Below are 144,179 nucleotides of genomic sequence, written 5' to 3'. Positions count from 1 at the left end.
TATCTGCCCTCTCTAGGCCACCGCCGGCTTTTCCTTTATACCGACAGTGGTAAAAGAAATCTAGAATAGTCCAAAGATCGTTAGGCGCATAGAGAAGGTTTTCGAATGTTCTCGTATGTAATAGTCCATTCTAGTGGGTCTCGATTCTTCTAGAACGAATGAATCATTGCGGTGTCTATGCGATTTTAAGGTCATCTGAGGGCGTGACATATAGTTAGGTTAGTCGAGTCCACACTGGCTCGCAACATTACTGTAGTAGAGTACACTTCAAAAAAGTGTTGCGGATATACAATTTTTAATGGAATATTCTATTTTAGCCGGACCATACCAGGTGTTGTAGGCTACAAGATCGACAAAAATTTTTTTTTAATTTCACTCAAAACAGTTATTTGATCATAAAATGACCTAAATACAAAATATTTTCATGGTCTGTCTGTCTGTCCGTCTGTAACACGATAACTCAAAACCGCTAAACCGATTTTTAACTAAATTTATACAAAAAAAATACTGTGGTAACCGAGAATCTGGCCAATATTTTTGTGGGTGGTGGGTTGGTATGGGTATGGAGGGGGTTAAAATTTAAAAATCGTAACTAAAAGTTTAATAAAATATCAAGAGAAAACAGAAAAATAAAAAAAAAAAAAAAATATCAAAATTTGTAATAACATCAAACTGAATAAAGTCGCAGTTTTTGAGATAAAAAATTGAAAAAATTCATTTACATACTTTGAAACTAAAGAACTGTCTACCAATCCAACTTTTCTTTAACATATATTATTTAGTATGTATATTCTACTGTGCCTCCCCCGCGCCATTTTATTTTATTATTAGATTCTACGCACAATTCAGTGAACTTTTGCATATGATAATATACAGGTGTCCTAGAAATAAGTGCAAGTATTTTAATCCGGTATGTAGATGTAGAATGTTTAGAAGGGGAATTAATCACCGCATGTAATCTATAGATCTATTAAGGCAGGTTCCTTTCTTGATTTATAACCAGTTATAACTCATCATATTAGCGTCCCAGGGCTTTGGGTGAAAGCCAGCATCTGAGACCTACAGAGGTCAGCTCTCCATCCTTCATCTTCGACATCAGCCATACCAAGGTTCATGGCACGAATGATGTCGTCTCGGCGCACTCAAAGTGATAAGCAAGTGTTCTGGTGTTTCCATTTTCCCCACAAAATCTGCATTCGCCGTTGTTTCTAGTTGTTTCTTAGCTTCATCTACTGAGGTGTTCGTTGAGAGACAGTGTCCTGTTAGAAACCCCGTGACAATCCGGAAGATTGTTTTTACTTAAATCAAGGAAAACCTTGGATTTTTCTCGGTCAAGTTCTAAGGAACTTTTCGAGTGTCTTAGACCGTTGAGGACACCCATTCCAAAGTTACGGATGGAGTCTCCCAGATTCTTCAGTTCCGCTTTCAGTTGGTTCCCGTTTGAAAACAGGAACGGTTCTGGTCCAGTTAGTGGAATGTTCGCCCCTTCCCAGTTGGGGATCATTTGTTTCTTTTCATTGCCTCTATCCCTGCGAGTGTATGGCACTGAGAGAGTAGGAGGACTTTATTTTGCCTAATTTGTTGAGCTTCTGCATCTTTTGACCAACTTCGAATTGATGGTTACCTACTGACTTGATCGCGTTAAGTGCTGCTTTACTATCGGATAGGATGGTAATTTCTGTGTTTTCGATAGTTCCTATCCAAGTTAAATTGTAATGCAACATTTGATAACGCAAATTTCTGCCTGAAGTACACTGGGGTAGGTGCCCATATCTTCGGAATTTAGGTTTCGGCCCAAATACTCCTATCCCTGTCCCTGCTTTGGTTTTGAAGCATCAGTATACCACGGGATGGTATGGTCTTTTATACGCTGAGTAAGCGTTTCTTTCTTCCAATCCCTTTTATTACTCAATACTACTGTGAGGTGTTTCTCAAAGTTGTAAATTCTGGGTATGTCATCCACTGGGAGTTGAGGAAATGGAATTTTCTTTTTAAGGGTGTTCCAAGCCCCTTGACCTGAAAATTCTCCCAATATTGTTTCCGTCAATGACCATTCTAATCATTGTCGCATTGGCATAACCACCGACGACAATAGTGCAGTGTGTTAGGTCTAGAATGACCTCCATTGCTGCTGTTGGACATGTTCTAATGGCACCTGTAATGCAGATACATGCCAGGGGGGCAATTTTTGGCTATTCGTTTCTGTAAATTGTTCGCAACTTTTCTATCAACACTAAAATCCAATTTCTAAGTGTTGGCATTTTTGCGTATTAGCAAATTTTCCTGCGTTGTCTTGCGAGTGGATCGACAGCATCGTGGTGGCATGTTTCTAAGCGCGCTTATTAGAATTTTGATAGTTCCATGTTTGTAGTTGGGTTTAGGTGTATCAATAATAGTAGTGATAATGAATGTTTTGGCCATTCGAAACCTAGAAAATGCAGAACTGCAATACCGCCCTAATGTTTTGCGCAATCCGGGGAATGCGTTCATAGAACTGAGTGAAAGGTGTACTCTATTAAAAATAAAAAATATTTCGGGTTATCCAAAGACTTGTGCTGTTTTTTAATTCAGTTACTTGAGCCGTACATGCGACCACAAAGAAGACTGATTGGGATGTGCAAAGCCGGGTAACATTTTTCTCTATTATTGTATATCTATGAAGTAACATTAAATTTCAGATTTTAGCTTTAGCTGCTTTGAAATTTTACGGAAGTGGTTGTTACCAGCCCGGATATTGCTTTAAATAAATACATCGATATGTACCAAGCCTCGGTTTCTCATTCAATTGATGAAGTTACCAACGGTTTAAACCATCCAGAGATATCCGATCAATGTTGAATTTACAAACAATTTTAAAAACCCCAACAGAATAGAGAACAGTATGGTTTTGCAATATGGGTATTTATTGCATTGCCTATTGCAATTCGTAAACTCTTTACAAATATTAACGTTACTTTTTGCTTTTCTCTAACATTAGTTCCACGTTTTTCCATTACAACCCAATTTGACCAACAACAAATAAACCCGTCATATCGATACCAGTACTAGTGCGCAAATAAACAGTAAAAACATGGTTAAACTGGAGAGAATTTAGTTTTTAACTGTGATTTGTCGACGTTGCCACAGTTCCGACTCGTAATTTTGCGTACGCTCACGACGATCGCAAATTGGTGACGCGAAGATTTATTGAAAATTGAATTCGGAAACGACCTGCGTTTTCTAACACTCGCAAAGTTGCGCGTTCGCATGCAAACGATCAATTCCAAAAATATTGCGCCCCAGTCTCGTAATTTCTTGCGCAGGGTTGGTTTATGCCTTTGTATTATTAGTTTGCTCTAGTTTTGTATACCGAGCAACTGCTCCATAAGTAATCATGGTCTTGGCATTTATCATGGTATAAACCGGTAGTATAGTTCAACCTCAGAATCACGCCTATGAGGTTTTTTTTTTTTTTTTTGGTATTTTTTTAGCTCTTTTTAGTTAAAAACATAATTTGAAGTGTTGGCAACATAGAAATAAAATTAAACTTTACAAGAAAGAAAAACCAGAAAGATCCAGGGGGTGCTCAAAATTCCTACCTCAAAAATAACTTTTTATTAGAAATCTTTCAAAGCAAATAACTCGTTATTTTGACTTATTTGATAAAACGATAAAGAGAAAAAATATGTTTCTTGATCGAGATCTACCGCCCTTTAAAATAATTTGCACTTATTTCTGGGACACCCTGTATATCTAAACACAGATACTTTATAATAATTTAATTTGTTTAAAGATTTCGGTACGGTAAAAATTATCAGTGACGGAAAATTTGAAAATTTTACAATAATATAAAAAAAAAAAAAAAAAAAATTTAAAAATTTGAAATTCATTTCATTTTAAATAGTCGTAATTCATAAGTCAGAGCTAATATCTCGCAGTCGAGCGAGGGCCTACCATAAACACGTCTAGACTGTGCCGCGAGTTTTCTTTGATTGTCTTTGATGTCTCTATAGCTTGTCTCGCTCTCGTCTCGTCTGGTCTGGACGCACCTTTATATGTACCATATGATTAATGATGTACCCAAATAAATTATTAGGGTAGTTAGATGAATGTCTTTAATGCCTTTCATGGTTGTTACCTATAAAAGGTAGAGGGAATGATGGCATTTTAACTCCCGTTAATAATGTTTCAAGGGAGTTATGACTCTATTTATGGTTAGCGTAACAAAGATGATATAAGCTTATATTAATTCAGTAAGAAATAAAGAAGATTAAAATGCCCCCGAAGTAGTAGATTTAGACCTTTTAGATAATTTTCCTTTATTTTTTTTGTTTTTTTACTTTTGACGACAGTGACGGCGACGGGGGAGATATGCCCCCTTGAAACGTTTAGATCTTTCATTGCCTCTCGAATCCGAACTCGTTGGCTTCGCTTTTCGACATCTCTCGCGCCCGATTTCACGGCAAATAATCGCCGGCCGGGGGCGCGCGCCCGCCTTGACGTCCGTTTGTCAACACGAGGGGGCTCGAACTTTCGACTTTAAACAAAACGAGCCAGCGACGCAGCCGGTCAGGCCGCGTGGGGGGTCGACGTGGGGAGTCCCTGCGCCCCCTGAGCCAGAAGAAAGGCCCGCGTGGAAGGGGGCACGGGCCTAAAAAGACCCACATGTCAGGGCCTACGAGTGCCCTGTGGGGCGCGATTCGCAATAACGAGTGGAATTTGTCGCGGCGACGCTCGGCCCGGAGGGGTAATTGGCGGTTAAGGGCTGCGCGTTTGAATGGCGCGGTTCGTGTGGGGTACAAGGGGGCGTACGGATAATAAACGGAAAAACGTGTTTAAATGGTTTTCGGTCGGGTTGTAATCGAATCAAACGGGAATAAACGCTGCCCGGAGGTCTGGAACTTTAAATAGGCAAATCGTATTCGGTTTAAATTAATGTTTTACAAAATCGCTAAAGAACTACCTTATAAATAGAAAAATAGATTTTTCCATTTCCAGTTAAATGATTCATCAGGTATTGTATTAAAATGAGCTTATTGATAATTTAGAAATCGGGTAACTAACATCGTTTTTAAAAATTGGATGGATTATGAATTTGTATGAAAAAAATATAACAGTTCCCCAGCTCCCGTATATGGCATTTAACGCCCTGGGAGTAGCAAGGTACAGTGATATTCGGTATTCAAGGAAGGGTAATGTAATATGGTTAGGCACTAACGCTTCAACCGCCTACCATTACCTTAGGATGGTGAATCCTAAGTGTACTAATCGTGTACTCATTTAAGGCTGAGTCGACCTAAGTACCAAAACTACAGTTCATACCAAATAAACTTTTAGTCACGCGATTAAGCTTGACCGGTACAGCGTTGCCAACTTTTATATATTTTCTTTTAATCAAAATGTTTTAGGAAACAAAAATAAATTAATTATAAATATATAAACAGTTACTATTTACATCAACAAAACTCACCTTCTTAACAGCACTTAAGGGATATAAAGGGTCATTACTTCCGCTTTCTCTTTTCAACTAAATGTTAAATTATTACTGTGGATGTGTGCGTCTCATAAATCGGAAGCAGTGGCGATTCCTCAATAAATGCACATGTGCACGTTATCCCCCAAATTTAATGGAACTTGTTGAGAAAAAAAAATTTAAATTTAATTTTTTCATTAATTTTATTTTTTCCAAAAAGGAGCCGAATTTCTTTAAAGTTATATTTGCATGAAATTACTTAAAAAATTATTTATTTAATGATTTTTTATGTAGAAGGTGCTTCTAGGAAAAATGTGTTAAAAGAGTGCAAGACTTACAGCAAGACCAAGACCAGAAGTGAACCCTGCAAGACCGGTTATTAGACCTCAAGCCCAAGGAAGTCTTGGTCTTGGTCTTGTATTGGCTTGATATTGGCATTGAGAAAAAAAAACTGAATCCAATCAATATACCGCTACATTATCTGGCGTTTATAGATTATCAGAAAGCCTTTAACAGCATCGAAACCTGGTCATTTCTAGAAGTAATGGAGGACGCGAGAATCGATTCCAGATATTATTCCATTATTAAGAATATCTATGATAATGCAACCTTCCACGTTAAATTAGATAATAACCTGAACACAGAAAAAACAACAACTAGGCAATCGCGTGCCGGCAAGGAGATACTATCTCTCACAAGTTATTAACTCTGGCACTGGAAAATATCTTTAAGAAACTTGAATGGAAAAATAGAGGTCTGAGCCATCTTAAATTCGTAGATGATATAATCTTGCTGGACACCGACATTCAAGAACTGAACACCATGCTAAAGAAGCTAAATGGTCAATCCCAGAAAATAGCCCTTAAAATGAGAGGTCATCATCCTAAAGACAACAGCATACGATAGCTGCATTCTACCCGTGCTTAAGTATGACTTAGAAACTATGGCATCAATTACATGAAAAACATCAGAACAACTACGAGTAGCATAGAAAGTCATGGAGAGAGTTATGTTAGGATTCAGCCTGAGAGAAAAATTACTGCAACCTAACCTAACACCTACATACGTTAAAAAAACAAAAGTAATGCATATTGTTAAACGAGTCGCAAGTCTGAAGCGACAATGGATTGGACATGTGGCAACACAGGATCAAGACCAATGACCCAAAAAGTCATACCATGGAGGCCAAGAGAAACTACAAGAACTATATTGCTCCATCAAAAAGAGATGGGTCGATGAGGTAAAGTCATACCATGGAGGCCAAGAGAAACTACAAGAACTATATTGCTCCATCAAAAAGAGATGGGTCGATGAGGTCAAAACAGTGGCAGAAAGGTAATGGATGAGATTGGTTAGAGATCGCGTAGCATTGAAAAACCTAGAAAAGGCATCCAACACTGCATGGAACCAGACCGAGAAAGAAGAAGAAGAACTTAAGCCAACGTTTCTTGTATTACCTACTACTTAAATCTTTAATTGTTTGTCACCAACAACTTATAAACAAATACTACAAAAAACTAATTTTGGAAAAGTAAAACTACTTAAATAAAACATTTCGCGCCATAGGCGTCCATCGTCTTTCCCCATTCTCTTTATTTTTTATTATTACGATTATTCCGCTTTCGATCTTAGACGAAGATAAAGCGCGCTATAAATTAAGCCGATATTCGTGTTATATAAAAATAATATTAATGACAAAGGGCCCCATTGTCGAGCCCCACAATAAAAACTACCCTTGAGACTGCGGGGGGCGCGGCCGCCACCGCGGGTTGCAGTGACATAACATCTGCCCCGTTTCTTCTTGATAATGCGAATTAATGTAGTTTCTTTTTTTCTCTTCTTTATTTTTTGCCCGACAACGGTGATAATGGAAAGAATTAATTTGGTATGGCAGAGAGGAAGAACATAAGGTGGTGATCTGTTATTATTGTTCGATTATTTTTTCTGTCTTCTAATTAAAGATCTGTTTCGTTTCGTTGTTGTATCTGTTGTTCAGTTTCTAATTGTAATGTGGCCAAAGATGTTGATGAATTGTTTTAGTATGGTACAATTATTATTTTAGAAACATTTAAAGAATAGAGCCCTTCTCCAGTTTTGCAAATTTGTTTAATGTTTCTTATATGCAAATAAGCTTTTAACATAGTAAATTTTAAAGTTTTATTTAAATTATACAGGGTAGCGCCTCTCATACGCCGCGGAGGCTCCAAGGGGAACGATGGTTTGTATTGAAATGAAATTTTGTGAGCATATGCATGTTAATTCAGAGCACTTTTTAAAAATATAGAGAGTTCCACAGGGTGTCCCCCAAAAAAGTTACATATCAAAGTTGTGTGTTTTGTAATGGATCACCCTATATATTAATTGATTTTCGGATTCTGGGAGAAAAATAAAGGTGAGTTTAATAAGAGAAGTATATGACTAAAATGTAAGGTTTTTGACATATTTAACATTTTCTAAAAATAAAGAACAATGTTTAAATTACAATAAAAGCTACCTAAATTGGAATTACCCGGTATAACCTAATATGTAGTTAAATTAACTATTGTACTTTAAATCAAATTAAAACTTGATCCAAAAAGTTATACAGGGTGAGACAAAAGTAATATTGAACATTGCATGGTCACCTTCAAAAGTATGTTACTCTTATATTTTAAATGGAACACCAAGTATATTAATCTGATATTCAATGGAGAATTCATATCTCTTTAAAATACTATTAAGGTTGCCTACCCCTCAAACAAAGATTTTCCTAGATATTTTCATTTACATGATTTTATCTGAGTAGATCTTTATTATTTGATAAAATCTAGCTGTGATATGTCTAACGTTACTTCAACATAGCTGTCTAATTAGTCCAACTTTAACAACTAGTTATCATTTTGTGTCAGTTAAAACAAAAACATTTCTCAGAAATTTGCCAAAATGCAAACTTATCCTACATCAGAAAGAATTGATATGATTCTGTCAGTTGGTGAATGCAGTGTGCATTCACCAATTAATAGAATACTTAAATGCTCCTGATTTTGTCTAGTCTGGGTGTTTTTATTGGGATATGTTAAAGACAGTGTTTACAAAACTTGACCAAGTATTGTCGACAACATGAGAGAAATTATTGTAGCTGCTTTTCGAGGTAGAACTATACATATGCTTTTTAAAATGAAAAGATCATAAAGGAACAATCTTTATCATGGTTAACCAGGAAAGGAAGCATTTTGAGCATTTGATTTCATCTAGCTAATTTTGTCATGGGGTAAGGCAACCTTAATAATATTTTGAAGATATATAAATTCCCATTGAACACCGAAATAATATACTAAGTGTTCCGTTTAAAATAAAGGTAACTTGCTTTAAAAGTGACTAATGTTCCATATTTATTTTGTCTCGCCTGTATATAACTTTTTAGGGTCAAATTTCAATTTGGTTTAACATACAATAGTTACTGTAGTTAAATAAATATCAAGCTAAACAAGGTCAACTAAAATTTAGGTAGCTGTTATCGAAATTTAAATTTATAACTTCATTTTTTTAGGTATATACTTCTGTAATAACACTCAAATTTATCGAGATAGATCTTTAACAGTGTTGGTGAAACACAGCACCCTTGTTTCAGACCTTTGGTTCCATTAAATCCTGTTGTTAACTTTTTGCCGACTTTCATTCATTCAGTTTTGTTTTGTTTATTTTACTGCTTTTATTAGCTTCACGATTATATTGTTTTCATAGCTTCCCAAAGTCTCACAAGTGGAACGCTGTCGTATGTCTTCTACAGGTCCTTCCTAAACGAACACAAGATGTAGCTCTTGGTACCGAACCTAACCTATCCAAAGGAAAACGATATAAACTTATATTAATTCAGCAACAAAATAAAGGAGCAACTAAAGTCAACTAAACAAAACAACAAACAAATAGATAATGATATAAACAAGAGAGATCCTAAAAAATACAACCCTACTAAAATACAGTTAGAATTTAAAAGGGTTAACATCTTTACAGATTTTTTTACATTTTATGGAATCCATGCGAAGTGACCTCCTTAGCATTATTATTCAATCGATTCGACACGAACAAGAAGTCCGTAAATCAAAATTCCTCGATTCCAAAAATAGTGAAAACTAAGTCTAGTATAAATCACGGCCAAATTGCTTTATGACAGTCCTAAATCCGTCAGCGGAGCGTTACGCGTTCATTAAGTTTTCGACTGGTCACAATACGAAGGATCGTAAAGCCGAATCGACCTACGAATGCACTGTGACCACCCATGAAATGGGGTGGTATAAACAACCCCGAGTACGAAAGTGTCACCCCTCGACCTGTCACAATGGAAATAGATATATCGGCAGTAAAGTATTTGTATACGCTCGGAAGAATAGAAATAAAAAAAGAAGAAGAAGTGGACAAATAGTTCGGTTCCGAGAAGAAGTTTGTATAGAAATCGCAGTTGGCAGAGATACGATTTAAATGGGCTTGACGGGGATGTAATTTGTTTCCCGTTAAAATATTAGTTTATTCCTATTCGGAAAAGAAAGAAGTAGAAAGTTTATTGTTTTCTTCTGAACAAATGAAGAGTAGGGTAGACGCACCATTTGTGGCCATTAACCCTGTTGTAGCCACTTCTTTAAAATCTGAAAAATTAAGCTTTTTCGCGCCGTTGTGACAACCGTGCATCTATAATTTTTCTAAATGGATATATCCTGCGCCATATCCAATAGAAAATATTCAAATTTGGTGTAAAAGTCGGCCGTTAGACCAAAAAGTAGTACCACATATTTACTAGATGCTGTTTTCTTAACCCATTTCTTAAGGATAGCTGGGTAAGTAGAACTCAAATTATTAACAATAATCTCTATTGAGGTTTAATTTTCCATGATTTTTATAAATATTATACATCTGGCAACTATTTTCTTAATTTATTATATTTAAATAATTAATATTTAGGAATTATTTCTGTGGCCACAAAAGGTGTAATAACATTTTAATTATGTTCTACTTGTAGTCAGGTTATGGCCAAAAATAGTGCAATCAAAATCTAGTTGTGGCCACATATGACTGAAAGCTTTATAATGTAAGTGCAAACGACGGACAACATAATATGAAGAACATTTTATTTGTTATTATTCATATTTTAATAAATGCTGAATAATAGGACCTAAATATAATAATATCCTAAATACAATAATTATCGACCAAGATTACCAATCTGAACCTATACCATCATCAAGTTTTCCTTCAGATGAGAAAACGAATATGAAAATAATATAGATATATATAGAACTAAATGGAATAAATATGAACGGATGCAATGAAAATAAAAGTATGAGAATTCAGAGGGAAGATGATTCAGGACCAAACCATGCAGGAAAAGAAGACTAGAAATAATTGTGAACCTAAGGATGATGCCCGGGAAGATGTTCATCTTTAAAAAGAAAGAGGCTACATCTACCATCAGTCATTACCTATGATAAGTGAATTGAATTAATGAAGGGAAAGGAGAAAAAAACACAAACTGGCAATGAAAACTTTACAAAGAAAACAACTAAAATAAAATTTAAAGAAAATAAAAAGATCCTCCTAGTAGGAATGACAAACAGAAACCAACGCAGTATATTATTTTGCCTTTTGTCTTTTTTTAAAGAAATTAATAAATAAAATATAATATTATTTGCTTAGTTATCTGCAAAATTCAATATAGAGAATATTTTTGCAAGAATGTGGCCACAAATGGTGGTAAATGTGGGCACATTTGGCACAAGGTGGCCACAAATGGGAAAAATCGTATATTTTCATAAAATGCTTATTTTCTGTTTATTAAGAATACAGATCTTTACAATAAAAGCAGCTTTTGAAAGAAAAATGTTTGGAGAAGCACCAAAAGAATTTTGTTTTATCTCAAAATTAACTAGAAATATTTTTTCTGATAAGTCAAACTCTAAAAATCCCTTAACCTGTCCACAACCGGTGCTTCTACCCTATAGGGATGGCTCTCACATTTAAATAGAATGATGGATCTGGAAAGCTCCTAGATAAAATTATATCAAACTAGCGTGTAGGTACCCGCGACTTCGCATCAATTAATCATTTGTAATGGTGATGATAAAACAAAGCAAATTTCTACATTAACATACAAACTGGATAAAATTTTCTCCACATTTTATGTCAGCATGAGAAAAAACAGTATGTGATATTATTATATAACTTGGTAATATTTGAGGGTAGTTTCATCTCGTTGGAATTTGACTTTCGAAAAATCTGTTTGCCAAAAATAAGCTTTTACGTCAAGCAGTTTAAGCAGAATCGTGGTTAATTAATTACCCAACTTTTTGGAACACCCTGTATGTATGATTTTTAAAAAATTTCAAAATATGTAAAGTAAAAAAAACAAAATAAATTATGCGTGTTCAAGCGTTTTCCCGAAGACCTAACCGTTTTTTAAATCTTTCTTCTCTGTACACCAGCAATTCTAATATTTGAGAGGCGTTTCACCTTTTGGAATTTGAGATTCGAGAAGCCCCTCCTTATCGAACCTCTACACCCTGAATCAATCCGTTTGCCAAAAATCAGCTTTAAACGTCAAAGCAGTTTAAGCAGAATCATTGATTACTCAATGGTCATATTTATGAAACGCCCTGTATAAATTTTTAAAATCTTAAAATATGTAAAACAACAAATAAAATATACGTGTTTAAGAGTTTTTCCGAAAAAACTCACCGTTTTTTCTAAATAAAATAAAAAAATATTGTAATATTTGAGGGGTGGTTTCACCCTTGGAACTGGAATTTCGAAAAATCCTTCTTATCGAACCTCTACAGAATCAACCTGTATGCAAAATCTGAGCTTTAGCAGTTCATTGGTTTATCGACCTGAGAAGTTATTTCTGTAGATATTTTCAGATTGCCAGTTGCTTAATATATCCTCATATTTATATTTTAGTTTATTGTGGTAAGTTACTTTAATTAATTAATTAATTATCATTAATAAACGAACCGTGTAAATATCAAATTCAAACAACCAAAAATAAGCCAACTAACAGAAAGGACAGACTGACAGAAATTGACAAATTACTCGATGCAGCTAATAATCATCTAATTTCCTTTAAGTTGGTCCGGTCATACGTATCAAAAAAATATTCAATAAAATTGCTGACTGTAAAGTTAACTGCAACTTAACTGCGGCAACTTTTCTTCACGCTCTAATAACATTGCAAACTGTAAAGCGGCCTTAAGGTGAAAACTTTTGTCATTCATTGAGAAGAAAAACCGACCACAAGTATTTTAAATTAAAATTTAGTGATCGCAACCTTTACCGATCACTCACCAGAGCGTTACAAGTAAACGAAAATAACATCATATTCAAACCTGTTAACACAAACAAAGTGTTACCGTCGATCGCACCCTTGTTCTTCACGTGTTGCGTGCTGTTCCTGCTTCCGTTACACTGCCGGACCCAGGCGGGGGTGTGTGGTATCGAGGGGGGAATGAGAGGGCGTGTCCGAACCGCCTCCTGCCCGCCTCCCGGGGCCTCCACATAAATCACTTGGTCTCCACGTCCAGCGGTCGCTGATAAATTAAACAATAATTTGCTCATAAATAAATAAGGCTCGTAGAGTGAGAGAGTATGGGAGGGGGGAATTGTGGTACTATTGTATCATAAAAAAATATAATAGAATAAATGTATGAGATTATTAATTTGCTTTTCTAATTTTTGACTACTGATGGGTTAGAAACCAACTTCTCAGTGGTTTTATAAACAAACTAGCGTGTACCCGCGACTTCGTTCGCGTCGAATTAATCATTTGTCATGGTGATGATAAAGCAAAGCAAAAATTTCCATTAACATACAAACTGGATACAATTTTTCTCACATTTATGTCAGCGTGAGAAAAACAATATGGTGATATTATTATATATAACTTGGTAATATTTGAGGGTAGTTTCATTCGTTGGAATTTGACTTTCGAAAAATCCGTTTGCCAAATATAAACTTTTTACGTCAAGCTATTTAAGCAGAATCGTGGTTAATCAATTGCCAACTTTCTGAAACACCTATATGATTTTTTTAAAAATTTCAATATATGTAAAAAAAAATAAATCCAAGCATTTTCCGAAAGACTAACCGTTTTTAAATAACAAATATTGCTTAATATTTGAGGGGCGTTTTCACACTCTTGGAATTTGAGATTCGAAACCCCTCCTTATCGAACTTGTACACCCCACCGTCAATCCGTTTGCCAAAATCAGCTTTAAACGTCAAGCAGTTTAAGCAGAATCGTGATTACTCAATGGTTATATTTATAAAACACCCTGTATACATTTAAAAAAAAATTAAAATATGTAAAACAACAAAATAAAATATACGTGTTTAAGAGTTATTTTTTTTTTTATTTTTAGTTTTAAATAAAAATATTCGAATGTTTGAGGGAATTGGTTTTCACCCTTAGAATTCGAGGATTTCAAAATCCTTTATCGAACCTCTACACTAAAGTCAATCCGTTTTCCAAAAATCGACTTTTTACGTCAAGCGTTTAAGCAGGATCGTGATTAATCCAATCATCAGATTTTCAAGGGAAACACCCTGTATACATTTTAAAAATCTGCGTATCTTAAAAACAAAAATAAAATATGCGTGTTTAAGCGTTTTTTGGAAACTTGACCGTCTTTAAATAAAAATATTGTAATATTTGGGGGCGTTTTCACCTGATGTTCTTCCCACCAACCTCTACACCCTAGAATCAGCCTGTATGCTAAAATTGAGCTGCTTACGTTTGAGTGGTTTGAGCAGGATCGTGATTAATCAGTATGTCAGTCACTAGGATTTTATATATTAGTATCTTTGAATAAAGAAGACTAGGAAGGAACATAATGCTATCCATGTATTCATGCATGGTGGGCGGAAAAAGGCACCATAAAAGCTCTCTAGGGTGGGGATCCTTGACAGTTCTGTTTAACGATTCATTTGATACATTTGAATTTGATTTGAAATTTGGTGGATTTGTCAGTCTTTATGGAGTTATTTTGTTATTTATTATTTATTCTACTACTGATAGTTGTATAAAGGTAGTAAATCTAGATGGAAATTGTGGCCAGAACTTAAATTAACAGTGACACTATCGCGATGTATCGAAAAAGACTCTAAAATAGTTGGTTGTGTAGCGTGCGGTAGATCTCGGCAAAAAGTGAGTGAAATAATGGAACAACTTTTCGCTAGTAAGTTGACTGCCATAATATACATACGTGTAGTAAACCGATCATTTATGAAATTCGCTAATTAACTAAATTATATATTTTTCTTGCATTTGGCACATTTATTACTTGTCAAAGATTAGATGTCAAGGAATTTAGATACGTTAATTTGATTACCTGCTTCAGTAGCGTATCAGATGTTTGTGTTAATAAATGCTTATTATAACTTATCTATTTTATTAAATTATATATTTTTTATAACAATTTTAATAACTACCAGCATTTATTCACAACCTAAAATAAAAAAAAAAAAATTATTGAGTCTACCCACGTCTACCCTACATCCCTACATCATAGTTTTACATTTTTAAAATAAAATTACAACGACACTGATAAACCGGAGTTTAAGTCAGCCATATTTGAGGCCCATCGCAGTGTACCTAAGATTTTTGATATGCTCCTTCCTTAGTCTTCTTATTCAAAGATTAGTATAGATAGTATAGATCTGAGTCATTGAAGTAAAAATATTTCACGTTTTAGGGGATGCATTTGTTGACTCCCACCATATAAATATTGTTCCGCGACAACAATCAAAAATTCTATGTCATCGACCAATTCAGAAGAATTGTCTCTGACAGGGCCGCGTTAAGGTGATTTGGTACCCTAGGCGCCATTTATTTTGCCGCCCCTTCAACTAATAAAATTCAAGTTTAAGTTTGTTATTTAAAAAATGCCGCCCCTTATCAGCCTTATTTTTTAATGGTGTAGTTTGAAATTCGAGAAGAAATATTTTTTTGGAAATAGATTTGTGGTGTCTAAAACGTTCTATATCTTTTTTCAATCTTTCTATAATTAGTGTTAAAGTTTTATATCAATTTTTTAGCAATTCGACGTCTAGCGACTGACCGCGTTAAAATTACCATCGATTGTCATTGCCCAATTCCCAGCCATCTTTGACCTTGACGCTGTTTTTCGATCATACGGTACCATGTTTACGAGCCTTACATAAAATCTGTTATAAACGTAAATACGTAAAGGCTGTTTTAATTTGAATATAGTATAATTTTATGTTTTAATTATGACAATATAATATCACCCCGGCGTTAAATTTTCTTAATCCCAAATCTCGCCTACGTGCGATAAATAAAAGGACGAAAACAAATTAGAGCCTCTAATTATAAAGAATATCGTACAATGGCTTCTTATGCGGGCTAAGATTAACAAAGTCTTATTTTAGAGTTTTAATTACATTTGTGCTACAAAAATTTGCATAAAAGCAGAGGCGTAACATTAATAACAACCAAGTGTGACAGAATATTAAATAAATGACTGTTAGTTGTTTGTACTAAATAGTATTAGTTTTGTTACTCTAAATTTTCATATTATTTGCCAATTTAAATAAATGATCTAAAGGGAAAAAGGCAATAAGCCAATAAAGGCATCAAATACAGGCCTGTTCCAATATTCTATGGACAGGAACTACGTATTTTGGAATCAAATAAGTTCATTGGATACAATTTACCTGTATAAAAACTTTAGCCGTTTGTCCGTTAGGGCATCAAACTTTCTCAAGATAACATTTTCAGATATTTTAAGAACCATTATTCCGATTTGATTGAAATTTTTGGCGGTGTCTATGTTTTTGCTTCAGTCTTTAACATTTTGACTTACACAAAATCAAGAAAAATTGAGAATGGTGAAAAACTACCCCACCTCTACATGAATTTTAGTACAAATGTTATCTAGGAAGTCAACTTCGGAAGAAAAAATATTCTTCCTAAATTATTTTTCCTCAAAAGTATGCGCGATGGCATTTTTGATTTGGTTTTGGATTTGGTGGCTTTTTACAAGAGACAAAATGTGTAGTAAATACTAGAAGGACCATTTTACGAAAAAAATCGGTTGTCGGTTGAGTTGGAAAATCTTTATACTAAAATTTATGTGGGTGTAGAATTAATTTTCACAAATACTTTCTTGATTTTTGTCCAAGTCCTAAATGTTAAAACACTGTAGATATTTCATCTCATTCAAATCAGGTGCTTTAATTTCAAATATCTGAAAAAAAAAATTGTGTTATTTTTTTTTTTTTTTTTTTTTTTTTTAAATGAAACACTATATAGAGGTAAATAGTACCAATAATTTATTCTGATTCAAATACACTGACTAATTCTATCCCACAAGTCTTCAGGACACTAATATATATCCATATTGTAATCATTGTCTCATTGGTATATCTACCGACGACAATGTGCAATGATGTTAGATCTAGAATGACCTCCATTGCCATGGCATCTGTGATGCAGATGCATGCCAGCCTCTAAACTTTGCACAGGTTTTGCGTTGCTGTATGTTGCTTTTAGTTTTGTGTACCAACAACTTCTCCACTCAGGTAATCATAGGGTCTTTGCTATCATGGTATACATGCAGCGCAAAATGTTAGGGAAATTTACAGTCCCATCTATTTTTCGCCAGTCTTCCGCATATCATGCTAAGAAAGCGTTTGGCTCTTTTCTTATATAGAGTCCATTTCACTAGTCCAAAAAGTAGCAAAAGAATAAGCGTTCGGCATTTAACGTTTTATGTAAAACTAGCTGAGGCATAAATGAAGAAGAAATAAAGGATTATACTATATCTGTATTGTAACACATTTTTTTTTTTTTTTTTTTTTTTAAGATTTTGATAGTTAAACATCAACAAATATTCCATATGTTTGGGTTAAATGTTTTCGAAAATAAAGCCATAATTTAAAATTCCGTTACAATACGGAAATAGATTCAAGTTTTGATTACAGTGATATATAGTTTATATGGTTTTGTAACAAATTGCTCGCTATTTTATTGCAAATGCTGAAACTTGTGTGTTTAGATTTTGGATGTGGCTTAACTCGACAGGATCGGGCTAAGCCTTGGGCGAATTTCTGTAATATAATATATATTTCCTTCGGCCACACACCCGCTATACCCGACCCCACAGAGGGCGACCAGAAAGTACAGCGTAATAACTAGTGATGCGGGAAAAACTGATTGATTTGAATAATCAGTACTCGGTATCAAGCGGTGCAATAACCGGTGATCCCTCGAGCGAAGAGCGAAATATCACTCGTATTTAAAATACGGTTTTACCCGTCGCTTGTTGTAACGCCAAGCGCCAAGCAGTATGTTGCGTGCGCAGGGCACATATTCTCGGTGAAACCGGAAATGACTCGTTTCACCGGAAATGACTACAACTTTTGATTTTTAAATGGTACCATCTGTATTTTTACTTTATTCGGTGAAAATGACACTCTGAATAGAATGACATCACATGTACACTTTTGAGATTTTCGCATATGGTTTGTTGAAATTGTAACATGCGGTTCCTTAACGACAATATGACTCGAAGTGCCAGAAGAGTGTATTGCTATCAAATTATTCGTAAAAATTATTTTTAGAAAATATGCTAATGAGCCCTCGTTCCATTTGAAAAATTGAGGATATGATCAAAAATACGATTTGGGCATCTTTTGAACCGGCCAGGACAAAGACACTAAAACGTTAGACGATCAAATCTATTTTCCAAGGCTCCTTGATTAAAAATTAGTAATTTTAACACAGCCTAGTTTTTAACACACTCTAGATTGAAATTCCAAATACAATTTGTTTTGAGCGAATATGTCAAAAGTTGACATATAGGTATCATTCCTATTTAGAATGTCATTTCCTATCGAATAAAATGCAAAAATACCGAGGGCGCCATTTAAAATCAAAAGTTGTAGTCATTTCCGGTGGAAACGGGAAGTGACAGAAAACAATTGAATACGTCAATCAATCCTAATTTATGTCATATACTAACATACCAAATTTTTTTTATTTTTTGTCTAAAAATAAAAAAGTTATAAATTGAGCCACTTTTGAGACGCGCGGTATATACGGCGTTGTATAAATTTACTACCTGCAATATATGTAGAAAATTTGCTCGGCTTTTTATCGGTATATCACACTAAAATCGGATTTCAATTTATCTCATTCTAGGATCGCTTGCGTTCGTCGCTTGGTACTCGTCACTTGCATCGTTCGTTCATAATCGAGCGATGTCAGTTATTACAATAATCAGTACTCGAGCGAATTTTCGCTCGAGTTGTATCTCATCGCTAGTAATAACTGCTAATATGTGGCTGGTTCTTAATATGCCTGTTGCACAGGAGTTTACTGTCCAGCGTTATTCCCAGATATTTGACTTCCTGTGATGGCGGTATTTCAGACTTCGCTTTCTGGAGAATGGAACTGGCGCGGATTTGTCTGAGTTGATGCTCAGCTCGACAGTCCCCTCACCTAACCTAACATCTATTCACTGCTCAATTTTTCTAAGGTAATATAATTTTTTTAATTGATTGAATTCAATTCAAAATTATGTTACCCACTAATTACTATTTATTTCGACGAACAACGTCTTAATTAATAATCTTAATTATTAATTTTAATATATTATTTAAACAAAATATCTGCTTAGAAACATTGCGAAACAAGTTCGTAACATTTTTTCTCAGTGCTATGGCATTTAGCTGCATATTTTTCTCAATTACAATAAATTAGCGTCATTGTATTCGACGTGTATAGCCGTTGTAAACGTACCGGGGGGCGCCACTGGTGATCGGTAAACGCCCCACGACGGCCCGAAACAAAAACTGTATTCGTAATTAACAGGAGGAACTTATAACTTAATTAGACGAACGCCGGTATTGTCTCAGTCGGCCGACCGACGTAAATTAATTAATTTCGCTACTTATTTACGAGCGGGATGTCGTAATTAAAACTTTAATTAAGGAGCTTGTTCCGGCAGGAAGAAAATCCGACCTGCCAAGATTGCGCTTTTATCGACGATGCGTAGATTCTTTTTGACATATACCCTATATATAACCCTATATTTATGGTGCTGTTGTTAAGAAAAGAATTGAATTGCAGCAAAGAAACACAGAACTAGATACATGAAAACTTAGGAATGGCAATCTTAAACTTGTTTGTATAGGTTGTTGCAAATTCGAGCTTCATCGTTGGGATAGAAGATAGAAGAGATACGAGGTCAGTTAAATGGAGGAAAGATGCGCGCAATTTGTTGCTAATCAATAAGTAAGTGTACCACCCTTTGATAGCACCACCACCCTTAAAGTTTAAAATTAAAATTTTTATATGAAAAAGTATGTAGTTTTTGAACAAAAACAAATATTCACGATTTTATTTTTATAACATACTAGCGTGTACCAGCTACTTCGTTCGCGTCGAATTAATCATTGTAATGGTGATGATAAAGTTATATAAATAATTATATAACTTGGTAATATTTGAGAGGTAGTTTCATTCCGTTGGAATTTGACTTTCGAAAAATCCGTTTGCAAAAATAAGCTTTTACGTCAAGCAGTTTAAGCAGAATCGTGGTTAATCAATTACCTAACTTTTGGAACATCCTGCATGATTTTTTAAAATTTCAAATATGTAAAAAACAAAACAAATTATGCGTATCCAAGCGTTTTCGAAAGACTAACCGTTTTAAATAACAAATATTGTAATATTTAAGGGGCGTTTTCACCCTCTTGGAATTTGAGATTCGAGAAACACCTCCTTATCGAACCTCAAACCCACAGTCAATCCGTTTGCCAAAATCAGCTTTAAACGTCAAGCAGTTTAAACGGAATCATGTGATTACTCAATGAGGTCATATGTTTATGGAAACACCCTGTATGCATTTTTAAAAATCTTAAAATATATAAAACAACAAAATAAAATATACGTGTTTAAGAGTTTTTTTTTTTTTTTTTTTACATTAAATAAAAATATTCTAATATTTGAGGGTGGTTTCACCTTAGAATTCGAAGAATTTTTTGTGTTATTATTTCTAATAAATTTGAAAGAGACGCGTCCAAGAAATGTTTCTTGGATAAATTTAGGTTAGTTAATCCAATACCGCGTAAAATATTTAGTGCTATATGTATATGACTAGTCTTTACTAGGCATTTTGAGGAATGACAACTAGGGATCATTCAGCGGTCTTTTTGCTGAAATGTACAGCAAATATCATCACTGTTTACCTAATATGCCTAATTCGGATTAGGCATTTTGCAGAGCGACTGAAAACAGATGGTTTGTAAAATTCCCTTCTTTTAAATAATACTCCAGACAAGAAAATTTCTAAAAGTTTTTAGTGTAAAATTTCCATCAGTCTACGATAATCTCTTTACAATTAGTCAATCTTTAAATTGAGTAAATCACAAAAAGAGAGTTCTACTATTACTACTCTGGCCTGTACACATCTGTTTCAATTTTCACACTAGATGAAAAAAGAAAATATCCCAGTTTTGCTCGTACATTTCCGCCACCACTTAAATAGACGAGCGTCGATTTTTCCACGGCTTTTCTCCTCGCTTTCCCCTTTTTTCCGGGGCGTTCGACGTCGGCCATTGTCATTGGCGCCGCCGCTGCATTTACTGGTAATGGCTTCCAGAAATTGCGGCATTAATCTTAGTCGGAGAGCCCTGTCAGGTAAAATATCTATCGGAGCTCAAACAACAATTTTGTTTTTATTAAATTATACGAGCGCGGTCATTTTTTATTCGGCCGGTACGGGTTTGGACAGCCATTACTAGCAGAGAAGGAACAATGTATAGACACGAAGATTGTTCATTTTTTAATCTAGAACGCTATAATAAATAGTGACAATATCGTAACATTGACTATACATGTCTGATCCAAAATATTGACTACATTACAAAGACAGGGTCTTCTGAGATTTTTATTCCAATTTTATTACAGAATATTTTTTTTTTTTGAGTAATAAGGGGTCAGTGTTGCCGACTTTCACCGAAATAGAATTTCCAACAAAGACGGTCAAAATTTCCTATTTTTTTCTAAAGATTCCACAAGTTCTCAAATCCTATATTAGTGTCGTCAACAAAATACGTAAAACAAATTTCGAAATATTTTCATTTTTTCTCGCTAAAAACCTCATAAGGCGTGTTTCTGGAATCAAAATGTACATATCATATCCCTAGAAATGTTGCACTTATTTAAAATTTACCATGTATTCGAGAAAAGGAGTACAAGAATAATGTCTGATGCTAACCGAAAACGTGTGGTAATGGCACAGATTATACAGATTATAAACTTTGTTTTTTTCTTTATTGTTTTCGTGGTTCCAATTTTCGGAATTGGGCACTAGTTAGGTTACTAGTGTGTTACTAGTTTGCGCACATATCACGCCCGCCCCTTGGCCTGTAAAATTATGCACAGCGCCTGACCGCACCCTGACCGGCACAGTTATTAGAGATATCGGAAAACCGAATGGCGTCATCCAGTATTTACGCGTACCTTATCATGCTTACGATATGCGCGAGTCAATTTTAACGCAACACCCGCTAATAACTTTACCGCCTGACGTAATTTGCATCAATTACACCAAGCGCTATTTCTAAATAACGTTTAAAAATTGCTTAAATGGGCCTGTGTGCAGATATTTGACAACCGGGGCCAGCCGGCGAGATCGCACTATTTTAGGTTGTTTGAATTGTTTTTGAATTATTACTGTAGTTTTATTAGGTAATTATAATAGCTGGGATTAGTTTAATTAAATAAATATGGCCCCAAAATATGGATTCACCTCTTCCAATATTACAGAACCTATAAAGGAGCTTAGGTTTACAGCAGATGACGACTTAGCCCTTCTAAGTTCTAAGAGAATTTGTTGCTTGTTGCTCTAAGCCCACTGGCAGACGTTGAACAATAAAGCACTGGAAATAAAGCACTTTAGCCCTTTAGTTTTAAAATACCTAGTAAACAAAACAATTTCAAGTTTTAAATTCAAAGTTAGGTTAAGTTTAAATGGCGGACGCGACGCGAACAGAATTCTTTTCGATCCGATAACTATAAATAGAAATGAAGAGGTGTACCATCTCACGTAAAGGAAATAACACCTGGCCTTAATAACGTCCATGCACGCTATTCGGTTTAGCGATATCTCTATTACGCTGTTTAATGTTATTTTACGCGAGTTTAATTTTACTTGTTTGCACATCGTCATAAAACAATTTTCGTACCACGAATTAGGGACAAATTTTTATCTGTATACTTATAGGATTCTTAATTTGTGGTAATAGTTTGAATTTAATTGAATTTGCTGAGAAACGATAACTACTTTTTACGAATAATACATGAATTTAGAATTTCCCACGAATGGCACGATGTTGGCATCACTGTAAGAAAACACTGCGAATTGTACGGCTTATTTTGTTTGTCCCTTTTGTTTCTATGTCTGTACCCACTCTCCTATCCCTGTCCCTGCACCAACTTGTGCAGGTTCTTAATAGGATAGGAGCATACTTCCCTCGATTCTAGCCTTGCTTTCCAAATAGAAAGTGTTGCTTGCGATCTAGAGCCTCGCAGTGACAATGCTCCGTTGTTGTTTCAGGGATAGTGATAGGCAAAACTGTTATTTTTAGATAACAGTTGAAACTGTTATAGTTATTTAAAACAGCTTAAAATAACAGCTTAAAAATAACAGGTTTTCTTTATTTTATTGCTAAATATCTGAAAGAATATGAGGCGGTCACCGCCAGGCGCATTAACGCAGTTGCAACAATGACGTGCTGGGTGGTAGTATTTCCGGGGTGTCATAACATTTCTAAATATCGATTGTTATCTAAAATGCCTCTCTAAAAACGGGGGTTGTTTACAAATATGCGCTGTTTACAAATTGCGATATAAAAAAGCCAAATGCCGCCACTCGTCTATATATTCCGATCTACCTACGCCCTACCCCTCGATCCGCGTAGATCCTGAGTTGCGTAGCAGTGTACAGAGTGCATCTCACTCGACGGGCGAGAGCTCTTCGTTATGATTTTACCATTTGCGGTCAAAAATAGCAATATAAGAAAATTTGTAGTATATTCTTCATAAGTAAACCAACTACACTAGAGTTCGAATTAATTTTACACTTAAACTAGCATGTACAGTTTGACAAATATAGGAAGAGACTTGGGGATAGCACGGTCGCGCACACGATAGAGAGAGAATGCATTCGGCGGAAGAGAGTGCAGTTACGCTACGAAAATCTGATTGAAGCAAATTTGTGGGATGTCCACTACGCATCGGGGGGCGTCTCTTAAATTATATTTCTCACGTCTCTAGCTATACTTGGTAAGTTGTACCCGCGACTTCGTTCGCATCAAATTAATAATTTAGCCAATGGTCATGATAAAGCAAAGCAAGAGTTTCCATTAACATACAAACTGGATAAAATTTTCTCACACATTTTGCCAAAATATGCTTTAAACGTCGAGCAGTTTTAAGCAGAATCGTGAATCAATTGCTCAACTTTTTAAGATTTACCCTGTATTATTTTTAAAAAATTTCAAAATATGTAAAAAACAAAATAAATTATGCGTGTCAATCGTTTTCCCGAAAAGATAACCGTTTTTAAATAATAAATATTATGTAATATTTGAGGGCGTTTCACCCTCTTGGGTGAGATTCGAGAAACCCTCCTTATCGCACCTCTACACCCCAGTCAATCCGTTTGCAAAAATCAACTTTAAACGTCAAGCAGTTTAAGCAGAATAGTGATTACTCAGTGGTCATATTTTATAAAGCTTGCCCTGTATATGTATTTTGTAAAATCTCAAAATATGTAAAACAACAAAATAAGAGAATATGCGTGTTTAGAGTTTTCGAAAAACTCACCAGTTTTTAAATAAAAATATTCTAATATTTGAGGTGGTTTCACCTTAATTTGAGTTTCGAAAAATCCATTCTTATCGAACCTCTATTGCCTCTACACCCTAAAGTCAATCCGTTTTCCAAAATCAGCTTTTTACGTCAAGGGCTTTTAAAGCGGGATCGTGATTAATCAATGACCAGATTTTCAAAAACACCCTGTATACATTTTAAAAAATCTTAAAATATTATTCTGAAAATTTTCAGAATAAATAAATACCCAAATATTGAAACTTAATAACAAAGTATTGAAACATACAGCGCCATAATATCTCGACCTCCATTCGTTATGCTCGTAACAGGTTGAAAACAATATGTATCTAAAACAACTGATGCGTTATTCTCAAACCTGTTTCAAACCTCCGATTATCTCGAACGCCGTTCTGTTATGCTCGTAACAGGTAAAAAACAACATAGCTAAAACAACTGATGCGTCATTCTCCAACCCGTTGCGAGCCTCCATCGACAATCGACCGATGCAGCAGCGTTATTTTCCCACTCCTGTTATCTCGACAGCCAGGCGTTATGCCGCAACTGTTTCAAAAAAGCTGCTTCTTTATATCCCTGTATTTTAAGCTGTTGTCAGCCCAACACGACGCGCCGCGCCGTAGCGCATACCTCCGTTGTCCGTTGTATCTCGCCGCCTGTATCGATGGTTGTGGAAATAATAGGTTTTCCATCCATACTAGTCTGATACTAGTTGTTTTGGAATTGCTTCGAACAGCACCGAATTTCGTGGCGGTGCAGAGCGTCGACTTCGTTTCACGAACACTCGATCTCTGCGTGTCGTTATTTTACATATGTTATTTTTTAAAAGCAGTAACGGTTGCGTTATGTTATTCCTAAATAATTGTTATAAAATAACAGATAGTTAAATAACAACCCATCACTATTTCAGGATAATTTTCCTTGAGTCTGTAGAAAAAATTCCTTGATACAGGTTCAGCTTCACTTTATTCCTACTAAACATTAACATTCTTTTGTAGTTTTTAGGTTAGATCCTTGGATGAAAGGCCTTTGTTATGGCTATGGCTGACATTCTGCTTTCCCCAGATCCAGAGTTAACTGCACTACGGGTTATACATTTGAGTATTTCCAGTACTGGCTCTGGACCAAGATCCTATCTTGGTCTAGAGTCAGTTAGCTGATCGTTGCCTTGCTAGTTCATCGGCTTTTCGTTGCCTTGGATGCCTCTGTGGCCCGGCACCCAGAATAATTTAATTCTGTTCCTTTCTGCCAGAGCCCATAGTTGACCCAGGCATTCCCAGACGAGTCTCGACGATACCTTTGGGCTCATAAGTTCATAAGTGTCGCCTGACTATCTGAGCATATATTGATGAGTAAGCTCTTCTGTTGCTTTCTTTCACGCATTGTAGAATGATGAAGATTTCTTTCTGGAATACGGTTGAGTATTTTAAGGAAAAAATTGCCTTTGATTTCCCCAAATCCAGTTCCTGTTCTGCAAGCGCTCTTTGATCTGTCTGTTTACCTGGTTGGATCCATCTGATTCATTATTGGGTCTCTGTCTATATTCCTCGATCCGTTTTGTTCACCTCGAATGTTTTGTGGTAGTGATAAAGAGAAGTCATTTGGTCCGATCTCATTTGAAGAAGTCCTGATAGAATCCCCAACTTTAAAGTGTCTTGTTTTGTCCTATTTCTCAGAGACAACACACTTTGTTGTCCATATAGAGAGCCATTCTTACCTCCGCCTGGATCACTATTACAGAATATGCGAGCGAACATTTAAAAAAATCGGCATCATAAAGTGCAGTTATTTGGAAACCGCCACTGTATAGATGTCAAACTAACCTAACTGTCAAGCATAAGCATTTCACCAGACAATACCAAATCACTATTTCAGAAAATATCAATTTATCTATACCGTAAAATATTTTTCATAGTGTTTGGATGTGCTGCGTCTAATTCTCCAATTTATTCCTTTTTAATGTAATCACCGAAAAAATTAATTTGTAATTAAGAAATGGCAGCGAGAGGCCATTAGAAATCATAATCGGTACTTGTGTAGCCGTTTCGTTTTTATTATACGATAGACCCTGGTCGTATTTTTCAGACGTATACATAAAAAGTTAAAAATTATAAATTGAAACGCGTAATAGACTATTGGATTCGTAGAAGAAACTGTGCAAGAATAAATGTTTAGAAACATTTAACGAGAAGATATTCTTCAATGATTGGTTAATCGGAAGTGTGGTACGTAGATTTTCGAAAAATATCTTAAATTTGAAATATCGTTCATTTTTTTTTATCAGCTTGTTTTATCATACATAGTGGTTGGATATAACGTGCGTTGAAATAATTTTTATTTTTTAGCTATATAGAAACCGAGGTTTAGTATGTTAAGTATATGACCATAAATTAGAATAATGAACCCGTATTCAATTATTGTTTTTGACCACTTCCTTTTTCACCGAAATGACTACAACCCTTTTGAATTTGGCAACCTGGTATTTTTTTTATTTATCGATAGAAAATGACACTCTGAATCGAATGATTTTTGACATATTCGCTCAAAACAAATTGTATTTTAAATTCAAATCTAGAGTGCCATGGCCTGTGTTAAAAACAATAATTTTCTTATATCCAAGGAGCCTTGAAAATAGAATTTGATAAGTCCCTACGATGTTTTTTAGTGAGTCTTGTCCTGGCCCGGTTAAAAGACTGCCAAATCGTACTTTTTGGATCCAATATCCCAACTTTTTCCCCCAAAAAAGGGGAAAGAAAGGAATGGTTCAGTAGCCATATTTGGAAAACAATTTTTTAACGAATAATTTGATACCACACACTTGTCACACTTGGTATTTCAATCCAAATTGTCGTTATGAATTTCAAATAAACCATATGCGGAAAATGTCAAAAGTTGACATACGATATGTCATCTATTCAGTGTCATTTTTCTATCGAGAATAAAGAAAAAATACCGAGAGTGCCCAGTTTAAATATAAAAAGTTGCTAATCATTTCGGGTGAAACCAGGAAGTTGACCGAAAAAAAATGAATATGAAAAATCCAATTCTGAATTTATGTCATATTTAACATACCAAATCTAGTTTTTTTTTTTTTTTTTTTTAAAAAGTTATAGGGGGGAACCATTTTTGAGACGCAACCAGTAGTTCGTCTAGGTTTCCCAAATGCTTTGCGATCTCTAGCCAATCTCCTCCATTGTCTTCCTGCTACTGTTATAACATCGTACATGGTATATACAGGTTGTATCGACAGTTATTTATAGGGGAACAGAATGTCAACACTGCCTATTGAGATTGCATGCATTATTGATTTTTTCTGCGACTCGTCCCGTCGCGTCGTCTATCGTCGGGCCGAGGTTGCCATATTTGCACATAGACAGCTTTTGCGCCAGAGTAATGAAACAAATAGCAAGCTGTATATCGTAATGTATATCGATGCATCTTTTTTTGGTCGGCCCACATGTCTTTTGGTTCCCCTTGGTTTTCATAATATGACTTTTTGGAGCCATCGGCATCGGTTTGGACCCTGTCGCGCAACAGGTCCCATTCATAGCCACTTCAGGCTTGCCACTCTTTTAACGGCATCTGTCTGTTTGTTTTTTCACGTATATGGCTGTTCCGTATTTCGTCTCTCATAGAGCTACAAATTATCATGATATATATCAATGATATATTATCCGATATACATTATATTTTTTATTTTTTTATTTTTTATCATGAATATATATATAATATATATATAATATATATAGTATATATATATATATATAAGAACAAATTTTACAGCTTAGGTAGTATTATAAAAAATATTTTTTGGCCTTTTAGCTGTGTATTTTTTTTTAAGTTTCCGAAAAATCGAAACAAGGAGGACACTTCTACGACATCGTCTGCTAGATATACGAAGAATTTTGCTTGACCGTATCCGTGAGAACCAGCCCCTGGACAGCCCACCTGATGAAAGGTAGGCCCAGAAACCGGTGTGGGAGTGGAGCTTGGTTCCGCCCTTTACGACAAGCAAAACCAATTTTTCCTTTATACTTTTTATTTTTTTTTTAAAAAATTTTTTCTCTACTTTCGATTTTTTCGAAATTAAAAAAAAATAATTTTTTAAATCAATAAAGGCAAGAAATATTTTTTATTAATATATATATATAATATATATATATATAATATATATATATATATATATATATATATATCATGTCCAAACCTGTTCCTCTATACTTTTCTATTTTACAGTGTGTATTAGTTGTGTATAAAGCATATATAGCAAACAGGTCACAGTCTACTGTAACACATCTAATATATTATAAGTTGCTGACTCTACACACTGCAATTATCAAACATTTTTTTTTTTTTATTAAAAATTAAAAAACCAAATATTTAACATACGGACTTTTGAATGCGGTTTAATATACGCCAGGCGCATTATGAATGAACCTATCTGGAAGATCATAAAATTTAAATGGCCTACAAAACAGAAACTTATATCCCAATTCACCAGTTGATATACATTTTTTATTTTTAATTATTTTTGATTTTTCCTTTTCACTTTATTAAGCTCAGATTTATGGTTCTAGCTAATCATTTAAATATTGTTAAAAATTTAAAAAAATGATTCTTTAGTGCTTTATAAATAAGCGATAACAATAATTAAACTTTTACTTACGTAATCGAGGGCGTGATTTTTAAATTCATTGTTGCCAACCATGGACAACTGGAATTTAAATTTCTTGCTGGGGACTCAGGTGGTAGCTCTGCTGTAAAAAATGTCAAGTTGCCACATTTATTTATTTATTTTATGACACTGTCATTCATTTTGACGCTTTAGTTTTGTATTACTAGTTTTGGGCTTAAATGAACTGTGTTGTTAAGCTTAAACATTACATTAAGCTTAAACACTTTTACTAGCAGACCTTGAAGTCGAACATTGTTCTTTTTAGAACCTCTTCTAGTGCGAAGTGTACAAGACAGCTTAATAGCCATTGCAAAAATCTCATCGCAACCTTATTAGAATTTTTTGAACGGGAAAGCGGTAGTAATGACCCTTTATGTCCCATAAGTGCTGTTCTGGAGGTGATTTTTGTTGATGTAAATAATAACTGATTATACATTTATAATTAATTTATGTTTGTTTCGTAAAATATTTTGATTAAAAGAAAATATGTAAAAGTGGGCAACGCTGTGCCGGTCAAGCTTAATGACGTGACTAAAAGTTTATTTGGTATGATCTATACATTTCCTACTAAGGAAAATAATGAAAAATGTATAAGACCAGAACTATTAATTTCGAAGAAAGATTTTAAGTTATGCAGGTGGCAAAAAATGCTAACAGGCGTCTGCTAGATTTTTTACAATTTTAATATTCTGTTCTAATATATAGTATTTCCAATATCGCATTTTAATTGTTTCCTTGTTAACAGCGCATTATTCGATTCAAATAAATTAATGTCAACGCTGCAGGATGACAATAAAATATCTTACAAGGTACTAAATTAGTGCGGCAATTCCGAAACCACATCTTCTCCGTCTTATCAACCCCCAAAATCTTCCGCGGTTGTTTGTTCGAAAATGTCCGAAACGACGAAAAAATTTTTCGATTTAAATTCAAATCCGCGCTGTCGCCCGCCGAATGAGTTATAATGATTTCCAGTGAAATCGGTGTGAAAAAACGCGCGCCATCCTTTATCCAAAGGCCGAAAGGGACGAGATGGGGCCCTAAAAAGCTGGCAAAACATCAATTTTCGACGATGTCCCGCTCGATAAGGCCCTATAGGGACGACCGTACCTGCTGGGGGCGTGCCTTTGAAGATATGAAGATACAACGAATCTTTACAGTCATTATGGCACAGGATATTTGTTATGGTTGGCTTTATGTTGGTGACGTTTTGAAAACCGGTAAACAAAAATGTTTCCGAATATCATACAGAGAAAAGCAAATTTCTAACCAAACCAGCTCCATATCAAATATTATATTTCCGATTTTATTTTACTTCATGTAGAATGTAGAATGTATGAGAAGGGGGTTAATCACCGCGACTTACAGATTTATTGTGCTCCCCCTTCTTGAGTTATAACGAGCTATAACTCATCATACAGTTTCAGGGCTTTGACAAGAGCCAGTATCTGCGATGGTTTTATAGAGGTTAGTTCTCCATTTCCGGATCAGTCGTACTCAAAGTTCATGGCACAAATGGTTGTCGTCTCGGCGTACTCAGTGATAAGTGATAAGTTATTCTGGTGTTTCTCCATTTTCCCCACACAATCTGCATTCGTCGTCTCTTCGCTTCAATCTGCTGAACGTATTCATGGGGAGCATCAAAGGGCAAGAGAGGGAGTGAGAACCTCTCACCTCTTCACCGGCAGGGAAAAAAAAGCCAAGATGGAAAGCCGTCCAACATCGGGAGGCAAACAGGGACGTATCACCAGCTTTGCCGCTATTGCTGGACAAGTGAAAATGGCGGTGCTGCCAAAGGATTTCCCAGAGATTGCTCTGACCACCGACAAGCAAACGTCTCCAGAAGAGGCACTACTGGACGAAGTAGTGGCGATCGGATGCAACACAACGATCTACAAAATGTGGGTCAGCTGCGTTTTGCGGGGATACACTTTCGGGTGGGCATGACCTCATAGATTGTGTATCTCAATAATTGGCGAATTGGTTGATGGAAATCGCACCTAAGCTTAAAAATTGGCAAGGGCCGGAACTGGTTGCAGTAAAGGGAGAAATATCCCTAAAGAGGCGGCAATAACGGTCTTTCTGCCGAGGAGCAAGGGGAGAGACACCACCTACCTGCTGAGCCTTATCCAAGGTCAGAACTTCAATGTAAGGACATCGAGTTGGCGAGTCATTAACTCGAGGGACGAGGGTCATGGTCAGGTCCTCACAATAAGAATTGACCTCAAATCCAAGGAGGCAATAGAGAAAGAGGAACATATCCTCTATTATAGATACGGGACAACACCGGTATCAGGTCTAAGGAGAGACCAAGTTAAAGAGGTGGAGAAAATGGAGACAGATTTTCCAGCCTCCACCTCACGGGTTCCTCAGCCGGAGGCAAGCCCCTCGACTGTGAAGAGCAGCACGGAGGGCCAAACTTCAACCGTAGAAGGGTGTGTACCCTCGGAGGAAGAACTGTTGTCAGAGGAGGATGGGAAATACCTTGTCCCCTCTACAACAGGGGTATGATGGATTATAGACTGTGTGATAGCTCAAGGAAGGGGGGCACAATAGATCTTTAAGGCCGCAGTGATTAACCCCCTCTTACTCATTCTACATTATCTATTAATCATGGGGAGACAGTGTTCTGTTAAAAACCATGTGACCATGTGAAGATTGTTCCTACTTAAATCAAACCACCCACCACCTCTTTACCTGTATACAAAAGTGCTTCGTTTGTCCGTTAGAGGGCCATCAATCAAGAATAAACCAGAACGTTAATTAATTTTAAAATTATTGATGATTTTAAAGTTTTATGAAGCTTATTGTCAAATATAATTTGTGGTACTAACGTAAAATTCCATATTTTCGCCTACTAGATTATTAAGAGCATAATAGATTTTATGCGCCTCCATAGCAGGTAGTAAATTTATACGACGTTATCCGTTGCGTATCTGAGTGACAACATTTTACGACCTACATTATCATCATCATCATTTAGCTTATACCGTCCACTGCTGAACAAAAGCCTCCCTTAACTCTATCAGGTACTGATTTCTTTCAAAAATCGACAACTATGAAACTATGAACCCTTCCTGGACACAAACGGTACATTGTGGGACAGGAAATTGTAGAGAGAAACAAGCCCTATAAGATAGGATACAACATTTTAATGAACAGTGCTTTCCATAAAATCAATAAAATGAGAAATATAGGAAATAATATACAGGTACTGATTTCTTTCGAAAATCGACAACTATGAAACTATGGACCCTTCCTGGACACAAACGGTACATTGTGAGACAGGAAATTGTAGAGAGAAACAAGCCCTATAACATAGGATACAACATTTTAATGAACAGTGCTTTCCATAAAATCAATAAAATGAAAAATATAGGAAATAATATACAGCATAAAATAATAAATTCAAGAAGAAGTGTCAAGTCAATGTTAAATTATGGAAACAGCGTGGCTGCCTGGGTAACTAATTTTCAGATATGGCGGCTGGGACATTTGACATGACATAGACATGACAATTTCAATTTTATGAAATTTATTTCCGTTTCCGGTTTTTAATGGCGGGCTTTTCAGGAGGTTTAAATGAGGGTTAATATACTTTTTACTCTTTCTAGTAGTAAATAATACAACAAAATTACTCAAAAATATTTATTTGGAATTTAGAACAATGTAAATATGCAAATCAACACAATTAAAGAGCTATAAACCAATAAACTACTGTATCAATATTAAATATTTAAATAATATCAGAGATGCTGTGTTAAAGCGAATTAGTAAAGTAACAGTGCATTGACTTACAGAAACTTGAAGATAAATAAATGTTTTCACAGCTTCACGGATAAATAACTGGAAGCAGGAAAAAGGCAACCGGAACCCACACAAAACCTGGAATCAAAAAAAATATGTAAAAAATATAAATATAGGTACCTACATAAGACTTTTGTGAATTAAATCAAACAGGACTTGAATGAAAATAAAATGAATAAAAAATATGATACATATACATCTAATACCTCATTTGTATTTTAAAAATAATCTACATACATAGATTTATAGCATTATTGCTATGAAAATACATAATAGGTACCTATGTGATATGTAATTACGCATTTCTGTTCATCTTGTAGAAATTTAACGTAGGCTAATAATAGTTCAATAATCATAATTTACCTTGTATAACTTGCTTTCAATTGCTCAAAATCACCGATCAGTCTTTAAAGTAGAGATACGGAAAAATCCTTGAAAGAATATCCCAAGATCCTTGGGTTTAAAGCTAAAAAAATATAAAAACAGTTAATATATTACCTATTTTTACCTATAATATGGCCCATACCTGCTACACGCCGAAACGTCGATTTCATCATTTTCTTCATGTAATTAATATCATATATACTTTATTAAAGTGTTAACAAGGAACTTTATATCAAAAAACATCTTTGTACTTATAAATTTCAGCCGAAATATCAGAAACAAACTTCCAATCAAATCTAAACGGCAAAAATTAAAATGGCGCCCGACCTTGCCAGAGGCCTCGGAGCTGACGCTGACAACACAGACAAAAGACAAAAAAGAACAGGACGCCGACGTGCATAAAATGTTCCGTAGCAGAAATTGACAGAAATCATATAGAAATATTCAGATTTTTGTCTAGGACAGTCTAGAAGGCCATGCTTTCTGCCTGGGTAGAACCGCGCCACAACTGTTTCCAATTATCCGGTTTACTGTCACCCCCCTGATATACAGGTACTGATTTCTTTCGAAAATCGATAACTATGAAACTATGAACCCTTCCTGGACACAAACGGTACATTGTGAGACAGGAAATTGTAGAGAGAAACAAGCCCTATAACATAGGATACAACATTTTAATCAACAGTGCTTTCCATAAAATCAATAAAATGAAAAATATAGGAAATAATATACAGGTACTGATTTCTTTCGAAAATCGACAACTATGAAACTATGAAGCCTTCCTGGACACAAACGGTACATTGTGAGACAGGAAATTGTAGAGAGAAACAAGCCCTATAACATAGGATACAACATTTTAATGAACAGTGCTTTCCATAAAATCAATAAAAAGAAAAATATAAGAAATAATATACAGGTACTGATTTCTTTCGAAAATCGACAACTATGAAACTATGAACCCTTCCTGGACACAAACGGTACATTGTGAGACAGGAAATTGTAGAGAGAAACAAGCCCTACAACATAGGATACAACATTTTAATGAACAGTGCAGCCATTTGTTTCTGAAGGTAGCGAGTAGATACTCATTTATGATCCCGATAGGTGAAAGATCTACTCAGGGATGCGCCCCTGCCTACATGAGCCTTGGTTTATCTCCTAATTCCATGCAAGTGGGAAACAAAGTCCCTATCCAAATCTGTCCAAATTTCCCTGTTTGTATCAAATCCAATCTTCCAAGACGTTTGGTCAACGTGGAAGATTATGGCTAAAAATCCCAAAGAAAGAAACATCGACATTGCTTTAAACTAAATCAAACATCAACTTACTGCTTGGCGTTCCGAGTACAACAAGCGACGGGCGAAAAACGGTATTTTTACGAGTGAAATTTCGCTCGATTATTAAAATCGCTTGAGACTCGAGTACTCGATTATTGAAATTAATCGGTGTTTCTCATCACTACTTGTGACGAAGACAGTAAGTCGATCATACATAAATAGTCTGTGAACTTAACGTAGCACTACAATCTTTGCCTTTGGGCAAATGTAAACCCCCTCTGGACATTTCTTCCCAAAAAAGACATACCTAGTTCATAATAGACTAACATTCTAGGGCGATAAATATCTGGAACTAGAGAAATTAAAACATATCCGGCCAGGAAGGATCCTTTGTAGAGGAAGCAAGCAAATTTTGAGGGCTACATCATTTACATCACAGAGGGTTAGAACAAAGGGCACACACAAGCCTACGTTTTTCATCAAAGGGTTCAGAAATCTTAAAAATACTTTACTATATTATACAATTTATCATTTTTTAAGTTGGTAACCGCTTGTAATCTTAAAATAATATTATTTTGAAAACAAGACGTAGTGGATTTAATTGGATGTAGTATAAACTGAAACCTAATTACTAAATGAAACCCAACACAGACCGTTTTAGTAATACCAGTCCATAACTACTTAAAAATATTTATAAACCAGGTAACTTTATCTCCCTCCGACGCTATTAAGGTTCTGTTTTAAAACCACACAATGGCTGTTTTCGGTGACACAGCCCGATATTTATGATACCTTACCCGAAATTGTCCCATCATTTATCCCTCTGAGCTTGTTCCTTCTTTCCTTCCAACATTAGTTTAACTTCGGCTCGTTTGTGATAAAGATCTCCTGATCTTTCTGTATATATGCCCACAAAAATGGTAATTTTCTAAATATAATCTTTCCGTACGAGAAAAATGAATTTTATTTTATTGAAATGTAAAAAATAAGGCGTGTTCTACGTTCAGGCTATATCGTAAAGTATTTTATTTGTGTAGTTCTCTGTTTATAGGTAGGTTGGATTGGTTTGTTGTTTTTTTACAAAGTTTGCGTTATCGTAAAATCACGGTTCAAACATATCCGATGTCCTGCTGGTCAATTAAACTACTTCACTAAGATTTTTTTCATTTTTGTATATACGATTATTTTTGTATATACGAGGCTTTGGGTTTTATTATGTTATAATGCAGAATCTGTGATTAGGGAGCTACTAAGCTTAAAACATCGCGGATTGATCAAATATATATTAAACTGTAATGGGCCTGTTGTTGTTGAAAATAGGAAAGAGTAGGTACTTAAACTCATATGAACTTTTATTCCTCAAAAGCTGCCTTCTTTGGATAGGAGCAGTTGTTTCCTGACCAGGTTATGTTCTTAACTTCCAGCAAAAGATTTGAAGACCGTCTTAATGTCATATTGTTTGGCTATTCGCCTGATCTTTTCTGATGTTCCTTTTGCATATGAAATAGTCAAGAGAGAAAGATTTGGGAAAGAACTTCAGGCTGGTGGACTAATGAGTCTGTTACAGTTCGATATACCTTTGTCTACGGATTTTTCAGAGTAACCATTTTGATTCGTTTTAATATTATTTAATTCAGCATTAAATGTTATTTAGTCGCTGCATGCCTATATGGTGTTTTTGTTTGATGTTGCTTGAGGATGGTTTGAGAGAAAACTTAAATACTGCCACATTATATGTCGATTTTCTATGCGCAGAAGCGTTAGTAGATCTTCCATTTCTACTAATCAAAAGATCTAGAACCGATAGACAGAGGTTTTGCTCATTCTCAATCGTAAATTTGATAGAGTCAATTTTTGATGATTCAGAAACGAATCCAAAAGTCTACCGGTTCCATTCCAGTTTATAAAAGTATCGTAAATATACAGGGTGGTCCAAACTATATAAGTAACGTCAATATTTGGATAAAAATTGATGTTTGGGAGTTTTTGACATGAAAAATTTGATCTTGATGTCAATATATAACTTTTTATCTGTACCTGTATAAAACCACTGACTGAAAAAATATACATTTCCGTGATTTTCTACGTAAAAAATGTCTCTTGGTAAAAATCGCTACCAGCAACCGTTCTCAAGATATTTAGAATGGAAATGTCAATAGATGTCATTTATTGACAAAAAATAAACACGATAAGTAAGATAGTCATTTGACTAAAATAATGAATTTGGAAAGTTTTATTTTTTAATTAATCATAAATTTTTCTGCGAAAAAATGGCGATGGACCAGTTTCTATTGAACTTTTGGCACAAAAACATTTCAAATTTGTGATTTGTCTAATAACTATTTAGTCAATATGTTCAATTTATGTCAATTATGGTATTGAATATCTGGTATTGAAAATTTCGATTCCAAATATCTCGAGAAGTATTACTCGTAGCAATTTTTTACTAAGAGACCTTTTGTACATAAAAAGCGTCGTAAATGTATATTTTTTACTCAGTAGTTTTATACAGGTACTGACAAAGAGTTGGTGGCGTGGCGCCCTCTACAAATAGGAGTCATATTGACATCAAAATCAAATGTCTCATGTCAAAAAAACTCACAGACACCAATTTTCATCCAAATATTGACGTTACTTCAGAAATTATTTGAAAAAAATCGTAATAAAAATGAAAGTTCTACACCCTGTATCTCCGAAAGTATGTAAGCATTTTAGGACATACATTTATACGAACATTTTTTACTTATTTTTAGCTGCAGAATATGCTGCCGAAGTTTCCGGAATACAGTTCGGGCCACCCTGTATATGCCAGCATACTGATAGTGAATAATTGAACCGAAACAATGGGTAAGTCAAAATAAATAAAGACAAGGAAGTTCAAAATTCTTTTAGTTTCAATTCTGAATCATTGTCTACTACATTCAAAGAATGGTTTTTAGATTGCTTCTGGGTTTATAGTTTTAGAGAAACTTCTTAGACTCATTTTCAGTCACTAGATCCACAATGTATACTCCTTGGTACCTTCCTGTCTTTGACATATATGAAAAGAACTGGTCATTAGCACAGCTAATCTATTTTCGATATGAAAATAATTTACTTCAGATATCAGATATTATATAGATACTAGAACATTGTATAGATACTGATGTATTATCTATAGATACTTTGGGGTTGGATGCAATCAAGTGTGACGTTGTCCACTGAGGTCGCGAGCTTTGGTATGTGTGGTATATTTATAAGTGGTGGCAATATTGTAATTTCTATACTAGGATTGGCAATAATTGACTTCGTAAGTTCCAGCACATTTTTCGTATAGGGCGCATATTCTAACCGATATTTCTCCAACTTTAAAACGCAACAACTCCCTATCCCCCATATCGAATACCTACAAAGCCATCATTTCATTGGAGAATTACGTTCTTACTTACTTAATAACAGAATTTAAGTACTTTGTGTTGTGACGGTTTTATTGAATTTATTGAAAATTCTCCGTTTTAACGACGTTATGAATTCGAGTCGTCGGAACGGTTCGTAATTTTCTAGAAGAATTTCGCCATAAAAGTTTTTGTTTTTATGCACTTTATCGACTGAGGGATGGGCGAATGGAGGCAGGGCAGCGCCGTCGGGGGGTAAGGGGGACGGATTAATATCGAAAAATACGATCGATAGCGCCGCGCCGGCCGGTGAGAAATCCAAGCGGATTACAGGAGGTAGCTTGGGTTTTGGGTACCTTCTAGGTCGTTTAAGAAGAGAAAGAAGTTCTATCGGTCATGTAATAACACAGGCCGACATGATTTTTGTAACACGAGTCAGTTGCAGAATTCCTTCATAAAAATATGCTTCTAATAACAGAAAAAATACTCCTGAAGCTCCTACACGTACCACTTTTCAGTTGCCTAATTACGCCTCTTTTTTGCAGGTAGTCAATTTTATAGATGTCAGGTATTAAGTCTAGGTAGATTCACGTTTTACATACAGGTAAATTTTATGATGGGATGATTGAAAGGGACGCATTTTGTGCACTATAATATATTGTGAAAAACATAAGAGTTCAGTTTTCAGTTGATTTTCGACGTGAGTTGTTCTATGCGTGTAGATAAATAAGTACGAAAATGTCAAGTCAAACGCGCCGCAGTTGTAAAGTGTCTCCTGATCGATTTTGTTACATTTGTGGAGAATTTATGAATTTGCAATCACAAGCCAGACCATTTTCTGAAAATGTGAAGAAAGCCTACTTCAAGTATTTTGGAGTTTTGGTTGGAGATCAAGACAAGCAGTGGGCTCCTCATGTGTGCTGCGTTACTTGTAGCGTGTCGCTTGTGCAGTGGATGAAAGGGAAGAGGAAAAAATGCCATTTGCGGTTCCAATGGTATGGCGAGAACCAACTAACCATTTTGACGATTGCTATTTTTGCCTGACGAAAACTGAAGGTTTTTCCAAAAAACAAAAGCACAAGATCGAGTATCCCAATTTGCCGTCTGCCATACGACCTGTTCTTCATGGTGCAGATCTCCCAGTGCCGATCGCGCCCTTAGACTGGCAAGGTATTGTTTTGGAAGATAAGGAAGATATTGAATCAAACAGCTCTGGAGACCAGTGTACTGATCCTACCTTTACCCCAGAGGGCGGTTCCGACAAGCCACATTTGATTGTTCAAAGCGAGTTGAATGACTTAGTGCGTGACTTGGGGTTATCAAAGCAGCAGTCAGAACTTCTTGGATCCCGGCTTAAGGAATGGAATCTGTTAGCCAATGAAACAAAAATCACCACTTTTAGAAAAAGAAATGCTCCGTTCTCTGCATTCTACAGTATGGAGGATTCGTTGTGTGCATGTACTGATATCGATGGCTTAATGCAGGAACTTTCTATAGAACATTCTCCCTGTGAGTGGCGCTTATTCATAGATTCGTCGAAATATAGCCTAAAAGCTGTGTTATTGCATAACGGAAATTTAAAACCCTCTATACCAGTTGCCCATTCAGTGACAATGAAGGAAACTTATGAAAATATGCGCATGCTTTTAGATAGAATCAACTACAACAGGTATAAATGGCAGATATGTGGGGACTTGAAAGTTATAGGAATTTTAGTGGGACTTCAGGGAGGATTTACAAAATATTGCTGTTTTCTTTGTTTGTGGGACAGTCGTGCAGTAAATCATCATTATGTACAGAAAATTTGGCCAGAAAGAAGTGAATTTCAACCGGGTTCCCAAAATGTCAAGTATATCCCTCTTGTAGACCCCAAAGACGTCCTCCTGCCTCCTCTTCATATCAAACTTGGCCTCATGAAAAACTTCGTGAAAGCTATGAATAAAGAAGGTGATGGATTTAAATACCTAAGGCAAGTCTTTCCCCAGTTGAGTGATGCCAAATTGAAAGAGGGTATTTTTATTGGACCACAAATCAGGAAATTGTTGGACGACACAAATTTCACAGACACGCTTACCAGGCAGGAACTCAGAGCATGGACCTCATTTGTTAGTGTAGTGAGGGGATTTTTGGGAAACAATAAGGATGCGAACTACGAACAATTGGTTAATGAGCTTTTAGATGCTTATAAATCGCTTGGTGCCCGAATGTCTTTAAAAATTCACTTTCTCCATTCTCATTTGTCATTTTTCCCTGAAAATATGGGTGCTGTCAGTGATGAGCAAGGTGAGAGATTCCATCAAGACATAAGGACAATGGAAATTCGTTATCAAGGACGATGGGATCCAGCCATGATGGGTGATTACTGTTGGTTTTTGAAGAGAGAAGACGCGGTCCCTCATAAAAGGAAAAAGTAAAAGTTTTTGTTTATGTTTTGATCTCGTTTCGATTGTTTTTGTACTTTTTAGGTATAAGTAATGTTTGAGGAGTGTAAACTATAAAATATAATCGGTATATAGGCTTAAGAAGTTCTTAAATCATGTTTTGAATAGCTATCTTAATATATTGAATATTGTAATATTGAATGATGTTTTATTAATGTAACAAAAAAACCTTACGTGTTACGACTTTTTTTTTGCCACTTTCGTGATTAGATAGGTTCATTCTACCACAATATCCTATTGAGCTTTGTGTTACATCGAAAAAATTTTTTTTTGTCGGCCTGTGTAATAGGCGATTTGTGTACGGCCAGCGTTAGTGGGTTTATAAGTGGTTGCAAAATTGCTAAAATTTCCATGTAGAATGTTTAGGAGGAGAGTTAATCACTGCGACCTTACATGTCTACTGTGTGTTCCCCTTTCTTGAGTTATAACGAGTTATAACTCATCATACAGTCTCAGCGCTTTAACAAAAGCCAGTATCTGAGACGGCTCTACAGAGGCCAGCTCTCCATCCTCGACATCAGCCGTACCAAAGTTCATGGCACGAATGGTCGTCGTCTCGGCGCACTCAGTGATAAGGTGTTCTGGTGTTTCTTTTCCCACATAATCTGCATTCGTCGTTTGTTTCTCAGCTTCAACCTACTGGAAGTGTTCGTTGAGGAGACAGTGTCCTGTTAGAAACCCCGTGACAATTGAAGATTGTTTTTACTTAAACCAAAGGAAAACCTTTGATTTTTTTCTCGGTCGTAAGTTCCTGAGGAACTGTTTTTCGATTATCTTAGACCGTTGGAGGACACCCATTCCAAGTTACGGATGGAGTCTTCCAGATTCTTCAGTTCCGCTTTCAGTTGGTTCCCGTTTGGAAAACAGAACGGTTCTGGTCCAGTTAGTGAAGTGTTCGCTCCTTCTCTAGCTAGATCATTTGCTTTTTCATTGCCTTCTATCTCTTGGTGAGCAGGTACCCAGAGTAGGAAGACTTTATTTTCTTTGCCTAATTTGTGGATCTTCTCTAGGGATTCTTTAACCAACTTCGAATTGATGGTTACTGAGTTGATCGCGTTTAGTGCTGCTTGACTATCGGATAGGATGATCTACATGTTTCCTAGTGACTGGCTTGCTTTAATTATTGGAGAAATCGTAGAGCATTCTAAATATTAGAATATTTTTCTAAATTTTTAAAATCTTATAATAAATATCTATTATTTGAAGCGGTTTCGAGGTAACATACCTACAATCCTTAAACGTGAAAGTAAGAACCCATATATAATATAATTTAAAAATACTGAAACCATATTTTACGTTTGATATTTGAGCTGATAAGATCACCGATAAATTAACAGACCTAGAAACAGTACGTTCGACTTTTTCCTTTTACGATTTTAGTTGTTGGTGAGAAACTGACATTTAATTACCATCTTACGCAACTTATACGTGAGAAAGCCCGCTAATCCGCCACTGCCTTTATGCGATTTTAAGACTGCCCGTTTACCGGCGACGTCGCCATCTTTATAACTAGGATTACTTTATTGCCAATGTCAGATCGAAGACGAAATAATCATTTGTCACGACCGACGATGGTCATATTTGATGCGTAAACCCCAGTTTACATCCGATGATTTATGGTATGGCAGCGTTTAATATATGATTTTGACCGGCGTAGATATTTATGCGTAATTAAGAAGTTATGCGTTGAATTAATAAAAGATTGAACTGTTTAAAGGTAAATTACGAGTTAGATTATTAGAAAGTATCTTTGCTAATCATTTATTTTCTGTTAGGAAAAATAGAGTAGAGTATCTTAGTTAACGTCTCCTTTTTGCTGCTATAAGGCTAATCTGGGCTCGAATTCTGTAACTTTTAAACACATTAAAATTAAACGGCTATCCTTATCTGACACACTTAGCGTCTTTACCAAAGACATCTAAATAAAGGGAGATAAAACAATTTACATTTTATCGCGATCACGAACCGTGTTCCGCAAAAATCGGTGATGACAGATTTACGCGGTATATGTGATAGAATACGGTTCGAGTTCCAAATGTTATTATTGTTATTAATGTATTTTGGGTACCTATAGAAACGTTAAACTAAATATTTGTTTAGGTGTATAACTTTAATTAATATACATAGATTGTGCCAGGATTATACCTTTGAAATTTTAGTTTTCTAATTCAATTATATTAGGGAAATTACAATGATAACTAGCAGCATCGCTGTGGATTCATCTTTACTAAGAAATTGTCGAAATCTGTAGGAATTACGCTGACATTTGACGTTTTCATTTGTTTTCATTCAACTTATATTTGACAGGGCGCGGTTGTGAGTTTTCTGCGGTAGTTGAAAGTTTTTGCAGCGTTTGAACAATTTTTTTCTAATAATTATTAGTGTTTATTGCAAAGAAAACTATTTAAAGTAGTTTTTAACTATCTACGATGGTTCGCCAGTGCATAGTTTGTAAAAAGGTGGAGAATAGTCCAGTGGATTATTCTAATCCGGAATTGATATTTCGACTGTAAGTGTCATTACGTTCTTATTATTACTTTAATTACGGTAGTCGGTATTTTCAATCTCTTCTCAACATTCCTAGTTTCCTACACTGCTTTTCACTTACAGGTATTTACACCATTAACTCGACGCGTTGTTATATTGATCGTTTGGAGTACCTGTATTGAAAAATATGTTAAGTAGAGGCGCGGGTTATTTGTCAAAAGCGTTCCCTGCACTCCGCGGCGATCGGACGCTAGAAAAATCTCCGACCATCAGTCAAACGCGCCATTTGACTTTCAAATCGTCGTGGATGACGAATGGATGCTGTTCGACGATCCTTTCATAATTAATATACTTCTTTGGAAGTGGCGAGGTAGTTTTAAGGCTCTAAAAAGTAGGTATCCATAGAAGCAAGAAGATATAATGCTGTTGAGTCTTCGCTCCGATTTGATGCAGACAAAAACAATTTATATGACAATACGTATATCAATACAATTTTCTTGTTTTAAAATAAAAATTTAGTATCGCAACTATTATATACAACCACGTATACAAAGTGTGCCATACAGGAGATGAAAAAATAAAAATCGGATTTTTTTAAATACATAATAATATTTAAAGAGAAAACTGCTCTTGAAATTACTCTATTGACGGCTCGTAAGTAAAAAATGTGTAATAAGTAAAGAATAACAAAATCGATTTTTTTGAAAAGATATACAGGGCGAGTCTTAAGTAAGATCCAGTGGTTCTCAAAATTTAAGCAAAAAATATTTTTATTTGGAAAATTTTAAAGTAAAATAACTCCGTTATTTTGGAGTTATTTGAAAAACGGTAAAAAGAAAATATGTTTCTTTTATTGAGTTCTACCAGCTCTGAAAATATTTGCACTTATTCAAGACTCGCCCTGTATAATATTGAGAAAATCGACAATTGCAAACTTTCATAAGAAATACGAGTAGCTCTAAAACATAGTTTAAATAGTGCATTTGTAAGGTTCACTAGCTCTACCCATAAAGAGGTAAACAATCATTTAAATCAATGTATGAACGATTCGAGGTGTAACGCGAACGAAGTCGCGGGAAAAAGCTAGTTACCTATAATATGATTTTATTAGATTTTCAATCTAAACAAGGATATATTTTACTCTATATAATCTAAAGGTGAGTTTAGATAGAACACAACGAATAACAAGCAGGAAGAAAATTGTATCAAACATCACAGCACCGGAACACATGGACGCAAATCAATGAAGAATATTCAAGAGAGACCTCACCTTAATTTACAGTAGAGTGTAAAGTTGCAGATAATAATGATGACAGATCGACAAACTTATTTAATATAATTCGAACAGCACAAGTTTTCTGGTGAGTTAATATATCTTATTCTTACACCCACCAAATTAAATTCATCCCAAACAACAGGAAAAAATCCGCGATTTGACTTTCAAATCGGGACCGGGACTAGATATTTGGTTAGGCGCGCCAGTAAATCAACTTCTACGCCGGGCAGGACCGATAAAATTAAAGGGATAATCGTGAAGGGGTTAGGAACCGGGGTTCCACAAATCACCGGCCGCTGTTTTACGACTGTTCGCCGCGGGTACCGCTACGGGGCACCCGCTCCTCTCAACAAATACTGCATCAATCTTTTTTGTTTATATTTCTATGGGACCTCTGGGTCCCTTTTCTAATAAACCTAATGTGTTTTTGGGGCTTGGAACTTATTAAGGTTAATTTATAAAAAGTAATTAATTCGGAACCCTGCGAGGTTCGGATGGGTTGCTTACTGGCAGACTGTCTACCGTTTTATTCAACTATAAAAACCTTTTTTGTATATCTATTTATGTTTTTTTTTTCTTATGCACCCTAAAATGGCTTATATGAGATGTGTTTTATTTATGGTAGGACTATCGTTAAGATTGTGTGGATCTTTACTAAAGAAACAACTATCAAAATATAATATCACAACTATCAAAAAAAATTATTAAAAGACTAGCGTGTACCCGCGACTTCGTTCGCGTTGAATTAATCATTTGTAATGGTGATGATAAAGCAAAGCAAGAATTTCCAATAACATACAAACCGGATAAAATTTTTCTCACATTTATGTCAGCATGAGAAAAAACAATATGACGATATTATTATATAACTTGTTGTAGTTTCATCCTGTTGGAATTTGACTTTCAAAAATCCGTTTGCCAAAAATAAGCTTTTTACGTCAAGCAGTTTAAGCAGAATCGTGGTTAATCAATTACCCAACTTTTTGGAACACCCTGAATGATTTTTAAAAAATTTCAAAATATGTAAAAAAAACAAAATAAATCGTGTCCAAGCGTTTTCCCGAAAGACTAACCGTTTTTTAAATAACAAATATTGTAATATTTGAGAGGCGTTTTCACCCTCTTGGAATTTGATATTCGAGAGACCCCTCCTTATCGAACCTCTACACCCCACAGTCAATCCGTTTGTCAAAAATCAGCTTTAAATGTCAAGCAGTTTAAGCAGAATCGTGATTACTCAATGGTCATATTTTATGAAACACCCTGTATAAATTTTTAAAAAATCTTCAAATATATAAAACAACAAAATAAAATATACGTGTTTAAGAGTTTTTCCAAAAAACTCACCGGTTTTTAAATAAAAAATATTCTAATATCTTAGGGGTGGTTTCACCCTCTTAGAATTTGAGTTTCGGAAAATCTCTTTTTATCGAACCTCTATACACCCTAAACTCAATCCGTTCTCCAAAAATTAGCTTTTTACGTCAAGCGCTTTAAGCAGGGTCGTGATTAATCAATGACCAGATTTTTTGAAACACCCTGTATACATTTTTAAAAAATCTTTCTTAAAATATGCAAAAAAAACAAAATAAAATATACGTGTTTAAGCGTTTTTTCGGAAACTTGGCCGGTTTTTAATTAAAAATATTGTAATATTTGAGGGGTGGTTTCACTCTTTTGGAACTGGAATTTCGAAAAATCCCTTCTTATCGAACCTCTACACACTAGAATCAACCTGTATGCCAAAAATTGAGCTTCTTACGTTGAGTGGTTTGAGCAGGATCGTGATTAATCTGTGAGTCACTTAAGGATTTTATATATTAGTATAGATTGTAAAAAAAAATAAATAAATTCAAAAAAATGATGAATAAAAATGCGTAAACGTTTTCAGTAAAATAATTAGGTAGATATATTCCGAGTTGTCAGAAATATATAACTTCAGCCTGTATGTAATCCAGTATACCATACTAAATAATTTCAGACAAATTTAACCTTCTTGATCTCGATGGCATAAAATAAACTCCAGTTAGTGAATCATATCGTCTTTTTCTTGCCAAAGTCAGGCTTAATAAACCATTTTCAGTTGCAAGTGCTTTAAGCAGTTCGTTATAAATTTGTATCCGAGACAGGGTACTTGGTTTGTGCTCGTATTTATTTAATGGTAGTATTTACGACTAGCTTTGTGTGGTATAATAGCTGAAAGAAATAAATCAGTTTTTTTCTGATTTAAACTATTTTGGAAATAAAGTTCTTTCTTGTTAAAATAGTGTTTGTTTGTTGTGTGCTGTGTGTTATTTATAAAATGGACAAAAGCAGAAACATTTTAATCCGAATTTCCCTGTCCTGTGGTGACGCGTTGTTTAATATTTTGGCATAATTTCTGCATAACTTTAAGTGCAGCAAATTAGAGTATCATATTTTATTAAAAAAAACTTGAAGCCTCGTCTTCTAAAAGTAGCATGTGGCTTAAGTATGAGAGTTTTCCGATGCTTTGCAATACTTAGAAAGTCTCTCTCACCTCAGCTTTTCCTAAGATTTCATTGTTCCAAACATGATGAGTCCATGACATTCGGATTATTCTTTGTAGTGTCCATATTTCAAATGCTGCAATTCTATTTAATGTTATAAATAAATAAATGCCTTTATTGTCAAAAAAAATTTCAATTTGTAGACAAAGGTAAACTAAACAAACAAAGTAAACAAACAAACAAACAAAAGATAATACAAAACATTATACAAATAATATTGTCAGTCTTATTGTTTAAAATAAACATTTAAAAATGTTTACAATGTCAAACAATAAAAAAATAAAAATAATATTCAAAAATATTTAGTTAGTTTATAGTAAATATCACTGACCTCTAAATAAATTTATTTTGATGTCATTAGTAAATATGGCAATAGCAAACATTGGACCAGTGTTTACAAGATCAAATTCGATTATCTATACTAATATATAAAATTCTTAAGTGACTGACATACTGATTAATCACGATCCTGCTCAAACCACTCTACGTAATAAGCTCAATTTTGGCATACAGATTGATTCTAGGGTGTAGAGGTTCGATAAGAAGGGATTTTTCGAAATTCCAGTTCCAAGAGGGTGAAACCGCCCCTCAAATGTTACAATATTTTTTATTTAAAAAACGGTCAAGTTTCCGAAAGAACGCTTAAGCACGTAAATTTTATTTTGTTTTTTTACATATTTTAAGATTTTTTAAAAATGTATACAGGGTGTTTCGAAAAATCTGGTCATCGATTAATCACGATCCTGCAGTATAAAATGAGATTATATCAAGTCTGGAAATTACAAAATTTTCGTTTAACATTTCAAAATCAAAATTCGGAAACTGTTAAACTATTAAGATTATGAAAATTTTTGAAATTTTTGCTATAAAATGTGTTGTGTTTTTAATGTATGAATTTTCTGAATGTTATTTTTATTTGTGGTAGACAATGCTTTAGTATTGAAACTAAAAAAAAATCGACTGTTTTAACTTCCACATGTGTAAGTTAAAATAAATAAACACAATGGAAGTTCGAAATCCTTTTATTTTCATATTTTATCTTAGTTCTAGTCTAAGGTATAATCATAATAAACCAAAGTGAACGTTACTTAAACAACAAAAACCATTTCGACGGTTATTCTCTACCCTTCGAAATAATAGCGTCGCAGTCACCTTACGTCAACGAATTTGCTTGTTAAATTCGATTTAAACATGCAATTACGTCCCAATATCTCCCCGAGACGTCGACTTTTCGATTCAGAGAAATCGCGAAGCTCAGACAATGAGCTGAAAAGAAATTGGCGCATTACAATACATGTTACCCTCGAGCGAGTCCTTTATTCTAGAAGGGATAATTAAAGGAGAGGAAGTCAAATCGCACGTGTAACTTCCGGTTAGATAGTCTTCCCCTCCTCTGCGATCGAAATTATCGCAATCTTACACTCGTGAGAATTGGAGTTGCTTTTGGAAGGGCCCGCTTGACTTTTTGTTGTCGCGCGACTACAATAATGTCGGCCCTTCGGGAGGTGTACGTTGTCGTTCTTTAGTTCTTGTTCGGTAAGTTCGCTTAGCGATTGTTTGATAACCGTCAAGTGGATGAAGGGAAAAAAGCGCTGTTTGTCGTTAAAAGTTCGGTCCATTGTGATGCAGTTTTAAGAACACTAGAAAAGGATATTTTGGCTAAATATTTGTAATGCCAATTTGCCTTTTTTGTTAAATGATAGATTGTAGATTGTATGGGAAGGGAGAATAAGAAAGTTATAACTCATTATACAGTCTCAAGGCTTTGACAAAACCCAGTATCTGAGAACGTTTTACAGAGATTAGTTCTCCATCTCATTCACTGTTTCCACTTTTTTTTTGTCTAGCCATTTTCCCTACAGAATCTGCATTCGCCGTTGTTTCTTAACTTCAATCTACTGAGCTGTTCATTGAGGAGACAATGTGCTGTTAAAAAAAACCCTGATAATCCGGTGATTGTTCTTACTTAAATCAAGGTAAATCTTGACATTTTTTCAATCGCAAGTAAAGAAATTTCTGAAAAATTTCTTCGAGTGTATAGACCGTTGGTAGTAGAGGTGGAAATTCTAGTTCCTTGGGAGAAACTACTTCTTTAGTTCTAGTTCCTTTAGAGGAATAGTTCCTTGAACTATGTCTTTAGTTCACATTAGTTCCCGACTAAGATTTACATCTCCGTTGCTTGTTCATGTTCGTTATAAGTCAGAACTATCTACAGTATGATCTGTATAATTTTTATAATGTACTAAATATAACGAGACGTGTAATTGCATATGTTTAAAACATATACCTAGGTAAGTTTTATGGCAAATAAAAACAAAAATTAAGAAAGAAACTCAGATCAGAGTTTAAAAACTCGATCATAAATCAATTGGAGCAAATAATAAAATATTGACACATGTGTAGGTGAAAGGAAATTATATTTAAGAAGGTGAAGTTTTCTCTCTTATTTAAGAAAAACTGCATTTTTCCTCACTTCAAGCTTTTTGTTTTTGTCTAAAAAATCAGAACTACGACTTCGTTTTATAAGATATGTATTTCTTAATTTTAAGGACATAAGTGAAACATTGCCATAAAATGTTCAAAGAAGAAACTAAAAATTAAAAACAGTATCTACGGCAATTTTCTGTGGTAATTACGCCAGCCGCGACAATAGACAAGGCCGGATTCATCGCCTTGTATTATATCTCGGATCTGCCGACTAAATAGATTCCCTTGAACTAGTCTTTTAACTAGTTCCTCTAGTTCCTCTCAGTCCTTTCGGCCCAGGACTGGTAACTAGTGGTGGGATAACTCGAGCGAAATTTCGCTCGAAACTGGAGTGCTCGATTATTAAAATGCATGGGTTTTTTCTATTACTACCCGTAACATACGGCTGGCACTCCCCACTCCCATCTACCATCGGGTAACGATCGCGTTGGCCGATCCGTACGTGAACTAGCCTTTTATTTAGTTCCTCAAGTTCCTCTCGGTCCAGGACCGATAACATACGGCTGGTACTCCTCAGTCCCGCCTAGCATCGGGGTATGATAGCGCGTGCCGATCCGGCGCCGTCGTATATTATTATATATCGGTCCCCGGAATAGGTCCTGAGGAACTAGTCCTTTGAGAAACCTGAAACTAGCTCCTTTCGTTCCGGGATCGGAATAGTTCATTGGAACTATTTCGTTCACGAACTACACATCTCTAGTTGGAAGATTCCCATTCAGGTTGCGCGTGGAGTCTTAAGGGTTCTGATTTTAAGGGATATTCTTATTTAAATAATGACACATGGAAGAAACTTATATATACTTAGCTTCATTACTTATTAGATAATTAACTACTTTAACTGATTTTTCAATTCATACGAACAAAAGCAACTAAAGAAACAAACTCAGTGCAATTTTTTTCTCCGCATAGATATCCATTTCCTTTCCTTCCAATTAATCCACTTATACTTCCTTTCGCCGAGCTCACGGACAAACACTGGCAAATTGGACACAATCGCGTCTAATTAATAAAAATGAAACGGCTAAATTGGACGAAAACAGACGCGCACCGGAGATGGCATCTAATGCTTTCTTCCTTTGTGGGGGGGATAGGTCGGTCCGTCGTTGCGATAACGCGATTAATTAGAGATAGAGGGGCACGCTAATGGACCGCTCGGCGGGGACGCAATTGGCCTTTCAATTATTGCCCGCAAATGGGTCGTTGTTGTTAGGGGGACTATTCGGTTTGGATGTAGTTGTTGGGAATGATTTGCGCCAGCGGTCTATGTTTTTGTTGGTCTTTTTTATACGGAAAAATCAGATCATTTGGTTTAAATGAAATAACGAGCATTAGACGTCCGAATAAAGGTTGATTGTCACTATACCTTCCGTATCATGAAAATGACAATTCCAATCCAGTCAATATACAGAGAGGAGTAAGACAGGGATGTGTGCTGTCTCCTTCGTTCTTCTGAGGCGATTTTTCGGGAAGCTTTCTCTTCAACAGATTGCGGTATTAAAGTCAACGGCGAAGTCATTAACAACATTAGATTTGTCGATGACACAGTTCTTATTGCCGACTCTAATACTGGTCTTCAGCGTTTAGTGGAACGACTTGAAGGCTCCTGTAAGAAATACGGGATGAAGATCAATTCCTCTAAAATTAAAGTCATGGTATTTGGAAAGAACCAAAATGTACCAATTCCTATTAAAATAGAGGGCAATACCTTAGAACGGGTCTACAAGTTCAAATATTTGGGGTCCTGGATACCTAGTTAACACCTTGAACAACGACGTGGAAATAAAAACCAGAATAGAACAAGCGAGAAATGCATTTTAAAAATGAAGAACGTCTTCCAGAACCCCAGATTGGACCTTGAGTTGAGAACTAGGCTCGTTAAGTGTTATGTTTGGTCAATCCTATTATACGGAGCAGAAACATGGACACTGAAAGTTCAAGAGATGAATCGCCTCGTATCGTTCGAAACATGGATATATCGAAGAATGCTTAAAATTCCATGGACAGCCCATATCACAAATACCGAAGTCTACAACAGAACAGGCAGAGAAAGAGAATTGCTCAATATAATAAAAATAGGAAAAACATCATACTTAGGGCATATATTGAATATTATATCATCTATATGAATAGGACAAATGCACACTATCCGTTCCGTTTCCCTTCCGTTCCATATTCTTTCTTCCTATACATTTTCATATCGGAAACAGCGTTGTCAAGTTCTTACATTTGTACCAGCTCTGTTAACGTTTTGCTGATATTTATTCGTTCTTTCACCTCTTAAATCTATTACCTTTTTCAAAAGATAATTTTTTTTACAATAAAACGTCATTTTCACAACTGATACAGAACGGCACCTTACGTATAGCGTCAATACAATAAAAAATACGGAACGGATATGGAATGGATACGGAATGGAAACGGAAGGTATATTCGTAGTGAGAATCAACCTTAAGAGTGATTATGTGCTATGTATGACCCGTCCTGTTTTGTATGGTGCGGAAATATGGTCTTTTTAGAACCTCTTTTAGTGCGAAGTGTATACAAGGTAGCTTAACAGCCGTAAAAAACTCATCGCGACTTTATTAGAATATTTTGAACGGGAAAGCGATAGTAATGGCCTTTTATGCCCCTTAAGTGCTGTTAAGGGTGTGAGTTTTGTTGATGATAAATAATAACTGTTTATATATTTATAGTTCATTTATTTTTGATTCCTAAAATATTTTGATTAAAAGAAAATATGTAAAAGTGGGCAACGCTGTGCCGGTCAAGCTTAATCACGTGGCTAAAAGTTTATTTGATATGAAATCCCCAAAAATGAACTATCCCCTATATAGCCTTTGGCGGTATGTTTTCTTTCCCTCCTTTAACAAACCCATTATTGGTGTGTATCATCCTCTAACATCATTAGATTATATTGGATTATATGGATTCGGTTTGTTCATTTTGTCGCTAACTCTATTTTCTTCTAATAAACAAACTAATTTATTTTGTGTAGTGTAGATGTGATATGTGGGATGTTGCAGGAAAATTAAGTAACTTAGACGGTTCAGTTATTACATTTTATTAGGGGAAAAAACTTCATCAACCAGCCTGTCATCAAATCTTTCCACTCTTCTCGGTCCTGTACCACTTGGATCCAGTTTCCCCTAAATCTTCTTCTTAAGTCATCTGACCATCTTGTCGGAGGTCTGCCTCTGCTTCTGAGAACATCCAGTGTTGGCCGCCATTCTAGTTTTAGCTTGGTCCATCTATCGTCCGTTCTTCTGACAATATACCCAGCCCATCAGTTCCATTTGAGTTTTATACAGGTACGAACGAAAAGTTATTATTCTTCAATACAGTTGAAACACATTTAGTTGGTGGCCCCCAAAAATAGCAGTGATATTGATATCAAAATCAAATTTCTCATGTCAAAAAACTCCCAGACACCAATTATCATCCAAATATTGACGTTACTTCAGAAATTATTTGGAAAAACTCGAAATAAAAATAAAACTTCTACACCCTGTATCTCCGAAATTAAGTAATTTAGGACATACATTTATACGAACTTTTTTACTTATTTTTAACTGCAGAATATGCTGCCGAAGTTTCCGAAATACAGTTCGGACCACCCTGTAGATTACTGCTCTTAATTTAATAAGATACGATATTCACTTCCTTGATATAATTACTAAAATTCATAAAGTATTAATTACCTTATTGTAAATGTTATTTACAAGATTAGTTAGGAATATTAAGCCAATGTAAACTAATATGCTAAATCTGTATATAAAAATTTATTGTTCATATAACAAACTAAAAAGAAACTTTGAAGTATTCTATAAAACGTCCTATAATAATTGGCTAGACGCAAACAGAAAAAGCAAAACATACTTTTTTAGAGTTTTTAAAAGTTTTTTAAGAGTTCGCATATTTTTATAATATATATAAACGTTTTTGTCCGAGACAAAAACATTTTTGACTAGAACACTTTCCGTTTTCTGTGTGCGTTCAGTCTTAGTCTTGATAATTATCTGACAATATTTTATATGAAATAACAAATAAGTAAGATCATACTTCAGAGACAATAAATCACAAATTGTTTAATCGGCTGCATCGTACGAATTCAATGGAGATAAGAATCTGGGACGTAGCAGAGTGTGCTTTTCATACCTGGTTAACTTCTTTACGAGATCTTTGTATACGTTTAATATATCGGCGTGTAAAAAATGGTCCTGGATAAGCGGCTTAAACGTTTCGGGTTCGGTATCGCTCCCATCTTAAGCTGGCTTAAGTTGGTCGGTTGATTGAGACGATATACGAGCTCAGACATTTGTTGATATTAGGAGCTCTATGATTTTTGTGCGATATCACGATTATCTAATAAAGTTATCATATCAAGATATAATCTATAATAAAAGCATGTAACTACTTGTGAAATACTTATGCATTTTTTGTATGTATTCATGTATTTTTACATATTTATTTATAGATTGTATACAACGATATGCTCGGTAAATAAATAAGTATGTGCTCAATTTAAATAAATTAGAAATTAAAGAAAAAAATAAAAGAAGCAGACCGATTCTTGAACAACATGAAATCACATCAATTTACCAAAATTTTCATAAAATTTATTTTATTACTGTAACAGTAAGTGTTCTGAATATATTATTAAAAAATTGGATATTAAAAGAAAAAGAAGGCATTTAAAATAGAAGAAAATGGATAGCCTGGAAACTAGAAACTAGTTTGGTGTAAGTAGGTACCTATAGAAGGTAGAAATCTATTTCAATCTATATCATCTATTCTTCTACACTCATGGTAACAAATAATTATACAAATAATGTTAATTTGACATTTGCCTGATATTTTTTATTATTGGACATTTTATTATTTTTATTGTTTATTTGTACCGCCTCCTTATTTAGTTATCTTAATTTCTCTTATTTTAGTTATTTAATTTTTGTTTTCTTTATTTTCACTATTCTAATTTTATTTGCTATATTAATTAAGCACAGTTTTTACTTTTTTTTAATATTATTATTAAATTATATACGTTGGTATCTACATTTATGTATGTTATAGTTATTTTCTGTTATCTATATATTTTTACTGTACTATTGTAATTTTATTTGTTGCTTATTTACTGTTAAACGTAATTTTATAATAGAACATTTTTAATTTTTGTTATTCATTTATACTTTTATTTTTATTATTTTGTATTTTTATTCGTGTTTAAACTTGTTCTTTCCTTTTGTTTTTCTTTTAATTCAATAATGTATATTTTAATTTTCGTTTTTCATGTTTCTGTCAAACTTTTTAAGATGTCATACAGTAGAGTCTAGATATCTTTTAATCAAAAATATTTTATATTATTTTATTTTTATTTTATTAAATTATTTAAGAAAAATACCTAGGTACACTTTTAAGCATTTAGGTATATTGGTGGCAATTGTTTAAAATTTGATTTAATTAAATTTAAATTTAGAGAAATTATATAACTGATTTGCTTAACTAAATATATCTGGGAAAAATGTAAGAAAACAAAGCAACTTAAAGTTTTTATTTCTTAAAAGAATACTGAAAAACTAAAAATTATACTCATATTTTTATTTTTACCATTTTTTTTCTTGATTATAAATTTTTAGTTTTGTTTTATATTATTTTTGTTCATTTTAGTATTTATTTTTAGATATTCAATATTATTTTTTTCATGATTTATTTTTTTTTGTTTTATATGATTTTAAACATTTTTCATGTAATTTGAAAATTTAATAATTTGGATTCCTAATGCAGAAAAATAAAGATTACCATATTTTTTTATTTTCAAAACTAAAGAAACGAAGCAAACAGAGAGAAACAGTAATTAAAGCATTTTATCATATTGTAGATATTTTAGTATCTTATAGGTAAACTAGATATTGGATATTAAAAAATCGATTAGCATAATACTTGAAGATATGAAACCTCAATAGATCTATTCCAAGGCATTTGAGTATTCTACCAGTATATTCAACCTCTTTAAAAGTAAATGGAAATTATTATTTATAGATCGTTACGTAAACGATATCTCTTTTTCTATCTTATTAGAAAATAATTAAATTAATAATTCATCCGGTACGCCTGAATTAATATCACGAACCGAGTCCAACTTAACCATTAAAACAAGCTCCGCTCAATGCCGCATCTCGCATTCCGTCCCCTAATTACCCAATTAGTCAGGACCGTTCCTCCGCTTCTCCACGTCTTAACGCTAAAACGAAACAGGAAAAAAACAACAGGAGAAACATCACACCGAAATATCAACAAGTCGCCACGCAGAACGTGTTTTCGTCGCACACCCCCCGCAGCCATTGGCCCAGCTTGAACCAACCGAAACGTCCAATCGGCTGTCTCCCCCCGTGAGCGCCAATGCCAGGGGTCCTGCGTGCACCCAATCGCACAGCGGCCCCGCCCAAGCTCACCGTGATGATCGCAGCACGATTCTCGGCTCCCAACAAGCACTCAGTCATGCTGCGTACACAGCACGAAAGCAGTTGTTGTCCGATGGGCTACAGTTAGTTATTTTGATTTTCAGTAGCACTTTTCCGGGTTGATACAAGTAGATGACGTATATTTTTGAGATTTTTAGTGATGATATGAGTGGACTTTGAGATAAAGTGCGTGAATTCGGGAGTGCTAGACAATGATTAACGCGTTTATGGACTCTGGACACCATCATCTTAGTGCGTATGGGTTGAAAATGTCGCCTGGACATAATGGTGGAGGTGCAACGATACCGGCGCCTCACCAGAATCCGGCGGCGGCGATGACGGCTCCGGATGTGGGTCCCGGAGCGCAAAACCACCACTTCCAAGCGAATTATGGACATATGGGTCATTTAAACCCTCACCCCGGTTACGCGGCTAGAGATTTCCTCCTCCGACGCGATCATCATGACTTTCCCACCGCCCAAACCGCTCCTAGTGACTCTATGTTGTTCCATCATCACTCGGAGATGCCTCCGCATCACAACCTGCACCTAGCTCCTCACCACCAAGTGCTCTACTCACGGACTGATCACCACGCGGCCTATCACGCTCAGCCTAACCCCCAGTACATTAACCATCACGCTATGGCGATGCCTCACCATCCCGGCAACCTCCACGGAGGTTTTTTCAAGTATATGAGGCCGATCAAGCAAGAGATGCAGTGTTTGTGGATAGATCCTGATCAGCCACCCCCTAAAAAGATTTGCGGGAAGCATTTTACGACCATGGCGGAGATTGTAGGGCATTTGGGGGTGGAGCATGTGGGGGACCGGAAATAACGAACCACGCGTGCTACTGGCAGAACTGTTCGCGGAACGGGAGGCCGTTCAAGGCGAAATATAAGCTGGTGAACCATATCAGGGTGCACACGGGGGAGAAGCCTTTTCATTGTCCGTTTCCAGGGTGTGGAAAGGTGTTTGCGAGGAGTGAGAACCTCAAGATACATAAAAGGACGCATACAGGTGAGAGCATGTAGCAAAATAGAATGAAAGATAAAATGACAGACATTAAAATTGAGTCTTTCGATTCCTGTGTTGTTCTGCTAAGGATTTTCAGTAAATCTTGAAGTTAACATATTGAAGATAGTAATAAAACCCCTCAATTTTCTTTTATATGTTAGGTATGACATTAACTGAATATTATCATACGATTCATATTTTGTTTATAAGATGATAATGCTAGAAATAATATGTAAATAATTTAATAATAATTTTTTTTCAAACGTCACAAATAATTTTTTAAACAATTTCAAACGTTCCAAATAATGTAAAAATATTTAAAAGTAATACCTTGTATGTAATTATATATCGAAAAACTATGGTTACGCACGTTGTGAATAAAATAGAATTACAAAGATAGTACCTATACCCTTCAAATAAAATGTATAAGTTCAACAATAGTTATTATCCATCAACTCTATACAAAAGAATAATTATAATTAATTTAATTTAAGTTTTTTTTATTTATATTTCATAAAATTATAATAACAATACTTTTTTAGTCACATCGACATCACAAATTTCAATACTGTTTTCCGTTTACAAAAAATATGATAACAATTTAATTTTTCCAATGTATTAAATCAAAGATTGATGAATGGCTAGATACAATTGAAATATGAATATATTATGTACCTATTATCTTTTAGAGGTACTACAGTACTACAGAACGCTTTTATAAGTAGAGTACCTACATAAAACAGTTAATTTTTCTTAAAAAATATCTTACGATAATGAGAAATATCCTATATTGTTAAAATTTGTATTCAATAAATAGAAAATACATTATATTGTAAAAAAATAACAATTCTCCTGTATTTTCCAACAAGAAATGACTTTGACAATTTGTAATGTACCAACACATTTATGGCCTTTTATTGTTACGGATTTCCTTCTTGTTGAAAATAGATTATAATAATTAATCTTCAATATACTTCCATATTTCATTAATGCAGAAATACGAAACATGTGCAGATAAATAACAAGCTGTTAATAATGAAGAAAAAAATATTAAATGTTGATATTTAATATTCATTTTTTAACAATTAATTTAAATTAATATTTTGATTTACGTTCAACGGATACCTATAGACTTATGAGAAGGATGTAACATTGACGGCTTGTCATATAAGGAATATTTATATGAGTTTTTATTCTTTTTCGTTAAGGTTATTTGATCTTGGAATATTTTTGCGTTTACAGGAAATCAGGCTATTTATGGAACTCTAATATAGCTAATTTTGTTTACTGGAACTAAAAAAGAACAATTAATACAAATTATAGCATAATCTACAAATTATAGTATACCGCATACGTAGAACATCGGTAGTCCAAATCAGTTATTTTCTATGTTGAACATCGACAGTCCAAATGGATTAGAGTTCTGACATAAATTTGATGCAAAATTGATATGTTTAAGTTACATTCTTTTATCTTTATAATTTTTCTGGTATGTGAATACATACTCTAAAATAAGTATATTTTGTTTGTTGAATATTGGAAGTCCAAATTAATTAGACATGATACAAAATTAACTATTTTGAGTGGCGTCCTTTTGTCTCTATTATAGTTGAATAGTCGACAGTCCATGTAAGTTAAATCTCTGATAAACGATGTAAAATTATTTTTTATGCGGTATTCTTTTATCTCTATTATCTTTCTGGTATATAAATTCAAAAAGAAATATATTTCGTATATTGAACATTGACAGTCCAAATGAGATTGATGAATTTCTGACATAAATATGATACAAAATTGACATTATTAAGTTATATTTTTTAATCTTTATAATTTTCTTGTTTTGTAAATACTCTAAATGAAATATTTTGTTTGTTGAATATCGACAGTCCACTTTAGTTAAATCTTTGATATGAAAATGATGTAAAATTATCTTTTTTCAGTGGTTTTTGTTTTAACTTTATAATCTATCTGGTATGAAAATTCTCTAAAAGAAATATACTTTGTTGAATATCGACAGTCCAAAATAATTAGGCCTTAGGTATACTCTTATCTCTAATATATTCGTGGTATGTAAATTCGAAAATAAATATATTTTGTGTGTTGAATAATCGACAGTCCAAATTAGTTAAAAAATCTCTGATATTAAAACTGTAAAATGGAAAAATAACTTTTTTGAGTGGTACTTTTATCTTTATCATATTTCTGGTATTTAAATTTAATCAGAAACATATTGTGTGTTGAACATCGACAGTCTAAGTGAGTGAGACTTCTGACATTAATATGATACAAAATTGACATTATTAATTTATATTCTTTAATTTTTATAATCTTCTTGTTTTATAAATACTTTAAAAGAAATATATTTTGTGTGTTGAACATCGACAGTCCAAATTAGTGAGACGTATATGTCATGAATATGATACAAAATTAACTGTTTCGAGTGGTACCTACCTATTGTTTTATTTCTCTTATCTTTGTGTTATGGAAATTCAAAAATAAATATATTTTGTGTGTTGAATAATTGACAGTCCAAATTAGTTAAAAAATCTCTGATATTAAAACTGTAAAATGGAAAAATAACTTTTTTGAGTGGTACTTTTATCTTTATCATATTTCTGGTATTTAAATTTAATGAGAAACACATTGTGTGTTGAACATCGACAGTCCAAGTGAGTGAGACTTCTGACATGAATATGATACAAAATTGACATTATTAATTTATATTCTTTAATTTTTATAATCTTCTTGTTTTATAAATACTTTAAAAGAAATATATTTTGTGTGTTGAACATCGACAGTCCAAATTAGTGAGACGTATATGTCATGAATATGATACAAAATTAACTGTTTCGAGTGGTATCTACCTATTGTTTTATTTCTCTTATCTTTGTGTTATGGAAATTCAAAAATAAATATATTTTGTGTGTTGAATAATCGACAATCCAAATAAATTAAAGATCTGATATGAAAAGGATGTAAAATTAACTTTTTTGATTGGTATTCATTTATCTCTATTTTTCTGGTATGTAAATTCTAAAAGAAATATATTTTGTTTGTTCAATATCGACAGTCCAAAATAGTTAGACGTGTGACATAAATATGATTCAAAGTAACTATTTTGTATGGCATTCCTTCATCTCTAATTTGTGGTATGGTAAATTCAAAAATAAGTATATTTTGTGTGTTGAACAATCAACAGTCCAATTAGTTAGATATCTGCTTTGAAAACGATGTAAAATTAACTTTTTTGCGTGGTATTCATTTATCTCTATTACCTTTCTGGTATGTAAATTCAAAAAGAAATATATTTTGTTTGTTGAATATCGACAGTCCAAAATAGTTAGACGTCTGACATAAATTCGATTGAAAATTAACTATCTTGTGTGGCATTCTTTTATCTCTAATATATTTGTGGTATGTAAATTGAAAAATAAGTATATTTTGTGTGTTGAATAATCGATAGTCCAAATAAATTAAATCTCTGATATGAAAAGGATGTAAAATTAACTTTTTTGATTGGTATTCATTTATCTCTATTTTTTTGGTATGTAAATTCAAAAAGAAATATATTTTTTGTTCAATATCGACAGTCCAAAACAGTTAGACGTCTAACATAAATACGATTCAAAATTAACTATTTTGTGTGGCATTCTTTTATCTCTAATTTGTGGTATGGTAAATTAAAAAATAAGTATATTTTGTGTGTTGAACAATCGACAGTCCAAATTAGTTAGATCTCTAGAAAACTATGTAAAATTAACTTTTTTAGTGATATTCTTATTATCTTTATCATCTTACCGTTATGTAAATTCAAAAAGAAATATATTTTGTGTATTGAATATTGGAGGGGGGGGGGGCTTGTTAGACGTCTGACATAAATACGATTCAAAATTAACTATTTTGGGTGATAGTCTTTTATCTCTAATATATTTGTGGTAAGTATGTTTTGTGTGTGTGAATAATCGACAGTCCAAATTAGTTAGATCTCTGACATGAAAACTATATAAAATTAACTTTTTAGTGGTATATTCTTTTATCTTTATCATCTATCCGTATGTAAATTCAAAAAGAAATATATTTTGTGTATTGAATATTGGAGGGGGGGGGGGCTTGAAATGTTTTGAGTGGCCTTCTCTTCCCGGTACGTAATTAAAAAATACATAGATTTTTGGTATTGAACATCGACAGTCCAAAATAACTTAGAACCTCTTGACATGAATACGATGCAAAGTCCGCGGGATTCTTTTAATACAAACAAATCGAATTTATCACGCAATCCTTCTCCTAATTGCCGGAGGTAGATATAACTTTCACACACGACAGAAGACCGTAGAGTATAAATAATTGCGATCGAGTCGTTCCTTGTAATATATAGCGCGATTTAATTTGCTATTTTCGTTTAACTCACGCGAAATTTTTCTAGAACCACTCGATATATTAACGTTGCGCGGCTTATGTGACGTGTGTGCACTATGGCTGCGATTAGTCGCGGTTATCAGAGCTATTAATTTATTTTGGATGAGAAATTTGTCGAGGGAGAATGTTGCGAATGGGAGAAAGGGAAATTCAATCGAAAGTTCAGTGTTTTATCTTTAATTAACTCGTTTATTTACTTACAAAAATATAAAGAAATACTGGAGATCAAAAAAAATATATAAATAGCATTAGAGAGACCATATTATGATAATTTTTTTTATATTTCAAGAAGATATGAATGTTGAAAATAAGGGGTATATGGTTTTCTCTTCAAAAAACTTTTATGAGTATTTCGCCAGTTACACTGTAAGAAAATCTACAAAATAAAATAGTTATTATTTTGCAAACACTGATGCGTTAATCTAGGGTTGCCAACTTTCAAAATTAAAAATAAAGGACGCGAGTGTAAAAAAAACGGGACAGGCGAAAAAATTTTTAAAACTCAAACGTCAAAAATTTACGCAAAAGTTATGTAAACGTTATACAGATAATGGCCTTTTTTGCTTTCTTAGCGCATCTACCAATATTTCTTATACGCAAGTAAATATTTTTTTTCTGTATGAAGGAGTGGAGCTAGCAAAAGACATACTGTTGCCAGATTAGCAATTTTATTAAGCATTGTTTCTATAAATGATAATTTTTTAGATTTTGAGTTTCGTGTGAAAAAAAGAGGACTTTTTCGATGCGTCAGAGAAAAGAGGACAGTGCGTTCAAAAAAGAGGACTGTTCTCTGAAATAGAGGACGGTTGGCAACCCTATACGTTAATCCAACAGAGACCAGCTTGTCAGCAGTTATTTACTAATAAACAAATTTGTCTAACGGACAAAAAAATGCTTAACGTTTCGGGAAGTATATCTCTTCCCGTCGTCCGAAACAAAAAGACACAAAGAAACAAAGAAAAAACTATTTAAAATATCTAAATACAATACTAAATGCTATTCAAGAACAACATTTCAACAGATACGTCTATAAAAACCGTTGACGTTCTGTTAAAATGACATTACGTCAAGTTAAACTTTGCTATGACTTTAAAATTAACAATAACGAGGTTAAAACAAAAAGTCTGAAGCTTTCTGTGTAATTATTTTTTAGTTTGTTTTTAATTTTTACTTGTTATGTTTATAATAGGTATGGTATAAAAAAAATCCCCAAGCTATACTTATGCCGATAAATTTATATAAACTACATATTATCAAAAATTGTCCTGGTACTACGATCATTTAAACGAAAATCTGATGTTCTACCTAGCTTAATATGTTATGTCGTGTTCTGAGCTCCATTGAAACTTTATTTAAAATCTGTGGAGACTAGAGCTGTGATTACAGGTGTGTGTATGGGAATAGGCGAGGTAGGTGATAAGTATTAAAAATTGAATTAAAAATTGATAAGGTTAAAATATTAATTTATTTAAATTAGTACAATTCCTCACAATTTGTGAATGTATGATAACCATTTCATAATACACCAAACAGCATCTAACAATATAATTTTTGTTGATGCATGTTCCTCTATAACCGAGCATATTATTAAGGTATACAAAAATGTTATCTAATGGTATACTACATTAAAAAATTAACTAGATTTCTTATTTTATACAGTGTATTCAATAAATTTCGATACTTATGGAGAAACAATTTTTTTTATTCTTTTCAAAAGTATATTATTCTGTCTATCAGTAAAGTGCTAAATAAAATCTAAACACTTTAGTGTGTTGTTTGATATACAGTATGTCCTCGGATTGTCTTTACAAGAGGAATAACTTTTTATTATTGACATTTTGGGAAAAATGTGTTCTTCGCAAAACAATTGCTTGTTCTAAAAAGGTTAATCCCGTTTATACATTTCTAAATTTTCATACCTTTTTGGAGAAAATTAAAAGAAAAACATGAAAATATAGCTGTAATTTGTTCTAAGTCCTAAAAATCAAAAGGCGTGGTAATTTTGATTAACGTCATATTTTTTACTGTTTTACAATGTTAAAGAAGCACAAAATTTATGTACTTCAATGCTACGGAAGGTGATAATAGTTATCGGAAAATTTGATACTTTAACAATAGCAAAAAGTATGACATTATTCAGAAATAATAATAATCAGCTATCAAAGAATGAAATCGGAATTATTTTAACCTTTTGATTTTTAGGACTATTAAAATTCAACCATATTTTTATGTTTTTTTTTAATTTTCTCTAAAACTGTATGGAAATTTGGAAAAGCATGAACAGGATTAACCATTTTAGAAGGAGGAAACATTTTTATGAAGGATTCATTTTTCTAAAATTTCAATAATAAAAAAGTTTTTTCTCTTATAAGAGAATCCGGGACATACTGTACAGGAAAGGTTCAAAAGTGTGAAATTTTCTCAAGAGTATAAAGAGAGTGGTTTAATTTTCCAGTTTATGTTTAAAATTTAAACTCAGTTTTCATTGATGCTAAGACATGGTTAGCGAAAGGTGCGTCCAGAGCAAAATTAAAATATTTTGGTGTATTGTGGTAAATTAGTGTTTTATTTTGCTGTTCTAATACCAAAGGTTCCAACCCCCAACTCTAATAGATATTTTAAGTAGATAAATTAAAAAAATCCAAGAAACAGATTGCTGATTGTTAATATTAAAAGAGAACACATCTAATAAATGGCCACTGCTCAGTATCGAATCTTAAAACCTAATAAAGCTCTAGTTACCATCGTCGAACAAAGGCCTAACGACTATTTTGACAGAAGCGAGAGCCCCGGCTCGGGGCGACAAAAGAATAACGTTCTCGCACACACTCACACACTCGCAGCACATATTCAATCACACGTACGCCCTTGATGATAATGCGACAATCGGCGGCGGCAAAATTCGAGTAGGCCACGGTTCGATTGGCCTCTCGAGAACACTGAACATCGGCGACGGCCGCCGCATTTGTCAGAGGGGCGAGATTGACGATTGAGGTTAGGTCGGAGGTAACTCGTGTCGGATGGTCGTTGAAGGTTTCAATTTGACGTAGATGCGTTAGACAGTTGAATATTATCTTAAAACTTTATGAGTACGATATCAGGGTTGAAAAAAAAAACATAATTTTGTTTGTTTTTAAACACATTTTTAAACAAAACGTTTTAAACAACTCAGGACCATATACAATGAAATTATTTTCTGGATCAATTCATATTGTAGATCGTATAGGGAGGGGGGAGTTTGGTTTATCACCTTGACCTTATAGATCTATTGTGTCCCCCTTTCTTGAGTTATAGCTCACCATACAGTCTCAAGCCTTTGACAAAAGCTAGTATCTGAGACGGGTTTATAGAGGTTACTTCTCCATCCCCGATATCAGTCGTAGCAAAATAAAACACTAAATCACCACAATACACCAAAACACTTTTACTTTTACACTGGACGCGCGTTTCGCTAACCATGTTAGCATCATCAGCAGAACATTATAAACTGATTCAGTCGATTCATTCTGATCAGTCGTACCAAAGTTTATGGCACGTTGTATCTCGGCGCACTCAGTGATGAGGTGTTTTGGTGTTTCCTCATTTTCTCCACCAATCTACATTCGTCATTGTTTCTTAACTTCAATCTAACGAGGTGTTCATTGAGGAGACAGTGTCCTGTTAAAAGCCACATGACAATTCGAAGATTGTTCTTAATTAAATCAAGGAAAATCTTTGATTTTTCTTGGCCGTAATTTCTGAAAAATTTCTTCGAGTGTCTTAGACCTTTAGAGGATTCCCATTCGAAATTATGGATGGAGTTTCAGGTTCTTGAGTTCCGTTTTAAGTTCGTTTTCTTCTGGGGAGCAGAACAGTTCTGGTTTAGTTAGTGGAGTGTTCACTTCTTTTCTCGATAGTTTGCCTTCTCCTGAATTAAAAATATCTCTACTTTTTGAGCGTTTATGCATAACTAGTGTGTTCTTCAATGTATGTTGGATGTTTATCACGCTCAGTATATATTACGCTCAATAGTCGAATTCGGACAATGCCCGAGAAAAATACGCAAATCTAGTTTTGAGCAAAGAATATTTCCCAAATCCGAAATATTAATTTTATTTGATTATTTTTTTTGCTTATAGTATGATTTGGTTGCATTGGTTTCATTCTTTTTGGTTGGATTGGTTTAGTTATTTGGCGGGTTGGTTAGCGTGGTTATTTGGAGGGTGTTAATTCATTGGTTAGTTGGTTTTTCGGGTTTGGGAAATATTCCTTGCTCAAAACTAGATTTGCGTATTTTTTTCGGGCATTGCCCGAATTCGACTATTGAGCGTAACATACAGAAAGGTCCACAGACTTCGAGACATAGGAAAAATCAAGTCTATTTAGCGTGTGTCGCAATTTTCACACCTTAAAAAATTAGTTTTTTATAGCTATAGCAACTGCAGCGACTATGAAAAAATGTGTGGTTTTCATAGAAAATAATGGCACCTGTAATTCATTTGAGAATGTTATAAATCGCTAAAAGAGGTTTCAAATCTCTTGGATTTCTATTAATATTAAATAAATTTTATTAAAAATTGAACTAAAATTGTTAGAATAATTAAAAACAATTCAAATTAAAAAATTGTATCAGTCAAATTCCTTCACTTATGGTGTATATTAAAGTAAATATAAATACAGCTCATTCTAAGCTCTACTTATCTTTAAGAAAAATTTAAATTATTGGTGCAATTGGGCCTTAATGCCATTTCGAATGAATAATAGTATTAATAATGTACATTATAATTATAATAAATTTTATATCATAGTGTGTATTAAAACTAAAACTAAAACACTTTTAAATTGGTATTATATTAATAACTTTTGTTTTTTTAATCCAAAAAAAATATAAAAGTAAAAAATCTCTCAATCAAAATATTTGTGGTCCTGAAAAGGACCTTTGTTTTCCCATGTTCGTCAAGGTAGGTAATGGGTAAACGGTAAAAAAAACAGGATAATGAAATTTAAAAAATTACAAAATTTTTTCAAAAATGTCTCCCTCTTGCATTAAACAATAACCTAAACGATCATAAAATCCCTTCTCTCCTCACATTGGATAACATATCAGGGGTGATAGTGTCAAAGATATTAAATATTTTCTGCCTTAACTGCTTCAAGTTTTGAATTTCTTCATGGCCGTAAATTTTAGGTTTTATGTACACCTATAAAAAGAAATCATTGACCGAGAGGTCAGGTGAAATTAAACGTCAGTCTAAACAAAACTGTCATTTTTAAAAACTTGTCAAAATTTGGACACACGCTAAATGGACTTGATTTTCCTGTCTCGAAGTCTGTGGACTTTTCTGTATACATTAAACCTATGCATTTTCGGCTTCATGTTTATAGGATTTTTTTTCTATAGTTCATACCAAATAAACTTCGAGTCACGTGATTAAGCTTGACCTGCACATCGTTGCCAACTTTTACATATTTTTTTATAGTCAAAATATTTTAGGAAACAAAGATAAATGAGTTATAAATATATAAACAATTATTATTTACATCGACAAAACTCACCTTCTTAACAGCACTTAAGGGATATAAAAGGCCATTACTTCTGCTTTCCCGTTCAAAATATTCTAATAAAGTTGCGATGAGTTTTTTACGGCTATTAAGCCAATTATCGTGTACACTTCGGATAGATAAAGAGGTTCTAAAAAGAACAATGTTTGACTGCAAGGTCTGCTAGTAAACATTTTTAAACTTAAAGTATCACAACAAAACTAATTTAAACCAAAAACTCGCAATAAAAATCTAAAGTGTCAAAACGAATGACAATGTCAGGAAATAAATAAATAAATGTGGCAACTTGACATTTTTCAGAGCAGAGCTACCACCTGAATCCTCAGCGGGAAATTTAAATTCCAGTTAGGCAGCCCGGCGACGAATATGTCCATGGTTAGCAACAATGAATTTAAAAATCGCGCCCTCGATTACTTAACTAAAAGTTTAATTGATATCAATCAAGAATATATTTTTTATGAGTATATTTATGAATCATCCCCTAAAATTTTGTCGTGCATTTTTCAAACACACTGTATCTTTTCTAATTCCATAGGGGAAAACATAGTATATTTAATCAGTACCCACACAACGATAACTCACTCTACCTGTACCTATACCCGAATTCCGAAAATTTCCGAGATTTACCATCGGCCCAGAATCATCTTTTAAATGACTTTTAAAGTTTGTGGGCGTGGAAGCGAGCATTCCCTCGGACAGATACGGTCCCCTGGCTCTGACAAAAGATTTTTTCGAAATTTTCGACGGCTCCGAAAACTTTTACCTTTTCGGTGAAACCGTGTCCGTTTGTGTTCCCGGAACCCGTTACGACAGCCGAACGGCAGATTTATCGCATAGAAAAGTCGACGAGAATAGAAGAGAATGCAATAAATATTTGAAATCTTGTACATATAACTTGAAAACCTTGTCGAATTGCAAATAAATATAATTAGAGAAATGGTTAGTCTACTAAATTGAAATTTAGTAGATATTAAATACTACTCTATCCAGTAGGTATACCTCTTCCCGTCCCCGTCATCACAAAGAAAAAACACTTACTTACTGCCATTACTCGTTGACGAGTATTTAACACGCATCAGAAGATGGTCACGTTTTCTTTCATGAGCTTTCCTGTGACTGAAAAGCTCGATACCTGATGTTATCTCTATTCCGCACTCCGGACATTCAAAAATCTCATTACTTTGTTGCCTCTTTATTTTTGATTGTCGCTGTTTGTGAAACTGAGTTTACAATTATTGTTCTCCATTGAGTTTTACTGTGCGCTGCTTCCTCCCACTTATTCTGCATGCTTATCCCCTTTGAGTTTTCATAGAAAATATCTTTGTATCTTTTGAGTTGTTCACCCGGTTTCCTCTTACCCTCTACAAGCTCACCGTAAAGAAGATATTTAGGTAGGCGGTTTTCTTGCATTCTGCGTACGTGGCCAGCTCATCTTAAGCGGGATTTAGTACTCATGACTTCGGCGTTTTCCCAGCTAGCTTTTCCAAGGACTGATACGTTTGAGATACGGTGGTACCATTTGATTCTTAACAGTTGTCTAAGGTGTCTCTGTTGCAACTTGTTTAATGCGTTCGTGTGCTGGCGGTACGGCACCCAGGTTTCGCTTCCATATAACATGGTGGGGATTATTATTGCTCGGTACACTGCAAGTTTCGTTTATGTGCTCAAGTCATGATTGTAGAAAGCCCTGTCTTTTAATTTCCAGTGCTAAATTTTGGAAAAATGGAAACTTTCATTTTTAATTTAGAAAGAGATACTAAAAAGTCAAATAACTTAGCTACAAATTGCTTTAACACATATCTGTTAAAAACTTGTGTTTTTGAATGGGGTAGTAGAATTTAAATATTTTAAATAGTTTTTCTTTTTTATTAAAGTTTATTTGTTTTTGACGATGACAGAAGAGATACACCTTCTAAAACGTTAAGCATTTTTTGTCAATTAGGCAAATTTGTCTTGCAAGCAAAAAGCCACTGACAGCCGGTTTCCGTTTGGACTCAATTAATATAATCTAAGGATTCAATGCAGTGATTCAATAAAAGAGATAACTTATTTATTTTGTAGATTTTTCCAGTGGCGAGAAACTCAGACTTTTTTCGAGGTAATGATTATCATGAAATAGGTAATTAGGTAAACACTAAATGTGGATTTCTCTAGAATTAAGGATTTATAAATTAAGATTTTTTTTAAGTTTTTTATTTTTTTTTTAAATAACAGCTGTTAGTTGTTTCACGTTCAAATTAAATATTACTGATGTATAATATAAAAAAGCTTTTATAGGTTTTCTTGGAAATATTTAAATTTTGAGTTCGAAGCTATTTTTAAATCAGAAATATTTTATAATATTAATTTGCATATGATAATGTAAATTTCATTTGTTGCCTACGCATTTATTATAGAATTATTTTACCGAATATTATGTTCTCTCTAATGATATCTAATTTATGATATTTTAGACAAGATAAGTGTTTTTCACCATTAGAGGAAAATCTACAAAATAATATCAAAAACATTTTAAACACCACTGCGTTGATCCAACGGAGACAAATTTGTCAGTGGTATTTTGCTAGTAAAACAAATTTGTCCAAACGACAAAAAAATCTTACAAACCAATGACTAAAGAATATAAGGACATGTAACGCCCCTATACGGGCTGCAGCAGAATTTGTAACCTTAGACGACTTTTCTTTTGGTGGCAAACAATGAGTCATCAGTTGGTCACCAGCGACAATTTTAGAAATTTTTAATAGTTCGTGTGTAGTGAACTTTGTATAAACTTTATTACAATGCTGATTAGTTGTTCAGCTTTCAAATGTAAAAGCAGCAGTGACAAGAAAGAGCCAGGAATTACGTTTCATACGTAAATAAACAGTCCGCTCCACATTTTTAGCGTTTTCTTAAGTTTTCTTATTGAATTCGATAATTATTTTTCTGATATTATATGTACTTGATGTGTGCTATACGTCGATACTAGTTTTATACCTTTTGTTAACATTTTAATACGTTTTTTTCGTAATTAATTAGTATGATGCCACCGCCTACACCATAGGCGTAGTCAAAAATATAAATATCCCTTCAACTAGTTAAGTTAAGAAAAAAATATGGCCACGGCACTGTTTGGTGCCATGGTAACAATTTGCTCTCGGGTCTTAGTTGTCCTTGAATTCTTTAGTCGTTGTTACAAACAGTAAAATTAATATAACCATATGTTCAATCACGTCTCAAACGAAAAAAATTAAGTTGGTCATTACAATACAGGGTGAGTCTTAAATAAGTACAAATATTGCCAGTGCTGGTAGATCTCGATAAAAGAAACGTATTTAAAAAAAAACGAGTTATTTTACTTTGAAAATTTCCAAAAAAATGATTTTTCGTTTAAATTTTGAGAACCATTGGATGTTTTTTGGGTTTTCTTTCTTGTAATTTTAATCTACTTCCTATGTTGTCATATTATCAAGAAATTATGTTTTTTAACTAAAAATTTCCTAAAAAGAATGGACGAAAAAAACCTCATGATCGTGTTTCTATAGTGTCAAAATATATTACCCCTGAAAATATTTGCACTTATTTAAGACTCATCCTGTATAATATTATTAACATATAACGGCAGTGATATAATTTCAGGTACACTTAACATAAAGGAAGCAGGTAGTAAACGGTAGTAAATATTTATAATTTTGTATTATTACTTTTGGTATCCGAAGAACCGTTCCATCATAAAATCCTCAAAATAATAATCCCTATCTTATTCATACTGATAACTGCCAATACCATAAAACCCTTGCGATACCGAACAAACATCATCCCGGAGAGATAAAATGCAAAGAAAAAAGCAACCCCGGCCTTAACAAGGGGGCGTAACCTCAAACAACCCACGGCTCTCAGTAGTCCGATCTTTAAAGCTTGTTTAAACACTGTTCGTCCTTCTTTTGGATCGGTTCCCCGTCTCGGCCCTATAATTAGCCGATTTATCTTCGAGAAGGCCTTAATTAAAAAAAGACAGCCACGTAATTTGACGTGATATATTTCGGGGTCGGCTGTGATTCGCTGTCGATCACTCACTAGCGATACGTTAGCTACATTTAAAAAAAAATCAATTATTTTTAATATTTACTATTTTTAAGCTTTATACAGGGCTAAACTTAAATAAGTGCAAATATTTTTAGGGGTAGTATATTTTGTCCCCAAAAAGACAAAAAAAAATTTAGCAGCATATGTAGCTTAACTGAAAGCATTTCGTCGGTTTGGTGCAAAACTATCCTAAGTCCATTTTTTTCCGAAAATGCGTTATGCATGCAAACACTTACAAGGGGACGCATATTTTGCCTAAAAACTATCCTAAGTCAATTACTAGTGTTTCCTATCTATTAAAGGTATTAAATGCAAAATATCCTAAGTTCAACATTAACTTTTCTTATAAATGTAAACTATCCTATGTCCAAATTATGGGCTTAGGATAGTTTACACGTGGCACGAGTACCTCGTGAAACTATAATAAATGAAACACTTTTACAAGTCGCGTGTATTCGGGTGTATTATGTTTATCCGAAACGTGTGTCGAGGCTTGAAACATCTCCTAGATCTTGGCGGGATTGAATTGTTGTCGCTGCCATGGTGTATGAAGAATACTCTGGTGATGAAGATCCTTCAAATTTAGATGAAAATAGTCGAAGAAAAATGACTTATCTATATCATTTATCTTCAGATGAAGGTAAGCGGGAAAAGGTATGTCAAACCTTTTTTTTAAATACCCTCGGAATAAGTCACCAAGTAGTCAAAACTGTAGCAGCAAAGCGTAATACTTGCGAATACAATATGATTACTATAGAAAAAGATAATAGAGGTAGACATCCGGCAAAATCCCGCATTAGTGACAAACAAGAACTCTTAGTAAAACAACACATAAACTCGTTTGATGCCGTCGAAAGTCACTACTCAAGGAAAGACTCTTCAAAAAAATACTTGCCTGGGTCTTTAAACATTTCCAAAATGTTTAGACTGTACATTGATTATTGTAAAGAAAACTGTGTTGACAAGAAAGATGTAGTTAGCGAATCCATGTATCGCTGGATATTTGTTAACAAATTTAATTTAGGGTTTCACATTCCCAAAAAGGATCAATGTGATTTGTGCGTCAATTATCATAATTCGAATGACTCTGAGAAACTTCAATTGCATAACGAATATGAAAATCACCTATTAAATAAAGAACTAATGCGGAAGAAAAAAGAGGAGGAGAAGCTTAAAGCTTCTGAGGACAGCAGCTTTTGTTTAGCTATCTTTGATCTTCAACAGGTGTTACAGTGTCCAAAAATAGTAGAGGTGGGTTGTGAAATCGCAGTCCGCTACTTTGTCACAGCTCCACCAACGTCGCAGTATGTGACTGCTCCAGTTTCAAGAAAATCGCAGTGACATTTCGGAGCAGTTTACAAGTTTAGGACATCTGCGCTCGTGAGTAGCAATAGGAGCAATAGCAGGCAATAGTGTAAATTCTGAAAATGCTCCTAGCCCCGTCGCCCGGTCAGACTGTTCCAGTCACAGTCGTCGCAGGTCGCAGTCGACTGGAGCATAGTATATTGAGTATATTCTGTGTACTGGAGCTGTTGGGAGTTTGGGAACGGGAAACGTAGCAGCGTTCGCTTTTTCTTTCATGAATCTAAATAAGATATTTATGTATTATATATTAATCACAAACAGATGTTTTTGACAAAGGTAATTTTTAACTTGTTAGTATGTTTATTTGTTAGTTAATTTTGTATCTGTGTTTTGTTGTATATCCTAAATCTTTTATTTGATCTTATACATTCATATAAGTTTTATTATTTATATCTATTTTTAAGGTCTGATGATGGCTAAATAGCCGAAACCGGTCACTAATAAAGATTTTTTTGACAGTTTCGACTTTGAATTGAATATAACATTAAGTTTTTACCATGGGCCACCACTCTGTGAAAATGAACAGACTCTTTAAGATATTTATAGCAAAGTGCTTGGTACTTAGAAACACTCAAATTCTTCTGAATAGACTAAAAAAATATAGCAACATCTATCAAACTAAGACATCAGTATAGTACCGTACAGCCGCGATTTTAAGAGCTCTAGGGGCCCGTAGTTCGGAAAAGTTCGAATCTTGTTCGCAAGGGCCCGGGAGGCTTGGGGCCCGTCGGTGACTTACCCCGATTGCACAGACGTTAAAATCGCCACTACTGATCGAAATAAAAAACGGCGTCCAGTTGGCTTGGAAATGACAATCGATAACATTCCCCATAAATTTTACATATAAAATGCCAGCAATCTTCATTTCATAGCTATCGCTGACGCCGTTTTTTCGATCATACGATATAAATAAATAAAAACTAGACGATGATGTTGCCTATCATAATCACACCTATAGTCCTGTACTTTTTAGTAAATGCAACGAACGGTGCCGAACACCGAGTGCGATTTTTCGGAGCAATTAACCTATAAAACTACATTTTTAATTTATAGGTTAATTGCTCCGAAAAATCGCTGCTACTTGTCACAGTGCTTTTATTGGAGCAGTCGCAGAGCGTAGCAGCTCCACAAAAATCGCAGACTGGCCCACCTCTAAAAAATAGATGTTGGCCAAGCCTATTACAAGTCAAAAGTGGCCACATACAATTTAACGGTTTATGAAGCTGCCAAAAAACAGGGATACTGTTATATGTGGCATGAAGCTATAGCATCCCGCGGAACTTGTGAAATAGGAAGTTGTATTTTAAAATTTATAAAAAAAAGCAGAAGAGGGTTTTAAAGAAATATCATTTTTTTCTGACAACTGTGCGGGGCAAAATAAAAACAAGTTTATGTACATTACGCTACTTTATGCTGCCCTTAAATTTAAAATTTCTTTGAACTTTATGGGGGTCGGTCATACACAAAATGAAGGTGACTCTATGCATAGTGCCATAGAACGCTGTGCCAGGCGTATTCCAGTTTATACACCAGGGCAATGGGCTACAATTGCTCGAACTGCATGTATTAAAAAACCTCATATTGTAGTTGAAATGAATCAAACTGACTTTTTCGATCTGAAAGATATACAATTGCAATGTACAAAAAAAAATTTGGATAAATCTACTTCTGGAAATATAGTGAAGTGGTCAGACATTAGCTGTGTGAAAGTAGATGTTGCTTATCCAGATATTTTAAAATTTGCGTACAAACTGAAAAATGCATTTTCTGAAATAAATATTAGGGAGGGTTCAAGAAAACAGCCACTGAGTTTACTTGAATATACTCTAAAACCAACAAGAAATAAGTTAATACCTATTTCAAAAATGAAACATGATTCTATAATGTACTTCTGTAGAAAGAATGCTGTTGTCAAAGAATATCAAGATTTTTTTTTAAATTTACCTCATGACTAATTTTTTTTTGGTTAATAATAACAGTATGTACCTAATTACCTATAGTTAGTTTAATTTGTTTTTAGTTTATACTTAAACAACTTATACTTAAACTCACAACCTATTTTCTATATTCAAAAATAAAGATAAATTAAAAAAAAATAATTGTTCTATTTTTTCGGTTCATACCTAGCCCTAATAATTTAAAATTAATTAAACCAGTCTCAAATTACAGGCAATTAGATGCATATGAATGCATCAGAATTAATAAATGTAAAGATAGTATGAACAGAGACAACGGTCCAATTCCTTCAAGTTCTTTGTTCCTACTACTCTAGTGGCGGAAATCTAACTGTTACGCTCAGTTGGCTCTGACTCGGTTGGCTAGTTTTTGCCACGCCCACTCGGTGCCCACTGGGCGAGTATATACACGCTCAACTTGTAGATTGTACTTTAGTTTATAATCATCTGCTGATGATGCTAACATGGTTAGCGAAACGCACGTCCAGTGTAAAAGTAAAAGTGTTTTGGTGTATTGTGGTGATTTAGTGTTTTTATTTTGCTGTTTAACACCAAAGGTTCCAACCCTCAACTGTAATGAAAGCATTTTATAAAAATATATAGAATTATAGGTACAGGGTGTCAAAGTTGTGTTTTTTCTAACGGAATACCCTATATATTAATTGATTTTCGAATTCTAGGAAAAAAATTAAGGTGAGTTTTATTAAAGAAGGATATACCTAAAATCTAAGGATTTTGACATATTTCACATTTAGTGAAAATGAAGAGTAAATTTTAAATTTCGATAACAGCTATATTTAGCTTTTTTTTTAAATGGAACACCCAATATATTATTCAGGTGTTCAATGGGGTTGCCAAGCAACCTTAATAGTATTTTAGAGAGAGACATGAATTCTCCATTGAATATCGGAATAATATACTGGGTGTTCAATTTAATAAATAAAAGAGTAACATGCTTTTAAAGGTGACCAATGTTCAGTATTAATTTTATATCACCCTGTATAATTTTTTCAAGTTTTAATTTGATTTAAAGTACAGTAGTTAATTTAATGTACAGTTGATTTAAAGTACAGTAGTTTATTTTTCACCCAGAATCCGAAAATTAATTAATATATAGGGTGTTCCATTACAAAAAACACAACTTTGATATGTAACTTTTTTGGGGACACCCTGTAGAACTCTATTTTTAAAAAGTGCTCTGAATTAACCTACATATGCTCACAAAATCTCATTTTAATAAAAACTGTCGTTCTCCTTGGAGCCCCCGCTTTTGTGACTCAAAAATTTCCTTTAATCTACCATAAATAGAGACAAAAGAGATTGTATCAATTTTTCGAAAAATATAGCTATTTACCAAATAATTTTTGTTTATTAAAGAACAAAAGAAGGACACTTGACTAGACAGCGTGATTTTTGATGATAAATCGGAATTCTAATGAACTTGCCATAAAAATTTAGACCTAACTAATCAGCAACATGTTTATTCGAAGAGTTACCCACGACTGAAGAGATTTATGGGTCGCATCTAAGCGATTCAAAGGTGGACGAGTGGCCTCTGGTGGACCCAAAACCTTCCGAATATGAAAAAAGGTCGTAAAATTTTGAGCGGGCGCATAAAAAATGAATTATGTCCAATTTTATGCCATCAATTTAAATAATGAATCGGCCGAGTTAAGATATAAACAAGGCATCTTGTTTTGTATAATTTACAGATTTTTTATTTTTGAATGTTTTAGTTTTAAAGGACTGTGAGGATGACTGGTGGTAAATTTGTTATTAGATACACGAACTATAGCTGGCTAAGCAGAGTAAAAACGTATTATTCTTTAAATATCCATTTAGTCTGTGTACAGGGTGTACCAAATTCGAAGTTTATCATTGGGAGGGATCTCGGTTTGGTTTGGTTAGAGATACCTACTATAAAGAGTTCGGATAATTGAAGGCAAAGTTGTGCAATTTGATGTTGATCAAAGATTCATCTTAAAAATTTTAATATTTCCAAAATTCTGGTAAAGTCTGAGATCTTAATATTAATATTAAGCGGTGTCTCATTGTGATTTTCTATTTCCCATTTAAATAACAGGGGAATTTTTTTTGAAATTTTATTGCGTTCGAACAAATTAGCGTGGTGTAAAAATCAACACATGACAACAGTCTTCAAAAAAATCTATTATGATTTTTCATTTAATCGAGTCGTTCGAAAGTTATTGAAGGTTAAATTTTAAACCGTATATGATAACTTCCACATTTATTTTATATTCTTTTATTTCTTCGGCTTGTGTTCCAGTGAAATTCTTATGAATCTTATAAAAAGTTTCAAAAATAGTTACTTAGCCAGCTTGCAATGGTTGCAAGACTAAAAACATGAAAAATAACAACTTTCGACTAGTAGTATACCGGGTGCGCCTCAAAAGTGGCTCACCCCTATAACTTTTTTATTTTTTCAGATAAAAACGAGATTTGGTATGTTAGTATATTAGGATTACTGATATTTATAACAACACGCACGTAATAAAATTCACACACAGCAATAAAATTCCAAAAAAAAAATTGGCGCCGGGAGGCACGTATAGCCGCCCATACTAAAATATATTAATAACAAGATGGTAGGCAAGTTCTTTTAGTTTCAAAGTAAAGACATTTTTCCAATTTTTTTATCTCAAAAACTGCGACTTTGACTGATTTTGATGTTATTACAAATTTTGTTGCAAATATATTATTCCTAATCTTAAATTGAAAACCGCGTTTCGATAGCTACTGTAATTTTGGAGTTAAGATTTTTTAAAATTTTTAACCCCCTTTACCAACCCCCCACCCCCACCAGAAACTAATGGCCAGATTCTCGGGTGCCACGGTATTTTTGTGCCGAATTTGGTTAAAATCGGTTTAGCGGTTTTTGAGTTATCGTGTTACAGACAGACAGACAGACAGACGGTCGGACAGACAGACAGACAGACAGACAGACAGACAGACAGATAGACAGACAGACAGACAAACAGACACCATGAAAATATTTTGTATTTAGGTCATTTATGACCCAAATAACTCATTTTGACTGAAATGAAGTTTTTTGCCGATCTTAATAGCCTATCATACCTGTTGGTATGGTCGGCTAAAAAAGTCCCGTGTTATTTAAATGGGAAATAGAAAATCACGATGAGACAGCTCAAACTTTACCAGAATGTTTCTTCATCATCGTGAACGATATTTTCATGTCAAACGTCGTTTCTACAAACGTCATCAAAAACGAGACTCTTATTGTAGACGTTTGTCGACAGAAACATGCTTTGTGTACTAATCGTAACGGTAAATAAAACAAATCTGCTTTTTTACAATTTAATTAACAAACTCGAACGGTTCATCCATCCGTTACACCGCTTTTTCCAACGCAAGCCATTCGTAACTCGTATTTACCCAAAATAAAACACACCGTGTCCGTATACAACGAACGCTCTCATCTCTCCTTATCCCACTCCAACCTATACCTTCCATCTCGCTTCCCGAAAGGGTCCCTTTCGCCCCTTTATTCTCCCACGCGGACCTCGTTTAATTTACATTCATAAACGCGAAGGGAGCGCGCAGAGGGTCCATCTGGTGGTTGTCTATGTCGGACGACCCTCCCATTCCTCCCATTGTCCGGTATCTTTTAGTGACGGCTTGTGTTTTTTTGTGTGTTCCCGTTCGAGATCATTACAAAGGGAGGTTTGTTTTAGTTCGATGGATATGTAGAGAACGCTTTAGCTGGAATATAATGTCTAGTTTACAAAAATTATCAAATTTTGATCATGAAACTCAGTGATGGTTCATCATTAAGTGTACATGGTATCCATATTCGTGTGTTTTATAGTGTCTCTAGAGTAGAGATACAAAGATGCGGTTTTCAAATCACTGTGCTACTTTTTTAAGAAACTAAAGATGCTACACACAGATTTGTCATGCTTTATGAAACCCTGTTCATATGCCAAATAATTTTTAACCCCCTTCGTATCTCACTTACCATATTAGTATAGTCATCATCATTATCATCACTTTCAGCTCTTTCCAGCTCTCAGCTCTCAACCATTTCCAATTATGGTGTAACCTCCCTCGCGTATTTAGATACTCTCTTTGTAGTTGGGCCCATTTTTGTCTATTGTTGGCTATGTTGGCCCAAATTATTCCTGCTTATTTCCTAATATCATGGTCCCATTTCAGGTTCGGTCTTCTTCTAGGTCTCTTAATTCCTCGTAGGTACCATGCTGTAATTTTTATGGTCCATCTGTTGTCCATCCTTCTTTCCAGGTGTCCTGCCCATTGCCACTTGAGAGATTTGCTCTGTGGATGACATCTATTACATGGATCTTTTGTCATCATATCCACTCTATTCTTTTACGACCTCTCTACGTTATACGACCTCTCTACGTTATTTCTAGCATATTTCGTTCCATTGATTCCTTTGTGCGACCTGCAGTTTTTTATAATGTTCAAGAAATATGTCCGTAGAAAACATAACTATAATTACAATCCAACCACACTTTTCCATCGAATTGCCATCGTAAAACGTTCAGATAATGTTTTTTGCGGTTCGAACTTAGTTCCTATATTCTCTTTCTCTCTTGTCATTTTTGATGGATATACTGAAAAGATTGTGGAAGCACCAAGAGCATAGAACGATCGACAAGTATGCAAAGAAAGCAATCTGCAGCAATATTATGTACTGAGTCCATAGTGCCTACTGTCTCACAGAAAAGGCAAAGATTGTATCACAGCAAGCTGAGGAGGATGCCGATGTCCTTATTGCGAGAAGCACACGTTGATCCCATTAAATAATTACATAACAATAATGGGATCGTATTTGTCTTTTGGTAATTTTGATTGGTCTATGTACCCTGCATAAAGAATGTCTTACAAAATATGTTGGGAATAAGCAAGAGAGACCGTAAAGAAATAGCGTCGATACGACAAAAGGCCAAGGTAATAGATGTCATCCACAGAGTCAAATCCCTCAGGCAATGGGCAGGACACCTGGCAAGTACTTTGAATAACTTTTTGAATAAGAAGACTAAGGAAGGAGCATATCAAAAATCTTAGGTACACCGCGATGGGCCTCAAATATGGCCGACTTAAATTCCGGTTTATCAGTGCCGTTCTAATTTTATTTAAAAAATGTAAAACTATGATATAGGGTAAACGTGGGGTAGACTCAATAATTTGTTATTTTATTTTACGTTGTGAATAAATGTTGGTAGTTATTAAAATTGTTATAAAAATAAATAATTCTAATAAAAATAGATAAGTTATAATAAGTATTTATTAACACAAACATCCGATACGCTACTGAAGCAGGTAAGTCAAATTAACGTATCAAAATTCTTTAACATCTGATCTTTGACAAGTAAATAAAAGCTAAAATGCAAGAAAATATATAATTTAGTTAATTTAAGCGAATTTCATAAATGATCGGTTTACTACATGTATGTATATTATACAGTCACTTACTAGCGAAAAGTTGTTCCATTATTTCACTCAATTTTTGCCGAGATCTACCGCACGCTACACAACCAACTATTTTAGAGTGTTTTTCGATAAATCGCGATAATGTCACTGTTAATTTAAGTTCTGCCACAATTTCCATCTAGATTTACTACCTTTATACAACTATCAGTAGTCGAATAAATAATAAGTAACATAAAATAAGCTCCGTAAAGACTGATAAATCCACAAAATTTCAAATCAAATTCAAATGTGTCAAATGAATCGTCAAACAGAACTGTCAAGGATCCCCACCCTAGAAGCTTTTTTCCGCCCACCATGCATGAATACATGGATAGCATTATGCTCCTTCCTTAGTCTTCTTATTCAAAGGGCAAGTAGGACGGATAACAGATGGACCACAAAAGTTACAGCCCGGTACCCACGAGGAATTAAGAGATCTAGAGGAAGACCAGACCTGAGATGGGACCATGATATTAGGAAATTAGCAGAAATAACTTGGGCCCGCATAGCCAACAATAGACGACAATGGGCCCAAGTACAAAGAGAGTATCTAAATATGTGAGGAAGGCTACACCAGAATTTGAAATGGTTGAATAAGCTGAAAATGATGATGATGATACTTATTTTCATAAATAAGATAAAAAATGAATTATTTACCTTTTTAACATAAATTAACCTTAAATCAACATAGTTTAAGAGAGTATTATTATTTTATTTTATTTTATTTAACCAGATAATTTTGCGTTCAATAGTACAGTGTCAATCTGATATATTGATATTTTGAATGCACTATATACCACCTAGGAGGTCCAGAAATTTTTCAGAAATACTTTCCTTGTCAGTTTTAATGGATGCTCTTGTATGGGTTTACATTCTGAATTTTCTACTTTGCTCTTTGCTTCATCCCCTGGTTGGTTTTCACGACTTACTTCATCAACGATGGCAGGCTTGTCAGTTGTTTCATTTGATTCGACATCTGTTTTAGGTGTTTTTATTTTCTCTTTATTTTCAGGTTTTTCTTCTGCCGTATCACCTCCTACTGGTTTTTCAGGCTCACCAATAGAGACAAAATTTTCTTCTTCATTCCGCTTTGGTTCTTCAATTTGCTTCACTTCACTCACATTATCACCAGATTTCACACTAGCATTAGTTATAGTTTTTTCAGCTTCATTTTTTGGCACTTCCTCTGCGCTTTTTTTAGATTTTTCTACTTCTTGGCCTGACATTATATGAATTTTGAATCAAATGGCGCTGTCAAAGTATACCTTCCAGGTATTATAACTTTCGTTAATCGATGTATCTGAATCCTGACAACATGTACAACAATAGAGATTTATCGTGGTGATATACCGGGTGAATCTATACTTTACGTTCACCCTCAGAAACTAGCGTGGAATAGCCAATAACCAAAATTTGACATCGAATAAATTGTAGAATGTCGAATGTTTAGGAGGGGTGTTAATCACCGCGACCTTACAGATCTAATGTGTGTTCCCTTGTCTTGAGTTATAACGAGGTATAACTCATACAATCTCAGGGCTTTAGCAAAGCCGGTATCTGAAACGGCTCCACAGAGGACAGCTCTCCATCTTCGACATCAGCGAACAGTTGTCGTCTCGGTGCACTCATTGATGAGGTTTCTAGTGTTTTCCCATTTTCCCCACAGAATCTGCATTCTCCGTTGTTTCTTAGCTTCAATCTACTGAAGTGTTCATTCAGGAGACTGTGTCAAAGGAATATCTTTGATTCGTAAGTTCTGAGAAATTTCTTCAAGTGTCTTAGACTATTTGAGGATTCCCATTCCAGGTTACAGATGGAGTCTTCCAGGTTCTTGAATTCTGCTTTAAGTTGGTTTCCACTTGGGAAGCAGAACGGTTCTGGTCCAGTTTGTTAAGTCTTCGTACCTTTTCTAGCTAGATCGATTGCCTTTTCATTACCTTCTATCCCTTAGTGGGCTTGTACTCAGAGTACGAGGACTTTATTTTCTTTGCTTAATTTGTTTAGCTTTTCTAGGCATTCTTTGACCAACTTCGAATTGATGGTTACTGAGTCAATCGCTTTTAATGCTGCTTGACTATCGGATAAGATGACTATTTCCTTAATATTCCTTTGGAGGGCATTCCAAGCTCCTGAGCTGACAATTCTCCCAATACCGTTTTCGTCTATGACCATTCTAATCATTGTCGCGTTAGGTAAAATTTCCGATGCACGTGATCAACTTTGAGTGACAACCGATGGCGACAACGCTGCCAGATTGTGAGGGATTTATGAGATGACTCTTAATGTAAAATTGGGAAACAATATATTTATTATATCATTTTTTTAAAGATTTTTACGCGTTATTTTGAATTTAATAATTAATATTTTAGTAATTAATTAATTTATTAACAGTAGTCCCTAACACTCACCGTAGAAATATTTCAATTTTAGGCAGCAGTTATACTCGCTACAAACCGAAATAAGTAGAAATAACTTAAAGTGGTATAATGTGCTTACCAATCAAACTTACCTCTCTTACTGCAGTCAAGGGATCTTTATTGTCAGGTTATCGTTCAAAATAGTTTATCAGGAAAGCTACAAGCTCTTTGCTTCGACTGTTTAAATGCTTTGGCATATTTTCGTCACACAATTTCAAGAATTGCAATACAAAAACTCGACAATTTAGTTCTTAAAAGAACTGTTTGCGCTTAAAAGTGCAATTTAAAAAAAGACTACGAAAATCGGCAAAAAACGAGAATTACTCCTAAAAATTCAACAACACGATATTATACAAAATAATGACTGACATTATGATAATTGTCAAATAATAAACGACAACGTTGCTGAACACGGCGCAATGTAACCAACATGGCGATAATAAAATTCGGTTTAAACTAATTTTTGCAGTTTTAATATAAATAATATATCTGTTACAATCATTTGCTCTATAAAGTAAAATGAAGAGCAGCTTGTTATCTTAAATTATACAACAAATTTAAACATTTTTACCAAATTTCATTTAAGGTCAATTTCGATACGATTGATGACGTGCATCGGAAAATGTTTTGCGATTACCGTAGACCCCATATTATATTTACGAAAACTTTAAAAAAAAAATTATGCCATAGTATCAAAAAATATCTAAAAAATCAAAAATATGATATTTTTATATTACACTCATTATATAACCATCAAATTATCATCCGAAACCCACAAACATCCCCACTCTATCCGTTTCCCATAGCCTCCCAGGCTGCCCGAACTATGCCTCGTCATCCTTGCTCCATTTTTCATACAGGTGTGATGGTAATCTAGAACCCCGATCTGGGCCCGCGTGTGGGACGCCATTTTCCACCCGGCCGGTCCCGCGCCTCCCCCGATTGATGATGGATTCGGCTGTCGAAAAAAAATGATGGACGGACGTTTTCTCGTAGGTACGAGAACGCGTATTAAAAGGAGACGATTAGTTCGGAACAGTTTTTTTCGGTTCGATTTTTGGGGGATGAGGAAATAATCGGACGAAGAAGAGCGTTTCAAATTTTGTTGTGTTGAAGGACTGTTTTTAATCTTGCAAAATAAAACGCTAATTCACCCCTATACACCAAAATATGGTTTGAAGTTTCAAGCTTACGTGTTAGCCCATTATCCGAAGATGAAAGATTTAAACCAGTTTTAAGTTCTGTTTTTGAGTTTAAATCATCTACTGATGTGGGTTTGCTTGGGGTCAGTAACAGGGGTCAGTAAACGCACGTCCAGTGTCGAAAGTAAAGTGACATTGTGTTGAATTACAGTGTTTTATTTTGCTGTACCCCGACTGTTTTGTTTTTAAATAATAATAATAGCTCCCGTATACCTACAGCTTGCCATACTAGAACTGTTCGGTATACAAGGAAGGTAATGTGGGCATTACGCTTCAACCGCCTAATATTACCTCAGGATTGTGAATCTCAAGTACTCATTTAAGGCTGAGTCGACCTAGGTACCCAAACTATTTTTATTTTATTAAAAATAGTCGGCTGATGAAATGCCGGCTGTAGGATTCGAAACCACAACCCTTGAATTGATAGACAAGAGCTGTACCTCTACGTCATGCCACCGGGCACCCTCTGTTTTGTTTTTATGTTATTCAAATATTTTAAAAAACATTAACACATTAAGTACAGTGTTAGCATTTTATTTTTGTCCCAATTGTTACTGTCTACAACTTTTTTATTTTTGGAGATAGAACTGTCATTAAAATAATAAATTATAGAGTTTTAATTCAGTTTGATTGCGTATTGCCAAACATTTTATACGCAGTCAAGTGTCATGGTTACGGGTAAAAATAATATTTTTTAAATGGCACACACCGTATATTAGAAATTTTTATATAGCAATTTTTTTTTTCTGGTTTCAAAACTATGTAACACACATACTCTTTCTTTTTAATAGTTTTATACAAATTTGATAAAAATGTTTAAAAATAGTATACAGGGTGGTCCGAACTGTATTCCGGAAACTTTGGGCATCATATTCTGCAAATAATAATAAGTAAAAAAGTTCGTATAAATGTATGTCCTAAAATGCTTAGTTTCTGAGATATAGGTTGTTGAATTTCCATTTTTATTTCGATATTTTCTGAAGTAACGTCAATATTTGGATGAATATTGGTGTCAGTGAGTTTTTTGACATGAGAAATTTGATTTTGCTATCAATATGGCTCCTACTTGTAGAGGGTGCCACCTACATATTTTTTGACTGGTTTGAAAAGTAATAACTTTTCGTCCGTACCTGTATAAAACAACTGAGTAAAAAAATATACATTTACAACTTTTTTACGTTAAAAAAGTCTCTTGGTAAAAGTCGCTACGAGTAATGGTTCTGGAGATATTTGGAATCGAAATTATCAATACCTGTCATCATTGTCATAAATTAAACATGTTGACTAAATAGTTATTAGACTGAAATCATAAATTTGAAATGATTTTGTGCCAAATCATCATTTTTTTGAAGAAAAATTTATGTTAAAAAAACTAAAAAATTCCCAAATTTACCATTTCAGTCAAATAACTACCTATCTACTCAACATTTTTTTTCTCACTCATTTTTTGTCAACAATGACATATATTTCGTAAAAAATCACGAAAGTGTATATTTTTTTACACAGTAGTTTTATACAGGTACGGACGAAAAGTTATTACTCTTGAAAAGAGTTGAAACACATGTAGGTGACACCCCCTACAAATAGTAGTCATATTGACATCAAAATCAAATTTCTTACGTCAAAAAACTCCCAGACACCAATTTTCATTCAAATATGGACGTTACTTCATAAATTATTTGGAAAAAATCGAAATAAAAATGAAACCTCTACACCCTGTCTCTCCGAATCTAAGCACTTTCGGGCATACATTTGTACGGACTTTTTTACTTATTTTTATCTGTCGAATATGCTGCCGAAGTTTCCGGAATACAGTTCGGACCACCCTGTATATTTATGTCAAGCTAATAATATCTAATGAGGTAGATAACTTGAAACCAATATTTTTTTGAAATCATTAAAAAATAAGTGCTATCAATGTTGGGTTTTAATCATCTGCTGATGATGCTAACATGGTTAGCTAAACGCGAGCCCAGTGTTTAAGAGTAAAGTGTTTTGGTGCATTGTGGTGAATTAGTGTTTTATTTTGCTGCTAGCTAATATCCCAGTGAGCATTTTATTCCTTTAAGGAAAATGTATCTTAGGTGACGTCATTGTTACGTTACCAGGCCCTTCTTTTGCCTGATAAAAATGAATAAAACGCAGATACGTAACTGTTCCTTAGGGACAGGTTCCAAAGTTCTAATATACAATGTGTCGCATTTAAAGACAGTCGGGTTAGCTACACACCATTGATAACTCAAAAATAGCTTGACTGATTTTGGTAAATAAATGACAACCGTCAAATCGATTGGTCTCAATGTCATTCCAGATCATTTGGTAAATCAGTCATCCAAACTTCAAGATGACAAAGAACTCTCTCTTTACTTCTACTAAAATAAAAAAAAATCGCCTAGAAACCGACATTATCGATAATTATGTTAAGTTAATAAATTATAATCAACTCTAATTAATAACGCTATTATCTCTCCAATACCGAACAAACAGATCGTCCCTTTAAAAAAACAACCCTTCGACCTCGCCCTGATATACACATAAACCCCAGCGTTCGTATTGCGGGGTTTCCCGACGACAACACCAGCTGAAATCTTCCACCGGGTTTCTAGGACAACGCTCGACGCCTACCCCTCGCATCGCGGCGTCCCTAGCCTAGGGATGGCGTCGCAACCCCCTTCGCCCCTCCTTCGTGCCCTCGTCCCTGTCGGAAAACGGAGCATCCTTACACAATCGCGACATTCATCCTTGCGACGACGGTCGCCGCCATTTTGGCCGTCTCTGACGGAGACATGTGACGATCGATGCGTCGGAACGCCGGATTACAGAGGTGGTCCGTTACCAAGGGGGATTGATAATGGTATATATGTTACAGTAAAAGTTGGAAATCAGTGATTGTTAACAATTACTAGTAAAAGCTTATATTCACTGATTTGCTATGACTAGAAGTTCAACAGCTATTTTTGAAACCAACTTACTCCCGGTTGAAGAAAATTCGGGCATATACCTTTATTTTGTCCACGATGAAGAACTTTAACTTGTACCAATAAGTAATCTTATGTCTATGAATGCTTTTTTTTTCATTCTTTTGTACGCTTTAAAACGTTTACTATCGCTTTTAATATTTAGAAGGTAATGTCGTTATTTTCTATAATTTTTAATAAATATACTCAAGAAGTAAATTGTAATTTTACTATATGTGGATCAGCTTGAATATTGAGGTGATCCAATATTCTTAAAAGTTTTATTTGTTCTAACTTTCACCAACATTCTTCCTCACCACACTCATCCTGTACAGGGTGTCCCATTTTGGTTGAAATCATACGGTACCTCCGTTATTAGTAAAGATAGGAGGATGCGGTTTGCACAAACCTGTCCCACTTTTTTGTCAAACGGAAGATGCTGCAAACAAAATTTTCATAGCCTTCTTCGTTTCTGAGCTACAGGGTCTTTTTGACAATTTTGCAATTTGGGACACCCCCCGTATCTCTGTTATTGTTAAAGGTATCGAGAAGGTGAAAACTGTTTATTGTAGAACTTTTTACGTAGAATACAGTGGCGTAGACTGGTTCTCTACGAAAAAAATATTTTTGAAAGTATGAACTAAAGTTAGGTTTTTTCAAATGAAACACCCTGTATATTTATAAATAATATGATCTGTCTTGCTATGAGCTTCTCAAAAATGTATATCACTCTATATATATTTTCAGTATTTACTGCAATATTTAAAATATATAATTTTCTAATTAGTAGGCCGTGATAAATAACAAAAAAAATAAAATGGTAGGTATTTACTAAAATAATCTACACATATTCAAATTTTATTTCGAATTAATATATTACACTTTTGTGTTACTGTTATCACTGAATCTGTGAATATATTTGTCTTTTTCTTATAACGAAATTTATTATAACGGGATGCGTTTCCAAATATCTAAAAGCTTGCATTATTAAAGCATTTTGCAGGTGTTCGACGTTGTTGTAGTTGCCAGGATACACTTCATATTTCAAAAAAAAAACAAAATCAGAAATCGAGAACGAACAAATCCGGGAATCAGTGGGGCCATCATATGGGTTCATTGGTTCCATATGTTGGGATTAATTCATTAATTTGAGAAATAATAATTTAGCAAAATTCTAATATTTTCAAAGTTGTGAGCTGGAACCTCATCTTCCTGAAAGTATATTTCACGTAAATTAGCTAAAGGAATATCTAAAATTTCCTGTGCGGTAGCTTCCAAGATTTACAAATAGCGGTAGAGAATTAAGTTTCCCTAATATATAAAGAATTTATTAGTGGCTTCCAAAATAAAACAAGTAAACAAAATTCCGTTTGACGTTGAAAAAAGTGAGACAGGTTTGTGCAAACCGCACGCATCTATCTTCACTATTAACGGAGATACCGTATGATTTCAACCAAAATGGGACACACTGTACAATAGAATAACTTTTACTGGCGACCTTTAGTAAATGTTACTTTCACTAGTGAATGTTAGAAATTACTATTATAGGAAAAGTCGACAAATCTCTGTTAAATACCACATTTACTGGTCCAGTGCGTAATTGTTAGCATTTCCTAGTGAATGTTAACAATAACTGAATTTCCGACTTTCACTGTAACATAAATTATTTGAAACTTCTCTGAAATGTACTCATTATTGCTAAGTCACTCCAAAAATTTGTTTTTTTTGTCTGTTTTTTTGGCTTTTGGCCTTAATTGTTTGCTTCTTGTATTTTGTTTATTTCACTATGTATTTTGTTTATTCACTCCAAAAAGACTGAAATTTTCCCTTTTCATAGACTTAAAATCGTCTATGCTTCTGATACATAAAATTTTCTTAACCTTTTGGAGGTCGCGATTTATTTTTTACATGAAAGGTCGCGCGCGGACTCTGAGTCGGCATGCTAAATTCAAGAGGTCTTAAGCGTTGCTAGTAATGTAAAGACATAAAATAATATGATAATCAAAATAACAACTATTTATTGACTTGCTTCATTACAAATAACAAACAGAAGTGGACACATTAAATGGACAAGAACCGTTCTGCTTATATTATTATTATTTCAGTATATTATTTGGTAAAATGTGTAATTATCGATAATTGATTAGTTTAGAAAATACGTCAAATCCTTGTCAAGATTTTATATATTTTTGAGTGCCATTTGAAATTAAGGTAGGAAACTAGGTTGAATATAGGGTACGCCACTGGAAATGTAAATCATTGGAGTCTCCTGTTTCTATGGCTGGTTCGAAACTAATTCATTGCCTGTTCATTTGTCTTTATTTTGTCGATTGACGTTGATGTTAATTTGTTTTCTGATCGTGTTATATCGAAATAACTCAAAGATAATGAATCGACAACGAATTTATTCTAATATCATTAAAAATATCTTGTTTATTTTAGGTTATTTTTAATTGATTGTTAATTATAATAATCAGTTTTATTTTTTTAATCTTTTATTAATTCTTTGTCCATGCTTCTACGGTTCGATTTTTCAAAAGATACAAGAACTTTCAAAAAGTAGGGTCAATTTTTAACTTGTATTGTTCTTTTCAAGTCGCTGTCTTCTCAGGAAGATTGGTGATCCAAAAGAATATCATGGTTATGGATATTGCAGTTCTAAAAATGTACTTTCAATCTCTAGATGGGGTGGCACCCAGAGTAGGAGGACTTTCTTTCCTTAATTTAGGTATAGAATTTTTGGTAATGAAAATGCCAACGACCTGACTAGAAAAGGAGCGAACACTCCACTAACTGAACCAGAACCCTTGTGCTTCCCAAGTGGACACCGGACACCAGCTTAAAGCAGAACTGAAGAACCTGGAAGACCCATTCCTAACTGGGTGTGGGAATACGTAAAGGGTCTAAGACATTCGAAGACATTTCTCAGGACTTATGACCGAGAAAAATCAAATATTTCCCTTGATTTAAGTAACAAAAATCTTCGGAGGAGATTTTAAATGGACCATCTCCTCAAAGAACATCTCAGTAGACGATGAAGCTAAGAAACAATGCAGATTCTGCAGTGGGAAAAATGGGGAAACACCAGAACACCTCATCACTAAATGCGTCCAGACGAAAACCATTTGTGCCATGAACTTTGGTACGACTGATATCGGAGATGGAGAACTAACTTCTATAAAACCGTCTCAGATACTGGATTTTTCAAAGCCCTGAGCCTGTATGATGAGTTGTGTTTGGAAGAATGGTAACAATTTGGTCTCGGGTATTATTTGTCCTTGTAATCTTTAGTCATTGGTTGATTAGGTACAGGAAAAAAACATTGATAGTGTTAGTTCACAATTATTTAAACCAAAATTGCAAAAAATAGTTAATGATAAATTTTCAGAATACCAATATTGGAAACAAAAACTAGTGTATTACTTATTTATATCTATTATTTTGATGTCTTCTTCAAACCGATATAAAAACGGTATAATCCTCGACACATTGTAATACGCGTTTAACAAATATTTAAGAGATTCCCTCCTCTCGGCGTGTAACGTTTCACGCTCAGACGGATCTTAAACAGCCCTCAGAATGCCGAAGTAAACCGCAGCGGCCCTAGCTTGCGCCCCTCGCTCCACAATCGCTGAATAGAATCTTATTTCCGCATTGAAACTCCGGCATAATGAACGCATTATTGTGCATTATGCGAAGTTGGCCATGTTTGCCGACGATGTTCGTTTGTTCAGACAAAACACACTCGAAAGCGCGGCCTACTGCCGTATATACATAATCTACGGACGGTGTTGGGCCGATTGACAGGGTTGGGTTCGTAGATAAATAATAAATTATTACTAAATTATAAAAAAACTTATATGTGGAGGAGAGTTTTCCAGTGTACCCTCATGCACGTTTTTTGGATGTCATCTGTCAAAATCTTCCTTGAGTCGTTGAACAAAAAAGGAAAATTAAAGACAATTTCAGTCCATGAAGATATTTTATTTCACAGTTCATCATCATCTACGACTTTTAAACAAATGTTAATTATTTCTAACTAGATTCAAAGAGCATGCGTTGCATATATTTCAACTTTGTTGACACAAAGCAAAGAAATCTTGTGTTACTACTCAACATATTTTTGTAAAAAATAATCTTTTTTTGATTACAGGCAATGGTTATGAGTTAAAAAGAAAAAAGTCTCAGTCTCTTTTTTTAAATTTAAAAGTCAGTTCTAAAAAAAAGTCAGTCAGCGAAAAACGGACGCCATCTTTAAATGTTCATGAGAGTTTCAAAATAAGGAAATTTAAAACTAATATGGACTGAGATATTGCTCCCAGCGAGGCCTCTGTGTTTCAATAGCTTGATTGTTCATTCTGAGTTACTATACCGGGTGCATGTGAAAAGTGCTCACCCCTATAACTTTTTTATTTTTTTAGATAAAAGAAGAGATTCGGTTTGTTAGTATATGACTTAAATTAGGATTGATTCATATATTCAATACTTTTCGTTCACTTCCTGTTTCACCGCAAATTACTACAACTTTTGATTTTTAAATGGCACCCTCGGTATATTTTTACTTTATTCGATAGAAAATGACACTCTGATATGTCAACATACTACAACTGATATTCTGGCTTAAAAAAATAGTATTTTAAATTTCAATCTAGAGTGTATGGCTGTGTTAAATACACTAATTTTTAATCAAGGAGCCTTGAAAAAATAGATTTGATCGTCTAAAGGTGCGTCCAGACCTGACGAGACGAAAGCGAGACGAGCGCGACGCATTCCAAATTGGCGTGTGAACGGGTCTCTTTTTTAAGCGAGAATGTCAAAAGTTGACATATGATATGTCATTCCGTTCAGAATGTCATTTTCTATCAAATGAAGTAAAAAAATACCAAGGGTGGGCATTTTCTAACTGGCTAGGACAAGACATTAAAAACATTAGAAGATCAAATCTATTTTTCCAATGCTCCTTGATTAAGAATTAGTGTTTTTGACATAATCATGGCATTCTAAATTGAAATTTAAAATACAATTTTTTATTAAGCGAGAATGTCAAAAGTTGACATATGATATGTCATTCTATTCAGAATGTCATTTCCTATCGTATAAAGTAAAAAAAATACCGAGGGTGCCATTTAAACATCAAAAGTTGTAGTCATTTACGGTGAAACAGAAAGTGAGCGAAAAGAATTGAATACGTCCAATCAATCCTAATTTATGCTATATACTAGTTACAGGGCCACTTTTGAGACTCTCACGGTATAAACATCCTGAATTTGGGAATAATAGATAAATTTTAATAATTTGCTGAAATGGCGCTTCAGAGTCAATTGCAGAATGTTTTGATATAAAATATGATTAGTTTAGTTTGCTCAACTGTACGCAAACAGTATTTACTACGTAGTAAAATGTATTAAAAAAGATCATTTCCAAATTTGCCCATCCCTGTCGACATGAGATGCCAGTTTTACCTGCCGCATCGTCAGATGAATGGGGCATTCTAAGCCTACTGGATTAGTCTCTCTCTAAGCTCGCTCTTCCACGGCACTCTACGCTAGTTGACTGGGATGAGATTTTTGTTTGGCCGGTTTTACACCTTGTATCGCCCTTCTTTTCTCGGTGTCGAGGAGCAGATTATTTTTTCGGTATAAGTACTGATTGGTTGAAAAAGGGCAGGGCATTCAATGAAACGACAGTACCTTACTACTTAAAAATTCTGCTCCTTGTTGACGACCGTATTAAATATCAATTTCTACGGGGAACAGACGTAGAAATAATCTGGTTCATTCAATGTCATTCTTGTCGGCGATTCAAAAGGGATTTTGGGTGAGGTAGAAATAAATAAGGTGAGTTTTCACACAAGCGTTTCAAAAAGTAGCAAATTCGGAAAATATGTGAACCGTTGAACTACAAATAGCAAGGTTTTAGTATTAAAAAATAGAAGAAGAGGTTGCTTAAAGCTTCATTCACAGAACCTCCAATTTAGTGCAAGAAATTAGTGGTTTCCATTAGAGTAGAAGTTTGTTTCTCTAATTTTTAATGTAAGCACGTACTGGTAGTAATTTTCAATTAGTAGAAAAAGTTAACGAACTTTTAACTTTTGCCACTAATTATACTTCAACATTAGCGAATAATGTCATTTTGCCCTTTGATTATCATCTGCCAAGAGAAATTATTGTGGTTAGAAATTAAAAGTTTATTGTTTTACCATATGATCGAAAAAAACTTCGTCAGCGATGACTATGAAATGAAGATCGCAATAATTTTATGTGTAAAATTATATGGGGAATGTCATCGATGTTCAGTTCCAAGCCAACTGGACGCCGTTTTTTTTTCGATCATACGGTATAAGCTCATTATTAGGCATTCTCTATGGATACAACTGACTACCGCAAGCTGTTGCTAGGAGATTCTATTAATTTTAATTGTATCTTTTAGACATCGTGAATAATCGTAAATTTTTAAATAAAATATAGTAGGTAATTGAAACTGAGTTTGAATATTGATTATTTTAAATGGAAAATTACTTTTAATTTGCATTGTTGGTCATTTGTTGCTTTAAGATATGACACATTATCTTTGATAATAAGCTAATAGTTAAATCATGGACACATTCGGCGCCGGGCTGACTAGAATAATTAGTTTTTTGACAGAAGGAAATAAATTATCTGATTGTTTGACATTTAATGTCAAAGGAAGCTAGATAAAATCAAGGAAAATTGACGCTTTAAAACTAAATCTTAAGTAACCAAAAAACGATTTAGTGAAATTAAAAAAGTGCGGTTCCATTTGAAGAAATATATCTATGATAATTTTTTAATCTCTCAATTCCATGACAGCTACGGCCAATATTATATGACATTCTAAAAAATTAATTTTTGAAATCGATAGCCTCATGTCTTCTCTTTACGTCACAGTGGCTGTGGTAATCATAAAATAATAAATACAAGAAGAAGTGTCAAGTCAATGTTAAATTATGGAAACAGCGTGGCTGCCTGGGTAACTAATTTTCAGATATGGCGGCTAGGACATTTGACATGACATAGACATGACAATTTCAATTTTATGAAATTTATTTCCGTTTCCGGTTTTTAATGGCGGGCTGTTCAGGAGGTTTAAATGAGGGTTAATATACTTTTTACTCTTTCTAGTAGTAAATAATACAACAAAATTACTCAAAAATATTTATTTGGAATTTAGAACAATGTAAATATGCAAATCAACACAATTAAAGAGCTATAAACTACTGTTTTTTATCAATATCGAATATTTAAATAATATCAGAGATGCTGTGTTAAAGTGAATTAGTAAAGTAATAGTGCATTGACTTACAGAAACTTGAAGATAAATAAATGTTTTCACAGCTTCACGGGCATAAAACTAAATAACTGGAAGCAGGAAAAAGGCAACCGGAACCCACACAAAACAAAAATCAGGAATCAAAAAAAATATGTAAAAAACATAAATATAGGTACATAAGACTTTTGTGAATTAAATCAAACAGGACTTGAATGAAAATAAAATGAATAAAAAATATAATACATATACATCCAATACCTCATTTGTATTTTAAAAATCATCTATATACATCGATTTATAGCATTATTGCTATGAAAATACATAATAGGTACCTATGTGATATGTAATTACGCATTTCTGTTCATCTTGTAGAAAATTAATGTAGGCTAATAATAGTTCAATAATCATAATTTACCTTGTATAACTTGCTTTCAATTGCTCAAAATCACCGATCAGTCTTTAAAGTAGAGATACGGAAAAATCCTTGGCAAAGAATATCCCAAGAGCATTGGGTTTAAAGCTAAAAAAATATAAAAACAGTTAATATATTACCTATTTTTACATATAATATGGCCCATACCTACTACACGCAGAAAAGTCGATTTCATCATTTTCTTCATGTAATTAATATCATATATACTTTATTAAAGTGTTAACAAGGAACTTTATATCAAAAAACATCTTTGTACTTATAAATTTCAGCCGAAATATCAGAAACAAACTTCCAATCAAATCTAAACGGCAAAAATTAAAATGGCGCTCGACCTTGCCAGAGGCCTCGGGAGCTGACGCCGACACACAGACAAAAGACAAAAGAACAGGAAGCTATTTCACTAGTGAAAAAATGTTCCGTAGCCATTTGAAGAAATATATTTATGATAATTCAGATTTTTCAATTCCATGACAGCTACGGCCAATATTATATGACATTCTAGAAAATTAATTTTAAATCGATAGCCTCATGTCTTCTCTTTACGTCACAGTGGCTGTGGTAATCACTAAATTTGACGTTTAAGCTATGCAAGTTTTTTTGACAGGCGGTTTCTTTCCTTCAGAAATTATTTTTTTCTCAAAAACGGTGTTTGATATCAAAATTCATAAACTTTGCAGAGAATTTAAATATGTAATAAAAAGGGGTACCTATTTAAAATAAAAAAGTTGCTGTCAACTTCCGGTATATCAGGAAGTGCCGCCATATTTTTAATAAATAGACCTCAGTGTGAAGCAATGGTGTGCAAAAAATCTCCGATCTAGATATTGTAGTTCTCTAGAAACTTTTTATGCACGCTCAGACTGGGACACCCTGTATATGTTTTAATTGGATATACAGGTATGTTTGGTTTTCAAAGTGTTTTTTGCTCTTTCGACGGCTGGTTACGAATCATTTAGTTTATCATTAGTTTCGAAAAGAAAAAAGGATTTTAAAAAGTGTCACTTTCAATGTCAAAATTAGAAAAAAATATATTTTTTATTAATAAACAGTATTATATACTTTTAATTTTCACAACAACTTCACCCCCACAGATGTCGTACGGCGTCTTCTCTTGTTTCCAAACACCTTTTGACATCTATCTCTCCTATCGCAAGCGACACCATTCTTCTCTAATAATTCCCCTGGCCAAACACCATCGAGATTTATATCTCTGCCGCGCCAGATCGGATCTCCGAGAGGCCTTATGGTCCGTCCGTTTCGACATACAAAACGGAGAAAAAATCATCATCGGTAACAGAAAAAAAGGCGAAAGAAAGAGAGGAGATTATCGAAAAGTCAGATTTGGATCGGATAGGCTTGATAAATTAGGTTCCGGAGGTGTTTATAGAAGTTCACAATGAACGAAAGCAGAAAAACGGTTTTCGGAAGGGCTTTTGTACAACAGACAAGCCGTTCCTTTTTATTTTTCTATAGGACGTGACGTCTTTCTGAAAAAGGAATTAGATTTTAGTGAATTTGGGCGTGCTTTGAAGGTGTCATTGTCTTAAATTTGAATTGACATTGCTTTTTACAGATTTAAAAAGTGTACCAAGAGACAACTTCACAAGTTGCCTCTGATATTATTATGTTGTGACAACTGTCATTAGGGCAAATAAGAGGGGTTAAATGGAGACATCAAATAGAGTATCAAAATGAAATATTCAGAATTCAGTCGTAAGCCTACATGCAAAATTTCAAAAATATACAAAGGCTGTTAACATATTATAGTTTCAAAATCAACTTTTAGTCAGGTGATTAAGCATGACCGGCACAGTGTTGCCGACTTTTACATATTGTCTTTTAATATAAATATTTTAGGAAAAGAAAAATAAATTAATTATAAAAATATATAAACAGTTATTATTTACATCAACAAAACTCATCTTCTTAATAGCACTTAAGGGACCTAATGGGTCATTACTACCGCTTTCCTGTTCAAAATATTCTAATAAAGTTGCGAGTTTTTATGGCTATTAAGCTATCTTGTACACTTCACATTAAAAGAGGTTCTAAAAAGAATATATAATGTTCGACTGCAAAGCTAGTAATTATTTTTAAGCTTAAAATATCACAACACAATTAATTTAAACCAAAAACTCGTAATATAATGGCGCGTTCTCACGATTCGTGTACTTGGCAAGTATTTTTTATTGGCCTACAGGGTCTGGCGGGAGTGCGGCGTATTTCCTATGATAAATAACTTAGAAATTCTGTATAGATGCCCGACGCACCGTGTATACCCTGTATACTTTGAGGGAAGACGGCTCTCACACAACAGACAACTCACATATCGGATAGAACTCTGTCATTTAAGGTCCATCTCACCAAGCTTGCTGCAAAAATACGCACACGGACAACATATTACAAAAGCTATGCGGCACTACCCGGGGATCATCTGCGGCCACTCTAAGAACATCAGCCTTGAGCCTCGTATACTCAACGGCCGAATACTGTTCACCTGTCTGGTTGAATAGTGCCCATGTCAACAAAGTGGATGTCCAGCTGAATATCACAATGCGAATCACCTCAAGGACTATACGAACTACGCCCAAATACTGGTTGCCTGTTTTATATATATAAGTAACATACCTCCTCCTAACTTGAGGAGAGAGGAAATATCATTATAAGTGTCCAATCTCAAGTGTCTATCTTTCAACTTTTAAAAATCCGACGTACCTACATCGTACAAGACCCAAATGTTTTTTTTTTATTTAAATTTACACTACACAACAAGTCTAATTGAAAAATAATTCTAAAAATTCAACAAGGTCTCGTTTGCGAGCGATCTCCCACGCGAATCCGCGCAGCGAACGTCTTCGCTTATCGGGCGATTCTATCTGGGAGCTCCACGTCCGTCCGACGGGGCACAAAAGAACAAGGAGCCAGGTGGGGTCGGGTTTCGGGGCCTCCAGGAAACGCGATACTCCCGAGGCGGCTACTCGCGATCCGAGAGTGCACCTATTTTAACTGCATGCATGAAATGCAGTGAAAATACGCTTTCTTTTAGCTTAAGAAACAGCTCGGTACTTTTAATATGAACAATGTTTCTGTAAGTATAATAGGAAGAGTCCCAAACTGTCAAAAGATGTCCATTTCCAACATTTTAAAATCTATTATAAACAATTCTCTTGTCACAGTTTTTGTTACCGTATTCCTCCGAAACGGTTTGATTGATTTTGATGAAATTTCATATGTATATTCAGTCTGAGAATAGGTTTTTATCTATTTTTTATACCAAGTGATAAGGGTGGTCCACCCTAATTTTTTTAAAATTTTTTTTGGACAAATATTTTAATTTTTATTTTTTTTTTATGATGTGGCATTAAAAAATACACGAATCAACAAAGCCATTACAGGGGCACTAAATTCAATTCTTTAGCAAAAAATATAAGCTAACCTTAAACTTAATTAAAGTAAACCTAACCTAACATCGCAACAAAAATCCGCATATACAGGGTACATCAATTATCACTTGATCAGTTATCCCCGCCAGGCATCTACCGGTGTCACTTCTGACCCAGTCAACAGCACGGAGTAGGGATGAGATTGATTTAAGGAATACCGTAAAACGGGGTAACTTGGACAGATTTCAGCTGTATTTCGTGCTCTGTGAAGAAAACTATTGTCTTGAGAACCGTGACATATGTGTCGTCGTAACAATTGAAGCCTTTGTTCTTCATAGCCGAACAAACAACTCCCCCCCTCCCTCCTTCTATTTTTTTTATTTTATTTTTTTGGTGTTGAAGTTATCCCGCATCTGGGGTAACTTCGACACCATGCTTAATTCTACATGAAGTCGAAGTTGGACGTCTCCGGTGCAACTTCGACACCAAAAAAAAAAAGAAAATTTATTATAAATTATTAACTAGAAACATTAGGGAATAGTTTATAGGCCTAAATTAAGACAAACGAAACAAAAAAATAGTCATCTATTTTCAGAACCTTTGGTATGTTCCTACACAGCCTACATAGCACATTTTGCATCTGAACTAACAGAACTTAAAAGACTTTATTTTAACTTAACTAAAACTCATTGAACAAAGTAAAAACATAAATACACAACATTTAAAACATAAAAAACAAAGCAAACACTAGGAACGAGATTCTAATCATCGTCGAAATTTGGAGGACATTCGTATCTCACTTGTTTGGAACCACCCTTGCAATATCCACAAACCCATTTTCCACATGTGACACACTTGATAAAAAACTAACAAAAATGAACTAACCCGAAACAAAGAGAAAAACGAAAGCAAACTAAAAAAAACAAAATTATAATACAAAAAATTTATTAAAGAAAACAAAAACAATAGAAAACACTTTGGATAACCTAAAAACAACAAAAACCTGAAAAAAAAGCATTCTAATATACATGTCAAAGTTACCCCCGCTGTCGAAGTTACCCCGTTTTACGGTAGTTTATATGGCGAAACAACGTTTGCCGGTCGGAGTACTTATGGAAAAAACTCAATAATATTCAAATCTAGAAAGCCACTCTATCTAAGAAAGAAAACATTCGACCAATGTTCACTCCCAGTCATGACCTATGCATGCGAAAGCTGGACACTTAAAACGGACATCATAAGGAAACTGCAGGCCGCCCAACGTTCAACGGAACGAAATATACTGGGAATAACCAATAGAGACCGTAAAAGAATAGAGTGGAGAGAAGGATCAAAACAACAAAAGACCCAGGTTATAGATGTGATCCACAGAGTCAAATCCATCAAATGGCAATGGGTATTGGGAAAAAGAACAGACAAATGGACCACAAAAATTACAGCATGGTACCCACGAGGAATTATAAGACATAGAGGAAGACCGAACCTGAGATGGGACCATTATATTAGGAAATTAGCAGGGATAACTTGGACCCGCATAGTGAACAATAGACAACAATGGGCCCAACTACAAAGAAAGTATGTAAGGGAGGCTACACCATAATTGGAAATGGCTGAACAGGCTGAAAATGACGATGATGATGAAATAATAAACATAACTTAAAAGTATATGATTCACAGTTCATTGCTTTTTTACTTACTCTAACCAAGGCTCTAACTTATGTAAGTATAAGCGATATAATAAAGTATTTTGATTCAAACTAAAATTTACATAATATATTCGTTGCAGTGAGGCTTTATGCACCATTGTTTATATTCGCATATAATCTGATTTTCCGGCTTGGGGGCACTCACCTATACCCAATAAAACTTCGACATATAATCTCCCTTCATAACCTTATTAGGATCGCTTAAACCATCCCTTTCCCATTCAACACACTAACTAAAATGGCGTCTACCGGCGCAGATGTTACTGTTTCCACGTCTCCTACCCCGCCGCACCGCGCTATAAAGCGATTACCGCTTTATCGAAGCACTAATCTGTCATTATACCCCCCTCCTCTTTATCTAGCAGTATATAGCGAAAAGAAAGAAGATCGACGGAAAAAAAAGCGAATCGTTTAATCCCCCTAAGTCTAGCGAGTGACAATAAACATTTGACAATCTGCTCATGGCAGCGCGGCGGCGGCGTTGACAGCCGACCGTCTGTTGTTCGCGATATATCTGTATTTATTGGCGTGGCCTACTTAGACGGGATGAAAAAACGGCTGCCGGGTTATTAGAGAGGCCAATGCGAGATACTGTATGCGTGTTTTTCTTCTTTCTTTTTTTCTCGGTGGAAGAGAGAGGCTATTGTTGGATACCAAAGAGGAGGAGATGTTTAAACGCCAAGGATCGGGTTACCGAGGATGTTTTGTTTTGTTTTTCGGGGTTCCGTTCTTGGTTTACTTCGTTCTTTCTTCTTTTACCACGGTAAAAGAAGTTTTAATACAGGTAAATTCTGACGATTTTGTGTCGAGATAACTAACCGCATCTGTAGGGGGACGTCTTTTTTTAACGTACCTATATAGGTACGTTAAAATATGTTAACTGTCCCAATTATCGGCACATTAAGGGAATGTCCCCGGATTGTCTTTACAAGAGGAAAAACTTTTTTATTATTGACATTTTGAGAAAGATGCATTCTTTATAAAAAAAAACTGCTTAATCTAAAATGGTTAATCCCGTTTATACTTTCCAAATTTCCAAACCGTTTTAGAGAAAATTAAGAAAAACATGAAAATATGGATGAATTTTTTTTTTAATTTTTTTAGTCCTTAAAATCAAAACGCGTTTCTATGGTAATATAACTTCATTTTCATTCTTTGATAGATTGCTTTCATAGAATTTTAATTTACCTAATATTTTGTATTATTTTAAAATGTTAAAGAAGTACAAAATTTATTTGTGTGATAATACCTAGTTATCGGAAATAATGTGATACTTTAATATGACGTTAATCAAAATTAATAATAACCAAAGAATATCCCTAGCTAGAAAAAGAATGGACTCTGCCATACTGAAAAATGGTCCTGCAGAAGTGACGCCATCTATTGAGTAGGGCTTGTTTTAAATGGATCGAAGCGCGGGCTTTTTAAATGAGCGTATTTATTGAATTTTACTCTAAAATAATTAAATTTGATTATTAAATCTTATTTTTTACACAAATTCAACAATACTAATAACAAGTATCGTATGTGTAAAAAATAAGATTTTTCCAATTATTAAATAAAATTAAAGCCAAACATGTGTAAATATTATTTATTAATTAAAGTTTTTATTTATAAGTCAAATATTTAAACATCGTTTATTATAATAAAACAAGACCAACGTAATACGCCCAAAGTTTTGTAAATGGATTAAATATAAATAGGTACTTAAATGATGGCAAAAATAAAAGACTTACATTATATTTTTAGGGTCACAAACAAAAGAAATTGTATAATAACTATCTATCAAAGAAAGTAATTAAATTGATATTTCCATAGAAACGCCTTTTGATTTTTAGAACTGCAGAAAAATTTCTACCATATTTTCATGTTTTTCTTAATTTTCTCTAAAACTGTATTGAAATTTAGAAAAGTTAAACGGGATTAACCATTTTAGAACAAGTAAAATTTTTTATAAAGAATACGTTTTTTTCAAAATGTCAATAATAAAAAGGTTTTCCTCTTGTAAAGAAAATCCAGGGACAGACTGTATATCGTCACCAACATATCCCAATTTTCGTCTAATATCTTTATATTTATGTGTCATTTTACACAAAAATCATTGTTTTTTACAAAATTTTCTTTAGAAATTGCGACACATTGCATAAAATAAAACATAAACAATTAAATAACTAAAAAATAAGCATATAAAATAAAATCTTAATTAAGAATATCTCCGATATTAGCTCAAAAATAATGCAGATATAAGCATTATTAGTGAGTACCTACAAAGTATTAAACATTTCTATAAAAAGAATAAACAAGAAAAACAGTAACGTCATATTTGTAAATAAATATTTCTTCTAACTTTTAACAAAATTAGTTTTACTTTGGCATATCGGGTATATCATAAATGACACTTCTTATTTTTTTTAAATTTTTGTAACAATATCACTTTTAATACACTCCAAAATATCTTCAGAACTCTGATATTTCGCATTTTTAAGATCATAGTTATTTGACAGGAAGCCTATATTAATATGGCTTACATGTCTAATGGTCTAAATTCCGTCGCAGATATCTAGTTCTCGTTGTCCATTTTTAATTGATAATTTATGATAAAATTAATGATAAAAGTGGGTGACGAAAATTGGGCACATCATATAGCCCATCTTCATACTGTCATTTATGGAAAAAAAGATTTAAATCACAAAAAAATAAAAATACTGAATTGGCAAAGAACTCAATGTTTAACATCAGAAATAATAAAAAAAAATTAAAAAAGTTTCAACGAGAAACGATCTGTATCTGGATATATTTTTTGCATTTTTCGTATATACCAGCCGTGTGTCTAAACAACATATATATTTTAAAAAGGAATCGCTAGAGGATTTATCTACCGATCAGATCTTTCTCTCAGCAGCAAAACGACAGGTTTGTCCTTTTCAGTTAGACGTTACAAATGCCCAGTTTTTTATCGATAAATATTTCCCGACTTTCTCGATATGTCTGCCTTCGCTTGTTGGCTTTATCTGCAGTTGGCCGTTTTGTATTTATTCGCATTGTCGAAAAGGGATAGCGATAACTTACTGGGGATAGTTGATTTTTCTTTTATTTCTGCTGTTGGAATTGTTTTATCGATTCTGGAATGTTATATCTCTTTTCCTAATAAAAAACAGTCGTAATAACTCTGTTATGGAAGAGAGTCGTGGAAGAAATATACCGTATGTAACGGAGTATCCATTGTTACTTTGAATGTGGTACACAATGATTCAGTATTGAAACTAAAAGAATTTCGGACTTCTATTGTCTTTATTAATTTTGCTTATACAATGTTTTGGTCAGAATATATCACTGATTATCAAGTGTGAATTAAACTAAATCCTAAAACTACTGAGTTTATATACTAAAGACGAGCATTCACCCGTGAATTAGTTAGGTGCAGTCAAGTATGAGGTTCTCCACTAAGAATACCTGCATTGGAAAGTTTTACGAGTGGTTGCCATATTGTTGAAATTTTCATACTTTGATTGCTAAAGATTTTATTATTGTTAGAAATGAACAAGCCTCTTTAAATTTGATCTTTTTCCAATGGGGTGGTTCTTTGTGGACAAACCGGTCTTCCGATTATTTTATGTTGTGGTGCTTGGACAACACATGATCTGCATGCCCGACTTTATTGTTTCACATCTTTGCGTATGTTTTTTATGTTCGTAAAGTCGTACATGTAGAGGACGTTTTGTCTCTTCAATAAACGACCTGGTAGATGCACTCTTTTTATTGGTTTGATGATTCCGGTTTTGTTTTTGTTAGGATAGTTGATAGTCCTAGACTTAAAAACAGTTTTAATTTTAGACGGCTTAGCTATTCGCCTGATCTTCTCCTATGTTCCTTTCACATATGGAATCGTCAAGAGAGAGAGAGCATCCTCCTCAGAATATGGAGTATCTATTCTTACGTTAGTAACATCATTTGTTATAAACATAAAATAGACTAGTACCTAAAAGACAGTACCTTCCGCTCCGCAGATCGACACACTACCGCTGGAGCTACGGCCGGCCAAAAATTGTTCCTACACTTTATATAATAATTCTTTCAAGATTCGGCAACGCCACTGGAGTAGTTTCAGGATTATACATTGTATGAAAAATTACCTACTGAAATTTGGCCGTGCTTCGTGCTTAGATTTTGTATAGTACAGTACTAACAGTAAACAGTACTTCGATCCGTTCTGTAGCTACAGAGCATCCGTAAGGGAGGGAACAAAATCCTCTGTTAGCCGGGAATTCATGGGCGTGTCGTAAATATTTTAGATAATATTACTTACTTAAACAAAAATTTCAAAAAATGCCCAATCAGTGTTACTTTTTTCAATGTTTTTCCATGTAAATTGCTGTCCTCCATTCACGAATTTCAAGTTCCAGAGCTTTACGCCCTGGGCTACTCGAGAACGGTTCTGAAAGGAGCTGTGCGCGATAGCCTGGTGCCTCCATATGACGCGGAACAGTTCTGAACTTTATGACTCAATTGAATGGAGTGAGAGTATTGCGTTCTTCAACAGTTCAGAGCTGCACAACTGCGAGAATAGAGGACAGTAAATGAGATATAATCTTTGTTAAAAATAAAAAATTAAGAAAATTAAGAAAAGCAATAAAAAATTAACAAAATCACGCAACTTTTTACCGATAACGACTGCACTGTTCTCCAAGTTCGGTCTACCACCGTTTTAATCGACGTTTCTGATAAAAAATTAGACGACGCGTCCAGTCAATAAAAATTCGACAAATTATGCAAGTAGCCAATGTAATGAGGGGGCGGAGTGTATTTTTTCTACATGGACTCTCTTCCGGTTGTATATACGTAGCAATCTCTAAAATATATTGTTGTTTATTTAATTGTGTTTTGCAGTAAATTGATCATTCTCCAATATTGTGTCCGCATTCTTGAAATTCCTTTCACACAGATCTAGGAGGCATACTTTATCTAAGGTTTGTCTATTTATACTGTTTTTCTGAATCGTTCAGATAACTTCCGTTTTATAGTAAATTAATTATTACATATTTATACTACAATTAATTACATTTTAGAGAGTGATATTTTATTATTTTTTTGAGGGGATTCACCGCTTCCCTTGCTGTCATGAACTACACGACGCCCCTATACCAAATTTTGAATTGTATCGTAATTATACTTCAAAATAGGAATAATTTTGACAATCGACCAACCGTGACGCGTCGTAATAAAAACAAAAGACACTCGCGAGCGATCTTAGCGCCATCCATCTCCGGGCGATCGAGAGGGCCGTGACGGCCGGACAAATCGCAGTCGGCCTGGGCAGCAGCATTATTAATCGCGCGTCGCGCAATTCATTTGTTTTATTGTTGCACGTGAATCGTTCTTTTGTTTCTGTTCTTTCGTGGTTTTGTTTTTTTTTTTCTTGTTTTCTTTTTGTATTCTCGTATTTTTTAATTAAGTTAATAACGTGCAGGTAGAGTACGGCGTACTGTTTCTGGAACAATTGCCTTGAGGGGGGTTTGTATGTTTGACCAGAGGTCAGTTTGTTTTGTTGTTAATACGTCTGGAGTTAGAAAGAGGTATTATGGTATTAAGGTGAAAACTTTATATAGGCATAATTAAAATTTTATATCTCTATTATCTTCTAATTTAATAACTGTCATTTTTTGTAAAAAAACGGTTTGGTTTGGTTTGTTGAAATCATAAATTTGAAATGTTTTTTTTTGCATCAATAGTTCAACAGAAACTGTTTTATCATCATTTTTTCGAAGAAAAATTTAGCATTAAAAAAATAAAAAGTTCTCAAATTCGTCATCTCAGTCAAATAACTATCTACTCAAAATGTTTATTTTTTGACTATTTCCATTCTAAATATATCTCGAGAACGGTTGATCATAGCGATTTTTTCGAAGAGACATTTACTCCGTTAAAACAGTTTCTGTTGAATTTTTGACACAAAATAATTTCAAATTTATGATTTCAGTCAAATAACTATTTAGTCAATATGTTTAATTTATGTCAATGATGACAGGTATTGATAATTTGGATTCCAAATATCTCGAGAACCATTACTCGTAGCGATTTATACCAAGAGACCTTTTTTACGTAAAACATGTCGTAAATGTATGTTTTTTCACTCAGTAGTTTTATACAAGTACGGATGAAAAGTTATTACTCTTCAAACCAGTTAAACATATGTAGGTGGCCCCCTCTACAAGTAGGAGTCATATTAGCATCAACAACAAATTTATAATGTGAAAAAACTCCCAGACGCCAATTTTCATTCAAATATTGGCGTTACTTCAGAAATTATTTCGAAAAAATCGAAATAAAAAGGAAACTTCTACACCCTGTATCTCCGTAACGAAGCATTTTAGGACATACATTTATACGTATTTTTTGCTTATTGTTATCTGCAGAATATGCTGCCGAAGTTTCCGGAATACACTTTGGACCACCCTGTATATTGATTTATATTGACCCAACATATAGAGGCAAAATGTAAAGAAACCGCTCATTTAAATATTTAACCAATTAGATTTAATATTCCGGTGAGCAATGAACGAAGTCATCAAGCAATGCGGTAGAATAAATTTGATAAAAGATATACGTTAAGCATAATATTATTCAGCATAATAGCACTTGAAAGTTGCGTGTGAGTGCAATTTCCTTGTATTTATTGAAAAGATTCTTCCAAAATAAATTAAAAAAATATATACCTACTTAATGAGAAAATGTATTTTTTTCAAATACACCATGAGCGCATGGTGAATGTTAACATTCGCCAGTGTATGTTAGAAATAATGATAGTTTACCTATTCAGACATGCCAGGCAACTTGATTGTTGACGTTCATCGGAATTCGAATTTTCACAGTAGCATATAAATTTCGAGTCCATGACGAATCATAGTTTTCATCTAATTAATATCAAATTTATAGATTTACGGACACATATTCACTTATGAAGGGACCGCCATGCCACTGCACAATTGTCCACTTATTTTCATGACGCATAAAAAGGATTCACCAAAAATACCATAAAGATAAACCAGCCAATAAATAATATTCTTGAATCGCTTCATTCGTTCAACTTACACGATATTAAGTATTAATTTTGACGGTAGATGGCCATCGATAGCGAACGTTTTCAAAAACCAATCCGACCGTATCATCGTTGAGCATCACGTAACCCAAGGAGCCGCGCGGAACCCCGAAACAGGGTTCGTTCTTCCAAATTCCTTGTAATTCTACACTTTCGTATATATAAACGAGAAGACATTAGTGTCGTTTCCGTCTAGACCCCGTGTACAGATAGACATCTCTGTTTATAAGGATGATCACGTCACGCTTCAGTAATTCCTACGGTTTTGAAATTTTTCGAATGTGTTTTAAATAGCTGTACATTTTTTGGCATTAAAAAACTACCATTTAAATTGATTTCGTTGTTTTTCTTAATTTAATTTTGACAAATTAACACATTTTTGGAAATATTACACTCAGATGAAAAAAATAAGAGGTTGTTTTTGTTACTTTAACTTTAAAACACCCTGTGCAATAATTTCATATGTAAATTTTCCTAAAATATAATTTTACGGTCAGAACCATGACTCCTGAGCATTTTGTTTTCTGATTCATGTCAATACATGCTTTGGTTAATTTTTAAGAGCGAAATGAACTGATAAAGATCAATTTGGAATTTTTTTAATTATCACTACTTTTTGATGTAATTTTTTAATATGACGACATGATTTTGGTGACTATTATCGTAATGTCGTATTACACTGCATTGGATACTCTATACTAAATTAAAAAAAAACGTTAAATACTAATGATACAGTCCGGGTTTTAATAAACATTAATATAACGATAACAGAACTAACGATATTAAATAAAACATCTGCAATACTCAACTATACAAACAGAAAAAAAAACTAAAAAATACCCTAATACTTTGTATTGCTGCCCTTGGCTGCTATTACTGCCTGTATACGTCCGTTCATACTGTCATTGAGGCTGCATATATATCATATAGCTTTATGTTTTACTGCTTCGTGACCTCTAACCTTCCCGCCAAGCATTTGCCAAACGTCGATCATGATGGGCAGTTCATAGTAGTATATAGTTCACAATAATCATCAAAGCCGCCATGTGCCATGTCATATTGAAAAATAACATCAAAAAAGAAATGATAATTGAAAAAATTGCAAATTGTTGGTGGCAAAAGCTCATTTCGCTCTTAAAGATTAACCAAAGCATATATTGACATGATCCAAAAAACAAAATGCTCATGAGACATGGTTCTGACCGTAAAATTATATTTTAGGAAAATTTACACACGGAATTATTGGACAGGGTGTTTCAAAGTTACGATAAAAAAAACTACCCCTCGATTAATCCTGTATAATATGCCAAATACTAAAGTTTATAAAAAACTGAGTTTAGGAATAAAAGGTGGTATAATTATATACAGTTTGCTAGAAAAATCATGAAAATGGGGCTAAAAATAACAAAAATATAACATTTTAAATTTGACCGAAAAATTCTCCGTTGCGTTTTTTTTGCCTCTGAGTATATTAAAATATCCCAAAAATTAACTTTAATACTAGTTGGTAATTCTTGATTTGACAGACAAAGAAATCCCATAAGTAATTAAATCGATCCCAAGTCTGCGTTTCATGTGTTTTACCAGCCCCTCCCTCTTGACAGCTGTCAATCTTTTAGCTGGGCACTAACCTTCTTCGGTAACTCGATCCGAACCAATATTATTCTAGGCGTAATATACGCGATATCGATTGTCGGAAACCCGGTACTACCGAGAAATTGTTTTAGTGCCATCTGGACTGAGACGAGTTTAGTGACATTTGGATTGACCATGAATCTGTTTAGGTTTCTTTTTTATTTTAAACTTTTTTGACATTCATTAAGAAAAAGAATTGGTAAAATGATCCACCAAGAGCACTCTACATTTGTCATTATTTTTGCTTGGTATACAGGGTTGTCAAGTCAAGAGAAAGGTTTGGGTCCGTATTTACGTGTCTAGAAGTGAATTAATATGGCGATATTCTAAATCGGAGAGAGAAAAATGCAAAGTATTTATTACATAACCACTCTTTCTTCAGTACATCTTATTATGTAATATCTTAACAAGTCTAGAACATCTGTATCAATCGCCGTTATCAATTGTGATCTAATCTAAATCCTAAAATTACTGAGATTCAGAGCAAAGAATACAAGGTATGATATTGCGCAGGTTGGTTATTACGTCACAGGTGATAAACGGCACCATGGTCGGCAAGCTCTGCGCACCAATTTCAAATTGTCAAACAGATGATATAATAAATGTGAAAATAATTTTTCAAATGTCAAGCTCCATGATTTGATATAACTTTTTGGTTATGTCCTAATTCTTCCCTATTTTAGGTCTTTTTTTTGTTAGTGGCAATTGAACAATATGGATTTTTTTTGTCTGACGTATGACGTCACAGGTGAAGTGCGCAAACTTAGCGAAATTGGAGCCGCTATCGATCATACGTATGATTCAGAGCGAGATATTGTCACAGAGCTGGGTGCAATGTGCAATCAACTGAGAATGTTGATATAAAACATGTTTTATAAGTGGTTGCCATATTGTGAACATTGGATTGCTAAAAATATTATTAATGTATGATATAGAAACGGATCATTAAATTTAAAATTTGTCCAATGATATTCCCTGATCTATTATAATTGTTTGATATGTTTAAAAAAATATTAGAAAGATCGCTCACGCATATTATGGCGTCATGTTAATTATGTTAGGGCAACGGCCTATCTACGTCGAAAAACCGGTTCCCAATAGATCACAGAAGTTAAGCGACGTTACACGATACGAGGTGATGGACAGGTGAGCGTCTGGAAACTCTGTTGTGCTGTGAATTCTATAGCAAGTGTGTCAAATCTATTGACACACACTGCTCATTCACGCCGGTTCGGGGCCGGTTGAGATCGGATATCTCGAGACTAAGAATCGATTCAGTCACTCGCCAAGTCGGTAGGCTTTTGACAATGACATGGCTGAGGACCGCGGTTCGGATTCCGCGTAAAGTAGCCCCGTCCAGATTAACGTTGGCGGCAAAAAATGAGATATTAACTGAACATTTACTTTTTTTAGTGTTAATCTAATATGCCAAAACAAAATCCGTAAAGTTAACATTACATACCTACTTGAGTATATCATTTAAAATTATCCAGTTCCGTTTCTGTCACCCTATCTCCTTCTAACATCTCCCCTCCTTTCCAATTCTTCTCTATTTTTTCTTTAATCCGACCCCAGATCTAAATATGCAGCTATTTATCACGCATTCATAGCAGTGACAAGCAGCGTATATAATATATTTTATTTAGGTTTTATTCTTTGCGCCTTTTGTCGTTGGCTGCCTCTGTTCGAGCACTACTGCCACTCTGCCGGGCCAATTGTCACTTCGAAAGAAAAGTAAATATAAATAAATAGTCTTCTAAGAGTTTTAGCGCTGAAGATTTAATAATTCAGGACCGGAACAATAAAATTTGAATTTTTGTTTTTTTTTTCTACACTAAAATATGTATTAAAAACATAAAAACTATCTGTTAGCATTAAATAATATTATGTCAGACTGTATCGTAAAACACTTCTTTACATACTTGATTTAAGAGTTCATTTTACTAGTTCGAAAAAGTAGCAAAATCAGCGTTCGGCATTTAACGTTTTATGTAAAACTGGCTAGGTATTTTTACACAAACGAAGAAGGAAATTAAAGATATATCCGTATTATAGCACATTTTTAGACAGCTTCTTATTTTTAAGATTTTGATGGTCAAACATCAACAAAATATTCCTTATGTTTGGACTAAATTTTCTCGAAAATAAAGACATAATTTAAAATCCTGTTACAATACGGAAATAGATTGAAGTTTTCTGATTACAGTGATATACAATTTATATGGTTTTGTAATAAATTGCTCGCTATTTTATGGCAAATGCTGAAGCTCTGCAAACCTTAATCAAAGCTCGTGTGTTTGAAATTTTGGGCGTGGCTTAACATGACAGGATCGGGCTAAGCCTTAAGCGGCGTTTACACGATACAAGTTTTGCTTGCGCAAATACTTGATGGCAAGTACTTAAATTGAACATTTTAAAATTGTATGTTTACACTGGTCAAGTTATTGCGCAAGAACTATGGATACCACAGAGATTATTAAATATGGCGTAAATATTTAATGTCGTACGTTAAGTACATATTTAATGATTTGCGTACTTTGTAAGAAAAATCAAAAAGCAAGAGTATGGGTAAAACCATGGATAATTCTAAGGAAAAATTATTTATTCCAAAACGTTATATATATATATATATATATATATATATATATATATATATATATATATATATATATATATATATATATATATATATATATATATATATATATATATATATATATATATATTTATACAGTTATATGATACAGAAGAATTGTTACCTACACGAAATGTGAAAACATTCTGTTTTCAAGCAAGTTTTTACTCGATGATCAATTTATTTTATTTTATTTTATTGGGAACTCATATTTTTCTAAATACATATCTGTGAAACTACGGCGAGTGCCACGACTATACTTTGCCTGGTTAATAGACCACAACTATACAGCTACAGTCAGTGATCACGGGAGGCGAGAACAAGGTCATATAAAGTGGCAGAAAAAGAACAAAGGATTTGACAAGGAGTAAATCTACTAGTTTCCTTATACTATGGTAATAAGTTCATTATTATTTTTACCGGACTAAAATTCTATTTATTTTTCTTATTTGTTATCAACTGTCCTGTAGCCTTGTTAGTTTTGTCCATAACTTCTTTCGGAATCACATTTTAAGGACTACATTTTATCAGTTTTTTTTTAAATAAGTTAATTCCTTTATAGTATTTTAAGTGATTCGACTTTGACTTTAATAACATTAAAACAGTTGCGTTCCGTGGATATCCCAAAGCATTTTGCGTCAAATTCAATCTGAGAGAGTTTCGCTAAGCAACATTAAATCCGTTTTTTTTTGTTCCACCTTTTTGATGGCTGATTTTTTTTTATTGATGGATCGGCGATGACTGGATAAAATTCGTATTCTTCTTTTTGGGTATAGCTGTTAATCTTCTGCGGTTTCAGCTGTTATAAGTCAATTTTAGCCGATTATTTTCTACAAGGGTGTGTTAACTCGACGGAAAATAGACCGTTAAATTATGATTCTTTGCTTTATCCATCGATTTTTTTCATATTTGTATAGTTTTAAGTTTTGGACTCAGACAAATAATGTAAATAAACAAAAGTTGCCTAAGTATACCTACATAATACATCCAGTTTGTAACATAGTACCATTGGGTACTATTTTTACAAACTAGATGTAAACAGAAAAATGCTCTAAAATATCTACGTTGTATATCTACGTTTATCTATTAAATAATGATTCTAGTACTTCTCATTAATTAATATTAAACATTATTTCGATAAACTTCTTTATCAAAATATTTATAATTCTTTTTTTTATTTACTGATAAAATGTATATTTGTTTCTGCATCAAAACTTCATAAAAACATAATTCAGATTTCAAAAATTACAAAAATATTAATTTTTGCCACGTGATTGACAATATAAAAAAGTCATTTTAACGCCTAGGCGTAAAAGTAAAGCACCTTTACGCCTAAGCCCAAAAGTACGGAAATATATTATTAAACTTAACCAAAGTTTCTAAATATACAGGGTGGTCCGAACTGTATTCCAGAAGTGTCTAGCCCTAGCTGTCAACTATTAAGCTTGACCAATCAGGTTGGTTAGCGTGGTTACTTGGAGGTGTTAATTCATTTGTATTTGCCAAAAACTCTAACGTGATTGGTCGGGCTTAATAGTTGCCTGCTGGGGCGAGACACAAGTCTGTATTCCGGAAACTTCGGCAGCATATTCTGCAGCTAAAAATAAGTAAAAAAGTTCGTATAAATGTATGTTCTGAAATGCTTAGTTTCTGAGATACAGGGTATAGAAGTTTCATTTTTATTTCGATTTTTTTCCAAATAATTTCTGAACAAAAGTCAACATTTGGATGAAAATTGGTGTCTGTGAGTTTTTTGATATGAGAAATTTGATTTTGATGTCAATATGAGTGAGATTTGTAGAGTGCGCCACCTACATATGTTTTAACTGGTTAGAAGATTAATAACTTTTCATCCGTACCTGTATAAAACTACTGAGTAAAGAATATACATTTACGATGTTTTTTTACGTAAAATAGGTCTATTGGTAAAAATCGCTACGAGTTATGGTTCTCGAGATATTTGGAATCGAAATTATCAATACCTGTCATCATTGACGTAAATTAAACATGTTTAGTATTAGGCTGAAACCATAATTTTGAAATGTTTGTGTGCCAAAAGTTCCACAGAAACTGTTTTATCATCAGTTTTTCGCAGACAAATTTATGATTAATTTAAAAAAATTAAAATTTCTCAAATTACATCGCACGAATTCTAAAATCGTTCAAACTAAGCTTTTTCACAAAAAAAAATAACTAGAAATAAATTCTAAGAAAACGAAAAAAGGACTTAACCCTATCTACGACAAAGCAGGAACATCCCACGAGAGATGGTACATGTTTTTTGAAACATCCTGTATAAGATTGTCTTCATTTTTGCCGTATTTTCAAACTTAGTTGAAGTCAGAAAGTGTGAGACAATATACCACATCTTGCGTAACACTGAATAAGAGAACCGTTTCTCTAGGCCCCTTTAACTGACACCAGGTAAATCTCCACTAAACCGAAAGAAATAAATAAGGATCCGATTTGACTCGGTCGCCGAACGTCAAAAGCAGGCCCACTTCACAGAAAAACTGTAGTAAATTCTTTTTATTGTATTTTTGTCGGGTAGGGAATACCGCAAGAGAGCTCAGCGTCCAGCTTTTTTTCCTTTCTATTGTCTAGTATTCACGGATTTTGCGAAGCATCAGTCCCGCGAAATACGAGAATATAATGTCCATTTGAGAAGAGGAAGGTCAGTCAGATGTCTCCTTAGATCATCGAAATTAACATGGATACATTTATTAACATTAATTTACGTTGTCATTGTCAATTTGCCATAGTCTTCTTCTTTCAAATAGAAAACTGTTATGTCGAGTTTCCATTGTTTTATTTATTTTCTTATTTATATCGTGTAATCAAAAAAAAATATCGTTAAAGGCGGCAGAGGAATGGAAAAGTAAAGATTTCAGTTAACGTCTCCTTTTTGCTGCCAGGGCTAATCTGGACGGGGCCTACTTTGTTTACGCGGAATCCGAACCGCGGTCCCCGGCCATATCATAGCCTGCCGACTTGGCAAGTCTAAATCGCCTATTACTCACGAGATATCCGATCTCATCCGGCCTCGAACCGGCGTGAATGAGCAGTGTGTGTCAATAGATTTTACACTTTTGCCTTTTTTGGACAACAGCACGCTACAGAGTTTCGAACTGGTCACCCGTCCATCCACTAGTATCGCCTTACGTCGCTTAACTTCGGTGTTCTAATGGGAACCCATGGTACAAAGAAAACAAGGTATGATCGATAGCGGCCCCAATTTCGTTAAGTTTGCGCATACCACCTGTGACGTCATACGCCATACAAAAAAATATCCATATTGTTCAATTGCCACTAATAAAAAAAGACCTAAAATAGGGAAGAATTAGGACATAACCCCAAAAGTTATGTCAAATCATCGAGCTTGACATTTGAAAAATTATTTTCACAATTTGACACAATCAAAGTTCACAGATGACACAATCTGTTTGACAATTTGAAATTGGCGCGCAGAGCTTGCCTAAAACCAATGGTGCCGTTTATTATTTTTTTTTATTATTTTCTGGAAGAATTTAATCTAGACATCATTTACTAAAAATTGACAGAAAACTACTCAAAAATTAACAATAATTATAGAAAGATTCTGTATTCTATATTCTGTATATTTTAGAATACAGGTCATGCAACGGAAAATGGAAAAGTCCATGTGGGGAGTTACACTTAGAGATAAAATGCCCAATCAATACCATACGAAATCGAACAGGAGCAAGAGATGCGGTGATATCTGTCTTACATTTTAAATGGAATTGGGCAGGACATGTGGCTAAGATAACATATGCACGATGGATAAAGAGACTTGTGAAATGGAGACCAAAACACGAGGCCTATAGAAGCAGAGTACGACCACCTAGTCGATGGACAGATGATGTTAAGAAAGTGGCTGGAAACTGGATTAAAGTGGCACAAAATAGAAAGAAATGGCTAAAGTTAAGGGAGGCTTTTATTCAGTAGTGGACGGAATAAGCTAAATATATGATGATGATGATAGAAATATTAAGAAAGGATAGAACGTTCGCGACACAACTCTATTTCCAAAAAACGCTCGATGTATAACCCGTGATATAATCTGTGGACTTGGAAGCTTGCGATGAGAATTTTCAGCGTCGTATTGAGTTTTCTGATTTCAACTACAACAACTGCATAAAGATCCTTTTGAGGTTTCACCAACATGTCTAGAATTCCAAGTAGAATTCTAAGATGAATAAATGGTATATTATTGAATCTTATCAATTGCAGAAACTGCAATGCGACACTTGTAGAATGTAGAATCTATGGGATGGAGGTTAATCGCTGTAATCTTACAGATCTATTCCCCCCTTTCTTGAGTGCATGACAAATGCATCACAAATAAGATTAGATCTCCATCTTCGATATCAGCGGTACCATACGTACTTCACGGCACAAATGGTTGCCGTCTCGGCGCACTCAGTGGCGCTCACGGCTCATCAGATAAGGTATTTTGGTGTTTCCCCATTTTTCCCACAGAATCTGCATTAGCCGTTATTTTTTAGCTTCAATTTACTAAGGTGTTTGTTGAGGAGCCAGTGTCCTGTTAAAAACCGTAATAGTAAGTTCTGAAAAATTTCTTCGGATATCTTAGACCGTTGGAGGATTCCTATTCCAGGTTACGAATGGAATCATCCAGGTTCTTGAGCTTTAAGTTTTTTTTCATAAAAAGGGGCCGTCCTCTGCCGGAAACACAGCGACCTGTGAGGCCTATCGTGTTTGTCCCGTTTCTATATCTACACCCATTCTCCTATCCCTGTGCCCTGCACTAGCTTATGCAAGTCCTTGATATATTTATCGCAGAGTCTGCAGCAAAGACTTCCTTGATACAGGTTGAGCTTGTTCAGGTAACACTTGACAGCCATGTGTCCTGTCAATAGGCCTGTTGTCATCCGCACTTTATTCTTGCTCAGCATTAGCAGTTCTTTTGCGGTTTTAGAGCTAGGTCCTTGGATAAAAGCCTTGCTGTGCCTGTGCCCCTGTCTGTTTCTCCAATGGGCATTCTACTTTTCCCTGATCCAGAGTTTTAGTGCATTACGGGCCATACATTTGGGTATTCCCAGTACTGGCTCTGGACCAAGATAGGTTGAGCTTTAAGTTGGTTTCCACTAGGGAAGCTGAACGGTTGTGCTTCAGATAGTGGAGGGTTTGCTTCTTTTCTGGACAGATCGTATGTTTTTTCATTGCCCTCTATACTTGGTGGGCTGGCACTCAGAGTAGGAGGACTTTATTGTTTTTGCCAAATTTGTTCAGCTTTTCAAGGCATTCTTGTCCAACTTTGAATTGATAGTTACTGAGTTGATCGTTTTTAATGCTGCCTGACATCGAATAACATGGTTATTTCTTGTTTCTGATGTAAGATAAGTTGTACACATCTTTCGACAGCGTAGATTTTTAGCCCCTTGGTTGGGAATATTTAGTTTTCGGCCCAAATACTCCTGTCCCTGTTCCATCTTCTATATTGAAACATTTTTAGACTATGTTGTACATCTTATCGTATCGGCTTGCCTTAAAAAGACATGTCATGGTCTACAATGTGAGCAAATTTGATGATAGAATTTTTAATATATGGAGTTAAACACACAAGAATTTGAGTTAACTAAATTGCTCAAACTTGTTATATGATAAAATCGAATCAATACGACACAAAAAGTGACGGTTGCATTCTTAAGCCAGCCGCAATATAGACAGGAATTCGAATGAAGCCCGCGTGTAAACGAACCCTGGAAAGTGAATCTGCTTTATTTTCGTCGGTGGCACGCACATCGTTCGAAAATAAACAAAAACCGAAAATCGCTTTATTAAATCACGCAACACCTCAGACACGCACTTTTAGACTTCGAGACCATCCATCTATCTTGGAATTTAATACATTTTAAATAAAGTATAAGTCATATATTATATATATATATATATATAAGATTAATTTACATATTTATTATTTCATTCGATAGTTTTAAGAGAGATCAAACTCAGTAGCGATCAATTCTAAGTTAGAGGTCAGTTTTGGTCCTCATTTTTCTTTGAAGTTTTTGACGTTATTGTTCAATGTGACAAGGCGGCTTTGGTGATTATTGTGGACTATATACTGCTATGAACTGCCCATCATGTTCGACTTTGGGCAAATGCTTGGCAGAAGGGTTAGAGGTCGCGAAACGGGTATATTTTACAATTTTTTTCTGTTTGTATACTTGAGTATTACAGATGTTTTCTTTAATATCATTAGTTCTGTTATCGTTATTAATATTTATTAAAACCCGGATTGTATCGTTAGTCTTGTAATAGTCACCAAAACCATCTCGCCATATTAAAAAATTTCATGCCATCAACATTTATGCTAAGGAAATGTTGACATCCTCAGGAAGTTAAGAATAACCAGTTAATCGTTACTAAATATAACCAGGTAAATCAGTAGACCATTTGTACGCCATCACAAGCAAATTAGAAATCTGAAGGATCTCTACCAGGAGATTCCACAATTTTTCAAGACAAAGCGCTCTAATAATTATATTATTTCATGTTTAACACTATAAATTGTAAATATATTGAATTATAACGCATCAGCTCTTAATAAAAGATAGATGGACCTTCGCACCGGTATAAAAAAGACCTAACTTCGCATTTAATAGCTGGCATTGTAGCGTTTGACAGATCTATTTTGCGGATCCGTTCAGCAAACAAGAAGGAATACGACGACAAAGAACGCGAGAGGCTAACAGGGCGATAGAGGGAGAGAAGAGGCACGAAATCGAGCGAAAAGAGAATAAAATCGTCAAGAGGGCCAACCTGCAGCCACCTCTTTCACGGCCGAACGGCAACACACAACCGAAAATATATCGAGGCAATAAATAACAATAAATCAAAAATAAATAAAAATGACAATGAGGCAATAAATCACGTTTACGGCCGGAATATTTAACCTCCGGCCAAGTGCCCGTCCTCGGGCCCGATTCCACGTCGTATTTCGCACAAAAGGAACGATCCGCAAGCAATAAGGCCGATTCCACACTCGCGACTGTCGTAAACTGCACCGTTTCGTATAGGCCGGAGGTGCAGAAGAATAGATGCGGGCAGGGGCGGATCTAGACTATTATTTTGGGAGGTTCAAAGTCGCAAGAAATAGGTTTTTGGACCAAAATTACAATACTATCGACTTATCAAAAAAGACTCGTACTAGAAAATTGGAATTTGTTAAGGTCAGTGAACCAATTAACGCCATATTAAAGTTTCATGAAAAAAATATATTCGGTTGCTGTTGGCGCTATTAAGAACACCTTGTCCCAAATAACGCCAATTGTAATTTCGATGAAGAAAACATACCAGAAGTCAAAGCGCTCTAATAATTATATTATTTCATGTTTAACACTATAAATTGTAAATATATTGAATTATAACGCATCAGCTCTTAATAAAAGATAGATGGACCTTCGCACCGGTATAAAAAAGACCTAACTTCGCATTTAATAGCTGCATTGTACCGTTTGACAGATCTATTTTGCGGATCCGTTCAGCAAACAAGAAGGAATACGACGACAAAGAACGCGAGAGGCTAACAGGGCGATAGAGGGAGAGAGGAGGCACGAAATCGAGCGAAAAGAGAATAAAATCGTCAAGAGGGCCAACCTGCAGCGACCTCTTTCACGGCCGAACGGCAACACACAACCGAAAATATATCGAGGCAATAAATAACAATAAATCAAAAATAAATAAAAATGACAATGAGGCAATAAATCACGTTTACGGCCGGAATATTTAACCTCCGGCCAAGTGCCCGTCCTCGGGCCCGATTCCACGTCGTATTTCGCACAAAAGGAACGATCCGCAAACAATAAGGCCGATTCCACACTCGCGACTGTCGTAAACTGCACCGTTTCGGATAGGCCGGAGGCGCAGAAGAATAGATGCGGGCAGAGGCGGATCTAGACTATTATTTTGGGAGGTTCAAAGTCGCAAGAAATAGGTTTTTGGACCAAAATTACAATACTATCGACTTATCAAAAAAGACTCGTACTAGAACATTGGAATTTGTTAAGGTCAGTGAACCAATTAACGCCATATTAAAGTTTCATGAAAAAAATATATTCGGTTGCTGTTGGCGCTATTAAGAACACCTTGTCCCAAATAACGCCAATTGTAATTTCGATGAAGAAAACATACCAGAAGTCTATAATTTTTTTTAAACACACAATACATCTGTAAGGTCGCGGTGATTAAGATCTATACAATATTCTTTATCAACAATATGTTCAGCAAAGCCAAGATTTATCCGGTCTACCGTCTTATATCTTATCTGAGCTAAATGTTCTTTAAATCTAGTTAATATTAATCTTCTATAGTTTGCCCAACATATTTTTCATTACAATCTTTACAAGAAATTTCATAAATACCCGATCTTTCCAGTAGAGGTGTTTACCTAATAATTGTTGTAATTTATTATTAGCACTATATACAAGTTTATAATTAACATTCTTAAAAATTCCTTTTAGACCACGGGATAATTCTCTATCAAACAATATTGAAAAATATTTTGACGTATCTTTCTCCACTTCAAAAGTCGAATTTTCAGAAATCAAAAACTTATACCTACGTTTTCTAATTATTTTATCAACTATTGAAGGAGAATAGCCGCGGTTTTTTTTCGATCATACGGTACTTTACTATATTTTTACTGCGATACTTTACTATATTGTTTTGTCATGATTATACTTTCTAAATACTTATGTAATTTTTTTTGGAGTATAATAGTCTACTAATTACTAATAGTAATAGAATGGCAGATTAAATCACAATATGTGCCATTCTATTACACTATTAAAAAAATTATCAAAAATTATCATCTGCTGACACTAAATCATAAAAATTAAAATATCTTGGAAATCTTTGTTTAAAAGTAGGCAACCTTATTATGTAGTATTTTGAAGAGATATTAATTTTCCATTGAATAGCGGAATAATATACTGGGTGTTTCATTTCAAATAAAATAATTACTTGCTTTTAAATGTAACCAAAGTTGAATATTAATTTTGTCTCACCCGCTATAACTTTTTGGGTCCAGTTTCAATTGGAGTTAAATTATAATGGTTATTTTAACGCCATATTAGGTCCAAGTAAAGTCCAATTTAGGTAGCTTTTATTGAAATTTAAAAATTGTTCTTCATTTTTGTTGAATGTTAAATATGCCAAAAACCTTTCATTTTAGTCATATACTTGTTAATTGAAACTCACCTTTATTTTTCTCCTAGAATCCAAAAATCAATTAATATATAGGGTATTCGATTACAAAAACTTTGATGTGTAAACTTTTTTGGGAACACCCTGTAGAACTCTATAAATGCTCTAAATGAAACTACACATGCTTACAAAACTTCACTTTAATACAAACTGTCGTTCTCCTTGGAGCCTCCGCGTCGTATGAGAGGCGCCACCCTGTATAATAATATATAATACAATATTATAAAACACATAATATATAATAATGTATATTTAATTTGTTTTTCTAATGTAAATCTATAATACTGACATCTTTTCTTCGTTTACTTAAATATGTAAAAAAAATGTAGAAAAAAAACTAATTTTTATAACAGTAAAATTTAGGAATACTAAAAAATAGTAAAAACAATAATGTAGTACAAAATTTCAATTAGTGTAACTGTTTGAGTACCCTGTATATGACATAACCAAATAAGACTGCTACCCAAAAACTTGATTTGATTAGTGCCATAACAAACTTTAAAAATCAATAAAAGCAAATGTGACCAAACAATGTAGAAAACAACAAATGTACTTAAAAAAAATCAAAACACAGCTAAAACATTTTTTACATACAAGCTAAGTCGATTGAAAATATTTTCGGTGGATTGTAAATGATTGATATTGTTGAATCAGACATATATATTTTCTTTTATTTTTAAGTGCTTACCAATTCAAATTAAAATACCCAGGTCACAAACAAATTATTTTATTAAGGTATGAAAGGCGCGAGAGTAAAAATTAAGACATAGGTAATAAACTAAGCAGACTTGAAAGATACTTGTTTCTTTTTGGGTCCATCCTAAAGGGTCAAAGGTAACTTTTTTATCCCTTTTTTTCGTCCATTCCAACCGCCTACGTATGATGGAATGTGGGACCAAATCGTTTGGGTTCGAGATCGCATATACCTATGGTTCCCAAGCCCATCATTCATGGACAGCGTTTTGGATGGACCCATATATGAATAATGCGATTTTTAATAAAACAAAACTAACTAATAATATTAATGTATGTATCTTTTTTTTTATGTTGATTAAAATATTTCGACTCTTTATTTTAAATGCCAGTAAAAGAGCGAAAATATATTCTGAACTTAATTCAACACGTAATTTAAATTTTGATTAACTAATTCTTTGTATTCATTTTAAATTCAATCATTGTGAATGTTTGTATATTCGTTAGCAGCAAAATAATTTAGGTACAAATTATTTTTGCCTATTTATAATTAGGTAATATTTATTTATCTGATAACATCTGGCTAGTAATTAGGAAGTTATAATGAATATTAATTTACAACTTATATAATTGACTAGACATAAATGTCAAAAGCGACAAAATAAAAATAATTTATACTATTTAATTGTTGTCGTAATTTTTCATTAGAAGAAGGAACAGATGTTTTTCTGATAAAATAATTTTATTTTAAAATTTAAATATTCTATTGTTAATATTGTTGATTTGAAAAGTTTATTTTTATTCAAATACGTTGTTATTATCAGATATTAGCAAGATTCTCATTGATCTTGATCTTGCTAATAAGTACTCTTGGTCCTGGACTTTTTGGAAGACTCTTTCAAGTCTTGCACCTTCTGATTTTTACCGAAGGTATTTTCTACGTAGAAAATCATTACATAAATAGCTTTTTTGATTAATCTAATTCAAATGAAACTTTGAAGAAAGAAACATTATTTGTTTGATTTTTTTTATTTTTTAATATACAGGGCGGTCCAAATTGTATTCGGGAAACTTTGGCAACATATTCTGCAGATGAAAATAAGTAAAAATGTTTGTATAATAGAGGAGATACAGGGTGTAGGAGCTACATTTTTATTTCGGTTTTTTCTAAATCATTTCTGAACTAGAATCAATATTTGGGTGAAAATTGATGGCTAGGTGTTTTTTGATATGACTCTAGACATTTCTAAAATACCGTATGAAATGAAAATGTATAACGGGTATGAAATGACAATCGTTGTCATTTTATATGTAAATTTAATTGGGAAATCATCGATCGTCATTTCGCCGTTTTTTTGGGATCATACGGTGTCTGTTGTTACAATTTTATTTTTTAATACCATCTCGTTGTATATGTACTTATAAACATATACAAAAAGTATACATATTACCATTTCCAGAAATAGGAAATAAATGTTTAAATACTTTAATACCGGGTGCGTTTCAAAATTAGTTCACCTCCATAAATTTTTATAGATAAAAAATCGAGAGTTGGTATGTTAGTATATGACATAAATTAGGATTGATTGACGTATTCAATTGTTTTCGGTCACTTCTTGTTTAACCGGAAATGACTACAGCTTTTGATTTTTAAATGGCACCCTAGGATTTTTCTTAGTTTATTCTAGAAAATGACACTCTTAATAGAATAATGACATATCATATGTCATCTTTTGACATTTTCGAATATGGTTTATTTGAAATTACAACATGCGATTCATAACGACAATTTGTCTCGAAATACCAAGTGTATGGTACCAAATTACACCTTCTTTTCATTGGAAAAAATTGAGATATGATTAAAAATACAATTTAGGCATATTTTATCTGGCCAGGACAAAACACTAAAAATATTCGACGATCAAATCTATTTTTCCAAGTTTCTTTGATTAAAAATTAGTGTTTTTAACACAGCCAGTGGCACTCTAGATTGAACCTTAAAATACAATTTTGTCTCGAAAGTTGACATATTGTCATTGTTGTTGTGACATATGTCATTCTGTTCAGAGTGTTATTTTCTATCGAATAAAGTAAAAAAATACCGAGAGTACCATTTAAAAATCATTTCCGGTGAAACTGGAATGGCGGAAAAGAATTGAAAATGTCAATCATTCCTAATTTATGTCATATACTAACATACCAAATCTAGTATTTTTTATCTGAAAAAATAAAAAAGTTATAGGAGTGAGCCATTTTTAAAACGCACCCGGTATACAGGGTGAGTCTTAAATAAATGCAAATATTTTCAGGGCTGGTAGATCTCCATAAAAGAAACATATTTTCTGTTTACCGTTTTTCAAATAAGGCCAAAATAACCCAGACTTTGAAAATAAAATAAAATGATTTTTTGCTTAAATTTTGAGAACCACTGGATCTTTTCTGGATTTTATTTCTTTTAAATTTAATCTACTATACAGGGTGGTCCGAACTGTATTCCGGAAACTTCGGCAGCATATTCTGCAGATAAAAATAAGAAAAAAGTTCGTATAAATGTATGTCCTAAAATACTTAGTTTCGGAGATACAGGGTGTAGAAGTTCCATTTTTATTTCGATTTTTTCTAAATCATTTTTGAAGTAACGTCAATATTTGGATGAAAATTGATGTTCGGGAGTTTTGTGACACGACAAATTTGATTTTCTCATGTCCAAAAACTCCCAGACACCAATTTTCATCCAAATATTGACGTTACTTCTTAAATTATTTGGAAAAAATCGAAATAAAAATGAAACTTCTACACCCTGTAACTTTTTTACTTGTTTTAATCTGGAAAATATGCTGCCGAAGTTTCCGGAATACAGTTCGGACCACCCTGTATATATTTTGCCATATTATGAATATATTATGTCTTTTAACTAAACATTTCCAAAAGTTCCAAATTTTATATCTATGGTTTTTAAAAAGAATTCATATTTTGTATTATAATAGTGGACAATAAAAGTATTACTATAACTTATTTTCCAAGTTTACACATTACTAAATCCTTTTTTCCTTGTTATTACAGGCGAGAAACCCTTCAAGTGCGAATTCGAGGGCTGCGACCGACGCTTCGCCAACAGCTCCGACCGGAAGAAGCACTCGCACGTCCACACCTCCGACAAGCCCTACAACTGTCGCGTCGCGGGTTGCGACAAGTCCTACACACACCCCTCCTCACTCAGGAAGCACATGAAGGTGCACGGGATGAGCGGGAGGTCACCTCCTCACTACGACTCCGACGGTGAAGAAAGCAACACTTCCAGTGCGGGTTCCATCTCGGTGGCTGTGAGTCCGCACGTGCAGAACTCTGGTGGGCTGCAAGTGCCTGGAGCGACCTCGATCAGTGACTGGTATACGGGGTGTCAGCCTCCGGGACCCAACAGTCATACGGAACATCTGAGTGGGCTGGGTGGTCCGTTTAGTGGGTTGCATCATCACACGGGGGCGGCCACGGCGTATTAGGGTTTAAGTGATGTTGAAGATTATTGTCCAGTTGAAATGTTATACACGTTGAAATAAATAAGTCTTTGTGGAGATAACAGAGCGGATAGAACTGTTATTTGAAGAATAACAGGTTTCTTACAGTTGGGGGTTGGAATCTTAAAATTGATCTTATCTCAATCTTTAAATCACTGTTTTACCACAATACACCAAAACACTTTACTTTTATACTTGTCGCGCGTTTTGCTAACTAAGTTTTGCATCATCAGCAGATGATTAAAATTTACCGTTTAGTTCTAATCATCTGCTGATGATGCTAACATAGTTAGCGAAATGCGAGTCCAGTGCAAAAGTAAAGTATTCTGCTGATGATGCTAACATAGTTAGCGAAATGCGAGTCCAGTGCAAAAGTAAAGTATTTTGGTGCATTGTGGTGAACTATTTTGTTGTTTTAAGACCAAAGGCTCCAACCCACAACTGTAATTTTAAAAATAAACAGTAAAACTCAAAGAAGAAATTAAACTAATGTTAGTAGATAATTCTATAAGTCTAAAACAAAAACGACACTTCTAAGGTTTTTCGAATAACAGTTACTCTCAAAACTCGTTGTTTATTTATATGTTTGTTAAATTTCGTTGCACACTATCCCAACTTGTTATAGTCCACTGTTATTTTTATACCTGTTATTTTTTAAAGTACCAAAACAACAGTTACTAACTGTTATTTCTAAATAACAGCTCTAAAATATCAAAAAATTTGCTTCTCCTTCATTAAGTATTACAATATTGACATTAATTATGTTTTACTATTACGATTATTTTTATACAGGGTGAGTCTTAAATAAGTGTAAATATTTTCAGGGCTAGTAGTTCTCGATAAAAGAAACATATTATCTCTTTATCCTTTTTCAAATAAGTCCAAAATAACAGATATTTTATTTTGAAAATTTCCCAAAAAAGATATTTTTCGTTTAAATTTTGAGAACCATTGGATCTTTTCTGGATTTTCTTTCTGGTAAATTTGATCTACTACCTATGTTGTCATATTTTGAAAATATTATGTTTTTTATCTAAAAATTAAACAAAATTCTAGAACATTTTTGAAAAAATTCCAAATTTTCATTTTTTTAGGGAGAAAAACCTCATAGATGTGTTTCTGGGGTCGAAATATATTACCCCTAAATATATTTGTACTTATTTAAGACTCGCCCTGTATAAGTAATCTGCATAAATTAATAATAATAAGATAATTAATATTTAAGTAACATTAAATTAACTAATCTAAATAATTTTATTATAAGCCCACTAATACCTTCATAAACTCATATTTCTTCGTAAATATATATATTTTTTCTAAAACAAAAATTACCAAAACATACACTTCTAGACTTCAGTTTTAATGTGTATAATATTTCTTAAAACATTCTATAAACGTTATACAGATTGGATGGTTACAAATATCTCCACATAAGAACCATTCTGGGAAAATGAATTTCTAATAGAATTATCCAGTCTGTATAATAAATCTTTTATAGACAAATTTTGTATTCAAGGGGGGTGAAAATTGTTTGGTTAGGAGGAATAGATAAAATATAAATTTTATGTAATTTTGACACTCTTCTTTCTAGCCTGTGATCGAATTATTGTTATTTATTTTGTTTGTTTATAAAAATACGCTGTATATATTTTTGTAAATGTTGCTGTGAAGCTGTAAATATTTTTACATATTATGTTTTCTAATTGTCTTTTGTAAAGTAAGTTTTAGCAATATTTTAATGAACAGCAAAAACAGAAATTGCAATACAACTTATTATAAACTCTGTTCTTGTTTTGTATTAATTCTTTTTTAAATACAGTGTGATCAAGAAGTTTTATTATCATGTGTGCAATATATTATGTAATGACAGAGGAAAACAAATCTTATGAAAAATTATATTAGAATTCTGTCAAAGTCAAAGCCCACTTGACTATATAACTTTTTGACTGTAATGTAATTAATTGATGTACATACCGTATGATTGAAAAAAAAACGACGTCCAGTTAGCTGGGAAATGACGATCGATGACATTTCGCATATAAAATGACGAAAATGAAAATATAAGTGATATTCATTTCATAGCCTACGCTGACGCCGTTTTTTATTGATCATACAAATCAAATTAAATATGTACCTATATTTAATCTGAGTTTATTATATGTTTTATGTGTTTAAAGTAATTTGTGAATGATTATATTTTACAATAAATGATGTATATTTATAGGCCATGCAATTTTTGTTTTATATTATTGTAAATTCGCCTTCATGTAATTTTTATCTTGGAATTAATAAAATGTTGCTAAAACCTTAATTTTTGACTGTGAATATTAAAAATCATTGTATATTTATATAAATATTTTTAATATATTGAGCGTTCCTTCGTGCAATGAACATATTGCTTGTTTTATGAGCAATTGTGTCGTATAAAAAAAAATCGAAAAGTTTTAAAGTTTTAATGAAAAACGAACTTTTCGACATGCCTCTCTACAGTTAATTTCTGTAAGAGGAAGAAAAACACAAATAAACAACAGTGTAAATTTCCATAAGCCCGAATCTAAAAATAGTCGGGAAAATATTGTAAAAAGAATTTTATTGTAAATAAAGCTGTCACTATCAGGGATCTCTGTATATCAGAAAACCTTCGAGAGTTTACTATAAATAAAAAATAAATAAATCTTGACTGATATACTTTAGGTGTTTTATTTAGCTGCCCTGTTGGAAAAATAAACGAAACCATAGAGGTATATTTAGACGGTATCGATCGTCGGGGTATACCAAAATAATGAACAGAAACCTTGCTCTTGGAATTTAGAAGTTGATATAAATTTAGTGCCGAACATTAAACTTACTTAAATTTGATTGCAAAAATTTATATTTCATAATAAAACTTTTCTTTGTTGCTATAAGAAATATGAACTGTAAATACCGGGTGCGTCTCAAAAGTGGCTTATCTCTATCACTTCTTTATTTTTTCAGATAAAAAAACGAGATTTGGTATGGCAGTATATGAAATAATTTAGGATTGGTTGACGTATTCAATTGTTATCGATCACTTCCTGTTTCGCCGGAAATGACTACAACTTTTGATTTTTAAATGGCATCCAGGGCCAGCGCAAGGGCCGCCCGGGGCGCCGTATACGAGGGGCGCCACGACGGCAACTAAAATATTTAAAAACAGTAATCTAAAAAAGAGTAACGAATGACCAGATCAATAATTAATTGGTACTATGAATTTCCACATTAAAATATTGCCAATTACCACACCACATAGGAAAGAATAGCTGACTAAACATTATAAACACTACTATATCCTAGACGTATCCTATTAGAGTTTACTGAAATTAGGCTCAAAAATCCTCTGCACGAAAATTTTGGGATAGTTTTAATTTCTTCCATTCTATATGTTTTTTGGGTGCTCTATTCGAAACTGGGATTTGCGAATTCATTTTCGTGGAAAAATCTTAAACAAAATAAAATAAATAAATATAAATCTAATTTGTTCGTGGTATTTTACTTATAATTCAAAAGCTATCAACTTTTTGTAAATAACCTTTCTTTCCATAATTCTTGTTTTTATAAATTTTCTATAAACAAACTGTTTTGGGTCAAGAGCCAGCAAAATTGACAGTTTTAGACTGACTGCTCAAAATAGCACTTTTTCTACTACTATTTTATTTGTTATTAATGGCTGATGTACCCTAAAATTATATGATGTAAATATTCATTTGCAAGAAGCTCGATATCCTTATTATCCAAAAAAAAAAGCTTATAAGTTTGCCTCATTAGTTAAATTAATTTATTAACAGTAGTGGGAAAATACATATCAATCTGTTGATGATTTTGATTTTCCCAATCGAATGTGTAATAATACACGGAAAATGGTAGCAGAATCGTAGAATTTTCTCATTAGAGCAAGACAAAAGGAATGCATCTCAAACACTGGCTGAACCTCATTTTGAAGTTTATGATCAGATACAAAACTGTATCTGATCATAAACTGATTCTGCATGAAATCATTGATTGAGAAAAAGAAAAGAAAATTTTCTTAAATTCTAATAGAAAATAATGCAACTGCTTGAAACTAAATACCTACTAATATTTTCAAAGATCACTTATACCAGAACGAGACTACCGAAGTTGGAATTCTATTTCTCATAACTCTATATACCGGGTGCGTCTCAAAAGTAGCTCACCCCTATAACTTGTGTATTTTTTTCAGAAAATAAACGAAATTTGGTATGTTAGTAGACGCCATAAATTAGGATTAATTGACGTATTCAATTGTTTTTGGTCACTTCCTGTTTCACCGGAAATTACTACCTACAACTTTTGATTTTTAAATGGCACCCTCGATAGCATCCTCGGTATATTTCTACTTTATGACATATGGTCATCTTTTGATATTTTCGATTAAAAATATGATTTAACTTTTAATCAAGGAGCCTTGGAAAAATAGATTTGCTCGTCTAATGTTTTTCGTGTCTTGTCCTGGTCGGTTAAAAGATGCCGAAATAGTATTTTTAATCATATCTCAATATTTTTCAAAAAGAACGAGGATGGTTCGTTAACATATTTGGAAAAAGCATTTTTTACGAATGATTTGGTACCACACAACTTGGTATTTCGTATTAAATTGTTGTCAAATTTATGACCATAGCAATCTAAATTAAAATTTAAAATGCTATATTTTTTTAATTGAAAATGCTAAAAGTTGAAATGCTATGTCATTCTATTCAGAATGTAATATTCTATCAAATGAAGTAAAAAAATACCAAGGGTGTCATTTAAAAATCAAAAGTTGCAGTCATTTCCGGTGAAACAGGAAGTGACCGAAAAGAACTGAATACGTCAATTAATCCTAATTTATATCATATAATAACATATGAAATCTCGTTTTTTTATCTAAAAAAAATTAAAAAAATAATAGAGGTGAGCGACTTTTGAGACGCACCGGTATATCCTAGATAAATTGTACATAGTGCAGGGCGCAGGGATCAGCTACAAAGATATTACAATAAAAATAAATAAATAAATCTTGTACTGTACAGATTACTACTGATCTGTTGATTGCTATGTTATATGTAATTAATTTGCTAGTTAAATTTATATAGAAGTAGGAAACAAAGAAATAACAAATAAAATTTACGTGGGTCAGCCCAATCACTTTAATGAAAATTTGACGAAAGGAGAAAGAATAAAAAAAATTATTAGAGAGTGGAAGCTTTTGACGCAGTTAGTTTTTATTAGCTAAGTAGATGACAAAACCACGGAACATACTAAAGAAGAACTCCCGTGCATTTATTAATTTCGAGTTTAAATTGGCGCCATCTAGTGTGGCAAGAATAAATTAAACCTGGCGGAAAATTTGAATGTACCATATTTTATTATTTTTATGTAATTTGTTTGAAATGTAGATACAAAACAGTCAAAAACAATCAGATTTTCAGAAATCAGAATAAAAACTTATTTTAACTTATTTTATTACATCTGATTGTCACTAACTGGTTCGTAATTACTCTGAGAATAAAGAAAATAATTAAAGGATAGGTAATATAAAGGAGTTAAAATGTTGTAGTGTTAAGAGGTTCCATCACACATTTTACGATACAGATAAGAATAGATTCAAACTATAAGATAGGTATTTATTAATAAAGCTAATATAAATAAATTATACTTTGAAATTTTCTTCGAACTTCCTCCAAATAGTTTTATAGGTACATGATTTCTCCAAAAAATTAAAAGTAAAAGTAACTTAAATATTCATAAAAATAGAAGTATTTACAAAAATTATTGTAATACAAAGCTGGGCGAATCTTGTAATAAAGTACGTAGGTATCTGAGACAATTTAATTTTAAATAAACAATGTTTTCAAATTCCTAACTCGGTTTGTGAAAATGATGTTTTTTTATCACTTACTACTTCTTCACCAAGATCAGAAGTTCAGAATAATAATAAACAGCTGATGATTTCAAGTTTGGAAAAGTGTGATTTAGATCGGTAGAAAAAGGAACAAAATATCTGCCTTTTTGTCAGTTTTTTGGCAACTATAAAAACTTGATGCGCCACCTAGCGCACTCCGAATTTACTATTTAAATTAACAGAGCCTTCAAGGTCGTATATCGCAGTTGACTGACTAATATTGATACAAATAATTTATAACAAAAATGTTGAATAGATGCTTACAGAAAGACTAAATAAAATAAACTGACTTGGTTTTACATGAGATCTCACAACTTTTTATAGTGGAAGAATTGTCTTGCGAGACTTGGCATTTTTTTACATTCTATGTTTTTGATGGGATACGTTTTAACATTAAATTCGTATGCTTTTTCATTATTTGTCTCACGTTTGTTCTCTTGTTTCTTTTCCTGCATCACTAATAAAGATTTTTCAATTTTCTCTGTTTTTTTTAAAGAAATTTAATAAAAAAAATACCAAGCCTATCACGATGTGTTAAGTTGTCCATTCATCGTCCAAAAGCCGGCGTTATAAGGGCCATTATCTGTGACAGGAGCGCTATCGAAACCGTGCGCCATTAGCGATAGCGGCGCCTGATAAGAACCGTGTAAACCGACAAATTTTAAAAAATAGTAGCCGTTACGCCGATGAAGATATTCAAATTGCGGGCAGTTGCGCGCTCGCCCACGACTCCCGTTATTAATTGCCCCGTCGCCGCCGACGCACCTGTACTTTGGGGCCCTCGGGGACACCCCAAATGCACCGGCTCAATTTGGACAATTAAGAAAACACCTAGTTTACCACTTCTATGGTTCAGTTTTAGAAAATAAACAGCGCAAGATTAATTCTTCAGGTACTTTAGTTAGCCACACAAATTTTTACATAGATATCTGGGTGAGGTAATGTCAAAATTACATGCGTCATATATTCCTTATATATTACATGGCTCGTATATTCTTTAGCCATAATGTGTAGGTGTGTGTGTGTGTTAGCAGATAGTCGCAATCGTGTCATCAACCTTCAAGAAATATTTATTTAAGTTTTTTTTTGAATGTTGAGAAACCATCAAGATCTTAAAAAAAGGCTATACCTATGTGGCGGATTCATCTCTCATTCATTCATTTCGCCACTGTACTGCAAGAAAATCTACAAAATAAAATAGTTATTTTTTGTAAATACTTCTGCGTTGTAAATACCGAAATAATCTACCCGAAAATAATTGATCGAAAAGCAAATTAACCAAAAAGTTGCCCGTAAAGAAAAATCATCAAATTACTATTGAGAGCAATAAAAATTCTTCCCCAAAATGTCGATTTTTGTTAAAGATTGCCCTAATACAGGACATTTACATAATATCACGTTTCATTTCATAAAAACTAAACTTCTACTTCTTTCTTCTTTCTCTGCTTATCCATTAATGGATGTTTGCGACCACACTTTCCATGTTTTCCCTATCTCTGGCTGTGTGGATCAACGTCTGTATGTTACTAATGCCTGTGCACTGTCTTATGTTCCGTAGCCACGACATTTTCCCAAACCTCTTCTGCCCTCGATCTTGCCCTCCTAATCAACTTTGAGAAACAACAATTGAAAAAAAAAACTAAACTTGTTTCTTCACCCGTGCTTCTTTTGATACAAATAACTGTGGAGTAACAGTTTCTGTTTTCCCTGTTCACTGATTACAAAGTCGACTTCCAATCTACGTGTTTATGTCGGATGATGATAGGCACAATAAATACAATTATTCAGAAATTGGCAGGTTCGCTAAAGAGTTCTTAGGGGAATTATGATTTCGGGCAATTTTGCATTAGGTCAATCTTCATTTCGGTGATTTGCTTTTCGGTCAATTTTTCTTCGGCCATTTGCTCTCGGACAATTTTCTGGATACGCAATACAGCTATGTGCAGAGTCTAACTCATTCTGACCATGGTTTGTGGCAAAAAATCAGAGACTTACTTGCTTATTTCTTTCAAGTGTGTTGAATTAGAAGCTCTGTAAAGAGAGCTGCTGCCAGATAGAACTTTTATTTTATCCCAGGCAGCCATCAGAAAATACTTAGACAGAATGTGTCATTTTCTCTCGCACGCATTTTCATAACTTCAAACAAAGAACCTATCTCGGCAAGAGTAGGCAATAGTACGACACAAACCGAGCATCGGTGTACATCCGGAAAAAATACCCGTTAAGTTTCTGTTCTTTCTTCCGCATGTGGCATCTTGTCTGATAGTCAAGCAGCGTTAAAAGCGATCAACTCAGTATCAATCAATTCGAAATTGGTCAAAGAAGAATGCAGAGAAGCTGAATAAATTAGGCAAAGAAAACTAAGTCCTCCTATTCTACCAACGGATAGAAGGCAATGAAAAAGCAAATAATCTAGCTAGAAAAGGAGCAAACACTCCACTAACTGGACCAGAACCGTTCTGCTTTCCAAATGGTAACCAACTCAAGGCGGAACTCAAGAACTAGGAAGATTCCATTCGCAACTTGGAATGGGAATATTGCAACGGTCTAAGACACTCGAAGAAGTTTCTAAGGGCTTATGATCAAGAAAAATCACAGATCTTCCTGGGTTTAAGTAAGAACAATCCTCGGATTGTCACGGGGTTTTAGCAGGACACTGTCTCCTCAATGAACACCTCAGTAGATTGAAACTAAGAAGAAACGGCGAATGCAGATTCTGTGGGGAAGATGGAGAAACACCAGTACACCTCATCACTGAGTGCGCCGAGACGACAACCATTCGTGCCATGAATTTTGGTACGACTGATATTGGAGATGGAGAACTACCCTCTATAAAACAGTCCCAGATACTGGCTTTTGTCAAAGCCCTGGGACTGTATGATGAGTTATAACTCAAGAAAGGGGGACACAATAGATCTGTAAGGTCGCAGTGATTAACCCCCCTCCCACTAATTCTAATTCTAATTCTAGTGTTGGCGGTTGGAATCGCCACGATCACCCACGATTTTTTTCTTTCTGCGTACTATTGCCCACTATCTTTATACAAACAACAGAATCAAGATCATTAAAAGACACCTATATCAAAGTATAATTATTAAACCAAAAAAATGTAGTCTTACCTCTCATAACACTCTGATTTTATCTAACCTTCGCTTTCCAAAACTATCTTTTTATAGCCGCTTAACATCCAAAATGTCTAAATAAAAACGGCGACCAGCGGGTGGATCGGTGAGGGGGGACAAACCCCCTTTACCCCCAACCAACGCCCGAGACCGGTCAATGGCCAATGGCCACGCACGTTCATATTTCGAAAATAAATAAACGACAAAATTTCGAAAAGTAATAGTTTTTTCTGATATTAATGCCGGATGGACCCTTTTGGCGCCAGACGGTGGCTGCGTGGCGCCATCTCTCTCTTATTTATCGAGCGACGTCACAATAAAATGAAATCAAATTAATACGGGCCTCTACCAGCCGAGAGAGACGGATGGTAATAAACTGGTATTTGTGTGAGAGAAAAAAGGATGCGGGAATAAGGAGATGCTATGAAAAATGTATGGAATGTTTCCCGCGGTTCCTGTCTGGTTCCGAATCGTAGTCAAGTTTTATTCACCTTTTTTTTCGAAACCCTTTAACAATTTATTGCCGGGTGTTTGACGGTTTAATTGTGCTTATAATAATGATATAAATCACATCGATATTTTTGAATACATAGATATATTTAATGGTGTGTGTAAAGAAATTTTCAATAATGAAGATATTTGAAGTTACTCTAAAATTTCTGCTTCACAAGTGGAAACCAACTAAAAGCAGAACTCAAAAACCTTTGAGACTCCATACGTCAACTGGAATGAGAATCCTGGTCTAAGACACTCAGAGAAATTTCTTAGAACTTACGACCGAGAAAAATTAAAGAGTTTCCTTGATTTAAGTAAGAACAATCTTGGATTGTCACGGGGTTTTTAACAGGACACTGCCAACAGCAGCAATGGAGGTCATTCTAGACCTAACACCACTGCACATTGTCGTCGGTAGTTATGCCAATGCGACAATGAATAGAATGGTCATTAACGGAAACACTACTGGGAGAATTTTCAGGTTAGGGGCTTAGAACACCCCCAAAAAGAAAATTCCACTTCTCCAAATCCTAGTGGATGACATACCAAGAATTTACAACTTCGAGAAACACCTCACTCTAGTATTGAGTAATAAAAAGGATTGGAAGGAAGAAACGCTTGCTCAGCATGTAAAAGACTACTGATGCTTCCAAATCCAAAGCAGGGACCGGGATAGGAGTATTAAAGCCAAAAACTAAATACTCCGAACCAATGGGCACCTACCCCTGCATCCTTCAGACAAAAATTTACGCTATCGAAAGATTCGTACATTTTATCTTAGATAGGAACCATCAAAACTAGGAAATTGCCATCCTATCCGATAGTCAAGCAGCACTAAACGCGATCAATAAGTTGGTCAGAGAATTCCTAGAGAAGCTCAACAAATTAGGCAAAGAAAATAAAGTACTACTACTCTGGGCGCCTGCTCACCAAGGGATACAAGACAATGAAAAAGCAAATGATCTAGCTAGAAAAGGAGCGAACACTCCACTAACTGGACCAGAACCGTTCTGTTTTCCAAGCGGGAACCAACTGAAAGCGGAACTGAAGAATCTGGAAGACTTAAGAAACTATAACCTCTGTTAACCCGTTTCAGACACTGTAGCATTTGTACAAAGCTCTGAGAGTGTATGGTATGAGTTATGACTCAAGAAATGGGAACATTTCCCCCCTCCAGTACAATATACAATTTACTCTAAAATTTAAGTGAAGTAACGTTTACGTCTTGTTTGTGATACTCTAACGTTGTTACGTGCTTTAAATAAATATCATTACTATCATTTAATACAGAAAAATAAACTTATTGTTGATCTAAGTTGTGCACAGCCATACCATTCTTTACTCGAAGTAACTCGGGGCTAATTTGACCGTGTAGATACTTTGTTCTGGATAAAGCAGGAATCTTAATTTTTAGTAATCAAGAGGATATACTATAACTGGCTATATTGCCATGCCAATATATCTAATAAGTATAATATATTAACTACCAATCTTATATTCAACACTATGATAAGACTCATTAGGAATATATCTGTGCGTAGTGGTATTTTTTCTAGAGATATCAAATTCGTTAGACAATTATTAGTATTTCTAATAACTAATACAAGTATTTTATTTTGCTGTTCACCAAAAGTTCCAACCCCCTTCTGTAATAATAACAGAGAAAACAAAGAAAGAAGTATTTTTTTATAACATAAAATAAAGAAGTATAAATTCACTTCCGTTAAATTGAAAATTGACTTCAAACATCTAACTCGAAATCTGCCAATAATGTCACATCCTTTTATCAGATGCAACGTGTGAAACTAAAATCTCAAAAATTCTATATATAAAAAACATCCCGAAGAGAACTTGTAGCACGCGACAGCCCTGTCTACAAAATTCTTACATCGTCGCTTGACATCAGTTTATTTTTCATCTTGAGACAGTACCATATACCAAAATGTACTTTACATTCTTAAATTCTAAATACTTTTTATTTATAACAGAGGGCCCAGAGGGTGAAAATACATTTTAGTTTTGCTAATCAAAAATGTTATTTACACTATATCTGTATGAATGACCAGTAAAGAGGAAGAATATACAAGGAGTTCATAAACTATTAAAAGTAGAATAGGTCTGGATAATCTCTAGATTATATTTTTTCATCGTATCCTATCGAAAAGATAATTATTATAGACTCAATTTGTCAAAATGACATTATATCAAGTTAAACTTCAAAATGAACAATTACTACCTGTAAACAATTACTTAATAAGGTAAAACCAAAAAGCCCCAAACTTTCTGGATGATTATATTTAAATTTTAGGTATGTTATGTTTATTTATGTTATATTCCAAAATTATAATGAAAGAAGCGATAGCCTCTAAAATCTAAAAGAAAAATAAAAGAGGCTTTCTTAATACAATCTAATAAAAATAAATGTATTGCTCATGCATCTGTAGATGTTAGTAATGTAAAGCAATCGCTTCTTTGATTTTAAAGAACATAACATAAATAAACATAACGTACGTAAAATTTAAAAATAATCATACAGGAAGTTTGGGGCTTTTTAGTTTTACCTTATTAAGTAATTTTTATCAGGTAGTAATTGTTAATTTTGAAGTTTACTTGATATAATGTCATTTTAACCGAACTTCAACGGTTTTCTTGTAGACGTATCTGTTTTAAAAAAGCTAAAGTGTTCTCGAATAGTTGAATTTAAATATTTTAAATAGTTTTTTTCTCTTTTTTTCTGACAAGTAGTTTCCGTTTGGATTTGACCCCAGAAGTGTTTACAAAAAATAACTATTTCATTTTGTAGATTTTCTTGCAGCGCAGTGGCGAAATACCCATATAGGATTTTTTTAGAGAGATGAATCCACCACATAGGTATAGACATTTTTTACAGAAAAAAATGTTGTCTGTTTATTTGATATTAAAAGTATGATTTTTGATTCGATAAAGAAATTGTTTATACGTGATATCTCCCCCTATATTGATCTTAACAAATGGATCTGACGTAGAACGTCTTAAGGAAAAAACGGATTAGATGTCGCTAGTCATTTTGGACCTTGTTGGTTTAATGAAAAAACAATTAGACGGGACTTTTTCTACCTTGTTAAAAATGACGGATTGTGATTAGATCTACCGGCAAAAAAATAATTAACGTTTTGCTGTATTATTAACCGTAGATAAATCAAAAGAAAATGGATATTAGGGAAGAAAATTTGTCACAATGTGACATACCGGTCTTTTTTATGATTGATTAGGTAAGTATTTCTTGATTTAATTTTATTCATACACTTTTAATATTTAAAAAAAGATACATTGAAACTATTAAAAATTTATTTGTACTTAATCTTAATACACTGTTTTCATTCACCTTAAAGTTTTTTTAGTGTTCTAGTGGGCCAATTTTAGTTCTTTTTAAAGCAATTTGTAACTAAATCGAATGACTGTTTAGCCTCTTTATAGATCCTTACTAATATATAATATACAGGGTCCGTCTCAAAAGTGGCTCATCCCTATAACTTTTTAATTTTTTCTGTTAAAAAAAACGAGATTTGGTATGTTAGTCTATGACATAAATTAGGATTGATTGATATATTCAATTGTTTTCGATCACTTCCTGTTTCACCGGAAATGACTACAACTTTTGATTTTTAAATGGTACTCTCGGTATTTTTTTACTCTCTTCAATAGAATATGACATTCTGAATAAAATGGCATATCATATGTTAACTTTTAAAATTTTTGCATATCGTTTATTTGTAATTATAACTTGCGGTTCATAACGAAAATTTTACTCGAAATATACCAATTGTGTGGTATCAAATTATTCGTAAAAAAATGCTTTTTCCAAATATGCTAATGAGCGACTCTAATTGCATTTGAAAAAATTGAAATATGATTCCTCCTTGATTAAGAACTAGTGTTTTTAACATAGCCATGGCACTCTAGATTGGAATTTAAAATACGATTTTTTATTAAGCGAGAATGTCAAAAATTGACATATGATATGTCATTCTATTGAGAATGTCATATTCTATTGAATAGAGTAAAAAAATACCGAGAATATCATTTAGAAATCAAAAGTTGTAGTCATTTCCGGTAAAACAGAAAGTGGCCAAAAATAACTGAATACGTCAATCAATCCCAAATCTCGTTTTTTTTATCTGAAAAAATAAAAAAGTTATAGGGATTAGCCACTTTTGAGACGCACATACCGGGTATGCTACCATACCTATTGGTATGATCGGCTAATAATTACCTAATGTTAGCAAGTTCCTGCTCTTTTTAATCAAATTTATGATTAAATATGATAAAAATATTTTTAATTTATTGTCCCATCTTTCGTATTTTCCCCTAAATATTAAAATTATTCCATTGTGCCAACGAAAATCATAAATTCGACTGTTTGCACAGAATTTATCTGGATTTGACGTCCTATATTCTCCAGAAAATATTGTGCCTTCCGTTCAATATGTTCGTACGTATTGATTTGTAAAAATAAAATATTGAAGAAGCTATAATATACTGAAGGTTTGTCTAGATTGAGAGACTCAATAAATGGAGTATAGTCAATATATGAAATTTATTTTAAATTAATTTAATTTTTTTAGTTAATATATGACTTTCTCAAACTAATTCTAGTATCTACTGTTTTACGTAGAGCACAATGAGCACATTTAAAAAAATATTTTTAAAAAGAAAATTATGTCCTAAAATGGGGGTTAATTGTAATAATTGTGATTAATCTTTTTATTCATAGACTGTAATTGACAAAGTAGAATATACTAAATTACTTTGGAGAGTACTTCCAGATTAAACAATATTACTTTCACTTTTATTCTTCATTATTTCCGTTATATTTTCCAAATATTTACAAATTATTTCCGCGATCATATACGTACTTACCTACTGAAGACAATTTTTCACTCGATCTAAGTCACTTGTAAACAAATATCTGTTTCCTTTCCCTTTCGGAAAATATATATACAGCGCATACCGTAGTGACATCTACGAAACTTTTGGTACTTCCGCTTCTGTCAGAATAAAGAGCGGAAGCCAGCAGAAGTAGATTTTCCTCAGTGTATTTCCCGAGTCCTTGTTTATTTGTTCGTGTATTTATACGTTTTCGAAATATAATAGATCTATACCAGTTTCTTCTTAAAGAAAAGAATATACTTCATTAAAATGTTATTATTTATTACATATTCACACGTATATTTATACTCACTAAAGTAAAGTACATACGCGTTTGTTTAATGTATCTATTGCTCTGTTTTTATTTTACATATTTACTGGGTAACTTTTGGCCTTTAAATATAAAACACAATTTGTTTTCGCTTGTTTTACTAGTGTGCAAAAAGTTCTGCAAAAAATTGTTTACATACTAATGCAATAGTCATCCTAATTATGTTCATAATGAGTTTTTTACTTCAGAAATTAATATACATAATATACAGGGTGGTCCGAACTGTATTCCGGAAACTTCGGCAGCATATTCTGCAGCTTAAAACAAGTAAAAAAGTTCGTATATAAATGTATGTCCTAAAATGCTTAGTTTCGGAGATACAGGGTGTAGAAGTTTCATTATTATTTCGATTTTTTCCAAATAATTTATGAAGTAACGTCAATATTTGTATGAGAATTGGTGTCTGAGAGTTTTTTGACATGAGAAATTTGATTTTGATGTCAATATGACTTCTACTTGTAGAGGTCGCCACCTACACATTTTTTAATTGGTTTGAAGAGTAATAACTTTTCGTCCGTACCTGTATAATACTACTGAGTAAAAAAATACACATTTACAACTCTTTCTTCTGCAGAATATGCTGCCGAAGTTTCCGGAATACAGTTCGGACCACCCTGTATATTATTTATTGTATGCATATGTATAGGTTAACAAACATAGATTTTTTTATGTAAAAAATATGTACTTATTTAAACATAATGTGTGCAACCTTTTCAGGATACTTCGCACTCCTATATGAGTGTTTTGATAAAAAGTCTAACTTTAGCAATTAGGGAAAATGTTAAAAATATTAATTATCTATATAATTATGTAGGCAATTATGCGTATAAATGATACTTAGTATAAATTTTCTTACCAATAATCACAAATGATATCCTGTTGCAGCAGCAGATAAATATCTATCTTCCAATACAGTCATTTTTCAATTGTTACTTTCTGTTAGACAATTTCTCTCTTCATTTAATCGAAACAATCAAAACCGAGATCAAAACTAATCGTGAACTACCTTTCAGGACAAAAAAAAACAATCTCTCAGCAGTGGCGTACTCATTCTGAGTCAGATTTCATATAAAAATTGTTTTGTGTACGCGTATATGTCTGATTTTTTTAGCTTAATCACGCTAAATGTTTATTTAGTATGAACTTTATATCTTTATTATTTATTATTATTATATGAAATATATTTTTATATTTGTATACACTTTTACAGTCTCTTTTACAATATACTCATTATTAATATATTTCAAAGATATTTTCCGAAAAATAATATTATATTAATGAGTAAAAAAAGCCGCTTGCAATAATAGGCGCAAAACCTATTAGATATTTTAAATAAAATTACTTATGCAAAAATTCCAAAAATAACAATTCAGTTTTATTTTTTCAACGTTTTTCCACGTAAATGAGACATATCCTTTTATAAATAGTTTATACAAATTAAAAAGAAAAATAATAAAAAATTTATAAAATTGCACACAACTGTTTTACCGACGTATATGAATTTTTATTTCTGAATTAGGTTATTAATGAAATTAAATAAAGTACTTTTACTTTGTAATTTTGGTCTACATATTAAAAACAACAAATCTATTATAGAAATTCAAAATATATTTATTAACCTAATGATTATATTGCACCATAATCTTTCTAGCACGCCACTGACTAAACCCAGACACAAACCAACAATTAGAGAATATTACGTGGCATTATTATTGGCTGGACCCGAGACAATGCTTTGATTGCCTTTTAATCAATCATTAGCTAATACTCTTATTAAAATTCTTACGGCGAATATTTAAGACAAAAATCGATTGTAATCGAATTCTACGCCGTCACGGTGATGACGGCTCTTTCGACCTAATTTGATTCGACGCATCTACAGGGTGGGCAAACAGCATTCGTTTTAGTAGAAGATCCACATCCTATAAGAAAAAAACTTTTACATTATTGTCCCCATTTTAGTTTTACAGCTGGTTCCAATAAAATTGAGTACGATATAAAACATATTTTTATTATTTGAGCAGTATATTCTATGATACCAGTACCCCATTTCTCTACTCATGTGTCATAATTGACATTCTGAAAAATTTATTTGCCACTTTGTCAAAAGCAAAGTAGTTTTATACAATGTCACAATAACCTTAACATGTCAAAATACTTGACATAAATATACACCTCGCCCAAATATTCGAGAAAAATGTGTAAAGAGTCGTATCCATTTTTTTGGAACCAGCTGTACATCATCGTCATCATTTTATTTTCACCTTATTCAACTATTTCCACTTACGGTGTAGCCTCCCCACATTTAGATAACCTCTTTGTAACGCAAGTAATCCCTGATAATTTTCTAATATCATAGTCCCATCTCATTGTGGTTTGGTCTATTTCTATGTCTCCCCTTTAATTCCCTTGTGGTTATCATGCTGTAATTTTAATGGTCCATCTGTTGTCCGTCCTTCTAACACTTAGATTGTCCCTTTATTTACCACTTGAAGATTTGATTCTGTAGGATGTCATCCTATTTACTTGATTTTTGTCTTATCTACTCTTATTCTTTTACGTTCTTTCCTGGTTATTACTAGTGATGGCAAAAATCGATTAATTTCAATAATCGATTACTCGAGTTTCAAGCGATTTCAATATTAAATTACTCATTTCGTTCATTGTTTACGCATAGAAATACGAAAGCGATTCTTTAGCCATCCGAGAGATCCCCTTCGTGATTCAATCAGATCATATATGAACCAGATATAATCCAATATTTTTTCGATTTCGGACAGAGTATTTCATTCATCCACGCCTCGATAGATGGAGCGATACGCTCAAAAATCAGTTAATTTGACGATCGTGAGCAGTCTCGGCCGTGTGTCCTCAACCTTTCTATGCACCGGGGAACGAAACCGAGGATCTCGGTCGGACCACAAAAACTCTCAATCCTCTTATACGGCTTAAGATCTGGGCGCATAAAGTGAACACCAGGCATGAGACGGTTGGAAGGTTTTAAAATGTGGATCTACAGAAGACTCTTACAGATATACTTATACCCTGGACAGATCAGCGCACAATGAAGGTTATTGACAAAGAGAAGTGCGAGCAAATATAAAAAGGAAAGACCAATACCTGGGCCATATCATGCGTAATAGTAGAACAAAGCTTCAGAAGTTAATTATAGAAGGAAGAAGAGGCAGAAGGACTTCGGAACGCAAACTGCTCAACTTCTTTAAAGAAGTTTCTTTATAATTGCTGTCCTCCATTCACGCAGTTATGCTGCTCTGAACTGTTCAAGAACACGATACTCTCCCTCCATTCAACTGAGTCATAAAGTTCCAGAACTGTTCCGCGCCATATCGAGGCACCAGGCTATCGCGCACAGCTCCTTTTAGAACCGTTCTCGAGTAGCCAGGGCGTAAAGCCCGGAACTCAAAGTTCGCGAACGGAGGACAGCAATTGTCGTTTTAAGTGTCAGGTTTCCTCTCTTCTTGTGTCGGTGTCATAGATCATGACTGGTAGTACGCATGTTTTCTCCTTGTGGTAAATAAAAGGTGGCCAATAAAAGTGCTATAATTACTAACTTATTTTCCAATGGCCTGGTGGTTAGATGAATTGCAGAAACAGTTATAAGCTGGTTTTATTAATTGTGCCAACAATTAAGCGAAACAAAGGCAGACCAAGCACAGCAAAATCAAACTTTATTTGCGTTCATATCTGCCGCAATAACGTCGGAAACTCTCACGATTTTATTAAGTCGATTCGGTTTTACAGTTTACGATGCCTCCAACGACACTCCAATTGCCAATAACTTTGATTTTATAAGCGCCCTCTTTATGTAAACGAAAATATTGAGGCTTTGCGCCGCGCCGCGCCGCTCGCGTCTCAGCCAGAAACCGGTCACAAGCATTCGCGATTCGGATTTTATTCGAGCGCCAAAATGAATAATCGATTCTGATTACGATAAAGTTCGCGTTATATTGTTGTCAAAGGTGACAATATTCTACGATTTTGCTGGAAGTAATTTAATGTGGAGAATTTTCTTTATATGTCATCATTCTTCAGCGCTCCCGGTTTCCAGCTTATTTCGAAAGCCATTATAGTGTAGCTACTCCCTCACATATTTATACTCTCTTTGTGGTTGGGCCAATGTTTGTCTATTTTGTTGGCTATGTGGGCCCCAAGTTATCCCTGATAATTTCCTAATATCCTTGGTCCCATCTCAGGTTCAGTCTTCTAGGTCTCTTAATTCCTCGTAGCTACCATGCTGTAACTTTTTGTGGTCCATCTGTTGTCCACCCTTCTTGCCAGGTGTCGTACTTATTACCACTTGAGAGATTTGATTCTGTGGAGGACATCTAATACCTGGGTCTTTTGTTTTATCCGTTCTATTCTTTTACGGTCTTTCTTGGTAATTCCCAGCCTATTCGTTCCATTGGGAGTTGTGCGACCTACGGTTTTCCATATATAATCTTGGTTTTAAGCGTCCAAGTTTGATCTGCATAGGTCATGACTGGCAGTACAAGGGTGTCCCATTTTGGTTGAAATCATACATCATATAATATCATCCTTATAAATCCCATCTCCGTTGTGGTAAGAGATAAAAGTGTTTTTGTTGCTGTTTTACTTTCCAACATCCAACTTTTTAGTCAAAGGAAAGTACCCAGCCCAAACAAAATTCTGTGGCAACCTTCTTCAGAAGAGGGGTGGCGTACCCTACCAAAGAATAACCACAACAGCTGTCTGTGGGGTCTTTTTGAAAGAATTGCAATTAGAGACACCCTCCATATCTTCGTTATTGTGAAAGGTATCGAGAAGTTGAAAACTAATTCTTTTGGAACTTTTTTACGTAGAGATACAGTTGCCATGAAATGCATTTTCCTACGATAAAAATATTTTTGAAAATATGAACTAAAGTTTGTTTTTCAAAATTGAACACCCTCTATATTTACGAATCATATGATCTGTCTTTCTGACAGCTTCTCAAAAATACCATAACGCATTATATTTATTTTCAATATTTACTGAAATGACTAACAGATTTCATTAATAGATCATTTTTATTAGTACGCCATGATTGATAATAAAGAAACTAAAATTATTAGAAGTATACTGCTATCTATCTCTTGTTTTATTTTGGAATGGAAATTCTTTATATATCAAGGAAACTTAACTCTCTACTGCTATTGAACTTTTAGATATCCCTTTAGATAATTTACATGAAATATACTTTCAGCAAGATGGGGCTTACCCTCACAACTTTGAAAATATTAGTTTTTTTTTGTTAAATGACTTGTTATTTCCCAAATCAATGAATTGGGACCAATGCACCCATACCATAGCCTCCCTGATTTCCGAGTTTGTCCGTTCTCTACTTCTGTATTTAGGGTTTTTTGAAATATAAAATATATCGTGACAACTACAACGAGTATTGGGATTATTGGATTAATAGCAATATGAAAATGCCATCAGACAAGCTTTTAGATATTTTCAAACCCATCCCGTTATAATAAATCCAGTTAAAAAAAAAGAAGAAAAACGTATTCAGAGATTTAGTGATAACAGTTTAAAAGTAAAATATTGCAGTCCTAAATAAAATTTTAATGTGTGTATGGGTATCTTAACAAATAGGTACCATTTTGATTTTTTGTTATCTCTCACGGCCTACTAATGAGAAAATGATATATTTTAAATATTGCAGTAAATAATGAAAATAAATATAGAGTGTTATACATTTGTGAGAAGCTTATAGCAAAACGGATCATATAATTTATAAATATACAGGGTGTTCCATTTGAAAAAACATAACATTACTTAT

The 144,179-nt window shown here is 33.9% G+C and overlaps 2 protein-coding genes across 2 annotated transcripts in view; one reads left to right on the top strand and one right to left on the bottom strand.

Annotated features, from left to right (window-relative positions):
- LOC115883814 (pickpocket protein 28-like) overlaps positions 1-37,872 on the bottom strand; it is a gene marked incomplete at its 3' end in the record, with an annotated part of 56,468 nt that extends 18,596 nt beyond the window's left edge. Inside the window, 1 exon segment of the mRNA XM_030902216.1 lies at positions 37,763-37,872. Coding sequence (XP_030758076.1) covers positions 37,763-37,872 — 110 coding nt within the window.
- Positions 37,873-55,602: 17,730 nt separating this feature from the next.
- Positions 55,603-123,829, top strand: LOC115883815 (zinc finger protein ZIC 4-like). Its single transcript, XM_030902217.1, is given in 3 exon segments — positions 55,603-56,363; positions 56,366-56,566; positions 123,146-123,829. Coding segments are annotated over 3 exon segments (1,242 nt in total). The 5' UTR covers positions 55,603-55,759; the 3' UTR covers positions 123,583-123,829.
- The last annotated feature ends 20,350 nt before the right edge of the window (positions 123,830-144,179 follow it).

This window comes from Sitophilus oryzae, unplaced genomic scaffold, assembly GCF_002938485.1.
Source record: "Sitophilus oryzae breed Bouriz unplaced genomic scaffold, Soryzae_2.0 scaffold_1990_pilon_pilon, whole genome shotgun sequence".
In the NCBI taxonomy this organism is placed as follows: domain Eukaryota; kingdom Metazoa; phylum Arthropoda; class Insecta; order Coleoptera; family Curculionidae; genus Sitophilus; species Sitophilus oryzae.
Note: the sequence above shows the minus strand (reverse complement) of the source record. Positions and strands in the feature narration are given on the sequence as shown.